Source organism: Miniopterus schreibersii, assembly GCF_964146895.1.
Source record: "Miniopterus schreibersii genome assembly, chromosome: 4".
NCBI lineage: Eukaryota > Metazoa > Chordata > Mammalia > Chiroptera > Miniopteridae > Miniopterus > Miniopterus schreibersii.
Window position 1 is genome coordinate 9,996,096 of NC_138105.1, and position 144,179 is coordinate 10,140,274.

Here is a 144,179-nt window from a genome sequence, read left to right on the forward strand (position 1 = left end):
GACTCCATCCTGACTTTGCATCCTGGGCCCTCCTCTGAGCCACACATGCTGTCCTAGGGCACAGCAGTCACTGTTCTCCACGGAACTCACAGGCCAGGGTCCCCAGTCCTAGCCCACCCACCCTATAAGGAGGGACACGTGGGCGGAGCTCTGCACGGAAGACTGGCTGTGAAGGCCAGCTCAGAAGGGGGGGGGGTGAAGAGGAGGGGTTGGCAGGGGCCCATCTCACAGGGCCTGGAGGCCCAAACTTAGGAGCTAGATTTTTTAAGGCCAGGGGGAAGTTTTGGGAAAGGGTGATGTGCTCGGACTTGTATTTATGCTCAGAGAAGCACGAATCTTGAAGGAACAGAGTGGGGCCTGATGAGCCCTGGGTGGGAGAGACTGGGCTGCACCAGGGTGGCTCTGAGGGCAGCAGGGACAGCGGTGGGAGACCTGGAAGAGGAGGAGGAGCTCTGTCGTCAGCTGGGTCCTTATCCAGGTTGGATATGCAGAAAAAATCATTTTCCTAAGCAGTCTACCAGAGCAGTACTCCAGCACAAACACAGGCCCCTCCATCCTCATGGTGGCACCCCCAGGCCGCTCCTCCTCAGCTGGTCCCAGGCCAACTCTTGAGGCCGAGTGCTCAGCCCATATAATAGGCCACCGAGAGCTTTCAAGGTACTGGCTGGCGCTCATGTCACAGGGCCTCTCCACCAGATGTCCACATGCAGGTTCAGAGAGGGGACAGCAGCATCACTGAGAGGGAGGTCTGCCCGGGGACAACTGAGCGAGGCCCTGGTGCCCTGAGCTGCCAGAAAGAGAGCATGGGTCAGGCTGGGCTCGGGCCGCTCAGGGCTGAGCGTGGAGGATGTGGCACCTGAGGCTGGGTGACCCTGGGCAAGGCACTGCCCCAGGGGCCTCATTTTCATGTCTGAATTGCCATCTTGCAGAGTTTTGGTGATGGCGTAACTATTGAAATGCCCCCAGGAGTGACCACACTGAGGAGTGACCCCACCATGTCCTTTGAAAGCAACATTAACTTGGAAAGACACTGTCCACAGTGGCATCCAACCCAGACCCCTCTCCTCCATTGACTCCCCCATCTACTTACCCCTAAGATACCCATCGCCTCACCCACCAGTCTATTCATCCATCCATCCATCCGCCCATCCACCCACTCACCCATCCATCCATCCTTTTCCCCATCCACAGACACCCACCCACACAAACGCCCCTGTCAGGGATCAGAGAGGCCTTTGGGGCTGCAGCCATTGAGGATATGGGCAGAGCATTCTCAGCTAGTGTGGGGCTTCAGTGAAGACAATAGGCAGAGGAGGTGGGAAGCCTGTTTTTAGAAGGATTCAGGTCAGTGATGTTAACACATCCCTTGTTTGAGACCCAACTGGGGAATTCTGGGAGCCAGTGAGCACCCTCTGTGCTCCTCACTAACTTAGGAGCTACTGGCTGCAGCATCGCTGCAGGCCGGTGCCCTCCCCGCCCGGGCCGCAGTGGTGAGCACCACTGTGCCGCAGAGCCAGCATTTGCAGGGAGACAGGAACCCCGTTCGCTTCCTGCTGGAGCCAGAGGCGGCCAAGCTTGCCATAAACCACATGTGGCTGTGGGATGTACTGGAGGGGCTACTACAAGGGTTGAGGGAAGAAGCCGGAGAACCCGGGAAGAGAGAGAATGGAGGGATTTGGAAGGCGACGGGGCGCATCTGTGAAGGTGCAATTAGCCAGGTGGGTAAGGAGCCCAGGGTGACGTCTCAGCACTTCTCTGGGCCCTGCCTGAGCCTGTCAGAGCTGATTTTTGTGCAGCTGGGTAGCAGAGTGTGGTCCCCTTAGGAGGCAGCTCTTCCTCCCAGGAATAGAGGGCCTGGCCCTCTTGGGCACAGCCAGTATCCTGGTCCCTTCCATGGCCTCTGAAAGACAGAAGTAACAGAGGGATTGCTATGAAACCCTTGGGTTACTTGTGTTGCATCAGCTTTGAGCAGGCCTCTCTTTGGGGTGGCAATGAGCACATCTCTATGTGGAGGGGGCCATGGCCTGGAGTCTGGGCTGGGACATCCCCTCACCTGCAGGTGGTTGCTCCCAGCCCCTGTGACTTCCAGTCCCACGGGGCACCAGGCCTGAGAAGAGACCAGAGGACCTTGGGCAGGTCACTGATGTTCTCTGAGCTATGTTTCTGCTGACCGGGAGGGGATACTACTCACGCCCCCTAGTCCCATTCTAGTTAGGGAACCCCCACTGGTGTACCTTCAGTATTTGGGTGGTGGGGCCCCACCCCCGCCCAGGCTGACACACATAAACTGTACCTAACTATACAGGGCATGGCTTGGCCATGGCTGCTGTGGTCAGCGCAGCCACTTAGAATAGGGGCACCCAGTGAAACCTCATGGGAGGCCCAGGAGGACAGCAACTTGTTTCCGAGCCCGAATCAGTGTCTTGAGGTTTGGCACTGCGGCTGCCAGCTTGTAACCCCAAGGAAGACAGCTCTCTGAAAAAACAGCATTTTTGTCTTTGCTGAATTTAAGCCACGTAAGCCAGCTGTTCCAGCACTTTTACCCGGAGCCCACACAGCTGACCCTGCCCCCCCTCCCGGAGGTAGGGCTCTGGACGGGGAAGGGGCAGAAGGAAGTGCTCAATGAAACCAGATCAATATTTATCCAAGTGAAGGTGCCCACAGAGGCAGGAAGAAGACATGCTGGTGACACTGGCCAGAGCCCCAGGGCCCTGATGACCGAGCTATGAGGAAGAGGAAGGAGCTGAGGTGGGCGGTGGCAGATTTGTGGTGTGACCCCTGGGCAGGACACGCAGCTCTGCACTTAGCAGGCGAGCCCAGCAACCCTCCTGTGCTGGCCCTGCCCAGGGCCTGCTCCTCTTAAAGCCACCGAGGTAGCCTCATCTCAGCTCCCAGAAGAGCCCTGGAAGTGCCCACAAGGACTTCCCTGGAGGGCGACGGTGTGGACGGGGGGGTCTCCAAGGCCAGGCTATTGGAGGGGCTCCCTTAAGTCTGCCCACCCATGCCCAGCACTCATGGCACCAGGGTGTGTTTCCAGGCCTGTATGCGCACCAGCCAAAGAGATTGAAATAGGAGCAGTTTGTACTTGAGCAACACCACAGGTGTTCCAAGCCTAAGATCACGCTGGCAGGGCTGGCCAAACCAGCCCCTAACCCCAGTGACAACAAGGAGACCGCACGACAGTGAGCTATCATAGAAAAAGCAAAAGGTGGGCGTCCAGGATCCCCCAAGAGAACTTCGTGGGTGCTCGGTAAGCAGGCTGATAGCCTGGACCAGGGGGCTCCTGCTGCTCACAGGGGCGGCCCAGAGTGGCCATCCTCACGAGAGGCAGAACTGGGGTCCACAGCCTGTTGCAGTCCGCTTAGTAACTCACTTAATGGGCTCTCAGACAGGACTCAGAAGCACTGGTGCTGGTCGGACAGAAAGAGTAAGAGACTAAGGGAGATCTCTGGGCCTCAGGGGTGGTGTGCCATGCATGGTGGCCCCAGCCAGACTGAAGGGTCTGCTGACCTTGCTGCCTGTGTCACCACACAGGGACAACTGCCAGGCGCCCTCTGCAGGCGATTGTTGACGTCAGAGCCCCGAGGGATGCCCAGGCAGAGGGGGCTGGCTGGGCCCTTGGGCTCCTGGTTGCAGCACCCTACCTGAGTGCCTGGCTCCCAGGGCCTGGTAGGCCCCATGATCCTTCTAAGCTCAAATTTGGTATTTAGCCCACACCCTGGGGCCACCAGAGTTCTTGGCTACTTCCAGTACGTCATTCTTGGAGGAGCGGGCCAGGTGCCAACGTTTGTTTTAGCACAAAAGATGTCCTGGAAACATTGCCAGGACAGGCTGATAGTGAGGTATGAAGTAAGGGTACCTCAATATCACCCCAGCCCTCTCCCAGCAGGAGGAGGTGTGCAGGGGCCGGCTTGGGGATGCCCAGGTGGATGCTGATGGCTGCTGTCCATCCCTGTACCTTCTCCTTGTGTCAGCTGGGTTCTGACACCCAACCTGCTGGCCTGGAAAGGGAGGAAGCTATGCAGAGCTTGGAGGTGTGGTAGGCTTGGAAGCACCCCACAGCTATCCAGGTTCTAATTCCTGAACCTTTGAATGTTACCTTATATGGAAGAAGAGTCTTGGCAGATGTAATGAAGTTAATGATTTTGAGATGAGATTACATTCTAGATTATCCAGTGAGCCCTGAATGCAATCACATGTAATCATAGAGAGAGGTTGAGAGAGATTTCAGAGAGACAGCAAGTGAGAGAGAGAAGGCCACGTGACCAGAGGCAGAAATTGGAGTGATGTAGCCACAAGCCAAGGAATGCTGGCAGTCACCAGAAGCTGAGCGAGGCCATGGAGCCTTTAGAGGGAGCGCAATCCTGACAATACCTTGATTTCAGCCCAGCAATACTGGATTTCTGGCCTCCAGAACAGTGAGCAAATAAATGTGTGATGTTTTCAGTCACCAAGTATGTGGTGAGTTGTCAGTCGCCCAGGTAACTAATACAAAAGTGTTGCCTGGCCCACCAAGGCGGACACCAGGGCCCAGGCTGGACCCTCAGCTGCCCCCACCGCCCCTCCGCAGATGGTCCAGAAGGGCCAGCTCGGAGATCCAGTGTGGGTAAAGGAGTCCTGGACTTGACCATTATGACTGGAGTCCTGGACTTGACCATTATGACTCAGGAACCAGAGGCAAGTCCCTTGGTCTCAGTGGGAAAATGGAGGCACTATGAGACACACTTTGCTGGGTAACTGTGGGGATTAGAAATCTTGGGGTGCATGTGAGGCCTGCCATCTCTGTGTAGGCTCATGGGAAGACAGGGACACTGTAGGCCAGAATGGGGATGGGGGTATTTTAAAGATAAAGGGGGCCAGAAAGGGGGTGCAGGGGGGCCACTGGGATGCTGTGCCCGGGTAGCCAGTGCTGCTGGGAGCACGCAGACAGCAGCCTCCACCTGCTCTCGGCCTCTGGCTCATTCTGTTCGTCCCTAAGGTCAGCTTTCTCTCATCCTGTCTGCATGCTGGAAGGTATCCCAACATCTACCTACGCCAATCACTGGGGCCAAGGACCCAGTGAGCCCAGTTTGGAAGGTTCACTCCCAGGCGGTGCTTGATCAGGAGAGCAGTCCCACCCGCAATCCCCACACCAAATGTTCATCGGAAAAAGTGTGGCTCCGGCCCCCACACCGAATGGCAGCCTGACCTCAGCCCTCTGAGGTCCCCATGACCACCACAGGCCCCAGTGGGTCCGGGGTCCTTCTGCAGCAGCTGGACCAGAGTGGTAGGGCAGCCCTGAGAACTCCCAGTGCTTCTCCCAACCTCACATGGGCATGAGTCATGCCAGCTCTTGCAAGACCCCTGTCCCCAAGTTTCAAAGGGACAAGAGGGCAAATGAGAACATGCTGGGGCTGGCACCAGCACCCCCCGCCCCGAGCCATCCACACACACTTAGGAAGCGTTACTGACAATTCTCAACTGCCCCTGAAGTTTCTCCTCACGTATCCCCACCCCAGCAGCGCATGGGACACCATAGCCATGTGTTGGGCCCGAGGACACATTAGCCTTGTGTTGACACAGGAAGTGGAAGGGGGCAGACACAGAGCCTCCCGGGTTTTAATCTGGAAGAAACTGCTGGGCCGTGTCCATGTTCTCCTAACCCACCTTGTGCTGCTGTTCCCCTCGTCCCCAAACCAGCCTCCGCTTTAAGGAGCCCTCAGACCTCCGCGGGGCCGTGAGAACCCGCCCCCCCGGCCTTCCCCAGGCTCCCGAACCCCCGCCTGTGGGGAGATGTGGGGAGGGGCAGCGCGGCCCCGACGCGGGAGGGGTGAGGCGTCTGCTGGCCCAGGCTTTTCAGGAGGGGGCTGCCCAGAGCCGTGTCCCTTGGCAAGCGCCCCGTGAGAGGATGAGGCTCGGACACTATGGGGCCGCCGCCGGGCAGCTACCTCTCCCACCTGCTGCCCCCACAGTAACACAAATGTCCTGTTCTTGGTTTGTGAGCAGTCTTCCTTCTCAAAAGCCCCTTGGTGAATTTTCTCAAGTTGAAAATACACGTCCTATTAAAATTACTTTCACAATAGCCAACAAAACGTACATTTATAATGCAAACTTCCCAAACCAAACAGTCAAGGGAAGATGTATAAAAGGAGCGGAGACCACATGCATGTGCACATGTGTAGTCACGGCTGCTAATGACACACAAGCCACATGCAGGTGGGAGAGCAGGGAACCCTAGGGGTGAGCGTGGCCTCAGGCTCGGGGCCTGGAGACCCGGGAACCCGGGGGCGGGGGCATTCTAGGACCCCTGGTGAACCTGTGCCACGGGCTAAGTGTGTTTTGTCTTTTGCTTGCTCTCCACTGTCACGCTCTACGGGTGAGAGAGATGTGTGAACTCGCGTCAAGACCGACTTCAAAGATGGAAAGATGTCCCATGTCTTTCTGTTGGCGTTGATAGCTGCCCATGGCCTCTCCAGGACCAGGAGCCAGGAGGACCCCGCTGCCTGACATTTCCAGGCTCTGGGAACAGGGAAGCCTGGGGTCACAGCCCTGCCCCTTCCTCACCCACTGGCCCTCAGCACTGTGGCCAGATGGGGTCAGGCCAGAGAGCTCCCTGAAGGGCAGAGAGCTGGGGGGGGCCCGGGGCACACAAAGCCCAGCCTCATTCCTGCACTCAGAGGCCCAGCCAAGAGGAAGTCCCGAAACCCGGGCAGGGTTGGGGGCATGGGATTCCCAGGGCCCACCAGCCTGAGCAGGAAGTTGGCCAGGGCTCTATTAGCTGAGCAAACAGCACCTTTCTCAGGGGGACAGGGTGGGTGAGGCCCAGCCCTGGGGAGGGGCGAGGATGGGGTATATGAAGCCCACAGGGTCAGACTCTGGGAAGCGTGTCTCTGGTCCCAGGAGCATCTGCTGCACCCAACCCGCCATGAAGCTCACCGCCGCCTTCCTGGTGCTCGGCGTGGCCCTGCTCAGCCACCGCAGTGAGTGCTCTCAGGCCTTGGCCTCCCACCCTCACCAGGGGCCCTGGCTCTGCCTCTGCCTGTCCCCCAGCCCCCACCCAGCAGGTCCTAACCCTGCTGCCTCCGTACCTGGGGCTCCAGGCTCCTAAGGCCAGTCCTGTGGGGCCCCCGCCTGAGCCCTCAGGCCTCCCGCCCCTGCCCGCCCCGTTTCTCTTCTTCACCCACCAGCTGCACGCTCTCCCAGCCTTGGCCTGGTGTGAGTGCCGGCCTGGTCTGGAAGCATTGTCTGCTCTCTGTGTCATCTTCCAATGCACAAGCCCAGGTGTCCCCTCCTCTGGGACGCCTGCCCAGGCCCCCACAGGGCTCACCTCTCCTCCTTCCACCCTCAGGCCATCTCCTGACCCTCTGTCCACCCGGCCCCTTGCCTGCGGTTGGGTGAGGGAGTGGGTGGCAGGAGTGCTGGCAGGTTTCAAAGGCCCAGTGACCTCCTGGAGGAGATGGGCCCTCAGCAGTTCTCCTGGGGTATGGGGCACAGGCAGGCAACCCTTCTGTACTGTGTTTGCAGCTGCAGCTTTCTTCATGGCCAAGCCTGTGGTCCCGACGGTCCCGATGGCCCCGACGGCCCCTGCCCTGGTGGATAAGGCCAATGCTGTGGCTGAGACTGGGGCCTCCACATTTTTCAAGGGCTTCAACCCCTTGAAGTTCATTCTGGCCAGCTTGGGCATCCCCGTGGATCACCTGGTGGAGGGCTCCAGGAAGTGCGTGGCTGAGCTGGGCCCGGAGTCCGTGTGGGCCGTGAAGTCGCTGCTGGTAAGTGGGGCACCTGCCACCTCCCGGTCACGCTGCCTTCCCGTGCGGAAGCCCATCCACTCCTCTAAACCCCATGACCGCCACCTCGTTTCCCGCCCCCGGGGGCAGCTCAGTGGCGAGTGGGAATTGGGTGGATGGACCATATCTGAAGGGGGGGGGGCTGTGGAGGGCCTGCGGGGACGAGGTAGGAACGCTCCTGTCAAGGGTTGCCAAGCATGCCTGTCCCAGTAGAGCAGGTGTCAGGGCCTGCCCAGAGACCCGGCCCGGGCAGAAGCTGGGCCGCCCCCAAGGCCCCTCACTGCACAGGGCGTCGCCCACGCTCATGAATACACTCCAGCTTTGCTTCTGCTTTCCAGGGAGCCCTGACGTTCTTTGGCTGAGCACCAGCTGGAGTATCCCTGCCTGGGGACAAGATGCTGCCACCTTCACCTTCAGGCTGGGGACCTGCGCCAGCCCCAAATGTGCACCCTTCCCCCCCTCAATAAAAAGTTAAAGAGCAGCTTTGGGTTCATGTCTTTTTGCCTCAACGCCAGTCCCATTCCTCCCCTGCTGTGAGCCACTGAAGGAAGAGGGGCTTGGGCCTGGGGAGGGGCTGAGACGGTCCCTACACCTCAGGAGGGCATGTGCCCCAGCTGTGAAAGACAGAGACCGAGAGACTACTGACATTTGCAGGGGGCACAAGCCAGCAATGAAAGGGGACAAGGCCTGGGCAAGTACCATGTTAGACTGGCTTTGAAAACTAGACTGGGAGCTTCCCCCCATTACGGTCTGTAATTGTTTATGAAGCAGGGGAATTGTCTAACCCTTGAAGATTGGCAGGAACTCTCCAAACAAAGCCATTTGTTGCCAATATTTGAGAGTGTTTGCTTTCCTCCCCGAATCTCGATTTCTTCCCTGGAAGGAGCAGGATTGAGGGCCATGGGAAGTCTACTGATGGTTTGCTTTCCCTGTGGTTTCAGCGAAATAACCTCGTGGCTGTGATTCCTTCTACCTACCAGTGGTGGTGGAAGTGCCCCAAACGCAAACACTGGTGTCCACCTCGGGGACTTCGCAGCGGAAGCCCCTGGTTTGATCAGTTACAGCCCTATAGGCACCTCCGTGTCATGTTCCCTGGGAAGGGCTCTCCCTGCCTTGCCCATCAACACACTGTGGACAAACTAAATTCACTTTCACGTCTTTTATATTAAAAACATGGGTCTGACTTTTTTCCTTTTCCATCTTGACAAGGGTATTCAGGGATTTAATTTTTGGTCACTTGGGCACATTTATAGTCAAACTACAACAGGGAGTAAGGAGGCCACTTGGACCCAGATTGAATTTAAATCTCGCTGTCACACATGGCCCTGAGATCCTCAGGGGTTTCTGAGCGGAGGTGCGATGCTCTGGTCTGGGCAGGAATGAAACGGTGAGATGATCACTATGCGTCTCTGGTGAAGAGGGCAGCGGGGCCACCACCTGACTGGCCAGTTGCTCCCAACATTACACACCCAGGTGCTTGGCAGGCTGTCTGGTAGCAGTTCCTCAGTTAATGCTGTGGATTAAAACACTCAGTGGAATCTCTGGAGGAACACTGAATGCTACAGGGGCTGCTGGAACTGCTGGGGGGCTTGGGGGTTGTCAGAGTTTCCATCCTGAGATGGCCCAGCTACCTCCCACTTAGAGAACCTTCCCAGGAAACCCTAGAGGGGACAGCACAGTGCCTACAAGAGGAGGAAGACCCCGGAGTATCATGTGAAGCCCCCAGGCTACCTGCCACGTCTAGCTTCCCGCCTTCCACAGATTCCTGGGAAAAGAGACCAACCATAATCCTGGGGAAGAAAAAGCTATTTAAATATCTTATTTTACCAGTTTCACTTTGTAACCATGTAAAGATTTTACATGATATAAAAGACCAAATAAAAAATGTTATAGCAACTTAAAAAAATTGAAATTATAAAAAGAAACCAATAAACCTAACTTTGTTCCCGGTGGTGGTATAATCACCCAAGAGGATCCATTCTAAGCAACATGAAACTACAGTGACCTGGCTCTACCTCCTGGGGTTGGGCTGGGTACCCCGGGCAGGACAAGAACTGTAAAAACAAACTTCTCTTGTTGGTGGCACTGCTACCCTGAGGCCATTCTTCACATATTCGGTGAGAAGTCAAATGAGTCATTAAGTTAATGTCACTGAAACCTGAGATTTCTGGCAAAGTTGAAAGGAGATGCTGATATAAGATCAATGCTAAAGTAAAACCTTACAGCTTGATCTGAACTGGAAGTATAATTGTCTGATGTAGTTTATCTTTATGGGGGAAAAAAATCTGTCTCCTGAAAGGACCCAGAAACAGACCAATTCAGCAGCAGTGAGAATCCCTGCATCCAGATACCATTTCCCACCAGAGGAACGAGGAATCTTGGGAGCACTGTCCAGTTTCAGGTCTGGAGAAGCCAATGTAAAAGAATCTGGTACATCTTTCCATACCAGAACAGCAGGAGGCTGCCAAAGACTATCAGGATCGAAAAGACACAGGTCCCATTTGAATAAAGCTCCCACTGGCCAATGATGGGGTAATTCAAACATCATTGGTGGTAATAAGTGCAAGGGATGAAACTCATCAAATATGACCAAATCCATGTTTTTAATACAGGGAAAAATAGTCTGTATGCAATCTTTGGAGGACACAAGGAAATCAACCCATTACTTTGAAAACTGGGAAATATATATTTTTAAAAGATGCTTATCACCTTGAAATAGACACTGAAATATCTACAGATGAAATGATATGTCTGGGCTTTGCTTCAAAATGACCCAGGGTGTGCGTAATGGTGGACTAGTTGAATCAAGAGTGGCCACTTAATGGTAACTGAAGCTTGGTGGTGGGTGAATCAAGTCCATTCAAGTGTTCTTCACACTTGGATATATGTCAGAGACGCTTCAAAATACAAAGTTTAAAAAGGGAAAGATTAAAAGAAAACTCAGAGAACACATGCAGCACAAATGATAAAGGACAACTGTTCCGAGAATGTAAAGAATTATGAGCCAACTGTAATAAAAGGGCAAAAATCCTCAAGAGGCATAAAATCATAAGGAGAACCTGAAATAGCAAAAGAAAAAAAAAAAGCGCCATTTATTAATAAGGGGAATATAAATTGAAACCATAATGAAATACTATTATACCTACCAGATTATCAAAAATGAAAAGTCATACAAAAACAAGCATTGGCAAAGTGATGGAACAATGACCAAAAAAATCTCATCACCCGCAGGTGGGTGAGTAGGAACACACTCTGGATGGGGCAAGTGATCCGCAACAGCGACACGTCCCTGCGCGCCCTGCGGCCCAGCAGGTCCAGCCCCAGGCTTACTCCAGAGAAGCCTCGCACTCTGGCAGCGACCAGGGCCGAATGGTTTATAAGGGGGCGGGAGGTGGAAGAAAACTAGAAACAACTCAGAGATACTGAGAAATATATTCTGGAATATTCATACAATGCAGTATCACACAAGAGTAAAAATAAATTAACTACAGCTATCATAACTGCATGCATTTACACGAGTGAATCTCTACAACATACTGACCAAATAATTCAAGCCCCACAAAGGCGATACAAAAGATTTCATTTATGTCTATTTTTTGATGCTTCATATACCATTAAAATTCACCCCTGCAAATGGAATTTGAGGTTTTTAGACTGTTCGATGTTGTACAACCATTATCACTAATTTCAGAACATTTTTATCGCACCAAAAAAGAAACTCCATACCCATTAGAAGTCACTCTTTGGAGAATTGAAAGCCTTTTATCCATTTTTAAACTGGGTTATGTCTTTTCATTGTTTTATTCTAAGAGTTCTTTATTCTGAGGCTGGACTTATCAGATATAATTTGCAAATTTTTTCTCTCATTCCATGGGTTGTCATTTTACTTTTTTCCTTTGAAGCAAAGGTTCTTAATTTTGATAAAGCCTAATTAACCTACTTTTTTCTTTGGTTGCTTATGCTTTACGATGTCTTACCTAATAAACTATTGCCCAAACCAAAGTCATGAAAACTTACACCTATGTATTTTCCTAAGGATTTAAAAAAGTTTTAGCTCTTATATTTAGATTTTTGATTCTAGTTAATTTTTGTTTATGGTGTGAGGTAGGGGTCCAACTTCATTCTTTTGCTTCTTGCATACTCAGTTGTCCAGCACTATTTGTTGAAGACTTTGTCACAAATCAAATGACCTTAAACATAAGGGTTCATTTCTGGGCTCTCAATTCAATTCCATTGATCCATATGCCAATATTACTTAATATGCCAATATTTAATTTGTTTTGAAACCAAGAAGTTTAAGTCCTCCAACTTCATTTTTTTCCAAGATCATTTGGCTATTTGGGGGTCCTTAATATACTCTACATGAATTTTAAGATCAGTTTGTCAATGTCTGCAACAAATAAAGAGGCCAGATGGGCTTCTGGTAAGTACTGCATTGAATCTGTAGATCAATTTGGAGAGTATCACCATCTTAACAGTATAAAGTGTTTCAATCCATGAACATGAAATATCTTTCCATTTATTTACATCTTTCAATGTTTTATACTTTTCAGGGTACAAGTTTTGTTTCCTTTTATTAAATTGATCCCTAATTATTTATTCTGTTGTTATAAAATGGTTAATTTTGTTTTTAGTTTGTTTATTGCTAGTGGATGATTGCTTTTTATACACTGATCTTGTATTTTCCAACCTTGCTGAACTCACTTATTAGTTCTAACAGATTTTTTGGTGTATGGGTTACTTAGGATTTTCTATGTACAGGGTTATGTTATCTGCAAATACAGTATAGTTTTATTTCCTTTCCAATCTGGATACCTTTTCATTTTCTTGCCTAATTTCCCTGGCCAGCACAGTGCTGAACAGAAGTGGCACGAGTGGACATCTTGTCTGTTTTCTGATCTTAGGGTAAAGCCTTCATCTTTCACCACTAAGTAGGATGCTAGCAATGGGTTCTTTGTAAACACCCTTTATCAGGTTGAGGAAGTTCTGTTTGGTGTTTGTTATTTTTAAATGAAGGGTTGCAGAATTTTGTCAAATACCTTTTCTGTTTGAGTTGATCCTGTCATTTTGTCCTTTATCCTATTGCCACAGTATATGACATTAAGTGGGGAAACTAGGCCAACCTCACATCCTGAGATAAATCCCACTTGATCATTGTGTATAACCCTTTTATCCATATTGCTAAATTCAGTTTTGCTAGTATTTTGTTGAGGATTTTTGCATCTATATTCATAGATGATTATTAGCGTGTAGTTTTCTTTCCTTGTGATATCTTTGGTTAAGACATCAGGGTATTACTGGCCTCATGGAAGAGTCACATTCAGAACAGTTTGTGAAGAATTAATATTTATTCTTAAGTATTTGGTAGAACTCACCAGTGAAACCATCTGGGCCTAAGATTTTCTTTCCATATAGTTTTTTTCATTCATAATTCAATCTCTTATAAATTTATTCATATTTTCCATTTTTTTTCTTGAGTCAGTTTTGGTAGTAGTTTCTTTCTAGGAATTTGTCTATCTCATCAATGTAATCTAATTTATTAGCATGCAATTGTCCATAGTATTCCAAAATAATCCCTTTTATTTTGGAGTTGGTCATGTCCCACTTCCATTCCTAATTTTAGTAATCTCTTCTTGTTGTTCTATATAAAAGCTCATCAATTTTCCTGATCTTTCTAAAGATTGGTTTTATTTAATTTTCTATTATTTTTCTATTCTTTCATTATTTTATGCTCTAATTCTGTTTTCCTTCTGCTTAAGTTTACCTTGTGCTTTGTTTTCCAGTGCCTTAAAGTTAGGTTATTGATTTGAGATTTTTTTAAAAATTGATTTTAGAGAGATTTGTTGTTCCACTTAGCTGTGCATTCATTGAATTAAACCCCGAAACCTTGGCATATGGGGACAACACTCTAACCAACTGAGCTACCCAGCCAGGGCGGTTTAAGGTATTTTTTATCGTTGTTAATCCTCACATGAGGATGTCTTTTCCCACTGATTTTTAGAGAGTGGAAGGGAGGGAGGGAGAAGAGGAGAGAGAGGGAGGGAGGGGTGGTGGGAAAGAGAGAAACATCAATGTGAAAGAGACACATTGATTGGTTGACCCCGCAGGCACCCAGGCTGGGGATCAAACCTGCCACCCAGGTATGTGTCATTGCCCTTGACTGGAATAGAACCAGCCATCCTTTGGTTCAAGGGCCACCACTCCAACCACTGAGCCACACTGGCCAGGGCTAGATATTTATTTAATTTAGGTATAGCTATAAACTTCCTTTTAAGCATTGCTTTCACTGCATCTCCTAAGTTTTGGTATGTTGTATCTCCACTTATTTCAAAGTATTTTCTAATTTCTTTTGTTTTTTTTCTTTGACTCACTACTGGCTATTTAGGAGTGTGTAGTATAATTTCCACATATTTCCAAATTCCCAATTTCCCTTCTATTTTTACTTCCTTATAAGTGGAGAATATACTTTGTACAATTTCAGTTCTTTTAAACCTGAGGCTTCTTTTATGGCATAGCCCATGATCTATTGGAGCATGTTCCATTTGCAGTTGAGAATATGCATCCTGCTGTCAAGGTAGTGTTTTCTACACGTCTGTTAAGTCTAGTCGGTTTAAAGTGTTGTTCAAACCTATTCCCTTGATCTTTTGCCTTGTGCTATCTACAACAGTGGGGTAGTGAAGTGTGAATTATTATTGATGAATTGTCTGTATCATTCTTCCATTCTGCCAGTTTCTACTTCATGATGTTTGGAGTTGCTTAGCACTGTTTAGTGTTGGTTGTAATTTAAAAATGTCCCTTTATCCCTAGTAACATTTTTTGTTTTCAAGTCTATTTTGTCTATCAGTAGAGCTGCTCAAACTTTGTTTGCTTGAAATACTCTTCCATTCTTTTACTTTCAGCCTATTTGTATCTTTGAATTTAAAGTCCCTCTCCCGTAGATAGCATATGGTTGGACTGCTTTTTACCCAGTCTAGTCTGTCTTTTGAATGGATTGTTAATCTACTCACCATCGGACTTATGTCTGCCATTTTACTTTTTTCAATGTGTCATGTCATTTTCCTTTATTCAACCTTTACTACTATTTTTTGCATTAACATTTTCTAGTGTAACATTTCAATTTCTTTAATGGTTTTCATACTCAATTTTGTAAAATATAATTGAAAAAGTAGACTCATATACCCAAATTGTTCCAAATATACTTATGTTTTCCCATAATGGAGTTAAATCTTCAAAAATCATTAAAACTGTTTTTGGATCCACATCAAATAAACTTTTTTCTTTTTTAGATGAATCTATTTAACTTTAGAGCAAAAACTTATCAATTTCTCTCCAAGTTAAGAATTTTTCTATCCAAATACTAATTCTGTCAACTCTAGGTTAACACCACATTCGGGGGGGGGGGGGGGCAGCTGGTGTGGCTCAGTGGATTGAGTGTTGGCCCACGCACCAAAAGGTCACTGGCTGGATTCCCAGTCAGGGCACGTGTCCGGGTTGCAAGCACGATCCCCACTAGGGGGCATGCAGAAGGCAGCCAATCGATGTTTCTCTCTCATTGATGTTTCTATCTCTAAAAATCAATAAAAAAATATTTAAAAAAATATTCAAAAGGGATAGTTGCATAATTTGAAGAGCAACTCTAAATTTATCAAGTGTTCAAATTTTTCTTGTAGACTTTGCAGCCAATTTACAAAATGCTGATAAGTTAAAATTTGTAAATGTCCGAAAATGTGCAAAAGTCATTATTCATGATTTGTATTATGAAGTTTCAACAAATTCTTGTATCTGCCTGTGAAGGTGACAAATAAGGTTTTCCTGTCTTTGGAGCTTCACTTTTAGTTCATTCCTATGCAGTGTGACAATAGTGAGAAAATGTGTTATCACACTGACAAATTTTGTTTCTGATTACTGAATATTTGGGAAGCATTCCTCTTGTTGCAAGATAATCTTAATTGGAATTGTGGACGAAAAAGGGGCCATCCACTAAACCTGTGAAGCTCAGGGAGGCCTGCGTGGTGGGCCTTACAAACTCAGCAACCGAAAGTTACCACATAGGATAGTATGAACATAAAAATTCCTAACTAAAGAAAAGTGGAAGTCATGTGCTTGGCCTGTAACTTCCTTGACAAAGGTAAATCTTTACCTTAAGTGAGCCTGTCTATTGTACCTTTAAAATGTCAAGAGTAATCTCCTTTACAGACCCCTCAGGGCACCAGAGCAGAGACCACAGAACCCTCATTATTGTCTGTTCCCCTCATACCATCTCTCTGTGCTATAAAAGTTATTAAACTATCCTGTCCCCACCAAAAAAGTATTTCTCCATTTTACTTTTTATCCAATCCCAGAGATTTCCCCACTTGCTTTTACCAAACAATTTTAACTGTGACACTTCAATTTTTCAAATTCTGAATCAATGGACCTTTAGTAGTATTAGGTCTTGTATTCTATAGATAACTGTTGGCTTAACTGAAGAAATTTCACTTTTCTTAAACATTTTTAATCTTTTCCTCATAATTTTCCAACAAAATTTCCATAATACTTAAAAAAAGCATCTCTATTAAATTGTTTTCTGTGCATAAATAGAAGCCAAATATACAAGCTCATATCCTGTTATAAATTGCTTAAAAACTTTGTTGGACATTTCAGGTGATTAATTTTGTCTATTCTTTTTTGAGTAAACATCCACTTTTTTCTTTTGCTCTGGTGCAGCAAATTACAATTGCCGCCCATCATGGAATTTGTAATATGTCTTCCAGTCTTTTTCAGTTGTGGTACTAGCTCAGTTCTGTATCAGAAATGACTTTCAATTTAGTAATCTGTCGACAGTTATCTTACATAGGTACAGTTAACTCATGCTGTTCGATAAAATATTCAACACATTATAATGTTATTGATAAGTAAAACATTGTTAGAATGGAATCAATTATTTGACATCAACTGGTAATGTTTGTGTGTAATACAAACAAGCAATATACTGGTTCCATATCTTACACAATGCAACAGATAAAGGGAAATATGGTCCTGTCAAAACAATGTTTCATTTAACAGAAAAACATTTTACAGTTCCAGTCACACTAGCCATATTTCAAGTACTCAAAATCCACTTGTGGCTAAAAGCTACTATACTGAACACCACAGTGTAATCCGTTACATGAGGGGAAACTCAACTGGTTTTAGAATTCTTGGGTCTTTTCCATTTGTTGTGTGTTGCTTCATTACAGTACTTTCTAATGCAATCTCTTTACACTTAAATCATTATCAAGAATGTAAGAGTCTAAAGGAAAAATAGGCTAAAAGAATTATATTAGCATCAAATGCTATCTTTTAGTATTTTCTGGATTAATCAACTGTTTAGTAGGGGCATACTGGATCTCTTTTGCAGAATAAAAAATGACCAAATGTTTCTGTCAGCTCAGCAAAGGAAAAATTAAAGCCTTGCTGATAAACACCTGAGAGGGGTTGTCAGGGGACGAGTGACTGAACAAAACTCACTCACCTGTCTTTTCTCACACAAGTGAATGAGGCAGGAATCAAGGTTCTTAATGATTCCATTTCCTAAATATTTCAAAGTCCCTTCCTTTCTACTCTTACTGCCTTGCGAGCTGTCCTCAGCTTATCTTCTGTCAACTAAAACACATCAGAATCCAGTTACCTAGTCTTATTCTTTTAGTCCACCCCCCACAGTGCTGCTAGAGCAACCTTTTTAGAACGCAAACCTGGTAATGCTACTACTCGCATTTAAAACCCTGTATGACTCTCTACCACCACCTACAGGATGAACTTCTAGCTTCAGCATATGGCTCAAGGTTCAAAAGGCACCACCCACTGTGCTCCAGCCACTCAAGTGTACTCCCACCAGAAATCCACTCCATTCACAGCTGCACACACTTCCTAGACCCCTCACCTGCACCACTGTGAATATTAAACAGAAAGTAAGTCCTGTATTTTGCAGATTTCTTCTATCTGGCTTTGGTCACACCATCGTTCCCATTTTCAATATATTTCATGGACCAGGTTTTGAAGAATCAAATCAACTTTGGAAACAAACAGCACTAGTAGGATTGTCACGAAGGGGAGAGACTGAAATTAGCAGGGTTGCAGGGTTGGCAGTGAGAAGCCACTAACTAATGAAGCAGTGGTGCCAAGTCAGCTCCTCAGGGCCCGCAGCTCAGACTCACTATGCTAGGAAGGCTCAAAAGTTTCCGCATTAAGAGCCTGAAGCCACCTCCAGTCACACTTGTGTAGTGAGCAAAGTTTCCCTTGACAGGCCCAAAATAATTTAATATGCTTTCAAGTAGATCAGAGTGACTCAAAGTTTGCAGTTCAAAGAAAACGAGGACACCAATGTTCTACTCATTTGATTAAACATGCTAATATTTCTAAGGAAACTGCTTTTCAAGTCACCTTGCAATTCAGTAGTTTTCCCAATTCCTAGCTTTAGAAGAGGTTCATTAGACTCATTTGGGGAATGATCTACTTAGAACATTTTGTATTTTATTATTTGGAGGAAATTAACTTCTAGAAATATTACTCAAATTCTTATAACATTCTAGGAAAAACTATTTTCTCTAAGATTCTTCTAATATATAACCTGTATACTAAAATTGTCTTTACGGTATTTGCAAAAGCTTATTTTTAAAATTAATTTAGATTTGAATACCTAAATAATACCCCAAAAAGGGAATTCTCAGTATATATAACATCATTACCTAAAACCTGAAAACTTTATTCTAAATATATCCCAGTTCATGTTTCCTATGGTACTTGCTTCTCTAAAGAACATTAACTAGAATTTATAAAGTAATATGGACATTCTTCATTAAGTTAAGTGCCTACTTTAAAAACTGGACATCTCAGTAAACATTAATTTTATCTAAATTGTCTTTGGATTTTAAATGATTTTTCCAACATCTACATAAAAATTTATACTTATTGCCCTGGCCAGTTTTGCCCAATGGTTAGAGCATCAGCCCACGAACCCAAGGGTCGTGGGTTCGATTCCTGATCAAGGGCAGGGAACCTTGGTTGCAGGTTCCCCACACTGGTTCTGGCACATGCGGGAGGCAACCAATTGATGTGAGAGTGTGTCTCTCTCACATCAATGTTTCTCTCTCTCCTCCTCCCCCGCTTCCTCCCTCTCACTCTCTAAAAATCGATGGAGAATTAAAAAAAAAAATTACATTTATTTGTTATAGAAGTAGTTTCTAAAAAGCAAATGTAGTTAATGTCCTGAAGAGCTGGGAAGTCATACATTTTAGAAGTTTATATACAACAAACATACATGTAACAAGTAAAACATTTAATGAATTAGCACAACCCCACCAACACAATGTTTGCTACTATATTTAAAAACATTTATTTAAAATATGTCAATCTCCTTCCAAAAGACAGAAGACATACGAAGTCATTATGAGGTATATGGTAACAACAACAATCCTAAATGCAAAGGACCATCAGTTGCCTAAATATAAAACTGAACTTTGGCAAAGATATGAGTGTTAACACAGAATAATACAGCCATTAAGGAAATCCTTAAGTTTATACCATTTCTACAGTATTATGGCCTTGTCCCCCAATCACTCTTCCCTTTCAAAGGGTGAGTTATAACCCTGTCCCAGATGACTCAGAATTTTAAATATGCGGTCTGCTGATTAACATTTCTTTTCTCAAACCTCAATACTACAGCTATACAAATTACACTTTTAAAATATTTGAAACAGATATTGAATTTATTGGTCGGCTATGAGTAGGAAAATACATCGGTAAAGAAAAGAGACCCTGTATATAAATATAATACTAGCTAGTTACAATTTGACCAAGTAGGTTCCACTGAAAAGAACAGTAAAAGCCCTTGTTATCTCCGGTCCATAGGTACATATTCAGTTTCCCATTACCCTTATCAAAGAGCTGCCTAGGCAAATGCGACATTCTTTGAGCTTAGTGCAGATAATGTGCTGGGTCTTGTTACATGAATGGTAAACAAAAGTTAGCCCAGTGCATCACACAATATAATGTACTGTGAATAAAAAGTAGATACTCTATTTTAGATACGACTTCAACATACCGGTTATTAAAATTTATGTAACCAAAGAGAAGAGCAAAATGAACATCTTGAAATACTGTTTACGAATGGGGGAGAAATACTTGCTAAAAGTGTTCTTTGAATTATCTGCATCATTTGTTCTGGGCATTCTGACTGGTTCATTAAAAGAACAAACTGCTTTAATTCTTTTGCCTAGGTTGGCTTTATTTTTATATGACATGACCCCCAAACCTTAAAAATCACTATGAAAACAAATCTTATGACTTTAAACAGTAAAAAATGGAATACTAAAACTGGAATTTATCATCGAAAACCTGCATATTAGAAGAGCTCTGAAATTTTAATTTCAACATTTAGAAGTGCATTCCACCCTATTAATAATGTCCCTAGGTTTCAAAGTGCTAACTCAAAATAAGTTTTCCTGGCTGTCACTAAATCAGGTAAAAATAAAAGCACATTTCTTGGAGATGTTCCTTGACTATCTTCTTCTAGGATGATTAAAGTTGCAACCAACATTTTATATCTACAACTTTAGTTTAAATTATGTCATAAATTAATTTTAATGAACATAATTTAAATTCTCAAAGCATAAATAATTACCACTAATACGGCAAACTGTACTTCAAGAGATTTACAACAAGGAATTGAGTGCCTCCAAGTTTCTGACCATTAAAACAGAAAACACAGCCCAAGTTTTCTGTAAAACATTCATACGATGGATTTATCCAGCAAGAACAATGAAATTACATTATGGCAACACCACATTAAATGTATTTGTTGCAGAATTTCTGGGGAAAAAAAATCTAGACTGTGAAAACATACTCGTTTTTTATTGCATTTTAGGGAGTATGGATTATTGAAAATTACTCAGGACACAAATATTTAAAACACAAAACCTTGCTTAATAAAAGTATCACAGTCTATTTTGGTGTGACCGTTGATTCCCTACAGATCCAAAATATTTTTCTTTTAAAGGTTATAGTTGTAAACCTACACTCTTGGATCAATTCATCACTATCTGAATAAGGTGGAGAAGCTGTTCAAACTGACCCCACAGAATGCAGTCTGCCTAAAAGAGGCAAGAACAAATATTTTCAAGACATAACAGGCCATTGTATCTTACTATCCTGTCCCCCCAATTTAAATATATCATAGACAATAACATACAGATGAAAACATTTTCTGTAAAGCTCAAACCCTTAGCATCTAACAAGTGCACTCTAGTTCCAGCATCTATGGAAAGAACACATCCTCCATTAACAAATACAAACTGAGTAAGTGCTGCTCTCCTCCCCGTTCCATAAAGCTCTCTGGACCTGTTATTACACAATGCAGATCAGAGGAAAAGCAGTATCCTTTGTTTCATCAGTCCAACCAGATCCAGCTTGCCTTTGCTGGGAATTGTCATGATGCACATTACCAACACAGTGTTTAGGAAAAATGAGTAAACACACCTTTATTCACACTTTACAAAAAAATAAAACAAAAAACCCCATAAAAAGTTATGCATTGGTTCTACATCAATAACACCAATTTCTCAATGTATTCATTATAAACTGGACGTGTTTGGTGTCAGCACAACTTAAACAAAAAGAAAAAAGAAAAAAAAAATCCATCACAACAAAATCTTTAAAAAACCTCAAAGGAGAAACCAGGTCCCAGACAAAGATTCAAGATCAACAGCTTTTGGAGAATTTTTTTTAAAAAGAAAAAAAATATTTATTTAAACAGTATGTAAATTTTATTTTCTCTTAAAAACAGAATGAGCACATTTAAGTGCTGAACATTTTTCATAAAATTTTAAGTCATTATCCAAAATGACTTATTCTCTGTGTAAAAATTGTTAATTATCATTCAACATTTTTTCCCCCTAATGCTCACATGGGTGTCCTTTTCCTCCCTTGCCTGCAGCTGAAACAAAAGCAGTTAGACCAAGTTTCCTCTGAAATCATTTAATTTTTGAGGTGATAATAAATGAATGAGACCAGAATATATATGAGTTAATTTTGCAAAGTTAAAGCTGGCTCTAATCTCTAATCAGTACTAACGGCACTATGGGCAAAATACACAGAGTACAATATAACTTTTATCTTGGTTGCCATATTAAAATAACTTAGTCACTTCAAAAATGATCTGAAGAATTGTCTTAAGGACCTGCTTTGAAAATACATCTTATTTATACTGCTTCATAAACTGAAAATTACTTAAAAAAAAAAAAAAAAAGGAATGATTTTTTTAAAGAAAAACATGGAGACTAAGGAATACATGGAAAACAAAAAGACTTCACATGATAGTAGTATTCTGGGTGACAGCACTGTGCTATGACACCAAGAAGCAGTGCTTGGGTCTGGTGAGCAAAGACCCAGAGATTCACCCTATGTTCTAAAATGTGATAATTCAATGCTTCACAATGGAAAAAAAGTCACAGCTCATACAAAAGCATTTCCATAAAATCCTCACAAATGTTCAACAGTATTTAAAAACTATAAAAGAAGATGCACAGATTTTCTCTGCATGCACAGGCAGTGGTTGGTGAGAACAATTTAGGCAGGCACAGTGGAGATAGGAGGTGTCTCAAAAAGGAGTTAAAAAGCTGTACCGAAGCAGCTGTAATTTTTTAACTTAAAAAAAGTTAAAGATTTAAAAATACCAGAATGTACACATATCGACCATTACATTCAGTCCATAAATGCCTACAGATCATCACTGCTCAGCTTATCTGTCCTGGTAGGTAGAAAGTTTTTGTAAAAACCCAGAATTCACAAATAAGGTTACTTCTGGTCCGAAAAAATGTCCTAAGCTTTAAACAGGTTTAAAGAGCAATGTTCTCCATTTAATAACAAAGTAGTACAAAACGGCCAAGAAAACCCTACCAGTGCAAGTCATCAGCAGAGAAAGTCTGTTCCAACTTCTTTTACAAGCTGGCCTTCGTCACACATGAAACAGGTAAAAAACCAAACAAACTTAGCCTTAATTTACAATACAATCATTTCCAAATCTGATTTTTAGTACAAAATTTCATAAATCAGGTCTTTTGTGGATCATATACAATCATAAAGGCTAAATTTAAATTCTGTATTTTACAAATATGTCTGAAAAAGGAGGGAGTAAAGTATGGGAGAATGGTCTCTGGATGTTATTACTGGCCTCAAAAAAGTAGTACTACAGGTTTCTGTGCAAAGAGAATATGCTGTTCAAACATTTTCCTATTTCAAGGCATGAAAATATTATATAGGACAGAAGAAACAGGAAAATTACTTGTAACAAATTAAAGATAGGTGCAAACACACCAATCCCTGTCCAACAGTACATAAAGCATATTGGGCTCAGAATGTGTCTGTTGCTAGCACCTGGCTTTCACACTGCATCCTTACCAAATAATCAGACTGAAAACTCCAATCATCACTAAGAAAAGAAAATTCCTAGTGGCCATACCTCACTCCCCTATATTCAGATTTTTTATAAGTTTACAAGTGAAATTGAGGTCGTCTTCTGAAGGTACTTGACTACCTCCTGCCAGGAAGGTGAATGCCGTTAACTTGAGGCAGGAAAGGCAGTAAGAGCTCCAGTTGTGCAAAAAGTGAGAAGTGGTCGGAGGGGATAAGCGGGTGTGGGCAGCCGCTGATATTATTCTCAACTAGCCAATGGTGGTCCAGAGGTCCCAGGATGCCTAATGTGTTGAGCTGAGGCTTAGAATAGAAGATGTAGTCAATTATACCCTGAAAATCAGAAGGAAATAAAAAAGACAAGATCCCACATAAGATAACACTGAAATACTGAAAGCTCTCAAGACATACCCTTACAGTCACGTTTGGTAAATAATTTTATTAGCGTGTGGGAAGAGGCAGTGCTACCTAAGCCAAATGGTCCCCAAATGTCAAATCTCTCAGAATGAAGACGCTGAGGCATAGCAATCATTCATTCTTCCTCCTATCTAGATCCTTTCAAAAGTTTTAACAAGACCTAAAGGATCTTTCATGATATGGCCTCTGTTTTTTCCCTCACTTAATCGCTGCCACTTTCCCTTGCTGACTATCCTTTTGCTATATTAGCCCTTTTGGGGAAGGGGGGTGAACATTCTTTGCATGTGCTGCTCTCTTTCCTGCCCCAGGGCTTTCACACATGCTGTACCCCCTGCCAGGATCACTTTCTTCTACTTGTCATCTGGTTAATTCCTTCTCAACCTTCATGTGTCAAGCTCAATCACTTTCCAAAGACCTTTGTCATCCACTTAATACCTCCCACCACTCCTGATTCTCTTCCCTTGTTAATGTGCATCCCACTACATACTTATTTATGTGGTTTAGACAGGGCTGTCCCTGCCCTGCATGTCCTCAGCAGCACCAGGCACACAGCTAAGCACCTCTTGGTTGGCCCTGTCCTCCCCGTAACTTCACATGCTCCTCTACATGTTCTTGGCCAAAAGTGTTTAAGCACATTTGAAGGTCTCCTTCCTATCTCTACAACATTACCAGGAACAAAAATAAAAAAACCCCACACCTTAATCTCTCCCACTTTTCCGCTGTCATCCTCACCTCTTCTTCAATCAATCTGTTTGAAATAAGAATCTGCAAATTGGTTTTTACTACCTCACAGTTACTCTCCACCTCCTGCACTCTAGTGTTTCTGCCCAGCTCTCCAGGGAAACAACTCTCATCAACATTTTTCTGAAGCTTACCCCTCACTCCTCTATCCTAGAAAGGCCGTATTTCCTTGGCAGTTAAGCTCCTACAGTCCTGGTCCCCCCCCTCTCGTTTTTGACATTTACATATCAGTTTTCCCCAGAGTCTACTCCAGCCTCTCTTCAACTCAACACACTCATCTGTTACCAGGATTAAATCATTATCTATAGTACTAAGGATCCTCCAAAGTCAAATAAAAAACCATCATGGTGTTCAACAGTTCCTTTAAAGAGCCTTCCCCATCAAAATTAAGAACCAGTTAACACTAGTATTTGAACTCTAGTAGACAATCTAACCTGAACGATTCTTGTTCCATCAGGTTAGAAGTGTTAAACTAGGAATGAAGAAAGTAGAAATGCAAAAGGTGGCTAAAAAGGACAGCTGAACACAAGCCCTAAACAGCTGCTGATACTAATGAGGAGAATCACTAAGGAAAGGCTCCATACTGTAAGCTGTTAACTGTAAGGTATATAAATATATTCTAGCAAATTAAAAATGGCCAACAATAAACCAAATTTTAGCACTCAAGGAGTAGGTTTCAGTTTAATTAACACGAGAGATGGAACACCTCACCCCAACTGACACCAAATTATATACAGTAAGTCCTTAATTAACGGCTCAATCAGTTCTGCAACTTTAAGAGAAACAACATATAATGAAACCAATTTTACCATAGGCTAGTTGACATAAACAAAGTTAAACTCCCATGGCATCTCATCAACATTATAATGAAACGATGTTGGAAAAAAATGACATTATTTAAGGACCTGCTGTACTCTGGTACTGCAAATCCAGCTGTCAGTAGTGAGTCTATAAGAAACATAATTGCCCCCAAAAGGTGAGACAGTTAACTCAGGATTTACTATTATTATTTTATCTGATTTCTTACACTGGAAATGATTCTAAGTTATCTAGAATATTCCTGTCAACTAAAGATGGCCTACTCTGAACACATACTCACATTTTAAAGACTTGACAAATAATCAGATTCTCCTTTAGAAAATGGAGGTTTTATATGTTTATCAATTTCAAAACTCACCTTGAAATCAAACGTGTAATTTGTGTAAGGCATCAGGCCACTCTCATAGGCACTCTTTAACTTGAAACCGTGCGTGATCCTTCCATTGGTTGTCCCATTTTTCCCATTACAGCTGAAGTTTGTAAGACTTTCATTATATCTTAGTTCCTTAAAGTCTTTATGATTTGTTTCTACTCCACCAGTGCTCAAATATTCTACAACACCTAGAATGAAAATAAATGGACTTTTTTCAAGGTCAAGCCTAACATATGCTGTATAAAACATAACTAAAAAGATAATTGAATTGTAAGTACTTTTATACTATACTTTCTAAAATCTTCCCACTTTACAAAATGGTTTTTTACATTTGCCAGAACTTGTCTAAATCCATGTGTACATGGTTTTAATCATAGTATACTGAATATTTTATACTTTGTGTTACTGTTTCACATGAACGTATGTGTAGTCTCAACTACCTTTTTTAAATAGTGCACAATACAAAAGGCAAGGCTGGCACATAACATTTGTTAAACTAGTTTCCTGTTTTTTAAACCTCAGCCTGTTCCTATTTTTTAAAAAGAATCAACACCATAATCAACATCTTTGTATGTAGGTCTCTACTTATGCCAAATTATTTACTTGGTATAAAATACCAAGATTAGTATTCATTGTCCTACTATATATAGTGGCAACTATGGAAGAGAATACCTTCAGTTAGTTACAGAGCAAGTTCACTGTCTCTGGACACTATTTTCCCAATTTCCTAAGTACAAGATGGGCTATGCAAACATTTATTTTATTTTAATTTTTATTTATTTATTTTTTAAATATACCTTTATTGATTTCAGAGAGAGGGAAGGAGAGGGAGAGAGAGAGATAGAAACATCAATGATGAGAGAGTCATTGATCAGGCCCGCAACCAGGCATGTGCCCTGACTGGGAGTCGAACCCCGATCGCCTGGATCCTAGGTTGACGCTCAACCGCTGAGCCACGTGCGGCCGAGCTATTTTAGTTTTCATTTAATTAGTTAGCAAGGTTGGACATTTTCCCTTGTGTTTGCTATTAAAATACTGTGTTGGTTTTTTTATTGTTGACACTATTACAGACGTCTCCCATTTCCCCCCTTTTGTCTCCTTCCCCCTTATGCCCTCCTCCCCGCAGCCTTCATCACATTGGTGTCTGTGTGTATGGGCTATGCAAATATGTTCTTTGGCTAATCTCTTCCCGCCCTCCCCCCCCCTTCCCTCTGAGATCTACCAGTCAGTTTCCATGTACCCAAGCCTCTGGTCCTATTTTGTCTGTCAGTTTATTCATTAGATTCCACATATAAGTGAGGTCATGTGATACTTGTCTTTCTCTGACTGGCTAATCTCCCCTAGCATAATATTCTCCAGGTCCCTCCATGCTGCTGCAAAGGGTGTGAGATCCTTCTTTTTTTACAGCCACGTGGTATTCCATGGTGTAAATGTCCCACAGCTTTTTTATCCACTCATCTGATGGGAACTTGGGCTGTTTTTAGATCTTAGCTATTGTAAATTGCACTGCTATGGATATAGGGGTGCATATATTCTTTCTGACTGGTGTTTTGAGATTTTTAGAATATATTCCCAGAAGTGGGATTGCTGGGTCAAAAGGCAATTCCAATTTTAATTTTTTGAGGAAACCCCATACTGTTTTCCATAGTGGCTGCACCTGTCTGCATTCCCACCAGCAGTGTACCAGGGTTCCCCTTTCTCCACACCCTCGCCAGCACTTGCTGTTGATTTATTGATGGCAGCCATTCTGACAGGTGTGAGGTGATACCTCATTGTGGTTTTAATTTGCATCTCTCTGATGACTAGTGACCTTGAGCATTTTTTCATATGTCTCTCAGCCATATGTATGTCCTCTTTGGAGAAGTGTCTATTCAGGTCCTTTGCCCATTTTTTAATTAGAAAAATATGGGTTTTTAAATCTGTATGATTTGACAAGTCTCTCTTTGACCCTAGGATACTCTGTAGCTAAACAGAGGGTGGGAAGCACGTAGAGAAATTGCCAGGAAATAATCCTCAACTGCTTCGGTCCCATCCCCAGATAGCTTGATGAGACAGACTAAATAATTATGAATCTTAGATACCTTTATTTTCCCTGAAAACAAATTTTAATGTAGTTTCTATCTTATTAATGGCTCTCATCTATCTGATGGCAGTGATGTGCTACTGAATTTTACCATTCCAAACATGTGCACACTGTGTTCATGTGCATGCATGATATTAAAGAGTATGAACAAGGAGGTGAAATATAAAAAAGAGGAAATACAGTGGAATTTTGGTTCTTGAACTTAATTCATTCTGGAAGGCTGTTGGAGAAGTGATTTGTTTGAAAACCCAAACATTTTTTCTCATTAAAAATAATGTAAATTGAATTAATCTGTTCTAGACCTCCAAACGATTCCGTTTCAACCTTTCTTACATATGGTACATGTCTAATGTACTGTTTAACCTATAAATAAACATTTCTTTTCTTAAATTTATCAAACCATGCCCTACTAGCCTTAAAGGAATCACTTTCAGAACACATTCCAGGGGGGTCTTTCAGGTCAGCATGCAGCATCCTCGCTTGTTCATATAGCACTGTCTCTGAAAACCTGTCACCAACTAACTGCTTTTTGGTTTACCCAAATCAACAGTTTTTCTACCTCTACAACTGCCTGTGATCACTGTTTTTTTCACACCCTTAGCAGCATTAGCACTCTTGATGGCCTCTTTATGTTTCAAAATTGTGCTAACCATTGATTCTGTCAGCAACAAAAGCATTGTCTCCTTTGTTGCCTGAGAGACCCTTTCTGTCCTGCTGAGGTATCAGAATGAATGGGTTGTCTGGTCGAAAACTAGAAGTTTTTGGTTTGACAAACGGAGACATTTTTCTGTGAACTACTTGGTTGAGAACCGAACTGCTGGAGAAGGAAGACGTTCCTGTGTAAATGAAGGATTTCAATATCCACCTGGGTGGATTTTTCTGATCAAGCCCATCAAAGCTTGAGATCCTGTAATATATGGTCAGTTTTAACTGGATCATATTACATGATGGAATCCCAAAGAGGCAGTCTGGATTATATACAGGGGTGGACAACAGTTGGTTTACAGTTGTGAGTACACAACACAGTTTATTCTTGTATTACTTATTAATTATTGTATTATTCTCCATACAAACAACTGTAAATCGACTTTTGCCAAACCCTGTATAATAACCTGGGGAGAATGAAACATAATTTGTATGTTCTTTAATGAGTTATTTCAAGTTATTACGTATATGTTTATCAAAGACGATTAATGTCCTTCCTCCTGAGGTTTTCATAATACTATTTCATTTTCAAAATCGTTCCCCTACTCCACACAAAAAAATGTGAAACCTGATTCACAGCTGCCACTACAAACTGAATTTGTTTTCACTAAATTTGGAATTATCAGAAACAATGCATTACAAAAACATTTTAGGTCAAAAAGCATTCACAGACTAACATTCTTTTCTTACCAGAGTCTGGCAAAGAATTAAGATCTGCACACAACACCAGTGGAATATTTCCAAATTCTCCCAATACACTGGAGTGGAGGCTTCGTGAGGCTTTATCAATAATGTTCTTCACTTCTGAGAGAAACATCATCGTTTGGACTAACTTCACATCAGAGTATTCAGGGTCCCAATGCATATGAGCATTAGCCACAAGAATAAGTTGTTTTTCTGTTCCAAGATGTGGCTTTCCAGCTGTATTAGATAAAAAGAAAATAGACAAAACCTATCTATCAGCCCACATATTCTTACAGAGTCTGAAAAGCCAAGTAGTATCTCAGAGTCTTAGGAATAAAAAAGACTCGAAAATTTACCTAGCAATATCCCACCTAATGACTTAATCTACCCTACAACAAACTTGAGAAATAGACATTTAAACCTCAGGTTGTGTACTTCTAGCACAGGGTATTCATTACTTGATCAAAGACAGCCCATTCTATTTGGAAAAGCTTGGGTTTTAAATAGCTGTGTGTCCTCGAAACTTCTGGTCTTAATTCAGATGTACTAAATTGAGCCTCGCAAAATTAAATCTACCCTCCTTTCCTTAGCTGTATTTAAGATGCTCACTAAGTTCCATCCTTCATCTTCTCTATCCTTCAGGTTAAACATCCCCAATTCCAACTGTTCCTATGACAGAAATTTCAGTTATCAGCATGACGGCCACTCTAAATAACACTTTTTAATTTGAAATAAGTGGCTGATTTTTCAAAAACTCGAAACCTTTAAAATAATGATTACAAGTGGGTCAGGAAGAGAAGTTAGCTTACAGAAATCCTTGCTGCCAAGAAATTATAGAAGTTCATGGAGTTCTGAGCAGTTATTTTAACTAATTATTACTTCAACCTTTCTTTTCTGTGAAAAATTCTTGGGAGCTTTATGCCTTTCAAGGTTTGGAACACTTTTCTTGGCAATACTTTCTCAAATTAAGCTTTTCAGTAGAGAAAACGAGATATGGTATTTTAGAAATGATTTAAGTTCTCACTGAGTTTCTTCAGGTGTTAGACAATCTATTATTACATAGCAAATTCTTTTTTCCTATTAAATTTTGGAGGTCAATTTTACAGGAAGTGAAAAGGTCACTCACATGACATTTCAATCAATTCCTTTCGAAGTTCTAGTAGTACTGCAACTCCAATGTTATCTTTTGTCATGACTCTGTTCAGCATAGCTTCAGACCCTTCTGAATTTGCCATTGCTAGCTGATTAAATTCAACAGTGTGTTTCTGAACCAAAGTAAATCTAAAACAAAAACAAACACACACACACACACACACATAAAATTGGGAATACCGGGATATTAGCTTTGTAGGAAATGCTGTTTTCCCAAACTTCCTTAACAGATATGATGGCATGTAAATCACATTATGGAAAATCTTCCACATTTAACACCAAACTTCCCACACCCATTTAAAGTTGTTCTCAGTCTGTTACTGATACAAATAACACCCTTATTTCAACTTTTATAACTTAAGATAATGTAGTCATCTTCTGTTTAGGTTTTGTGTTGGAATATTCCATCTTGTAATTTTAAAATAGTCTTTTCCAAAGTATGGGTTTAAGAATCCCACTACCATCCTGGAGGGAATGTTAATTACAAGGTGTTTCAATTAACAATTGGAGTTAAACCCTACTAAACACCTGAAGAAACAGCAGCACTTTCAACACGTCTCCAAAACAAGATTATTTCTGATGATTCAAAATAAAACAAAACCCTCTAGGTCAAAACTATTGTTTTCTTAAGTAATAACAGAATTCCCCATTCTCTCTTTTGCAAACTAATTTTCATACTCTTGGTCCCCACCCTGCAAACAAAGAAAATTTTCTTTTTAAAAATTAAGATGACTTACTTTTCTGTCTTGAAGAATATTGCACAGCCATCAACATGCTTTCTTTCTTGTTCTGACATTGTCCTAGCTCTAGATTTAGGACTAAAAAATCCATTATAACCACGTTCTTTCAGTTCTACCAGAAAAAAACTGTAATACTGTTCTGTTTCAACCTCCTGAAAAATTGTAAATAGCAAAGTTATTTCATAAGATAAAATTAGTCATGTGCACTTACTTTATAAATACACAGTTTTTAAAATCATTTCAAAAGACTGATCCTGCAGAATAAAAATGCAGTATCTTTTCAATATTGTTTATCTGGAACCGACCAGAACACCTACTTGTCCTTTGACAGATACCAGTGGACAAGGTCAACTTTTTGTTGTTCAGGAGTAAAGACTAGAAAAACATACATCTCTATGCATGTATATTTCCTTGTATTTTAGAACTGATGTGAAACAAGAATCAAAGGAGAAACTTCATAGATATTAATTTCAGGCCACAGGGAGAAAGTGATGCCCAAGGTCATTTAAGTTATGGAAAGATGAACTGAGGACCCAAAGTTATTGTGCAACCAGGTTTAATGCTCTTTCCACTATGTCCTAATCATTCTATTATCACTTGATGGTAAAACAAAATCATGTCTTGACAATGTCACAATTTCAGTAACACTGCCACCCTATTAAAAACTAATGTGCGGGGGGGGGGGGGGGGGGGTTTACAAAGGGAAAGTGGGTATTTAAGCTGTTAGAGCTAATCCTTAAAACCCAGCTTAACCCATTTGCTTAATTTGGCAGCACAGTGCTGCAGAATAAAGCAGGCAGTGAACTCTCCCAGGATTCACTAAAAACAGAAAAAGGCACTATATAAAGAATTACTAAAGGTGGGACTTCAAATGTGTCAGTATAACGCATTCCCAGGTTGCTCCTTGCTTTATTAAAACACACTGTATGCGGGAAACGTATTTATACGTTTTACGTTGACTGGTAGTAGAGCGAGCGATAAAAACTACCCGCAAACAATGTGTTAATATTGGGGCATTTGTGCAATTTAAACAAATACTCTTCTGATGACTTACCTGAAGACTTATGATGTCAGCATTGCAGCTCAAGATTTCTTGAATAATGGCCTTTTTCCTGTAATCCCAATTTAGTGCCCATGATGGGCAGTAGCCATATAACTGCCGGGTCGCATATTTATCACAAAGAACGTTATAGCACATGACAGAAAACAAGGCTGTAGGAAAGATAATTTTACTTATTCAACATGTGGCAGAAAAAAAGAACACAACTGTTTTCAATAGCCTTCACTTAAATGCTAAGTTTGCTTTTATTCATTCAATATATTCACTGACAAGGCACTATATGCCAGACACAGTGGATATAAATAAATTCGAATAATGAGGAAGGACAGATACATGAACAAATTATGAAACGATGTGTTACCTGCCACAGAGGTATGCACAAAAGGTTTGGGAGCTAATACTAAGATTTTGAGCCTTTGGTATCTAAGATCAGAGCTCCTCATTTCTGTGCTCGTTCCACCACTTCATCAACTGTTAATGTACAATGTGGAAATTTGACAGGTATTTTCCTTAACAGACACATCTAGTTTTCTTCTATAGAGCAATGATTATTTATCCACACAAAGGAAAGGGTTATTGTAGACCAAATCTTGTTACACCTACTACACAAGTTTCCAAACTATTTTCATACAATTTAAGTTAAAAGGAGATTAGAAGTCATTAGTTCAATTTCTCTTTCAAGTAAGTATTTTGGCTGCCTTACAATTTTGTAGAATCAAATACATTTGGAACATACTAGGGTTTAGAAACTTCCAATATAAAAATATTTTTGTATATTTATTATAACTGAATTTGATCAATACTTTATAGTAGGATTTCTTAACACCTTGCTGACTGGCTATTTTGAGCCAGAACTCGCCCCTGTGGCCAGCTACTTTGGTGAGCAACGTGTTTAAAATTACTTAGCCTAGCCAGCGTGGCTCAGTGGTTGAGCACTGGCCTATGATCCATGAGATCATGGTTTGATTCCCGGTGAGGCACATGCCCAGGTTGTGGGCTCCATCCCCAGTAGGGGGAGTGCAGGAGGCAGCCAATCAATGACTCTCATTATTGATGTTTCTCTCTCCCTCTCCCTTTCTCTCTGAAACCAATAAAGATTTTAAAAAATTACTTAAATTAATGTAAGTGCAGACACGAGTTATCTCGTGACTGGTCAGCAACGTTCGGATATGAAAATGTGTACACCCGAGACTGGTCAGCAGGGTGTTTAACAGTAGCACTACTGACGTCGTGGGTAAATTCTGCATTGTGGGGACTGCGCTGTGCATTGTAGGATGCTTAGTAGCATCTCTGAGATGCCAGTAGCACTTCCCCAGTTGTGACAATAAAAAAATGCTTCCAGATATTGCCAAATGTCCCCTGGGGGATAAAATCACCTCTGGTTGAGCAGCACTGTTTTATAGCACACTTTCTACAGCACAGTAGAGAGGCCAGGTGAGCAAGAATTAAGTCTTTATTATTAACTCCCAAACCAGATCAACTATAAGCATTCTACTGTAACACTACCCATAATCTAAAGCATGCCAACAATACTGTTAGGTTTATAAATACCAAATAAAAATAAGAGTTAAAAAATAAGGCTACCAACCAGTTGGCCTTGTTCGGTCTGGTTCTTGTAACATAATCCAAGATCTTGGAGGTGGTTGTTCTGTTGAAACTAGTTGAATATTAAACACAAAATTAAGCAATATTCTTACACATCTTCCTAAAAAAAATGGTTTAAACAAATGACCACTTACTTCTTTTTGCAGTACCTGCCAAATTATCAAGCAAATAGTTAAGTAGCCTTTTTGTTCCATCTGGTTCCAGATAGAGGTTCAGTATATCCTGGGTAAGTGGATTTCCTGGAAATATTTTTAAAATAGGTAAAATAAAATCAAGACAAGTACTAAAATATTTCAAAGTTGAAAAGTATACCTAAATTATCAGATGATCTATAACAATGTATATAGTTACAGTTACTAGTAACATACGAAACTAGAGAAAATATTTTTCAGTTTTGACGTGAAGAGTAAAAATGATTTATACGATGTTCTACAGAGGTATCCAAAATTGATTATTAATGGATGATGCCAATATAGAAGATATCTCATAGTGCCAGGCCTCATCAACACTTTCATAATGAGCTGAAGCAAGTGAAAATGGATTGGGGATGAGTGGGGAGAAGGACTGGGCAAGAGAAAATAATAGTTAATAAATCAGAGAATCTAAATTTAAGAATACAACAAAGCTAACAAGAAAACTTCCTAAATAACAAATTAGTCTAGCCTCTAGATTTTTAAAAATTCTACTGAATAAAATAACAAGATGGGGCAGACTTGTTTTAAGATTGTCATCAAAGAAGGGGAAAAACCACCAGGCTGTGGGCTATCTATAAATTCAGTAACTGTTTCTTAAGTGCCAAAAATGAAAACAAAAGCAACGATTTACATCTATAAGAGTCTCAATCCTCTCAGAAGTACTTCTTAGGCACATATGAAATTGTACTGTTTTATTTTTTAATTATTTTTAAGTATGTCTTTATTGATTTCAGAGAGAGCAAGGGGGAGAGAGAGAGAGAGAAACATCAATGAGTCATTGATCAGCTGCCTCCTGCACGCTCCCTACTGGGGATCAAGCTTGTAACCCGGGCATGTGCCCTGACCAGGAATCGAACTGCAATCGCATGGATCCTAGGTTGATGCTCAACCGTTGAGCCATGTTGGCCGGGCGAGATTATACTGTTTTCAACAGCTCCTATCCACACCACACAAATGGTGTGTATTGTTCTGGATGCCACAGTTCCACTTAAAGACTAAGAAGTTCTATGGATTGAAGAAGGCAGCTAAAATGAGAAAAGATCTTAACCATGCTGAATGAAAAAAAAAAAAAGATATGGAATACAAGAATGATCACAGCCCAGAGAAAAAAAGGGTTTTTTCCCCCCTATTCTCTTATGAAAGACTAGATTCAAATGGCAACTTGAGGACCAAGGGATAGGATCTAATAGGAAAGCCAGCTCAGAATAGAGGAGGTTGGTAAACATTAGAACTATTTAAGATGAAATGCCTTACTCTGTGAGGTAGTAGAGTATCCTTTGTAACAGCTGACTTACATGGGTAAGAAGAACAGCTACGTTAGTTTACACAAAGATCTCTTAGTAATTTTAAGATTCTAGGATTCTAAGAATTACAAAGGTAAAAATGAGCTCCTATGAGAGCAGAGTATGTCTTGCAATGAAGACACGTTACAACAGTATCATTAGCTCATATGTGTACAGTTCTTGATAGTTAGCAAACCCCTGAAATTTTTATTTAGTCACAATCCTGAGACAGGTACAATCTTTACCTGAGAGTTACCAGAACCACTTATTAAAGATAGCTTGAGAAAATGGAGTCAACTAAAAACTTCTCAGTATCAGGTAAGCATCTCATTCTAACTACACCAAGAATAATGTTATCTTTTTACTACTTTCTAGTGCAAAAATATTTAAAGACCACTGACTACTTAAAACTTCTAAGATCTTTCTTTATAAATTAAAAACCATCCCCAAACACCATAAGTTATCTATATATGACTAATGCAGATGAAACCAAATGGCATATTTCCCCCAATGTCTGCTTGCTTTTTGGAATTCCTTTAAATGTAAAATTAATATGCTCTTCATTGCCTGGAAAAATAATACAGGGTGTCCCAAAAAAACGTAAACACAATGTACATTCTATTACATTTTGAAAATGAAATGTATTTTTATAAACACTGCCTTTATAATTATTCAAAGTGTGTATACATTTTTTGGACACCCCGTATAAAGGGATGTGCAAAAGTAGGTTACAGTTGTAATACAAATAAATAATACAATAATTAATAAATAATAATACAAGAATAAACTATTTCACATACTCACAACTGTAAACCTACTTTTTGCCCACCCATGTACACAGGGTAAAGAAGAAGAACAACAGAATTCTGAAATTAAAACATGATCTTGACGCAAGTAAGAGAAGTCACTTCTGGAAAGGAGTCATACTTTTCCCTATTCCTCCTATTAAGCACAACTAAAATTCCTCTACCTTATGCACGAACAAACATAAGACTCTGAAATGTGGTGAGAAGGCAGAATGGTAGAGACCCCGGACCTAAGGAACACTGTAGTGGTGAGTTCCCTGGGTTTCATGTTTGCCTCATATACCCCAGACATGGAGCTGAGGAAGCCAACAACATGGAAACACCAAGGGGCACAGAAAAAAATAACCCAACAAAAGCCAAAGGACTAGGAAAGAAAAGCCTAACAAGCCCAGCCGGCATGGTTCAGCGGTTGAGCATCAACCTATGATCAGGAGATGGAGGTTCGATCCCCAGCAGGTGGTGCGCAGGAGGCAGCCGATCAATGACTCTCATCACTGATGTTTCTCTCTCTCTCCTCCCTTCCTCTCTGAAATCAATCAATAAGCATACACACACACACACACATAAAAGAAACAGTCTAACAAGACAAAACTTTCAAATAACAGCAGCTCTGCTTCTGCTAAACACCAAAGAAACATACATGACACTATCTCTACCCAGGTCAAAGGCTAATAATAAGGGAGCCTAGGCTTCTACCCTTCTGAGAAAGTAAAGAGGTGCTCCAACATTCCTAGTGGGGTAGTGTCAGAGAAGGCCAAGTAGGCAGCCAGGACTTTTATCCTCTCTGGGCAGTAAGACTTCCTCCTCCATTCTGTGGTGTCAGTAGACACTAGGACGGGAGCCTCGAATTTCACCTCAACCCACAGTAATGAGGCGGCTCTCTACATCCCTTCTGGGAATGATGTCAGAGAAAGCAGAGGATAGTCAAGACTTTTACCATCACCCAGCAATAATGAGTAACATCAATGCAGTAACTATGGAAACCACATAGAAAGCCAAAATTGGTACCTCCACCCAGCTGAACTTCAAGAGAGGCTAAGGGGAATCTGAACTCCTACCTCCTTTAGCAGTAAGGAGATAGTGCCCCCAAGTTTCCCTGCTGGTGCAGTGTTACAGAAAGCCAGCAAAACTATAAGATTTAAATTAACACAACACAGTATGAATACGCCCAGTTTAAAGTGAAAAATCATTCATTATACTGAAAACCAGGAAGATTTCAAACTGAATGAAAAAAGACAGATAAAAGATTCCAACATTGAGATGACAAAAACTTTAGAACAATCTGATCAAAACATAGCAAGCATGATAAATATGTTTAAGTGAGCAATTACAAATATGCCTGAGATAAATGAAAAAGTAGAAAGACTCCACAAAGAAAATTTTGACAACAAAACATAAAAAACAAATGAAAATATTAAAATAAAAAATAGAAAAAAACCTCTCAGAGTCATGGAAGCAGAGGACAAAGTGCACACAGTTAAAAAAGTACTCAAAGAAATGATGGCTGAAAACTCCCCAAATACACTGCAACAGGGCAAACCCAAAGGAATCCATACCAAGCCACATCATAAACTTTTGAAAACTAAAGAACAAATAAGAAGTTTTGAAGACAGACTGAGAAAAAAGACACCTTACATGTAGGGGAAAAAACAATTTGAATAATAGCTGATTTATCATTACAAACTATGGTGGCCAGAAGAAAGTGGCACAATAATTTTCAAGTGCCGGGGAAAAAAAGAACTGTCGACCCAGAATCCTAGACCCAGTGAAAATATCCTTTAGGAATGAAGGAAAAATAAAGGCATTCTCAGATGACAAAAAACTAAGAGAATCTGTTGCCAGTAGACCTACCCTAAAGAAACCACTAATGGAAATTCTCTAAATAGAAAGGAAATGATAAAAGAAGGAACCTTGAAATATTAGAAAGAAAGGAAAAAGAATATAGTTAAAAAAGGGTATGGGGCTTTCTAAATTTTCTAAGTCATCTTTGGTAGTTAAAACTTTTTTTGTAACATTTGATTTGTTTCTAAATGTATGTAGAGAAAATAAGACAACTGTGTCATAAATAGTGGTAAAACAGGTCATAAAGAGAAGGTTTCTACACTTCACTCAAACTAGTAAAATATTAACACCAGCAGACTGTAATAAGTTGTATATATATAAAACAATACCTACAGCAACCACTAAAAAGATACACAAATAGATAATGCAAACACACTACTACAGACAAAACAAAATGGAAATGTAAAAGGATGTAAGTAATCCATGAGAAGGTAAAAAAGAGAAAACATGACCCAACTATATGCTGTCCACAAGAAACTTTTCAAATATAATAATGTAAGTGAATTGAAAGGAAAAAAAATGGAAAAAGATATAAATCATACAAATATTAATAAAAAAATGCAGAAGTGGCTACATTAACACCAAATAAAGTGGATTTCAGAGGAAGTAAAACTAGCAGAGACAGCATGCCATTAAGTAATGTTAAAAGGTCAAACCCCAAGAAGACATAGCAATTCTAGAAGTGTATTCACCAAACAATAGAACTGCAAAATATTTTAGGCAAAAACTAATAGAACTGAAAGGACAATAGAGAAATCTACGATTATAACTGGAGTTCTCATTAACCCTCTCTCAATAATTGATAGAACTAGACAAAAATAGTCCACAACACCATCAATCTAACAGACACTAGGTTAATATATAGGATCAAATCAAATTTAAAGAACATTCTGTCCAATAAGAGACAAATATTCTTATCTAGTGCCCAAGGGACAAACACTAGGATAGACCATATACCAAACTTCAACAAATTTAAAACACCTGGGCTATAAACCAAACCTCAACAAATTTAAAAGACGTGAAGTCATACAGAATGTATTCTTTAACCACAATAGAATCACATTAAAAATCAATAACCAAAAGACAATAAAAGAATCCGCAAACACTTTAAAATTTCTAAATAATCCATGAATCAAAGAGAAAGTCCCATGGGAAATTTTAAAATGCATTAAGCTAGTGAAAATAAAAATACAATATATCAAAATTTATGTCTGGACACAGCTAAAGCAGTGCCAAGAGGAAAATTTATAGCACTAAAAATGCATATATTAGAAGAGAAAAAGTCCTAATTCATCAATCCAAACTCCTACCCTAATAACCTAGAGAAAAAGAGCAAAATAAACCCAAAGCAAAAAGGATGGAAACACTAAAGAACAGAAATCAATGATACTGAAAACAGAAAAAGATATAAAAAAAATTTAAAGCCATTTCTTTGAAAAGATGAAAATTGACAAACCTCTACAAAGATTGACAAGGAAAGGGAGAAGACAAATTCACCAATATAAAAAATGAAAGAGGACATCCAGAAATCAAATGGATAAAAGAACACTATGAACAGCTCTCCATAAATAAATTTATCAGCACAGAAAAAACAGGCACTTCCCTGAAAAACACAAATTGTCATAATTCACCCAACATATAATTTGAATAGCCCTATATCTATTAAAAAAAAAAGTTCATAATTTTAAAACTACCAGAAAAGAAATCTGCAGGCCCAGAATGTTTCACTGGAAAACCCCACAAACATTTAAAGAATTAACTCCAATTCTACAGAATCTTTTCCAGGAACGAGAAGATGAGGAAACATTGCTTCAACATTTGAATATCAATTACTAGGCTAAAGAAGAAAAATTACATGATCCTATCACCTAATGCACATTAAGTATCTGACAAAAGGAAACCATTCATGATTAAAAACTCTCAGAAATAGAGGGTAACTTCCTTAAAATGAGAAAGAGGATCTACAAAATACCTATTGCTAACTTTATACTTAGTAGTGAAGACAGTTTCTTTCCAAGTTTGGGAAAAAGAAGGGATGTCTGCTCTCACAACGCTCATTCAACAGAGTGCTAGAAGTTCAAGTCAGTGCAATACGGCAAGAAAAGGGAAGAAAAAGTATACATATCGCCCTGGCTGAGTGACTCATTTGGTTGGAGTATGTCCCATACAACAAAAGGTTGTGGCATTGATTCCAGTTGGCATCACCTACAGGAGGCAACCAATCAATGTTTCTCTCTTTCATCAATAAAAAACATATCCTCGGGTACAGATTATAAAAAAAAAGTATCCATAGTGTAAAGGAAGACATATTATTAAAATGTGACTTTTAATCTTGCTGGCTTAAAAAACCATATTTTCAATAGTTCTTAATGGATCAAATTCTAATATATAAAGGAAGTTCTCATAAATCAAGTTTTTAAAAAAATGCTCTTTAAATACTTTATTAACAGGTACAAATTTTCTACTTATTGTTTTCTATACTTTGTGAGAGTCCCCATTTTTTGAGATTTGTACATAAAAAAGTTGTTCACAGCATAATGAATAAGTAAAGTATAACCTCAGGAATGCATCACCATAACAGAGGCGATTGAAACAAAAGCTAGAGAAGCAATGCTAGACTACGAGTAAAGAGAATACAAAGACTAGTAGACAGTTTACAGGTGGACAAGAGAGAAAACCATTCAATGTACCTAAGAAATTGATGAAATTTGGGCAAGAGTTAGCCTACAAATCCCCAGGCAAAAGGATTCCCACTTACGGCTTTTTTAGACTCAAAGACATACATACAAACCAAAAGAAGCACAAATATGGGAAGTCATACCTTTTAGGCCTAAAGTCTGCAACTGAAACAGTTTCCCCAGCTCAAAAGGTAGAACTCGTAACAGGTTGTTATTTAAATGGAGTTCCCTGTTGATGTAAAAATTTCAGGAAGTCAGAAGATATATTAACCTTTAACTAACAGCTAAAATCAACAATATATCTAGGAATATAAGCTCCTAAAATTGACAAAATTTCTTATATTCCAACATCTAGTACAGTGCTTCTCAAATCATATGTAGTAAAACACAAATAAAAATCTAAACTTCCACAAAGCAATACATTTGTAAAATACAGGGAAACAATGAGTTGCTAAAAAAATTGAAATGGGGGGGGAAGAACCAACAAAATACAAGCCCCAATTTTTTAAGAGTATTATATTCAACAGATATAAAATCTCTCTCACATGTTGTGTATTAGTTTGCAAACTGGCAGTCTAACAGACTACCCTGAGAGCAACACTGGTATAGCACACGAAGGGTCTACTACTATACATGTTTAAGAAAGTAAAATAAACAGCCTAATATGTGAATTGTTAAAAGAGAATGAAAATGATCATGTAATAGGTGTTAATAGCTTCACAATTAACTTATGATTAACACCTCTCCAAATTTACTAATAGCAGCCATATTAACTACTAATGGTGATTTTAATAATTTGTTTTGTACAGATAACCATAATAAAATATCAAAAAACTCTTCAGTAGGTTAAAAACAAAAAACACACCAAAGACCCACACTGAGATACTAGCAATTTCCTTCAAGAAGTTTTATTTATCAATTTTTATATATGAATGAGAATTTCCTATAGTCCTTGGTTCTTGAAATTTAAATAAACCTTTGTTGCTAGTGAGTAAACCAGAGATTGGTGAGGTCATAAAATGAACAAGTAAAATGTTCTAATTGGTTCCTGTTTATTTCCAAATATATCACATGAGAAAGGTCCTTCAAGTAAATTTGGTTCAGGAGAAGTGGTCATAGCACATATTCAATAAAATGTCAAAAGGCTGGACAGAGGACAGCAACAGAGGTAAAGAAACTTAGTATACAGCAAATGGTAGAAGGCAGCAAAAAAGCCAGTGGAACTACAGGTAATTGAAACAGGGCAAGATTTTCCATTGGAATTAACAAAGCCAGAAATTGGCTTTATAATCAACTTGGGTAGATCTCATCTACCTTATAAAACAGAGGCAATAAAAAAAAAATGATTCCATTTATTAAACACATTATGTGCCAGGCAGTTGTTTTTTAGTAATTATCTCAAATATCTCTAATCTCAGCCTTGGCAGGGTAGGTATTACAGCAACTTTACAGATGAGGAACCACACTCAGTGAGGTTAAGAAACCTGCCCCAAATCACACAAGTTGTAAAAGGCAAAGTCATGATTCCAATCTGAACTCTGTGCGACTCCACATCTCATCTACCTCCTACACTCCACACTACAGTCCCCCAATTCAATAACTAATTCTAGCTTTCCTCAAGTCCAGGCTTTATGCCTATCATGTGTACAAGTCCTAGAATGGTCAAAAAGGTACCACTAATTGGCAATGGTTTCCTGGACCCTGTTAAGAATGGTATGATGCCCAGAATTTAGTGGGGAAAAAGCACAACTGTCACAATGTGAGATTAACACAAGTGCCTTCTATTTGTTTACCGCCAATTTGTCCAAAAATTTAGATTAAAGAATAAAGTATATTATACAAAACATAGCAATAGAACAAATTTTAGGCAATGGATCTACTTGATTACTTATTAGTTGACACTCAATTTTCTAAGAAAACTTTATATAAAGGATATAGTTATGTTTACTTTGATCAAATACCATCAAATTGATAGTGGTGTTTCCTAACAAAGTAAACACTCTATTTTGTTTTAGGGGATATACAATTAGGTACTAAGTTGAATCCGCATACCTGAGTGATACCATGTTTCCGAGTTCTGCCGGTAAACTCCTGATTTTATTCGAGGACAGGTCCAGATACACCAGATTGTGAAGCTTGGCAATGTCTGACGGAATGCGGGACAGAAAATTGTCACTCAGATGCAAAGCTGTCAGGTGAGTTAGTGACCACAAAGATGAGCTTAAGCTTCTTACTCTTCCTGAAAAACAACAACAACAAAAACAACAGGGCAAAGATTACAGTATTCTCTATAGGTTCGATCCCTGGATTAAAAAACATTTAGGTTTTCCAATGAGTAGTAATTTACTATACAAAAAATTGTGAGAAAAGGGTTAACAGTAGAAACCTTACCTATCCTAGGACAAGTCACCACTATGATTAAGTTATAAACTCTACACTTAGCAAACTAAAAAACACATTTAAGGCAACATATCAATATTTAGATTGTATCATTATTTTTAAGACCACAACAGTTAAGACTTTATCCTTTAATGTGGCTTCAACTATGGAAGAATCATATGATTAAAAGCTGTACTGTATAATTACAGGTAAAAATACTTGCCCAGAAACATTTCAGATACTAAGTCATAACTACATAATCAAACAGTAGTAGATATATAAGATTCAATGACTAAGAACAGAATAATTTCTTTCAATGCAATATTAAACCTGTACTTTGGCACTTCATAAGATGCCAATCATTTCTACAGTCTAGGAACTTTCCCCATAATCTCTTTAATGGCCCAGGATCGAGTCTGAGAGAAAATGAAACAAACATGTGGCCAGGAATGAGACTTTCACTGTTTTATATATTTTTTTGACTATGAAACATGTGAATGTTCAGCCCCAAAATTATTTTTAAAAATACATTATAAATAAATTATAAAATAATTAGGGTGACTGGAAATCTCAATCTAAATAATGTTAAATAAATTTAAATCAGCTTTAAAATATTTACATATATAGTATGAACCCAATTTTTATAAACATATATACAGATAAAAAAATTGTAGAAAATATTTTTTCTCTTTTATGAACCTTTCTGTATTTTTCAAACATTCTACTGATAGCATATTTTTCTTTTATAATCTGATAAGCCCTATGTAACTTATTTTCGACAACATATCCATATCTATTTCTAAGTTCAATTAAAACTGGTTGTTGACTTTGTGGAAATTTTGTAGTTAGAGCACTTTATGAGGATTCAGATACTTTTTTCTCCCCATGATATGGTACTGTGGTGTCTATTTATCCTTGAAACCCAGGGTCTGGATTACCAGGGAAGTGTGAGGTTGCTGGGCCCTGTGTATGAGGCTGTCCATTTACTTTTGTCATCTCTGATCAAGGGGCAGTTGAAAATTCACTTTGCACCATGGCTCCAGTGGACAAGTTCTCCAGAGTTTTGGACTTTGCAAATTTCAAGAGGAAGAGGAGGAGGAAGAAAGAGGAAGGAAGAGGAAGAAGAAGAGGAAGAGGAAGAAGAGGAGGAGGAGGAGGAAGAAGAAAGGGTCAGTCATAAAAAAAGTGAAATATTCATTTCAGTAATGAAAGAAACGCAAATTTAAACAATAACCAAACAGCAAAATAAGAAGATTAAAACCCTGTATTGACAAGGCAAAGCAGGAAGTACACACTTACTCATTATGAGAAACATACAAGTATATTTTGAAACCAATCCTATAATAGCCACTAAAATTTTAAATTTGACTATCCTTTGCCCCATCACAATTTCACAATTAGTGATTTATCCTATGAAAATAATGTTCAAGTATGCCAAGATATATACTGTTGGTAGTAGGGGAAAATTAGAACACAAATGATCATTAATAGGATATACTTTAATTACGGTTCATTTAGACAATGATCTTCTGCAGCCATTAAAAAGAAAGTAGTAGTTTTATATGCACTGATAAGGAAAGATGTTCACAATAAAAGTAGGAAAAAAGTATATTTCAAAACATATACTCATTTTTGCAAAGAAATTAAAAGATCAACAGTTACAGAAGTGAAAGAATGGAACATACTGCAGAAAATAATAAATCTCTATTTGTAGAAACTAAGGTTCCCAATTTTCTAGGAGAGATCGATCAACAAAGTTGCCTTTTGAGATTCTAATGATATCTATGCACCTCTCCATAAAACTGTATATATTTATAAGGACCCTAAAATTTGTATTTAATTTTAAACAGCTCAGTGACTTGAAAAAGGCTGGGATTATCCTGCCCTAGGTTAAGAACCGTGTCTTGATAAGTAACTTCATTTTAAAGCGCCTAGAACCCATTATTGCTAAATATCAGGAGACAGGAGGAGTCTAAACAGCGTTCCCTAAAATCAGAGTTACACTGAAGGGACTAGGTGTAGTGCTCCTACAAAAAAGTAAAAATCACTACCTCTGTATTTGAAGATTTATTAAAGAAAAGGAAGAAATTTGATCGAATCTCTTAAATTCTTACATTTCAGAAAACAGGAATTACAGTTGATCTTCTGAAATTCACCTATTCCCTCAAATTCATTTGTAACACCAAAACCAAGTCTTTTTTTTGTATGTTAATCCTTACCCGAGGATATTTTTACCATTTTTAGAAAGAGCAGAAGGGAGGGGCAGGGGGGAGGGGGAAAGGGAGGGCGAGGAGAGGGAAAGATCGACGTGAGACACACATTGATTGGTTGCCTCCTGTACATGCCCTGACTGGGTGGGGGTTTGAACCTGCTACCCAGCTCTGTGCCCTTGACAGGGAATCCAAGCCTCGAACCTTCGGTGTGCAGGCTGATGTTCTAACCACTGAACCACACCAGCCAGGACCCCAAAACCAATTCTTGAAGTGCCTTCAGTCATTCACACATCAGAGGAGCAAAAAATTGTACCTGCCCAAAGCAATTCTTAGCTGAGCAGTCCAAAACAGGGACACTCTGTCTTCTTGTTGCAGCTCTCATAAGGTAAACAAAGTGTCTCTTTCACTATTTAGTTCCAGTTTTCCCTTTTTGTGGGCGACTTCAATATTTAAAACAGCTTAGCTTAGTGCTAAGAGAAAGGCTGTGATTTGCCTTCTAGAGAAAATACACGCTTAAAGTAAACTTCCTTCAGACCAGTTATAATGCTGTTGGCCATGAGTTCAAGTTTAATTAGTCATACATTAAACAAGGTGACTTTAAACAGAAACACATACAAAAAAAGCTTATGTATTTATCAGCTGACAAAAAGGTTGTGACCAGAGGTTCACAGGAACCTAACCCTGTTTCCTCTGGGACCAATGATTCAGTAGTAACTATGTAGAACACAACCACTGTAAATAACAAGAACCAACTGTAAATGGAAAAGGCAGTAATTTGAATTTTTACTCACAAACCTTACTTAATGAAATTAAAGGCTAGGATTTCAGGCTCCTACTAGCAAGGGAAACTGTAACCTCACAAAAGGAGGAAGACTGTTAGGAGGCTTGCAAACTGGAATAAGAGGAAGAAAAAAGACTAGATTAAATTACATGAAGGACACTAAAGAGAGCATTTGGCAGATTCAATACAACCATTCTTAACTTAAAAATAGTCAAGTTGGCTCTAGCTGGTTTTGCTCAGTGGTAGAGCATCAGCCTGTGGACTGAAGAGTCTAAAGTTTAATTCCAGTCAAGGGCACGTACCTCAGTTGCAGGCTTGATCCTTGGCCTCAGGGTGTGTGCGGGAGAGCAACCAATCAATGTGCTTCTCTTGAATCGATGTTTCTCTCTCTCCCTTCCACTCTCTCTGAAAAGCAATGGAAAAAAACATCCTCGGGTGAGGATTAAAAAAAAGTGTCAAGTTGATGGGGAAGGAAACATACTTAACACACCAAAGAGTGTGAGTTAAATGGAAGTTTCGACCCATAAAAGAAAACATATTGCAAAAGCACACATCACTGAACTTTTGTAGGAATTCATGTCCTAACAGTAATGGAAGGATGTGGCTAGTTCAAATTTAAACAGATCTAATTGAAGTAAAAGAGCTTAGTCCTGAAGGTAAAATTTACCCTAAAACCTGGAGAATGGAAAGACTAAGGCAAGTATTAGGAAAAAGATAAAAAGGAAAGAGAAAGGTGAGAATATTGTGTTCAAAATAAAATGACTACTGCACTGTGATGTAGAAGAATGATTCACTAGAGTCAGGGAACTGAGAGTTTAGTGTGTGCTCTACCATTTAATAACTGTTTGGCCTTAGGAAGAGGAAATATTTACTGCAAGGCTGAGTAATATCTAAACAAGTTACACCTCCTTACAGTTTTCTAAAAAACCGAAACTTACTTTTTAAATAAATTTGCTTATTAAATCATTCAGCACTGTTTAAAAATACCAAAATTCGATAACTCAGTATAACTACCATTATATCGCATACATATGTTAATACAAAAAAATAAATAATCAAAATGAAGAGATTCCAAGATGGTGGCAGATTGAGTGGAATCTCTACTGATACTCTTGTACAACCAAACTGGAATTACAACTAAAATACAGAAAAACCACCCTGAATAATCAACTGCAACTGAAGACTGGCTGGAGAGAACCCCCATAACCAAGGAGGAAAACTGGAGACAAAATAGAGACTGGTAGGAAGTGAAGAGGCGCAAGAGGGCCGGCTGGGCTCCCACAGGCAGCAGCTGAAGTTCCAGAAGGATGTCTCAGATGTGAGGGGTTCCCACCGAGGACTCTGGGGTCTAAACCCCAAAGTGAGCTATGGGACAATATGAAGCATAACAATATTCACATCATAGGAGTGCCAGAATGGGTAAAACTAACCAAGGGTTCAAGAACTTGTTTAGAGAAAAAATGGCAGAAAACTTCCCTAGCCTGGTCAAGGAAAAAAGTTATACAAGTTCAGGAGGCACAGAGTCCCAAGCAAGAAGAATCCAGAGGCCCACGCCCAGACACATCATAATTAAAATGCCAAGAATTCAAAACAAAGAGAAAATATTAAAGGCAACAATAGAAAAGCAATCTGTTACCTACAAAGGGAGTTCCCATAAGGCTGTCAGCTGATTTCTCATCAGAAACTCTACAAGCCAGAAGGGAATGGCATGAAGTATTCAAGGTAATGCAAAACAAGGATTTGAAACCAAGACTACTCTATCCAGCAAGGCTATCATTCAAAATAGATGGTGAAATAAAGAGATTTCCAGACAAAAAAAGGCTAAAGGAGTTTATCACCACCAAATCATCATTATAAGAAAATTTAAAGGGACTGCTGTAATATGAAGTTGAAATAGAGAAAATGAGAAACATAGGCATAAAGAAATAAAATAGCAATAGATAAGTACCTATCAATAATAACCTTAGGGTATATCGTCTTGAAGGGTGTTTGCCGGTTCCTGTTCTGAAAGAGCTGCATTTCATACCAGTCTTTGCAGGTGACACACATCACGATCTCTGCTACTAAAATTGATAATCCGTGGGCCTGGCTTCGAAGAATGATGCAGAGAGGATATTCAAGCAGAATCTGCAGGCGTTTCGTGATTATCTCTGGTATTGCGTTTCTCATTATTTGCAAGCTGACGGCCATTTATGAGAGATACTGGGAGTCAAAGGAAATCGCCACGATCCAACTACAGTTATCAGAGCATTTTATTAACAAGGATCAAATTGATGACTCAGTAATGAAGAAACCGACAGACACCCCCTCAGAATGATCTTCAACTAAACCTGGACGCCTTTGGGCCTTTTTTAAGTCTCTTGAGCACTTTTAAATAGAAATAAATTGTGGCTTTACAAACTTAAAAAAAAATAAATAACCTTAAATATAAATGGACTAAATGCTCCAATCAAAGGATATAGGGTAGCTGAATGGATAAGAAAACAAGACCCAAATATATGCTGTCTACAAGTGACATATCACAGAAAAAAAGACTCTCAGAGGCTGGCGGAGGGAGGCAGACTTCTGGAGGACTTTAAAGGAGACATCAACAGCAATGCAGTCATAGTAGGGGACTTTAACACCCCACTGACTTTACTGGATAGATCTTCCAGACAAAAAATCAACAAGGAAACAGTGATTCTAAATGACACACTACATCAGATGGATTTAAACTGACACTTCCAGAACATTTCACCCCAAAGCTGCAGAATATGCATTCTCCTCAAGTGCACATGGGCCATTCTCAAAGACAGACCACATGTCAGTTCACAAAACAAGTCTCTGTAAGTTCAAGATGAATGCAATCATATTAAGCATCTTCTAGGACATTTACACCATGGAATACTGTGCAACTTAAGAAAAAAAAAAAGAAGGAAAAAAAAAAGAAGGATCCCTTACACCCTTTGGGACAGCATGGTGGGACCTGGAGAGTATTATGCTAAGTGAAATAAGCCAGTCAGAGAAAGACAAATATCACATTATCTTACTCATATGTGGAATCTAAAGAAAATAAACTAATGAACAAAATAGATCCAGAGGCATAGTAGCATGGAATAGACTGATGAATCTCAGAGGGAAGGCAGGGTGGGTGGAGAGAGATTAACCTAAGAACTTATATGCATATATGCATAACCTATGGACACAGACAATAGTGTGGAGGGCATCAATGGGGGGGGGGAGGAAGAGGACCTTTGCAATACTTTCAACAATAAAGATAAATTAAAATAAATAAGTAAAGAAATAAGAATAAAAATGAATTGAATTATACATTTTTCTTCAACGGGGGGAAAAAAAAACAAACGAAGAAATGATGGAACTATAGACCTTCGAACTCTTTTTCCTTTTTTACCATAACAGATTTCTAAAACCCTTCTAAGGGTAAGAGAGATTCTACAAAATATGAAAGGTTAAGAGTCTTTATAGTTTTAACTGCATGTTTCACTCTTAAACTTAACTCTCACAATGGAAGAGAAAGATATCATTTTACACTTCCACCTACTCACTACATTCAAAGGTTTACATCATATCTAAGAAAGATAAATGGCCAATAAAGATATACAAAGACACTTAAATATCATGAACCATCAGGGAAATGCAAATCAAAACCACAATGAAATAATTCTTCATACCCAGTAAGATGGCTAAATCAAAGAGATATTAAGTGTTGCCAGGGAGTGACTGCTCAGGAATATAGGGCTTCTTTTGGAGTTATAAAAATGTTTTAAAAGCAATGTTTAATAGTTCCACAACTATGTGATATAATAAAACCCACCAAACTGTACACTTTAATGAGTGAACTGTATGGTATGTAAATTATTTCTCAATAAAGTTGTTAAATAAAAGATAAGTTTATAGTATATCAGAAAAAAGAACAAAATTAACATACAGAAAGCAATACTTTACTTATATAATAATCAGATAAAAGAACAGAAGATAAGATTCTATTTATAGTAAGAACTTGAAGGTAAAAAACACAGGAATGAATCTAAGTATATCAGAGTAAGGACACAAAAAACAACAAATATAAAGACATAATAAACCATCCTAATTTATAAAATAACATGACTATTTAAAAAATGTCAGGACCATACAACTTAATTCTGAATTTCATTAGTAAAAAAAGATAGACAAGTATCATCTGTCAAAATTCTAAATGTAGCCCGGCCAGTGTGGCTCAGTGGTTGGGCATCAACCTATGGACCAGGATGTCATTGTTTAATTCCCAGTCAGGGCACATGTCCAGGTTTCGGGCCTGATCCCCAGTAGGAGGTGTGCAGAAGGCAGCTTCTCTCATCTATGTTTCTATCTCTCCCCCCTTTCCCTCTCCCTTTTCTCGCTCTCTGAAAGTCAATAAAAATCATTTCTTTTTTAAAAAAGAACAAATATTCCAAAAATTCATACAGAACCAAAAAAATAGCCCGAATAGCCTCTGCAACACTGAGAAAGAACAAAGTAGAAGGGATTACAATACTGGATATCAAACTATACTACAAAGCCACTGTAATCAAAATAGCCTGGTACTGGCATAAGAATAGGCATATAGATAAAATGGAACAGAACAGACATCCCCAAAAGTGACCCAGGTCATTATGGTCAATTAATATTTGACAAAGGAGGCAAGAACATACAATGGGATAAAGACAGTCTCTTTAATAAATGGTGCTGGGAAAATTGGACAGGTACATGCATAATAAACCACCCTCAAAAGGAAAAGGGAACTCACTGTATGGGAGAACATATTCGCCAATGATACATCTCATAAGGGGTTAATTTCCAAAATATATAAAGAACTCATACAACTTAACAAAAGGAAGGCAAACAATTCAATTGAAAAATGGGCAAAAAATCTGAATAGACACTTCTCCAAATATGACATATAAATGTCCAATAGATATATGAAAAGTTGCTCAACGTCACTAATCATCAGAGAGACACAAATTAAAACTACAATGAGATAGCACCTCACACTTGCCAGAATGGCTACCATCAATAAATCAACAAACAAGAAGTGCTGGTGAGGAAGTAGGGAAAAGGGAACCCTAGTGCACTGCTGGTGGGAATGCAGATTATGCAGCCACTGTGGAAAACAGTATGGGGATTCCTCAAAAAATTAAAAATGAATCTCCCATTTGATCCCATTTCTGGCAATATATTCTAAAAATCCGGAAAAACCAATTTGAAAGAAAATATGTGACCCTATGTTCATAACAGTGCTACTTACAACAGCTAAGATCTACAAACAGCCCAAGTGCCCTTCAGTAGGTGAGTGGATAAAAAAGCGGTGCTACATTTACACAACAGAATACTATGCAGCAGTAAAAAAGGATCTCTTACCTTTTGCGACAGTATGTATGAACCTGGAGTTTACGCTAAGTGAAATAAGCCAGTCAGAGAAAGACAAATATAATATGATCTCACTTACATGTGGAATCTAACGAACAAAATAAACTGACAAACAAAATAGATCCACGAACATGGATGCATGGAACAGACTAAAAGATATGAGGGAAGGGGTGTGGGAATGGGGAAAAGTTTAACCAAAGAACTTATATGCATATATGCATAGCCCAGGGACACAGACAATAGTGCACTGAAAGCCTGGGGTGGGGTGGGAGCTAGGTAGGTGGGGGCAAAGGAGGGAAAATAGGGGACATCTGTAATACTGTCAACAATAAAAAGAAATTTAAAAATGAGAAAAGAATCTATATTTGTAGTCGTATATGCATAAAAGGACTCCAGAGGGATGCCAAAGAAATGGATAACCCTGTGTGTGAGTGTTCAGTGTGTGTGTAGCCTGGGAGTTATAACTGGGGGGGATGAGAAACACTTCCAGTGCATACTTGTTTATACTCTTACATGTCCCCTTTTCCTGAGATGGCCTAACTTCAGGTCCCCCTGGCTAATTCCATTAACTTGGTAGTTAGCTATTTATTCTAGGATGTGTTTCCTGACCCCACCCAGCTAGTCAACAGAGTCTTAAAGAAAAGACAGTAGTTCAGGTTTTCTGCCTAGTATTTATAATGGTTTTTAACTTCTTGTGAGATTCTCCTCCTACAGTTTGTATGGATCCCGAAATCCTATGTCCTACTACCCACCACATCAGAAGTTTCAAAATAAATAAATGTGTGACATGTAAATGCTTTCCAATGAGTAGGTAAGTGATGGACTCAAAACAATCACTTAAGTCTCCTCCTCTCCTTTACCTGTCTCCAACTCTAAACTTCCATAAAGCAGACACACCAGGTTATCCAGGGGGTGGGCAGCTCTACAAGCTGATTACATAATTTAAGTTGCTTGACTCAAGTTACACTTATCATGATTATAAAAAAAAAAATTAATCATAGTCTTAAAAAAAAGGAGAGAATTTTATCCAGAATTTGAAACACATGGTCTATCACTCTCCATTGAAAAACAGTGAGTCTGAACAGAGTTTCCTTTCACACTAAACTTAAGCCTTCAAAATAAAAAATGTCACAAAGTAGAAAAGGCTATAGCCAAGGTACCTGATTCAAAGATCATTTCATGACTATCAAGGAGTCCAAACCCAAGCTCCTATTTCATGGCAAGTTCCTGAGTGTGGCTCTGGTTAGCACATTTCTCCCTACCCTACGCTGCCACCGCAAGGGCCTAGAACAAGTAGTTATCTGCACTATAGATGTACATCGAAAGCAGGCAACAACAGTGCTGGCCCCACACAATAGAAAACAAGAACATTAGAGTTGTTATATGCAGATTCTTGGGAAGAATTTTAAACTTTGTACACACATGGACTTTAGTTTCCTGTAAAAACAGACTGATCTGTTGTTGACCAATGATCCCACTAAAGGAACAAAACTAGATAAAAATAGGGGGAAAAATCCACAAGTGTGAAAGCCCTGGAGAACTATAAAAGCAACAAAGATACAAGCAACAAAAAACTTGGGAGAAGGGAAGTGAAGAGAGCATAATAAGCAGGACACGTCCCACATCACCTCTGGAAGAATACATGCAATCACAAGCAGAGAGACAAGGAGATGAAATGAAAACTGGAGATGAGAGGCTGAGGTATTATGCATAACTTTAAGCCCTCTTATACAGTTGAGAAGACTGAACAGGAATTCAGGAATCACCAAAGACTGTTAAACCATAGACATTCCTTGGTATCTACAAAAGGAAAATAAATGACCGTGAAGTAAGACAACCCTTACAACCACTGAATGGCAGGCTCAAGTTAGATGAATCCCTGATGAGACAAAGGGTCACCCAATCCCACAACTGCCTGGCAAACACAAAAGCAAATTCACTCCTAAGGAAGAGAATACCATCTAGACCATCACTTATTCTACCATTTCACATATAATTTCTAGCATTCAATAAAATTCCAATGGAATAAAAACCAGAGAAAAAGAGAAATAACAGAACCTCCAGGAGATTCACATTTGGAGTTACCAGACAAAATCTTTTTAAAAACTATGACAGCCCGCTGGGCATGGCTCAGCAGTTGAGCATCGATCTAGGATCCAGGAGATCAAGGTTCGATTCCCAGTCAGGGCACATGTCCTGGCTGAGGGCTCGATCTCCAATGACTCTCTCGTCATTGATGTTTCTGTCTGTCTGTCTCTCCCTCTCCTTTCCTCTCTCTGAAATCAGTAAAGATATATTTAAATAAATAAATAAATAAATAAATACTATGACAGACTCACACTTTTACCAGTTCGATGTCCAGTCAGGGTACATACTCAGGTTGCGGGTTTGGTCCCCGGTTGGGGCTCACATGGGAGGCAGCCATTCGATGCTTCTCTCTCTCTCTCTCAAATCAATCAAAACATTTTTTTAAATAAAACTTTTCCTAATATTTATTGTAAAGGCAAAATAACAACATTTTGTGAGATTTATAACATATGTAAAAGTAAAATATGTGACAGCAATAGAACAAAGTCCAGAAGAGCCCGGCCAGGCGTGGTTCAGCGGTTGAGAATCGACTTAGGAGCCAGGAGATCGACGTTCGATTCCTGGTTGCACATGCCCGGGTTGCAGGCCCAATCCCCAGTGGAGGGCGTGCAGGAGGCAGCCGATCAATGATGACTCTCTCATCATTGATGTCCCTCCCTCCCTCCCCCTTCCTTTCTCTGAAATCAATAAAGATATATTTTAAAAAAAATGACCAGGAGAAGAGAAACAGAAGTGTGTTGTTGTTAAGGCTCATACTATGTGTGAAGTGGTATAATATTACTGATATACTATAGATTATAAACCCTAAAGCAACCATTATTCAAGAGTTGCATAAAACTAATTAATCGACAAAGAAGATAAAATGCAACTTTACAAAAAATACCTAGTTAATCCAAAACAAAAAAAGAAATGGAAAATACAGTTGACCCTTAAACAACATGGGGATTAGGGGTGCCAACCCCCTCAACACAGATGAAAATTGCATATAACCTTTTCCTCAAATATGTCTTTATTGATTTCAGAGAGGAAGGGAGAAGGAGAAAGACAGAAACATCAATGATGAGAGAGTCATTGATTGGCTGCCTCCTGCACGTCTCCCACTGGAGGCAGAGCCCACAACCCGGGCATGTGCCTTGACTGAGAATCAAATCTCTATCTCCTAGATCATAGGTCGATGCTCAACTGCTGAGCCACGCCGGCCAGGAGCATATAATTATTAACTCCCCCAAAACTAAAGTTGCTCCTTGGTATCTGGAGGAAGGAGGTGCTGGTTCCAGGCACCAAAATCTGAGGATGCTAAAGTCCCCTATACAAAATGGTGTAGATCAATGCATACAGTCAGCTATCTGCATCCTTGTACTCCCAACTATGGATTAAAAACAGTACAGGAATTTTTTAATTTAAAAAATATGTATACAGACACTGATATGCTTGGAGGATGGCATGCCCAGGGAGTATACCCAGGTTCTGCACCCCCTCTCCTTGCCCTATGCATCTCTTCTATTTGGCTGCTCCTGAGATGTATCTGTTGTAATAAACCACTGATAGTAGAGCAAAAAAAAGTGAATAAATTTTAAAAATCTCATCCTGGCCAGCGTGACTCAGTGGTTAGAGCGTTGGCCCACACACTGAAGGGTCCCAGGTTTGATTTGGAGTCAAGGGGGCACGTATCTGGATTGCAGGTTCGATCCCGGATCAGGTTGGGGCACATGCGAGAGGCAACCAATTGATGTGTCTCTCTCAAATTGATGTTTCTCTCTCCTTTGCCCCACCCCCTTCCACTCTCTAAAAATCAATGAAAAAAAATCTGAGCGTGAGGATTAACAAAAAAAGAAAAAAAAAGTCTGTGTATGAATAAGTGGACCCTCACAGTTCAACCCAGTATTGTTCAAGGGTTAACTGTAAATCATGTGACAGCAGACATAAACCCAATCATATCAGTAACAGTAAGCGTATATAAAGGAACTGAAAATAGAGAACCAATTAGTATCCATTAGAAAGCACCAATCAGAGAACATCATTACAATTGGGAGGGGTTTAGTACAATTCAGTAACAAGTGCCAAGTGTCCACAGTAAGTCTGAAAGTAGTCTAGGCCCTAAAAACTCTACAAACTGACCAGCCAAGTCTCCACAATGAGGACAAAACTCCAAAAATGTAATTAAAATTCAGTAGAACAGGAATAAGAGAGATGGGGGAAAAAGGCCCAGATAAAAATGAGAAAAGAGAACAAAACCAGAAAGTCTCATACACTGCAGAATGAATGAATGAATGAATGAATGAATGAATGAATGAATGAATGAATGAATAAATAAATAAATAAATAAATAAATAGAACAGAAATATTATAAGGTCAAATTTCATAAAAGGTATTATATATTTTTAAGAAAAAAGAATATAAAAACCAGAATAACTCCCTACAGACAACAAAAGCATTCCTACCACAAGCAAGTCCAGAAAGCTATTACATACAATTTCAAAATAAGCAAAAACATATTAAAAAAACGATAGAAGCACTAAAAGAACATAAATAAGACTTAGAAAAACTCAGGAAAAAAAATTAAACTACAAAGGACTTCATAATGAATAACTGCAAAAGGAGAACTTTTAGAAAAGTTGGTGAAAAAATTTTTAAATCACAAATAAAAAGATTCAAAATCAACCGCTTTATTATATACCAGCAATGAACAATTAGAATCTGACATTAAAAGCACAATACCATTAACACCCTGGTAAAAAAAACAGTGAGGTATAAATTAACAAAATATACACATGATCTACATGAGAAAAACTGTGAAACTGATGATAAAATTAAAAACTAAATAAATGGAGACATATACCATGTTCATGGACAGGAAGGCTCAATGCTGTCAGAATGTCAGTTCTTCTCAACTTGATCTATAACTTCAATGCAATATCAACTAACAGCCCAGCAAGTCATTTGGGGGATATCAACAAACTAATTCTAAAGTTTATATGAGGAGGCAACAGACACAAAAAAACAATCCAAAATTGAAGAACAAAGTTGGAGGACAGACAGTATCCAACTCAAGACTTACATAAAGCTACAGCAATCAAGTCAGTGTGGTACTGATGAATGAACAAACAACAGATCACTGGAACAGAATAGAGCCCTGAAATAAACCCACACAAATATAGTCAAGTGATCTTTGACAAAGGAGCAAAGGCAATATAATGGAGAAAACAGTCTTTTAACATATGGTTTCAGAACAAACAACTGGACATCCACAGACCAAAAAAAAAAGAATCTTATATTCTTCACAGCAAAACAAACAAACCAACAAAACTCAGACACAGGCAACAGTATGGTGATTACCAGAGGGAGGATGTCGAAGAGGGTAATGGTGGAATAAATGGTGATGAAAGAAGACTTGACTCAAGGTGGTAAACACACAACATGAAATACAAATGATGTATTATAGAATTGAACACCTGAAACATATATAACTTATTAACCAATGTTACCCCAATAAATTCAATAAAAATAAAATAAAAAGAGACTATAGCCCTGGCTGGTGTGGCTCAGTGGTTAGTGTCAGCCCATGAACTGAAAGGTCCATAAACTTAGTCAACCAACAGTTTACCCTCTATTGTACCTATTAAAGATAAGACTATTTGTTAAGAGTGCTACTTTAGATAAATCTCTCCTCTTCCTCCTTCCCATCCTGTATGAAGATTACTTTCCAAAGTTCAGAGTAAAGAGAGAACACTGAACCCAAATTTCATATTATCTTGCTTATGCTGATGTTATAAGGGGAAACTTCTCTCTATATAAAGAACTTTTAATTAAAAAACTGCTAACATAGGCTAAAAAAGAAAAGAAAAATACAGTTAAATACTGGTCCTGAAGAAATTAAGAAATTAAGAGGGCCAAGTGGGAGTGGTGCCTGCCTGTGCTTTGAAGGTAACTGGTAAATGAGAGAACATATTTCTCTTTGGGCTCCCCTAACCCAAGAAAGTCAAATATGACAGGAGAAGAGAAAGAAGAGAGAAATGTCACTCTCTACCACACCTACTTTATGAAACTGACCTCAGTTTAATTAAGACCAACACCGAAAAAAACCAGGAGAGACCCACATGGCTACCAACCTCTCTGGCTGCACAGAAGGGAGTTCTGAGTTTACTCACTCATTAGGTTAACTAGAAATTTTGAGCTCGCAAGGGAAGAATACTGTTATCATTATTTCCTTTTTGCTTCATGTATAGCACTTTTCTACCTAGGCTTGGCAGTTATATTTTATTAGTTATTTATACTGGTACACTCCCTTCTTTTCACTCCCTAATATGCCATAAGCTCCAGAGTGACTGGGACTGTATTTTTTCATTTATATATCTTCCATATGCACCTGGTAATATATTTTACACATAGCATATGTATGTTTACTGTATACATTAAAAACAGAATCAAAGACAAAAAGAAGAGAAAACTTGCTCTGTATTATTTCAGGAAAGTATGGGGAGTCATATTAGGCCAACTTAACACAAAACTTCAACAATGGTTGCTTCAGAAGTAATATCCCTTCATCACCTTTCAAGTATTAAAAAAACAAAAACTGTATGTCCACAGGCAGGGATGCTGGGGATATCCTGTGGATCTGGGGACTCATATATTTCTTGGAAAATGTCTAGAAATCACTAAAGGTAGAAGGCAACTTTGAGATATACTTCAAACTTTTAAGATTTTGTGTTTCTGAATAGGGCTGTCCTCAGAGACGCAGACTAAAAAAGGCAAATGAAGAAAGTGAGGAAAAACAAATCTATCCCAGAATTTATACTAAAGCAAACAGATCTAACACCACTAGAAATCTGTAATTTGATAATGCAAAAGCTCAATCCTATCCTAACAAACCTTTGCACATGAGGCATTTCACGTTTTATTTTCATTTCATCCTTGATATTATCCTGATTTTATAAAAGGACACTGTACTGAGAGCATAAGCAATGAATGGATTTTGAACTTTTACTGAAACCATGTTCTTCCCACTGGACCTTCCTGCTTCCAAGATAAATTAGTGCTGGTAGAATACAACATTGCTTCTTTTATGTATTGGCATTAAAAACTTAATTTTCTACCATGTCTTAATTTCCACATCATAAATTTATGCTTGCATGTCTGTCTTACCACTTATTTCAAGCTCTGCCCAATGTGATTTCTTTCCATTTGCTGCTTCCTCAGAGGACATAATTGTGTACATCCTCCGAGGGTCAGGGGGTTCGTATTTTTCTTTGGGCATGCCTGTTAAATTAAGAAAAGAAACCAATCAGTATTATGAAGACTCAAATAACTGAAAATAACACCACCACCTTTCTAAAAAGTAGACACCCATATTATGATCTCTAAATACCATCTCCCATTAGGAGCTCCTTGGAGAAATGGAAGATTGAACAAATCTGAAAAACTAAACATAAGTTGATATTAAAGGACTATTGTTCATTTTGCCTTTTTTTTTTTTTTTTTTAATCCTTACCTTTTATAGACACATTGTGAAATATTTAAGTGGAATGAAATTTCACTCTTATGCATATTCCCCCAAACTTCTTGCCTGATCTCACTTCACCTATTAGTCTGGATGAACCATAACCCACTTTAACCAACTCTCTGCATATACAGCTAAACATAGCTAGAGAAAAACTTACCACCATGTGAAGTTAAAGAGAGCCAGTCAGCAATCATTTCCTTCAAATGGACTCATTATACTGTAAATTCTCCTAGCCCCTTCTCCTATATGACTTCTTCAAATCTCCAACACTCATTCCTTCATCTTCCTGCTCTTCTACTTTCTCATCAAAACAGAAAACCAGAAGAGGCCTTTGTATGAACTCTGACCTACGCCCATCTATACTCTTTTACTTGAGACAAAGTGTCTGCCCTCTTGGCACTTAATCCTACCCCATCACCTTGCTGCTCAGCAATTCACTGGACACTGCTCAGCAATTAGCTCCAATGTCAAATTTTCCCTCCATACTAAAGCTTTACCTTCTATACATATACATGGTATTTCCTCTATGTAAAGTCTTAACCCCATTTCTCCCTCCAGTTTCCACACTTTTTTTCTCTCTCCTCTTTACAAACAAAAATCCTCAAGAGTTGTGTATGATCTCAGTCTCCTAGTACTGTTCTCCCAGTTAAACCCATCCAAGTCAGTACATGCTTTTAACTTCCACAAAAAAACCATCAAGAAGAAAATCAGTGAACTCACATTGTTATATTCAAAGGTCATTTCTCAGACCTTTTACTTGTTCTATGATCAATGCTTGATGTAGATAATCCCTCCCTCCTAGGAACATTTCTTTCACTAGGCTTCCAGGATATCTTTTCTCTTGGTTTTCCTCTTAACCTCTCCAGATTTAGTCTTTTGCTAGTTCTTTGTTCAGAGTTGGAATTAACTCCATTTTACCAACAGAAACCTGAAGCTCAAAACGGTTTAAGCAATTTAACCAGTGTTACAAGACTGGGAAGAGAATCAGGCTTTGAAAATAAAGCTACTTTTTAAGTGAAAAAAGCCAATCACAAAAATTCAAACACTGTATGATTTCACTTATATGAGGTACTCAGAATAGTCAAAATCATACACAGAAAGTAGAATGGAAGTTGCCAGGAACTGGGGGAAGAAGAATGGGAAGTTACTGTTGATTGAGCATATATTTTCAGTTTTACAAGAACAGTTATGGAGATGGTAATGGTTACATAATATTATGAATGTAACAACACTGAACACTACACTTAAAAATGTAGTTAAGCCCGGCTGGGCGTGGCTCAGTGGTTGAGCGTCGACCTAGGATCCAGGCAATCGGGGTTCGATTCCCAGTCAGGGCACATGCCCGGGTTGTGGGCTCGATCAATGACTCTCTCATCATTGATTGATGTTTCTATCTCTCTCTCCCTCTCCTTTCCTCTCTCTGAAATCAATAAAGATATATTTAAAAAAAAAAAAAAAGCAGTTAAAATGGTAAATTTCTGAAAATATGTTTTTGTTGATTTTAGAGAAGGAAGGAGGGATCGATTGCCTCCCATACGCACAGAACCACCAGGGACCGAACTTGCAACCTGAGCATGTGCCCTGACTAGGAATCGAACTGGTGACCTTTTGGTGCACAGCATCACACTCAACTAAATGAGCCACATTGTCCAGGGCTAAATGATAAATTTTTATATTACGTATATTTCCCACAATAAAAAATAAGAAAAAAGTTAAAGTTAGTTACTTTGTGCTATGCTGCCTCCCTACAGATGGGAAGCAGTGCTATTTTTTCAAACACAGAAAAGAGCTGACTGTGTAGTCAAAATGCAGAAAATGGCAAGTCATCCTAAAAAGCTGCTTGAACAAAGAATATAAATGGTGAGAATAATTATCTGTGCAAGAAACAGCACATATATTTTTTTGTTTTGTTAAATATTATTTTAAAAACTGTCCTCTTATATGTTAATTTCTTCAGAATAGAAAAACAACTGACTTTATAGACTGATACAAAATACCTAACATGGAACTACACCATCAAGAACCATTTCCATTCTGTCTAGACGACATTCTGGCGAAGCAAGTGCCCTTTCTGAATGATAAAGATATACCACTAATAACTCAGAAAATATAAAATGCTGTGTAAGGCTATCAAAATTTGATAACATCCCTTAAGATCACCCAAATGCCATTATTCTGATCAGATTCTACTTAAAAAACAATCATTTGATCTTTACTGGTTTTTCCAAATAGAATTTAACAATGAAGAAACTGCGCTGTCCAGCTGAGGTTAGTATTTCAGTCCTATTAATTATTAATCAGTTTGACTTCTTAGTGAAAGTTCAGAAGTCTGATTTACCAACCTCATAAAAGCTTAGTGCGAATCAATATCCAGATTTTGATGACACCTCCGAGAATTAGTAAAAGTGTTACTGAACTAAGAAATCTGAAAACCATGCCCTGGGCCTGGGGTCATTCCATCAGTCATGATTTCTACTGTGGAAGCCAACCACTTCCTTTCTTTGTTTTCATAACATGAAATGAGTTGTCTTAAAATTTAAGAGACAGGCCATTACTCTAAACCTGAAAGCAGTGAGGTCTTCTCCATTTCCCATATCCCAGAATGAGGATTAGGAAGTGGAGAAAAAAAGAATACTTTAGAATAAAAGAAATGGAAACAAACTGGACAGTCAAGCTCTTTCAAGAAGCAGCAAGAGAAGCACAATCTCACCCATTTTTCTGGGAGTCTAACAAAACACAGCACTGGAGACTAGCTAGAGAAAAGGATATAAGAATACATATAATTTGGGATTTTCCCAAGGCTTTGAAATAAAAAAAGCAGATCTTACTCTCTAAAAAATACAGGACATCATTGTAGATTATTATCTATTAAAAAAACAACTAAAAGGTTTCCAAAATAGACTTGAAAACTGTCAAGGTGAATCACAAAATTTTTAAAAAAATAGCTAGGACAGAGCCAGCAGGTATATAGCACCTGACTTGTCAATCTCCCACTCCTTGAATCCAGTGCCAGACATTACTACTGATCCTGGAAGCATAAAATCTGCCCCCTTCTAGATCTCAGAGAAACAGTTTTTCATTACCTTAGAATAATTATTTACCTTGAAGAAACACAGTATATTGCCTAGCATCATACAAAGTTATGCTTTCACTATTAAACATTTTATGAAATGGCTTAAAAAAGCAGAACCATGACCACCCTGGGAAAGTTAAGTGTTGCAAAGCAGAACTGCAAACCATAACACAACAAATAAATCCTGGAGCATTTAAACTAAGAGTGGCCTAACTGCATACCATAAACTTAGAAAAACTGCCAACTACAACAGGGAAAAACATCAGGAATCCAGTCTCTATCCCACAATTTCAGAATGCAGTGTGTATGTGTGTGTACAGGGGTATAGTGCAGTTGAGGGGGTTGGGCGAGGATTCATAGGGAGGGGTTAAAAGGAATTTATCAGAATCTAAAGTAGAGAGAAAAGAAATAAGACAAGAATAATTAATGAAACAGAATGGAATGAGGACCTCCATAAAGGCCCAGGGTAAAAAGTTATCCCCCTCCCCACCTAAAGTCCCAAATAGATGAATAGTTCCCTAGTTACAACCCTTAAGTCTATATTAACCATCCTCTGGCTAGGAGTAAACACAAAGAAATAGCTGCTGGAGACAGGAGCATATGAGGAGATACCAACTTCTGGTCTATTTTTCTGTCAGGAATCAAATTTATACTCAATCAAAATTGGGGACAAATATTTGGATGTTCCCCATGGGAAAAGAACATGTATTTACAAAAACCAGAGCTAAAATCACCAATCATAACTGCCCATAGCCAGCAGGTATGCCAGAGCCTGCCTCTCCCCCAGCCCATCTGTACTTAATCTTTAAAATGAGTGTCTGAGGGGAAACCAAGAGAAGTACTAAGAACCCATTCACACCGTAATTAAATAAAAAGCAAGTCAACACAGAGCAGCCAATGTCAAACACAAGTTTAACACACAGCATGACTATATAAAAATCACTACCAAAAAACCAAAATACCACAAAAATAGAAAAAATTTTCACAGAAAAGGCTTCTCATGCTTAAAGAACATAAAACTCACCCTGGCCAGGTGGCCCAGTTGGTTGGAATGTTGTCCCATACACCAAAAAGGTTGCAGGTTTGATTCCCGGTCAGAGTGCATATGGGAGGCAACCAATCGATGTTTCTCTCTCACTAAAATCAATAAATACATATCCTCAGGTGAGGATTAAACAAACAAAAACATAAAACTCATAAACAAAAACGACAAATAAAGCAGTATGGGACAAGACAAATTGAGGTAACAAGGTAGAGTGTAGAGGAGCAGCTCTGTGGTGACAGGCAGAGTGGCGAGGCCCAACTCCCTGAAAGAACAGTAACCTACTCCTGTAGTTCATCACCATGCCCTGTAACCTGGCCAAGAAGGCAGCAGAAAAAAAAAGGAAGCTGCCAAAGCACGACAGTGGCCCAGAAAGGGATATGAAGAAAACTTAGATGCTGTCACAGAACCACAGGTGGCAGAGGAGAAAAATGAGGTCAATGGCCAAGAGATCACAAAAGTGGATTTGCTGACCAAGGAGCTAGAAGACTTTGAGATTAAGAAAGCTGCTGCTCAAGCTGTCCCTGGTGTCCTTGCCTCTCACCCAGCAGTACTGATGTCATTATCAACCTCTCCCTCACCTTTTTCATGGTAAAGAGCTGCTCAGTGACACCAAACTGGAATTAAACTCAGGCTGTAGTTATGGCCTCACTGGCTTAAATGGAATTGGAAAGTCCACACTGCTTTCTGCCATTGGGAAACATGAAATGCCCATCGCTGAGCACATCGACACCCACCATCTGACTCAGGAGATGTCTCTTAGTGACAAGACACCCTAGTGTGTGATGGAAGTCAACAAAGAGCAGGCCATGCTGGAGGAGGCTGAGAGGCTGGCTCATGATGATGCCGAGTATGAGAAGCTCATGGAGCTCTACAAGTGTCTGGAGGGGCTGGATGCTAACAAGGTGGAGATGAGGGCCTCACGGATCTTGCACGGACTGGATTTCATACCTGCCATGCAGCACAAGAAACTAAAAGACTTCAGTGAGGGCTGGAGGATGAGGGCTGCCCTCGCCAGAGAGCTCTTCATTCGGTCCTTCATGCTGCTCCTGGACGACCCCCAACCACTTGGACCTCAACGCTTGTGTGTGGTTGGAAGAGGAACTAAAGACTTTTAGGTGCATCCTGGTTCTCATTTCCCATTCCCAGGACTTTCTGAACGGCGTTTGTACCAACATCATTCACATGCACAACAAGAAACTGAAGTATTATACTGGTAATTATGACCAGTACGTGAAAACATGTCTGGAGCTGGAGAACCAGATCAAAAGGTTTCACTGGGAGCAAGATCAGATCACGCACATGAAGAACTACATTGCTAGGCTTGGGCATGGCAGTGCTAAGCTGACCCGGCAGGCTCAGAGCAAGGAGAAGACGCTACAGAAAATGACAGCATCAGGACTGACAGAGGACCACGAGTGACAAGACACTGTCATTTTATTCCCCACCATGTGGCAAGATCCTCCACCCATCATTAATGGTGCAGAATATTAGCTTCAAGTACACAAAAAATGGCTCTTCCATCTACAACAATCTAGAATTTGGTATCGACCCTGACAAGTGGCTCTGGTAGGGCCCAATGGAGCAGGGAAGTCAACTCTTCTGAAGCTGCTAACTGGAGAGCTACTATCCACAGACGGGATGATCCAAAAACACTCTCATGTGAAGACAGGGCATTACCATCAGCACTTACAAGAGCAGCTGGACTTAGACCTCTCGCCTTTGGAGTCCATGAATGAAGTGCTATCCAGAGATCAAGGAGAAGGAAGAAATGACGAAGATCATTGGGAAATATGGTCTCACTGGGAAACGGGAGGTGAGACCAATCCAAAACCTGTCTGATGAGCAAAAGTGCCGAGTGTGTCTGGTCTGGCTGGCCTGGCAGAACCCTCACATGTTGTTCTTGGATAAGCCCACCAATCACCTGGATATTGAGACCATCGATGCCCTGGCTGATGCCATCAATGAATTTGAGGGTGGTATGATGCTGGCCAACCATGATTTCAGACTCATTTAGCAGGTAGTGCAACAAATCTGGGTCTGTGAGCAGCAGACAATCACTAAGTGGCCTGGAGACATCCTGGCCTACAAGGAGCACCTTAAGTCCAAGCTGGTGGGCGAGGAGCCCCAGCTTACCAGGAGGACCCACAATGTGTGAGTCCCGGCCCTCACCAGGCAGGGTCAGGCCCCTGGGGCCACACACCTGCACTGCTGCAATATCACTCCCCAGCTCCTCCCCTACAGTCACGTGCCTTAGCTGCACTCTGTGATCCTAGCTACAGCTGGACAATGCCTGTCCATATCCTGTCCTTCCAATTATTTTGTCCAGGTCTGTACTCATCTGGCTGTTACTGACAGCCTCTTGCTGGTTCCTGATCCTGAGAGATGCAGCCAGAGGCACCTGAGGGTTAGCCCGAGGGCTCACACTCTGGTTGGTTCTGAAGGAATTTACAATCCTGGTTTTCTGGGTTTTAGTGATGTTGGAGGAATACCCCCCAGCTCACCGCCCCTCCCCCCTTCCTTTCTGCTTCTAGTTTGGAGCTCTGGATCAGGGCCTTAGTCCTGATCAGTTTTTATTTAAATAATTATTTAACACTGTAACTTTTAGACCTGTGTGACATCTATAAAGCATCCAATAAAGGGGTGAAAAAAGGTAGCATATAAATCTAATGGGAAAAATATAAGTTTCTGAATGTTAGAATCTCTAAAATAAGACTGAGGCAAAGAAAGGCAAGCCACAGAAGAATACATAAACATATTTCCTACTAACACAAATGGCAAAAAAGACAAAAAGCATAAACATGATTAACATAACATCTAAGATGGTAATTACCTACCCTGTAACTCAGCAAATCTATCCTTTGGTATTTACCCCTCCAAAAATAAAAATGTATGTCCACAAAAAGACATTTATATAAATGTCATCTATAATAGCTTTATTCATAACTGCCAAAAACTGCAAACAACCCAATGTCCATCAACAGTGAAAGGACAATCAAATTGTGATATAGCCACATACAATGGAACCTCAGTTCTCGAACTTAATTTGTTCCAGAAGGCTGTTCGAGAAGCACTTTATTTGAAAACCAAACCACTCTTTCCCATTAGAAATAATGTAAATTGAATTAATCCGTTCCAGATCCCTCAAATGATTCCATCCTAACCTTTCTTATATACAGTACATATCTAATGTACTGTTTAGTCTATAAACACTTTAAAAACAAAACGGACATAAAATATAAATGAAAATTTAACAAAAAGAAAATGAAATGTACATAAAAGGTGAAAATTCACTTACACACTAGAACTTACCTTTAATGTTGAGAGCTACTGACGACTGAATACAGAGAGGAGGGACGGAGGGATTTATTGTTTGGGAGGGGAGTCCCCTTCCATGAAAACATCAGGTAGCTGTTCTCCTGGGTTCTTTCTCTCTTTGCTTCACTAGAACTTGCTTCAGGCTCAGTGGACCTCTCTCTCTCACTAAAAACCTAACCAATGATGTTTCTTTTGCTTGTTTTAAAACCTGCCTGAAGTGAAACAGTGCAATGTCACTGAAGTTTATCACAGGGTTTGCTACTTCTTTGCCAGGGAGATATTTCTCAATAAAAGTTTGCATTTCTCCCCATTTCCCAAGCATTTCCTTGATGTGTGAAGTAGGAATAGTCTCCCTGCCCCCCTCCTCCTCTGAAGAGAGCTCCCCTGCTGCTGTATTTTGCTGCTCCCTCTGAAGGTCTTGAAGAACCCTGGTGGTCACCTCAGTGTTGTGGTCCCCCACCAACTCTTCCATATCACCACCATCCACTTCCAAAGCCATGGACTTGCCTAGAGACACAATATCTTCCACAACAGATGGAGGCTCATACTCAAAGCCCTCAAAATCTCTTTTGGCCAGTTTCTTCCAGGCTGATTGTATGGTCCTGGAAGACACCTCCCCCCATCCTTTGTCTACGAGCCTCAAGCAAGTGAGGATATTAAAATGTTCCTTCCAGACCTCCCTCAAGGGTTAAATTAGTTTCAGAGGTTACCTCAAAACACTTCTGAAACAGTACACTGACTTTGTGTAGAGTTTCTTAAAGTTAGAAATGACCTGCTAGTCCATGGGCTGGATGAGAGTTGTTAGGTGGCAAGAGCCTAACAGTGATGAAGCTGTACTGCACCAGCTTGGCCTCCAAGCTTGAAGGGTGGGCAGGAGCCTTGTCCATTACAAGAAGTGCCCTGAGTGGTAATTTTCTTCCGGAGGTATTTCTTCACACTTGGGGCAAACACTTCATGAACCCACTCAATAAAAAACTGCCTGGTTACCCAAGCTTTGCTATTAACCCTCCACATCACATTCAAGTTGTTTTTCATGACATTAATTTTCTTGAAACCTCATAGGTGTTCAGAATGGTAGACAAGTAGAGGCTTCGATTTAAAGTCCCCTCTTGCATTCCCACACAGTAACATCGCCTATCCTTCATTGGCTTGTGTCCTGGCAATTACTTCCCTTCCTGTGTGATACAGGTCCTCTGACATTTTCTTCCAGAAGAGGCCTGTCTCATCACAATTGAAAACTTGTTCCCGCGGCCTCTACATATTGAAATTCTGTTACAAAATTATCAGCAGCTACTTTGTAAGAACTAGCAGCCTCTCTGTGCCTCACTATACTATAAATACCACTTCTTAAATGTATTGAACCACTCCCTACTAGCCTTAAACAAATCACTTTCAGCACTTGTTCCAGAGGTGTCTTTCAGGAGGCCAGCACGCAGCATCTTCGCTTTTTCATATATCATTGCCTCTGAAATGCTGTATCACCAGCTAACTGCTTTTTGTTTATCCAAATCAACAATTTTTCTATCTCTTCAATTGCCTATGATCACTGTTTCATGAGCATTTTCACACCCTTAGCAATATCAGCACTTTAAAATATATATATATATCTATATATATACATATATAGATATATATATATATCTTTATTGATTTCAGAAAGGAAAGGAGAGGGAGAGAGAGAGAAACATCAGTGATGAGACAGTCATTGATCGGCTGCCTCCCGCACACCCCCGACTGGGGATCGACCCCGCAACCCGGGCATGTGCCCCAACTGGGAATCAAACCCCGACAGCCTGGATCCTAGGTCGATGCTCAATTGCTAAGCCATGCCTGGCCAGCCATCAGCACTCTTGATGGCGTCTTTATGTTTTAAAATTGTGCTAATCATCAATTTCACTGTGCCATATTCAGTAGCCAGACCATCTCTATCATACTTTGCAATTATTTCTTTTTTAAGCTCTATTGTTGTTGTCACAAGTTTCCTTTTCACTTTGCTGCTATCACTAACCTTCCTAGGACCGATGGGTGACTTACTGTACATATTTAATAATAATCAACAACAAAAGCAAAAACAAAACAAAAAATCCCCACAAAAATATTCACAGCACAATTTCCTGAGATGTTAACTACTAGAGGTTTAGCAGTAAACTGACTCACACTCTCCTTTCTTTTGCCATATGACTGATCACATAGGTATCAGCACAAAAGGGCTGTTGGGTCAAGAACCAAAGTTTTGTTTGACAACTGAGACTTTTTTTTTTTCATGAACTGGGTCAAGAAGCAAACTGTTCAAGGTAGGAGACAGTAACTGAATACTGCTCAGCAATATAAAAAATAACTATTGATACATACATACACACGTTTATGAATCTTAAATATTATACTGAATGAAAAAGACCCAAAAGAGATTCTATTTACATGAATTTGTAGTGATAATAGTGGTTGCCCTTATGGAAAGTGATGAAAATATTTGATATCTTAACTGAGATGAGGTTTATATCAGTCTATAGTTATCAAAACTCAAATTGTACATTTGAAGTTTATACATTTCATGTAAATTTTATCTCAACTAAAAAACATTCTATATACCTAGCTGGTTTGGCTCAGTGGTTAGAGCACTGGCCCATGGACTGAAGGGTTCTAGGTTTGATACCAGCCAAGGGCACGTACCTCAATTGCAGGCTGGATCCCCCGTCTCGGTCAGGGTGCGTGCAGGAGGCAACCAATCAATGTGTCTCTCTCACATCAATGTTCCTCTTTCTCCCCTCCCACTCTCTGAAAAAGCAATGGAAAAAATATCCTTGGGTGAGAATTAAAAAAATAATAATTCTATACTCAAATACTTGGTCAAGCATGAAGACAAAAGGGCATTTTCAGACAAGCAATTACTTAAAAAACCCAACTCATACTTTTTCTAAATAAGCACTGTTTATGACAAAAAAGGCAAACATCCTAAATCACCATCAATGAGAATATATGGTTAAATCAATTACTGTACAGCCATACTATAGGAAATCATGCAGCTGTGCAAGAATGATGTTAAGTAAACAATTGGTATTTATATTACTTCGTATTACAGGAATAAGCAAATAAGTACTTATGTTAATGATGTTAGAAACCACGATTTTCAGGGTAAGAAAACATTTCTAAATCAATAAAATTAAATGAAAACAACAATACTGACTTGAGAATATCAGCATAAACTCATGATTTTTTGTTTCCAAGTAGCAACTGAAGTGTTCTAGAAGCAATGTAACCTCTGTAATAATAGTACTCCTAATCCTTGATTTTAATGTCAATACCAAGAAAGCAAAGTTCTTTGCAAAATGGCCAATTACAAGCTTGGGGCAGGAATTTTATTAAAATGAGCGTGGGACATCCTTGTGTACCAAAAAACTAAGTCTAATGGGGTCATCATGTCATGTAAACACAATATAGGAGCCAGCTAGACAGGGCCATCACTGGCCAAAGTTGTGACAATCTGAGCAAAAAGAATCACAATTATAATGTAATGAAATACACTGAATCAGTAAAAATTTATGGATACCATGATCACTACCTGTCCTACAGAAAACAGAGCTGGCAGTGATGTAAAAGATGGATTAGTAGCAGAGGAACTGTGCAGTAATCAAGGCAAGAAAGCAAGAGGGGGAAAAAAGGGGTGAAGGGAAGGCCATAGGCACAAATCAGCATCAAAATTGTGGCAGGTATTAAACTAAGACAATTGGTAACTTGAGAAAGAATAAGTGTTTATCCTTTCAGCAGGTACTGCATCTCAGAGCAATCAAACAGCCCCAGTTGGAGGAAAAGTCCTACTTTACAAAAGAATGACAGCAAATAAATGAAGAATTAAAGAAATGAAAAAAGCAAAAGCAACATCATTTTGTAATTCCTAAGGACCCTAAAGGACCCTTTTTAAAGCAAGGATTATAAACTGGGTTAAAACCATTATACAAACCACTGGCATAATGCTAAGGTAACACCACCACTTAGGTTTTCTGATTATAAATTAGAAAATGTTCAAGGGAGAGATAAATTGTTGCCTTTTTCATCAATCTTTGCAACTGCTACTGGGGGAGATCCAAACACTGGGTCTCTTGACATGAGGGATTATGAAGTACGCATCAACAATATTTACCCTGACTGAGAGCTAGAAGAATTGGTCTGATGACACCAAAGAAGCGATCTGATAAAATGAAAATTTGGGACTTTCTACAGTATAATTGGTCTGGCACCTTCAACAAGCTAGTGTCAGGACTATTCTAGATTTGAAGAAAACTAAGAGATCTCAGATACAATGAATGGTCCCTATATAGAATCTACTAATCAGCAATAAAGGACATTGTGTGGACAGAGAAACATTTCATACTTAATTCTTATTTACAATATTAATGATTATGCAATCATGTTATTTTGGCCATGTATCCTCCCCCCGAAAAAAGGTGTTTCTTGTTAAAAGGCACTCTGAAGTTAAAGAATTTATTTTAATTATACTGAACAGGTTTTTTCCAAGGGAAATGAGGCTGTTACAATCCATCTCAACTGACAAAATAAAATGCTAAATTTAACATCACTCTTTTCCTTTACATGCTTTTTAATATTTTCTCCTCCATTCTTTGTTATTCTTTCCCAAACATTAAGGAGGCAAAAAGACGGGCAGAGGAAAGGAAGGGAGGTTAGCAAAACTCATGTGCAGAAAGACTCTTTAATTTATCAGATTCCTCTCAGAGAGAGCTACAAGCTAGGGTATATATGAAAAGGTAGTGACATTAACTTTGGTACCAATTTACTTCTCCCGATCCAATTTTTCACTAAATCCGACTGACTTTTTACATCTTCAGAATTTTTAACCCATTTTCATTTTCAAAGCTACTTAAGCTAATTTAGACTCGCCCCACTTCTCAGCTTTAACTATAAAATGAATTCCTCTACATCTATCTTCCTGATCGATGCCTGCTCATGTCTTTTCCTGCTTAAAACCTACAATGACCCTTCCTGTCTCTCTACCCAACGTCCAAATTTCAAAGTCCTTTACATTCTGGAATTAGCCAACAATTTTTTCACTCAACTTCAGCGATATACACATACACCATACAAAGTTCTAAACTAATCAGAGCAAACCTACTTCTAAGACACAGTCTTTCAATACATGCTAATTCCTCCACCAAAGACAACCTTCACTCTAAACTCCTACTCACTCTTCAAGGCAACTCAGGTCACATGTGAGAGCCCTGTAAGCCCTTCTGGACAAGGGCAAAATGCAAGTTCACTACTCCCTCCTCTGCACATCATACATTTACTACAGTATCTATCTCCCCAAGTAGTTTGTATCTCCCAGTGTCCTGTGTAAGGCCTAGCACATTGCACTAATGAACTGTGTAAACATTCTTTAATACACCTGAACCATGCTATCTTAAGGTAGTTTTCTGTACAGAATCATTCAACAAATACTTACTAAGCAACTTCTATGTGCCAAACAATGCCAGGTGCTAGGAATAAAAAATAAATAAATATGATCCTGGATCTTAACCTACCAGGGGAGCAAACAAAAAAAATCTCACAACCATACAATCACACTACAACCCTTTCTTACTTTTGCACACATCATTCTAATTTAGAACTTTAGTTTCCTTTTTTTAAACTATTATAATGGCCTCTTATAATTGTATCTATGCTTTAAGATTACATATAACTAACCTACATACCACTCTCAAATTATTCTCCCTAAAGCAAAGTCCTAATTACTTGGCAAAATTTAGGAAAAAGAACCTCTTTTGTAGAGCAGACTTCAAAAAAAAGAATTGGAAAGCATATCTGAATAACTTCTGGACCCCTCCCCCCCCAGACTACTTAGAAAACAAATTCAAACTTCTAGTTTAGAATTCAAAATATTCTACCTTTCAAGGTCTAATACTTTTCTCTCTGTATCTTCTGATGCAACTGGCCATCCTTCAAATACGCTCCATGCTTCCCTGTCTCCATGCCATTCTCACACCAAAATTCTATCCGTACTTCAAAGCTAAGCCCAAATACTATCCCCTACTAGCACCCCACCAAAGCCTCCACAGAGGATTATAAACTGCTCACAAGTTGTTTTCCCATAGCACTAGAACCAGGAATGCCTTCCACAAAGTAAGATTAGGCAAAATAATAAGAGTGGAACTTTGGTTCTCGAATGTGACTCATGCTGGAAAGTTGTTTGAGAAGCAATTTGTTTGAAAACCGAATCATTTTTTTCCCCATTAGAAATAATGTAAATTGAATTAATCTATTCAAGATCCCTAAATGATTCCATTTTAACCTTTCTTATATACAATACATGTCTAATGTACTGTTTAATCTATAAACAAACACTTCTTAAATTTACCTAACTGCCCCCTTCTAGCCTTAAGCAAATCACTTTAAGCACACATTTCCAGGGGTGTCTTTCAGGTCAGCATGTGGCATCTTTGCTTTTTTACATATCACTGCCTCCAAAATGCTGTCACTGGTTAACTGCTTTTTGTTTATCCAAATCAACATCAGTTTTTCTACCTCTTCAATTGCCTGTGATCACTGTTTCTTTCATACCCTTAGCAGCATTAGCACTCTTGATGGCCTCTTTATGTTTTAAAATTGTGCTAATCATCCATTTCACCAGCAACAAAAGCAAAAAACAACAACAACACATGACAATATTCACAGCACAATTTCCTGAAATGTTAACCATGTGAGATCTAGTGGTAAACTGACTCTCATTCTTTCCTTTCTGGCTGGCCTAAAAGATGCTTTTTGTCAAACTGATCATACTGATATATCAGCATGAAACAGTTCTCAGGTCCAGAACTGAAGTCTTGTTGGAAAAACGAAGACATTTTTTCTGTGAACAACTTGGTTGAGAACCCAACTGTTTGAGATGGGAGACGTTTTGAGAACTGAGGTTTGACTGTAGCTCATTCCATGTCCTATGTCAAAGACCAATCTAAAATGCACATCTTTCAGTAGACTAACATACAACATAACTCATGTTTCCAATAACCCATCACCAACTTTATTACAGATTATTTTCATACCATACACTGAAGATACAATGATAGCTCAATGAAAAAGTCTACAAATTTCATCCTGGCTGGTGTGGCTCAGTTGGTTGAGCACAGACCCATGCACCAAAAGTTCGCTGGTTCAATTCCCAGTCAGGGCACATACCCAGGTTGAGGGTTCAATCCTTGCTCGGGGTGTGTGCGGGAGGCAACCGATTTTTTTACATCAGCGTTTCTCTCTCTCCCTCCTTTCCTCTCCTCTCGCTAAAAAAAAATCAATAGAAACATATATTTTTTAAAGTCTACAAAATTTCAAAATAGATTAGCAGAAGTTAGTTCAGTGTCATGCTTTGGATGAAAAGGTTAGTAGGAAAATGGTGATTATTTTAAAATAGAAAAGGAAATATCCAAAGAAAGAAAAATTGTAAACACAAATCAAAAATAACTTATTTCCCATTATTACAAAAACACCAAGCCATTACTCTAATACCACAAAAGAAAAATTACTCCCTCTTCAAATACAATTCAAATGACAATTTGATCACAGTAACACTGAAAAGTTTTGTGTAACAAACGTGCTTCTACCAAGACATGCAAGACATGGAAAATGTCATATAAACACAATTATTTGGTACTTTTTTAAAATGGAAATATTCTGGGATTTTAAATTTGTATTATGGCTGAGATGATAGGCATAACACTCTCTTAAATATTCACCTTCTGTTTTTGCCAAATGTATTAGTTGAAGTCTACAAATAAAAAATATGATGATGTTACTCTACTATAAATAAAACCAGTTGGATCCATTGGATTGCAGTTCCTAGGTCTTTTTTATAGCCTCAACACAGTTAAGGTACTTCTACATCTCACTTTAAACCCAAATCATCCTCTCAATGTCATTACACTTGTTTTCTTCTCTTTCTACCCAGCTTTCCATCACAATTAAATATTTACCCCAGGGGTGGGGAACCTTTTTTCTGCCAAGGGCCACTTGGCTATTTATAACATCATTTGAGGGCCATACAAAATTATCAACTTAAAAATTAGCTGTGAAAAAAGCTCCTAGATTTATTGTATTTCAAGTCCCACCCGGGGTTGCATTGGCAGGGCCAGACTAAATGATTTTGGCCCGTGGCTCGGATGTTCCCCACCTCTGGTTTACACAGATGATAACCCTCATTCAGGAGCTGTCTTTAGTGGGAAAATGTCTATCATTAGTACCCTTATGGCAAAACAAACAAGTATTAAAAACCTCTCCAGCCCCGCCAGCATGGCTCAGTGGTTGAGCAGCGACCTATGATCCAGGAGATCAAGGTTCCATTCCCAGTCAGGGCACATGCCCGGGTTGAGGGCTTGATCCCCAGCAGGGGGCATGCAGGAGGCAGCTGATCAATGACTCTCATTGATGTTTTTCTCTCTCCCTCTCCCTTCCTGAAATTAAAAAAAAAAAAAATTTCTTTAAAAAACAAAACAAAAAACCTCTCCAAAATATGATTACTCTTATCTAAAATGCAAAACTTAAATCCTAACTCTGGATTTGTGGCTTTCAAGGCTACTATTATAAACAGCCAATGGTGCTATAGTGGGTATCTTACAACTCATGACAATCTCTCAAAACAAGGTATTTGAATTGCATAAGAAGGATAGAATAAAATGATAGTGAAAGAAACAAGGTTATCGAAAAAAATCTTACTAGCCCTGGCTGGGTTGGCTAAGTAAATTGGAGAGTTGTTCAGTACACCAAAAGGTCGCAGGTTCAATTCCCAGTCAGAACGCATACCTAGGCTGTGGGTTTGGTCCCTGGTTGGGGTGCATACAAGACAACCAATCAATCGTTTCTCTCTCTCAAAGCAATAAACATATCCTCGGATAAGGATTAAAAAAAAATCTTACTAAAAAGTGAAACTGTCATCTTGGTTTTCAAACCTGCCACTCCCTCCTATAATCCCCACCCAGTTTTCCAAGCCAGAAATGAGAGCATTATCTTTGACTCTTTCCCAGCTAATCACAGCCTTCACAACTAGTCTCTAGTTCTAGCCCATTTTACCTCCTAAATCTTTCATCCACTTTGCCTTCTTTCCCCGGGCTCTTACCTCAGTTATTCCACCAGTCTCAGACCCATGTTCTTTCTTCTACTCTCCTCCACTTTAATGCATCCTAGATCCACATCTCCTTCATCTTTGTATCCTTGGGCTCTAACAAAGAACCCAACACAAAAGAGGCTCAAATATATGTTGTACTAACTAAATAAGAGGGAACACAGGCTCATTTATAAAACAAATATGGTATAGTGTATCTGTAACCGGGTCCTTGTGTGCCTCTCCAGTCTCACCATCTGGGTTTCCTCAGTTCCCACTTACCTCTCACAAACCTCCATGCCTTAGCATATGCTATTGCTTCTGCCATAACTCTCCCTCCCTGCAAAAACCTTAGGGACTCTAGGCATCCTTCAAATGCCAACTCAAGTAACTTAACTGTAAAAAGGCCTTTCTTCCCTATGCCTCCCTAACACAGGGGTTTATTACCTGCTTTGAGTTATTCTGAATCTTGAAGATAATTTCCACTATTCTGTTCTTTAATCCCACCTTAACTTTTTAAAAATATGTATGTTTTTATTGATTTTAGAGAATGAGGAAGGGAGAGGGGGAGACAGAAACACTGATGAGAGAGACGATGACAATAGAAACATCGATCAGCTGCCTCCTGCATATCTCCTACTGGGGATCAAGCCCACAACCCGGGCATGTGCCCTGACCAGGAATCAAAATGGTAACCTCTTAGTTCATGGGTCGACATTCAACCACTGAGCAACACCGGCCAGGCCACCTTTACTTTTTTTTTTTTACGTCTCACTTACCTACTCTAACATAGGTGCCTTGCACTTACTTATATTTTAAATATTTTTGTATCTTCAGAGCCTGGCATACATTAAGTACTCAGTGAATACTTACAACAATTTAAGGGGAGAAGCTGTGATAGTAAAAAAGAAAACATTTTGTAAGAGACTAGTGTGCTAACAGAGGCAGTACCCATCTTACCAGGAATAAAAACTAATATCTAGGATTCGAATCTTGAAAGTGAAATCTACAGAAACCAGATAGAAAGGATCCTAGTAATCAAAGACTGAGAATATTAGTTTTACAATAGCCTGGGCTAAGCAACAAAGGGACAAACTCAAAGGTTAGACAGTATTCTCCTAACATAAAGCAAGCAAGGTCCAGAGAATGAGTAACCTGCCTGAGGTCAGAAATACTAGTGCCACAATTAGGATTTTTAACCAAAGTCTGATCCAAAGTCTGTGCTTTCAACCACTGTGCAGTAACTTACTTGATTATCTCAATTTAATTCTCATAGCAATCCACGAGGGTAGATGCTATCCTCATTTTATTTCAGCTGAGGAAACTGAGACCTGGGATTTAAATAACTTGCTCAAGGTCACACACACTTGATAAGTAGCAGAGCTGGGATTTGAACCTGGGACACCTAGCTGCAAAACTGTGGTTGATTACATCACTGCCTCAAACAACTCTAGTATTTTGTCCCTGATAAAACCAAGATTTCATGTTCATTCTCCAATTATGTTGCTGAGCCCTCGAGCCCTAGTTTCCTTTTAAGATATATCATCCAAGGTGCTCTCCACCTGTAGTCCCCCAAATCTCCAACTCTATCATCTCCCAAATCTTCAACTCTATCATCTTAGGACCCTTATACACGCTTAAAAATTAATGAGTACCTCATAGAGCTTTCATTTATGTGGGGTTATGTCTATCAATATTTACAATATAAGTTAGAACTAAGAAATTTTAAATTATTTATTAACTCATTAAATATAACAAACCTATCACATTAATAAATATTTTAAAAAGTAACTATTTGCAAAAGCAAAGTAAAATTTCGTGAACAGAATGACACTGTCTTACATTTTTGCAAATCTCTTTAATGTCTGACAGACTAGAAGACAGCTGGATTCACATATCTGCTCTGAATTCAATCTGATCAGATAACACATTCTGTCAGCTTCTGGAAAACACTACCTATACACTTGTAAGAGAATGAGAATGAAAAAGGCAAATAACATCTTAGTAATATTTCTAAGAACTTAGAGTTTCTTAAAAGAGGTGTATTTATAACACCCCAAAATTCCCTGCCCCCCCAAAATCTCATACCAATTTCCTTAAACCCTTTTCTCAAGTAGTACAAAAATAAATTTTCAGTCCAAATTGGTTTAACTAAAATTTCCAATCAGTAAGACCTCTGAGAAAACAAAGATTTTTAGATTATGATAAAATACTCCTCTAAACAGCAGATGTAGTAGTCAATACTAAGCTCTAAAAGGAAAAGTTGGCACACCCACCTGCATCCGCAATGCCCAGCCCCTAACAGTTTACTAGACTGCTGTTAAAATGCAATTCTAACCATATGCATGTACCCAAAAACATGAGTGAATATAAAATACAGTCAAAGGAAGCACAGGGTGTATACTGCAACAACCACAATTCTGAGGGTCAAAAATGGTCAAAACTAGCAATTTCATTCAACCCAATAAATTAATTCAAATACAACAATGAAGGTACACCAAGTATAGGTCATGCACAAATTCCAACTCAAAATAAACATAAATATGCTAGCTTAGATATGTTAATTTCTGTATTTTAAGTCAAATATAAAGTATAGAGCAAAAAACCATTAAGACAAACAGGATTTGTGCACTAATCAGCAAACGCTGACTGTCCACTAACATGGAGGGTAGTAAAACTGTGATTTGTGTGGTAAAACCTCACCAAGATAAAAAAGGTAAGGAAAGGGAGGCCATCAATCCTAAATCTGCTCCTTAGCATGAGATAAGAAACAACCATCTAGTTTACAGCTTCAGCACTGAATGATGGCTGCCAACAGAAATCTTTTCATTTCTCTTTCTTATCTTTTGCCAGATTTTCTGTCATCTATTTGCTCCTCCCTCTCTTACAATGAATCATATTCTAGCTACCACTAGCTAGTGCAAATTTTGGCCTTTTGAGGGAGTATCATTTATTCTAGCAGCTAATTCATGTATACAATCATTTTACCCACCAGTCCTATTTTCCCCCTAAAACTAAGAAAGAAAATTATTCATGAGATATTGACCTTACCTGCCCCCCGCGAAAAAAATCAAGAAGCCTTTAATAACAACAGAATATTGCTCTAAAGCCACTGAGGGATGCTTCAAAAGACTTAAGAAAGAAAGAAATCTAAAGCAAATGTGTTCAAATGGAGTGCTGTCCCACATGGCTTTTTGACAACAGATGTGTAGTGACTGCCTTTCCCTAAAATAGTGAAATGCTTTAAAACTGGATTTTTAACCAGCAAATAGTATTCTTACACAGACTCTCATGAAGTTTTTGATCCATACAAGAAAATAATCACAAGTATTAAGATTTCACCTGTTAGCTCTACTTAGTCAACATGATCAGCTAGTAATGTAAGTGCTTATCAATGTGTGGCAACAACTGGGTCTCCCTGTATTATCAAATCTATATCAAAGGTTCATTCCAAGCCACAGCACCATGGTAATGTGTCAGGAGGGAAGTACAGTACAATGTCATTAAGAGCACAAACTAGAGTCAAACAGACCTACATAAAGTTCCAGCTCTGCAAGCATGTGTTCACATTCATCTTCAAGGCTAGAGTTTCCTCATTTATAAAATATTTATCTCACAATTTTGGTGTGAGGATTAAAGGAGGTAATACATGTAACAGTGCACAGTGCCTATTACATCATTAGCATTTGACAAAGTTATTTTTTCTGTGACTACAAATCCTTAAATCTGAGTTTCTATAAGTTTCCCTAAAATTAGGCACCAAATGATAATTCTTTAATGTCCCAAATAAACTATAGTTGCATTTTCAACAACTTTAGATGAAAATATATGCAGGAAGGACTGGTCTAAAACATGGCAGTTAGCTTCATTAGATATTGCTTTATGATGTTGTGATGTTTACATATAACTTATACATAATCTTACAGAAGAAAAAAATTTGCCTCCCTAAAAATGCTAAGTGCAAATATATTTTTTACTTAATAAATATTCATTGTTGTTTAGTCTTTACTTAGCAGGGACTTGTAATATCCCCAACTCAAAATTTGCCTAGTTAAAAAAAATCTATATGCAACTTCTTGAGGTATCTAAAGCAGCACCAAAAATCCTCTTTCTGGATACAAAGACCAAGCAGAAGTTAGTTGCTCTTTCCTTAGCATGCCCCAAATGCTTTGTATATTCCCCATTACTATATAACCTGAAGGCTTTATTGGTTCACTTGTTTTTTTCTCTACACCACTCTAAGCCCACTTGGGCCAAAGACCAGAAGCCCCATAAAGGTAGCAAATCTATACACAGTACCTGATACATGGGTGTTCAAAATTATTTTTGGAACAGAATTTTACAGTACTATTTTAAAATGCTGTATTCAAGGATAATCAGGTCTGCTCTACTGCTTGTTCTGAAAAATGTGAATTTGTTCCAACCCGATCAATAAATTAGGGAATCTGAGCAAAATGCAGAATTACCAATTGCTTGTCTGTGAAAAACACTAGATGAAGGTAGAAAACTACACCCAAATGAACTGAGCTACACAGAAATACACAAAACACACAGACCTCAAACTCCTATAACTTCATCAGTTCACCATGTGTTCGTGTGTGTTATGAGACACACCCACCCATATCCTATGGTGTGTCACATTCTGTCTGAGTTCAGGTAACCTTCCACCACTTCACAATAACTCATAAGCAGCAACCATTCTTATGACTATTTCCACAAGTAAATCAGGTCTTTTTCAAGGGAAATTGCCACATTTACTGTAGTCTTTATATACTGCTTAACCATTTAACATGTAAAATTGTGCTACCATTTTTATCATGTTCCCTTTCTAAAAATAAGTTACTAACAAAGTTTTTGAGGGCTGTACCTCAATCCCATTTTCCCCGATAAGGCCTGTAGTTGTTACTGTGCAACTCTGCATACCATAATGATTTTTAAGAACCTACAGCAGAACTAACGATTTAGAGTTTAGGCTTTAAGAAAGTTTCAGGATTCCAATTCCAGTAATTCACTGGAGAGAAAAGTCTACCCTCCCCCCAAACTTCACAAATGTTTACAGTCCATATCCCAATAGACTGTCAGGGTAGTTATAACCTTTAAGCTTGGTGGCTCTCACTTCTGGTGAGCAGAGGGTTGATTTTTCTACGTTAAGGTCTACAGTCTGCCTAAGCCTAACTACTCAGAAGACAAGTTCTTAACGTGTGAACTTTCACGTGTACCATTTTATGAGTTTCGTTGTTTTAATTGCTTTTAACTTTTCCCAAAACATACTGCCATCTTTATTTTAAATTACCCTGCATTACACAGCAATTGGGCAGAGTCCTCAAGCCCACTATAAAAAGGACCACAGACACAAGACACTATATCCAACTTAAAAACAGATTCAGAGTCAATAACTCCATACCATCTCAAATGTGGCTTTTTCATATGTAGGGCCTCCACGCAATCCTCCACACTGCCAAAGTGATCTCTAAATCACCTTATTCCCCTACTAAAAATATTTTGGGCCCTGGCCAGTGTTGCTCAGTAGTTAGACCATCGGTCCCTGCCCTGAAGTATCAAGGGTTCGATTCCCGGTCAAAGCACGTGCCTGGGTTGCAGGTTCCAGGGCACATCCAGGAGGCAACCAATCATCAATGTTTCTTTCTCACATCGATGTTTCTCCCTCCCCTCTAAAAATCAACAGAAAAAATATCCTCAGGTGAGGATTAACAGAAAAATATGTATTTTTTGGTTTCCTTCTGTGCTGTAGGATAAAGATATAAACCTTGCATTTAGCTTAGCAAGCAAGGTCCTTCAAAATCTAGGTTGGACGCACCTTTGCACATTCATCTTATCACTCTCCCTATCCCAGTAATGCCTTACCACTGGCCTTACCCCCAACACTTGGCACCTCAGTGCTCCCACCATTCCTTCTGTTTGAAATGACTCCTTTCCCCAGTTTGACAAACACTTTTTCTGTGTTATTTTCTGTAAACTGCTTGCACACCTTCCAGAAATTTAATCATTCTTTCTCCTATTCTTCTACAGAACTCTGTACACCTTAAACTAAGCCTATAACTATAAAGCAGAAACTTTAGTATCAGCCCATCATAAACTATTCCTTGATATGTAACGTAAGTTATCAAGAAAATACAAAGGGATGAGGGAGAGGTAAAGCCCAGGGAAGGCAAAGTTAAGGCAGCCTAAATGAGTCCTCATCTTGGATGCAAATAACCGTCTCCTCTTTAATTACTAGTTAAAATACCAAAATATAGTGCATTCCATTGTACTCTAATGCACACAGGCTATGTATACAGTAAGTTTTACAGTTTAATTGATTCAGTATTTAATTTCACATACACAGTGTTTTATTAATCACGCACTGTCGTAAAATGGTTCCCTTTCTAAAGTGAGTGACAGATTAAAGAAAAAAGTTCATCAGTAAAAGATTTCATGGAAGCTAAGGATTTGAAAATTAAAATTGGAATTTTCCAACATTACATCCAATCACAGAAGTGTAAATAACAGCATGACATATCCACAAATCCAAGTCTTTTCTCCATTAAAATATGTTCTTAGCTGAACCGATTTGGACTTTCCCAAAGTCATAAACACTTTAAAAGCAAAGCTTCCCAACAAGTGTCCCCAGCATATGGGAAAGTTACACATGTGCTGAAGATATTGATCCCCTAACCTCTCATGGTCCAAAGGCCACAGCTATGAGCAGCCTCGATCCTTAATTCAGTATGCCTTACATGTATTATCCTTTTCTGTTGTACTATATGAAAAAGGTTTATTCTTAAAGAATATAAAAAGGCTAATAAGCATTATTAATACCTAAGCATTAACCAAAATGCATACTTATGAGCTAGAAGTAGAATGGGCAGATTCCTACCAAGCCTTTATTTGCAGTCAGGACCAAGTTCTATAAACACCTTCATGTCTGTTCAGAAAATAGTCTTTAATTTCCCAATAATTGTACTTTGCCACCAAGATTCAAGAATCCTGAAAATACCTACAAATCAAATAGGTCTTCAAGAAAGCTTCTTCACCTACATTACCACTGATCAAGACACTTTTGAAACTGTGCAAGGACTGACTTTCAGAGCGAATCTTCTGGGTCTCATTAGGAAATTTGTCTTTTGTCACATCCTTGTTTCTGACCATTTCACTGTTTTGTTCATCTACTGAGATTGGACCAGACTCAATGACCTCAAATAACTTCTATCTATTAAAACACACTCTGCCCTCCCTAAAGAACTATAATCTCCAGCAATACCACCACATTCTAGTGTGCTCTCATGTTCACACACAACCTGGTCCTTTCCCTCTTAACTGTAGTGTTTCTGTGAGTCACTTAAATCTTTCAAGGTTTGTTTCCTCATCAACAGCTATTCAAATATTTTGTTTAAAGCAAGTCGACTGGCTAGATAACTGGTAAAAAGAAAAAAAATTAAGCAATTTCTATTCTAAATCATACAGTCTATAGACTGTGATTAACCGCTGGTAACAATTACCAAAAAACAGTCTTCAAAACCTTTTGACCAATGGCCTCATCAGCTCCTACAGCCTACAAAACTGTTGCGGGAAGGTAAGTCCCAGTTAGTGTATTGTGAAAAACACAAAGTGCTATTACATGCCACTTTATTTTTCACTTTTTCATATTTGCTCTCTTCCTCTCCAAAATTAAATTCCCAGATACAGGAAGAAGATTCGCACTAGAACTAATGGTTCAATCCACCTGGAAAACAGGCAAGTACTGGAATTCAAATTCAAGTAGTTTATTGAAACAAAGTCAGCTCAACACAGTAACAAATCCAGGAAGGTCAAGCAAGATGACCATTCACAATACTGTCATTTGGAGTAAAATCAGGCTCTTTGGGGGAAGGTGAAGGCGGAAACGAGTCAAAGAAAAGTCTCCAGAAAAAAAAGATTGGCGTTTAGGGAAAAAACGGATGTGATTCCCGTTACTGGAGAAAACTGCTTCAAATAATTAGGACTACCGACGAGTCCTTATCAATACCATAAATCACTTTATTCGGTGCTAAGTGCTTCTTTAACCATGCCATTCTACACCCCCCCCCCTCCCAAATCTGCGGCAAACTGAATTTTAAATACTTTGGGGGAGAGGACAGTTGGTTTCCCGCTTTGCCGTAACAACTTAGTTGCACACTCCGCAGCGCGCAAACCCACAGCCACTCCTCCAAAGTTGCCACCATCCTGGCCACGAGACCCGAACGCCGACTGGTCTCCTCCGGGTGACCGGAGCCAGGGACCGAGGGCTAGGGCGCTCCCACCCCGCCCCTTGCGCGCCCCCACGGTTAATCAACGCCCCGGGGAGCGCGACCGGGGCGCGTCGTGGGCCCCTCAACAGCTGCCAGCTGCGGGCCCGCCGCCCGCCAAGCTCAAATTGCCCTCGCACGGCGAGCTCCGCGCGCCCCGGCCCCGGGGGCAAGACCGACGGGGCCCGTGCGCGGCCAGTGCGGGAGCAGCCCGGCGGGCCTCGGGCCGTCTCGCTCACCTCTCGGGGTGCGCCGCCCTCCTCCGCCGCTGCCGCCTCCTCCCTGTGAGTGCAGCGGGGTGTGACCTGTGGAACCACCATACCAGTCCCGCCCGCTGCTGCAGCGCCGCCGCCGCCGCTCCGCCGTCGCCTCAGCCGCCGCTCTTTGTTTCTCCGCTGAGCGCCACCGCCTCAGCCGCCCGCCTCAGCCGCCCCGACGGGCCGCCACTATGCCCTCCCGCTCTCTCGGCCCCCGGCCTCGCCCGCCTCGCTGCGCCCGCCGCCGCCTTCGCCTCCGCGCCGCCGACGCCGCCGCCACCGACGCCGCCGCCTCCTCCTCCGCGTCCCCGTCGCTTTCATTGAAAGCAAACAAGCATCATGGCGGCGAACGCCGTCCCCCAGCCAGCTAGCGCCCGGACCGCCGCCGCCCTTCCAACATCCCGGCCGCCCATTGGCCGCCGCCGCCGGGCGCGACCATTCGGCGTCCAGGGGTCGCCCCCTGCACGCCGCGGCCCCAAGCCCCGCCCCCTCCCCCCCGCGCTGGGGCAGTGAGCCGGCCCGCGCTCGCCGCCCGCTCGCCGCTCCTCTTCCCGCTCTCGCGGCTGCGGTCCTGCGTGGCTTTTCTCTTTTCTCCCCTTCTCAGCGCTCCTGGTCTCCATCCCGCTCTCTTTCACTTGTCTCAGGCTGTTCCCGTTTGTCTCCTCTCTCCCCTCTTTTTCTGTGATCTTCCTCCCCTTCGTTTTGCCTTTCAATCGTGTGGAGTCGCGGACCAGCCCTGACTTTTGACCTTAGCCAGAACCGTAATTTGCCTTAAAGACGAGACATTCCATTGTCAACAGTCGCCTGATTCTTCCCGCCTTAGATGTGCAGAAAAACTACTTAATGGCCCGTTTCGGTCCATTAACGGTCATTCAGTCCAGTAAACTAAGGGGCAGTCCTGGGGGAGGGATCCTAGCCCGAGTGACGGACGGAGGCGGCGGTCAACCATCAAGGTGTCGGATTCGGGTGGGGACTGAAGGTAAGCGGAGGGAGGGCTGGCGGGCGACGGGTGAGCGCCCGAGCTGACGGCTGGAGGTGAGGCCCTGGGGCCGGGCTGAGGGGCGAATCAAGCCCCACCCTGCCCTGAGCAAGCTCACGGTCCAGGGGCAAGAGAAACAGCAACAGACTTAAAATCCGTTAGAGGTACTTGAGGACAGGCGTGGCCTGAAGGAAAAGGAGTGGCCAGCTGCTCACCTACAGGGCAGGCTAGGATGGGCTCCTTTCTGAAACAGCGCTGAAGAAATGAGAGTGAAACGCGTCCAGTAATTAACAATAGCCATAAAGTGAGACACCCGCTCGCTGGAAGGCTGGAGTATATGGGAAACGGGTGGCTGCTGCTGCAGCAAAGGAGAGCTGGAAGGGCAAGGGGAAGATTGAGGGACAAAAGCTGTTTGTGTTCTGTGCTTGTCTCCCCCCCCCCCCCCCCCAGCATGGCCTTAGGATGGTCATCGCCTGCCATTTGCAAAGAAATCCACAAGACAGCCCAGTCCCCTGGTGCCCAAGGACACTGGACAAGGGCAGGGCAACATGAAAGCCCAGCAGGGCTAAGGGGTTGATGAAAGAAAGTGCAGACTGACTGCTGTCTGCGGGCATCCCTCCACATCCTCCAACCCCACACGGGTTGTGCAGTCCCTGTGCTGTACATCCAGCTGGGCCTGGGCCTGGGTGCTGTGCCCTGGCAACCTGTGCTCCAGCCTGGAGAGAGGGATATCTTTTTGTATTTCATATGCCCAGAAGGAGCTACTTTTTGTGATTAGCACAGTGTGTATTAGAGGAGGGGAAGTCCAGCTGCATAACAAAAATACTTAGTGGCATAAAACAAGTTTATTATATCTCATGATCCTGGTGCCCAGCTAGACCATTCTGCTGGTCTCACTTGGGGTCTCCCATGCCTCTACTGAAACAGTGGTTGGGAGTTGGACGTCTGGCACCTTGGTGTCCCCCATGGAGCCTCTCTCTGTGTCACATCTCATCCTCCTCTTTTATTTGTGACTTCTCCCTCCAGCAGGTCATCCTGGACATCTTGCATGACAACCCATGGCTCCATAAGGGAGGAAGTAGAAGCCTCCAGACCTTCTGAAGAGTGTCACTTCTGGAATATATCAGTCATAGCATCAAAGCCAAGTCCAGATTCAAGAGGAGAGTACATAAGCAATGCAGGAGCTGCATGTACATACAGTGAGGGGCGGGTTTATTTGGGGCCATCTGGGTGGATCTGGGATGCCCACAGGGAGGGTACCAGTGGTGGCCCTGCCTGTGCATATCCTGTTCTTTCTGAATATCTGAAGAAAATCCCAGCAAATGCATCTCAGCTTTCCAGATCCAGATCAACATACCCTCATGTTATGCAAGACCTTTTGCAAGTTATGAAACCCCAACTCAAGTAGACTTGATGCAGAAAAGGTTATTTATGTATTCATGTACTCATAACTGAAAAGGTTGGGCATCATAAAATGCCATCAAGAACCGACCTCACAAAACAAATACAAGATGATTTCATTTGTATGTGGAATTAAAGAACAAAATGAAGAAAATAGAAACAGGCTTGTGGATACAGAGAACAGACTGATGGTTAACAGAGGGGGGTTGGGGAACCGGGTGAAAAAAAGTGAAGGGATCAAGAAGTACAAATTGGTAGTTATAGAATAGTCACAGAGATGTAAATTACAGCACAGGGAATACAGTCAATAATAACTGGTGCCGAGTGGGTACTTGAAATATCAGAGGGGACCACTCTGTTTAGTACATGATTGTCTAACCACTATGCTGTACATTTGAAACTAATACAGAATAGTATTGAACGTAACTGACAAAAAGAACCAATCTCACTCCCCCACCCTTCACTCTGCTGTCCTGCCTGCTGGCTTCTTCACACAGGCTATGTGGCCAGGCAGGAATGATGGCCACTACCACATGCTGGCTTAGATTCTACCAGCTTCTCCACTTGGGTAGAGAGTACTTTCCTAATCATTCTAGCAAAAACCCAGGGCAGCTCTCATTGGCCTGGTCAGAGCCCTGTCCCTACCCCTGCAGCAGTGCTGGTGGTCAGCCCCACATGAACCACCTGTATTGAGAATGGGGAAAGTACCATCCCTCAGAGAATTGGGGGTGGACAGAAGAAGAGGAGGCTTCCTTGGCAGAGATGCTCACTGTCTCCTCAGCCTCCCAGCCCATTTCCTGCCATCACAGCACTTAGCAAATCCTGCAGTCATCATTTCCCCTGCCAGGCTGTGAGCTGCTCAAATCTGAATCGTGTTGCTTCCACGTTGCCAACTGGGATTGCTTTTGAGTCTTTTCTACCCACAGGCTTTCCCTGCTCTTTCCTCTATTATGAGCACCTTGCCCTATAGGCCCAGGGGTGGGCATGTAACCAACCTGAGATTGCTATGTAGATGTAGGAAGAGAGTTCTTGCTCCATGTGGGTGCTAAGCTAGGACGGTATGAATTGGTGGCAGCCAGTGCATCTTCCCCACCGCTTGAAGAGATGAGAGAGTGATGAAGAGAGACCATCTCAGTGATAGAGCCTTGGTGCCAGGTGCCAAGTCCTGATTTCTGCAGTTTTTCCTTTTAGCCTGTGAACTATCCCGGTTACATGAGCCAATGAATTCATTTTTTGCTTATGTGAGAGTTGGGCTTCTGACACTTGCAATCAAAATACTTCTAATTTGACTCTCAGTAAATGTATTGGATAGTGGATGGGTGGGTGAATAACGAAGACTAATGACCGAGTGCTGGCCATATACTATTGATGTTGCTGTGGTGTCTTTCTCAGTCGTGTCTGGAGCACTAGAATTCAAACTCAGGGTCAATGTACAATGTGAACCATAACTGTACAGTTCCAGTAACTGGAGTTGCCAGGGTCCCAGAGGTGGGTGGGGGTGATCAGACTGACTACAATTACTAAAATGCACAGGAGACTGCTGAATGAAGCAGGTTCCAAGGTTTATATGCAAGACGAACCCAACCGCTGTGTGACCAGGATGCTTGCAGTGGAAGATTCACACATTGTCTCCCAGTAGGAAAGCACATGGCAAAGGAAGTAATGCTAGAGGTTGCTTGGTGACTGTGAACTGTGGACCCTGTATCGCCACTCAGCTCTGATAGCCTGAAGTCTCCTCTCCGGGTGAAGACTTGCTGGCCAGGGGCCAGCACTGGTGACCAAGATCCCTCGCTCCATGCCCTGGACATGGACACACCCTGTCCATCTGTCTTCCCTTCTCTGGGCTCAAGACCTCCAGTTTTCTTCACAGAGGGCCCACTATTACAAGTAGAGTTGCAGATTCCAGTCAAATGCCCCCAGAGTGTCCTTTGTCTCTGGGTTTGCTGTATTATCCTGCAATTGATTGAAAAACCACCTCAAACAGCTTCAACAAAACAAAGGAATTAGTGGGCTCAAATCACTGTAAAAAGCCAGAAAGAGTTCATGGCTTCAGGTGTGGCTTGATCTGGGGGCTAATGCCACTCTCAGCTCTGCTAACCCCCATGTTGACTTTGTTATCAGGAGCCATAATGAAGCAGAAGGGATGGCTGCTCCTACAGGATGCAAGACGGGAAGGAAAGAGAGAGCTTCCCTCAACAGCTAACCAAATGTCTCGGTACTGATTCTCATTTCAATCCTTGAACCAAACACCATGTTTAAGGCAATGTTCTACCTGGCCAGAAAGAAGTCACATGCCCTCTCCTGAAACTAGATTGTCTTCAACCTCACTCAAGGCACATCTGCAAAGACTTAGGTCCAGAGAAAAACACCTTCCAGAGATGTTGCTTCTGGAAGAAAGAATAGATGCTGTGTGAAGCAAAGGCCCAAGACCCACTCTCTAGTAAGCCTCCGATAGTACACACAGGGTCCCTGCTTCTCCAGGCACCTGCTGGGCCTGGTTTCACTGCCAGTGTGTGGAGTCAAGAGAAGGTGCCTCAATAACCTAGCATGTGGGAGACAGGAGCTCCCATTTCAGAGCTCAGACTCACCTTAGAGAAGTAACGAGAAGGGGAAAGACAGCAAGTCCATTTCTGTTTTTAATACAGTATATGTTATTTAAACCATGTTTTTCATTGTTAAGCCAGGATTTTCATTGTTAAAAAAATAAGCTATCATTTAGAACTGAAGGTCAGATAAAGAGCTTCCCAGATAAAAAAATGCTAAAGAAGTTCATCACCACCAGACCAGTACTACATGAAATGTTGAAGGGTCTTCTTTAAGAAGAAGCTAATGAACAAAAGAACCTGACAGACAAAATAGACCCAGAGACACTGAAGCATGCAACAGACGGTCGTATCTCAGAGGGAAGGGGGAAGGGGGATGGAGGGTGGGAAGAGATCAACCAAAGAAGTTATATGCATATGTGCATAATCCATGGACACGAACAATGATGGGGTGAAGGCCTGGGGAGGGGGTGGGAGGGAAGTGGAGGGGGTCAATGGGGGGAAAATGAGACACCTGTGATACTTTCAACAATAAAGATAAATAATAATTTTTGGTCATGGTTTTAAAAAAATTAAGACTAAACAGCAGCAAGATATGAATAAGAAAGTGGAGGTGTCATCCCTGGCCCCACCTCAGCCACACTTCCCAAAGATTTGAATTGATTACGATGCTTTGGTTTTAAATAAACAGACAGACAAACACACCTTCAAACATGCCTGGTGGATAAGGATCCTGACTGCCTCCCCTTGCCGAAAGTACAAATGTAGGGTAACCAGTAAGGGTGTTGGATTTAAGGCCTAGGGCAGATTAATCACCTACCCTAGGGAAAACATGTTTTATTACCTTGCTACTTTTTATGGGCTATGGGGTGTTGGAATGAGAGCAGGGCGCTGAACTAAGAGGGGAGTCTGAAGGATGTTTCTTATGGAAATTGGCCTAAAAAAAGTTTAGGCAAAGTTGACTCTTGTTTGAGACAGGTAACATGAGGCCTGTACAGTTCCCAAAACCTGACATTAGTGGACCTTCCAGGCCCCTGGGAAACCACAGTGGAATGGTGTTCATCTGGGAGACACCCAATGGGCACTGCCCTTGGACTGATGGCCCCCTGGGCAACTCCTCTGCCTCTGTGGGCATTTGTATTAGCCTAAAAGAAAATGTTGGGGACATCTTGAAATATCATGTTCACTCATTTACTATTTTGCAAGTTGGTAGATATTAGACCACCAGTAGATCTTGTTATTTGATATGCTATTTAAGCACGTAAATATCATTACCTTAATACTTAAAATAATTTGGTAACTATTTCAGTATAACTAGTTTCCTTTGTAATCCTATGTATCTTATTTTATGCTTTTTAGCACCATTATTCTGAGCAGGGGTCTGTAGGCTTTAGCAGGCTTCAGCAGGCTTTTTTGCCAAGAGGGCTCATGGCATAAAAAGTGTCAAGAACCCCTGCACTGGGCTTTGGAGCCCTTTTTCCAACCAGCAAAGAGGGTAGAGATGGAGAGAAAGGACACGTGCTGCTTAATCGGCTCAGCCTGAAGTCATTCTTGCCACTTCTCACCCACCATTGGCAAGAGCTAGTCACCTGTCCCTTCCACTGGCAAAGAAGACTTGGGAAAGAGTTCCACAGGCTTGGAAATAACACTCAATTCTGCCTGAGCAGCTGCTTCTCAGCAATAAATCTATACAATGGAAGGAACAGCAGGAATTTTGTTCAACAGATAACCATCTCTGCCCCAGTCCACCCCTTGGCTACCCAATAGCCTCATGGACGCCTCTCCCAATAAATGCACCTACTCTTTCTATCCCCAAGGGAGTCTCTATCCCTCTGCCTCTTTCCCCTGGCCCTTCCTCTACCCTCCTGCCTTAAATGTGGACCTGCCATCTTGGAACGTGAGAATGAGGCTCGAGATAACAGAATAAGAAAGAGAACTGGATGAAGTCTGTTTTCTGAACATTTCGGGGAGCAGAGACACACACCAGCTCTCGGCTGAATTCCTCCAGAATCAAGGTATGTATTTGACAGGACATGAGACGGCGATCTGCATGCAGAAACCAAAAGCTTGCTGGCAGAAAGTAGATTGAAGGCGTTGCCTTCTAAACTAAAGTGATTATTTTGAAAACAGCCTCAAATTCATTAAGTTGTGAAACTGAGTGGTGAGCAGACCACAAAGGCAAATGACCCAAGTGTTAAAATTAAAAATGACGTCCAGGCAAGATCTTTGGCTATGGGCACTTTCACTTGGAACTAGCACAATGAGAACAGACTGAAAGCCTGAGCAGCTGCCTGCTAGGTTTTAGAAGGAAATGTCAAAGAAACAACCTATATGACCCACAATTCCATAATTATTTATCCCCAAAGCAACACCCAGTCTCCCAAACCCGTATCAGCGGGAAGCAGGTACTCTAACGTCCAAGTTTTATGTGATCATAAAAGGGAATATGCTTTCCAGAAGTCAGGGACAAAGCCATAGAGGCCACTGGGCAAAGGACATCAGGTGGGCTGACCAATAACTTACTCTGCCTCCAGAGAAGGGAGACCCCAGGGTTCCTGGAAAACCAAACAGGCAAGAACCTGTGACAGTTATAGATCTACCTACCTCCTCCCACCTTCTGAATTAGATTGTTTTGGTGGATTGCTGCAATTGTCCTATCCCTACTGCTAATTTATATATTCTGTGTGTGGAAGGCAGATGTCTTTTAGTTCCTAGGTTACAGGATCATAAGAAGACTTGGGAGCCGCTGGCTACTCTGAGCTGTGAGACCCCTGCCCCCACGGGGAGAGGGTGGGGGTGCTGGTCTCTATGTGTGGGCAGAAGGCTGGGTGTGGCTGCATAGGAAGCCAAGCAGGTAAATTGTACCAAGACTGCAGAATAGCTCTTCTTCCAGAATAAACACAAATTTCCCAATTTTCTTGTATTTGCCAGCATCCTTCGAGCTGAGTAGGAAGAAATATCTGGAAACCCTGTGCTGTACCCTCAACAGAGAACAAACCCCTGGGGCGAGAGCGGGGCAGGCACCTGGTTGAGCAGAGTGGGGGAGGGGGCCTGGAGTCTAATTTCTTCTCAGAGGGCTTTCTCCTGCCCTTGATTTCACCCTCCCCGACACTTGCCAAAAAAAAAAAGAAGTGCAACTTTAAGTTGCAGATGTAGCTGATACCAATTTCTGAGACTTCTGAGGATTTTGTTTTGTTTCGTTTGTTTTCCCCTTTCTGTTTTTTTAAAAAAATAACTTTCCATTTTGAAATAATGATAGGTTCATGAAGTTGCAAAGGAATGTACAGCGAGGTCCCAGGCACCCTCCACCCACTGCCCCCATATTACATCCTGCATAACCACAGTGTAACATCAAACCCAGAGAGCTGACATTGGGTACAAACCGTCCAGTTTATTCAGGTTTCACCAATTATACATGCACTTTGTGTGCGTGTGTGTGCGTGTGTGTGTGTGTGTGCGTGTGTGTGTAGCTCTGCAATTTTGTCATGTATGTAGCTTCATAGAACCACCACTACAATCAAGACAGTTAACTGTACCACCGCTTCAAGACCCCCTTGTCTGCCCTTCACAGGCATGCTACATTCTCCCCTCCCCCCGGTTCACCACTAATCTCATCTCTACGATTATGTTCTTTCCCAAATGTTGCATAAATGGAATTATGCAGCGTGTAACCTTTTCAGATTGGCTCAACATAATTTCCTTGGGCTCATCTGAGCTGTTGCCTGTATCAGTATAGCTCCATCCTTTTATCTCTGTGTAGTATTCCATGGTATGAATATAACACAATTTATTTAACCATTCATCAGTTGAAAGACAATAGGGTCATTATTAGTTTGGGGCTATTATGAATAAAGCTGCTAGAGCATTCATCTACAAGTTTGTGCATGAAAATAAGTTTGCATTTCTCTGTGATAAAGGCCCAAGAGTGTAATTGCTGGTTCATATGGTACCTTGATTTTTAGTTTTAAAAGGAACTGCCAAGCCCAGCTGGTGTGGCTCGGTGGTTGAGTGTTGACCCATGCACCAAGAGGTCACCGGTTCAATTCCTGTTCACCAACAGCAACAGGACCGGGGTTCGGGCTCGATCCCCAGCAGGGGGGCCTGTAGGAGGCAGCCAATTGATGTTGATGCTTCGATGTTTCTATCTCTCGCTCCCTCTCCCTTCCTCTATCTCTTAAATAGGTAAAAACATATTATTTTAAAAAGGACTGCCAAACTATTTTCTAGAGTGGCTATATGTTTTAACCATACATACCACGGGTGAGAGGTATGGTGAGGCCAGACCCAGGTCAAGAGAGAAAAACTGGAAGGAGTTTTATAGTTTTGTCACTCAAAGTTCAATGGGAAAACACAGCACTCCGTGCAGGACCACACAGGGAAGCACCAGGTCAGTGAGGAGGCAGAGGGAGGTGGGACTGTGGGCAAGCATCTTTATTGTAGTTTCCACGGGGAGGAACATGCAAGGCAGGGTAAGCAGTTTAGGATAAATTCAGTGGGCTCTGGGGTACAGGGGCTGCCTTTGGTTGCCTGGCACTTGGCTTTCAGGTGATTAGGGCAGGTGAATAGTGGGCAGGAGTGAGAGAGCCCATTAAGAAAAATGGTTGGGGTATGGGCTTAATTGGTTGCTGAAGAACTGACCAGTCTCTAACCAGGGCTTCAGAACTGAGTCAAGACAGCACTTAAAAATATCATATTATACTGTATTATTTTACATTTCCACCAGCAGTGTATGAGTGGTCGAGTTTTTCCCCATCCTTGCTAGCATTTCTGTTTTCACTAATTTTTATCTTGGTCATTCTGATAGGTATGCAGTGATGCCTCATTGTGGTTTTAATTGGCATTTTTCTGATGGCCAGTGATGCTGAACATCTTTTCATGTGCTTATTTGTCATCTGTATGTCGTCTTTGATGAAGCGACTATGCATGTCTTTTGCCCATTTTCTAATTGAATTGTTTTTCTTCTTAATGTTGAGTTTTCAGTTCTTTATATAGTCCAGGTACAAGTCCTTTGTTAGAAATGCGATGTACAAGTATTTTCTGTCCATCTGTCATTTGTGTTTTTATCCTCTATTGTTGAGTAAAAGTTTTTAAATTTGATGAAGACCAATTAATTGATTTTTTTCTTTTTATGCATTATGCTTTTGGTTCTTTTTAGAACTCTCCATCTAATCTTAGATCCTGAAGAGTCTCTTCTATTTTTTTTCTAGAAGCTTTATAGCTTTATATTTTACATTTAAGTTCATGATCCATTTTGGGTTAAAATGCGAGGATTAGTTCACAGTTTTGGGGTCTCGGTTTTGTTATGGGTATCTAATTGCTCCAGCACCTCCAACACCATTTAATAAAAAAGCTACCCTCCCTCATTGAATTGCTTTGTTCCGTCATCAAAAATTAATTGACCATATTTGTGTAACTCTATTTCTTCATTATTTGTTCCATTGATCTGTGTGACTATCTCTCTGCCAGTGTCACACTCTTCTGATTCCTGTAGCTAATAGTAAAGCCTTAACCTCTGGAATAGTGATTACTCCTACTTTATTTTCTTTTTAAACATTGTTTTGGCTATTGAAGGGCCTTTCCTTTTCCATCTAAATTCTTTTTTTATTATTGATTTTAGAGAGAAGAAGGGAGAGGGAGAGAGAGAAACATCAATGATGAGAATCATCCATCGGCTGCCCCCTGCACACTCCTTACCGGGAATCAAGCCCACAACCCAGTCCTGTGCCCTGACTGAGGAATCGAACCGTGACCTCCTGGTTCATGGGCAGATGCTCAACCACTGAGCCACACCTGCAGGCTCCATCTAAATTTTTGAATAAGCTTTTCTGTATCTATGACATAAACCTTGCTGAGGTTTTTATAGGAATTGTGGTAAACCTGTAGATCAATTTGGGGAGAATGTACATCTTTACTGTATTGAGTCTTTCAAATCTTGACTATGGTATGTCTCTCCAAACATTTAGGTCTTCACTGATTTCTCTCATCAGCATTTTATAAAGTTCATCATATAAATCTTGTGCATACTTTTTAGCTTTATATCTAAGTGTTTCATTTCTTTGGAGCAATTTTAAATGGCGTTTTTAATTTAATTTCCGCTGGTTCAACAGTGTATAGAAATACAAATGACTTTTGCATGGTAATTTTATATCCTGCCACCTTTCTGAACTCACTTATTCGTTCTAGATGATTTTTTGTACATTTCTTGGAATTTTCTATGAAGACAATCATGTAGAGGCATTTTTGTTCCTTCTTTTCCAATTTATATGCCTCTTTTTTTCTTTTACTTGCCTTTTCACAGTGGTTAGAACTTTCAGTCATATGTCAAATAAGGGTGAGAGCAGACATTCTTGCCTTGTGCTCAGTCTTAAGGGGAAGGCATTCAATCTTCACCATTAAGCATGATGTTAGCTATAGGCTTTGTATATGTTCTTTATGAGGTTAAGGAAGTCCCTCTTTATTCCAGGGGTACTGAGAATTTTTATCATGAATGGTTTGGTTGCTGAATTCAGTCAAATGCTTTTCCTGCATATATTGAGATAATCATATGACTTTCCATCTTGATTTTCAAATATTGAACCAACTTTACATACATGGAATAATGGTTTTCATTATTCCTATTTTTTCATGGTTTATTATTCTTTCTATACATTCTTGGATTTGATATGTCAACATTTTCTTGAGAATTTTTGCATCGACGTTCCTGAGGGATATTTGTCTGTAGTTTTCTTTGTTGTGCTATCTTTGTCTGGTTTTGGTATCAGAGTAGCACTGGCTTATAAAATGAGTTGGGAAGTGTCCCTCCTCTCTTATTTTATAAAATAGATTATGTAAAATTGGTATTAATTCTTTAAATGTTTGGTAAAATACTCCAGTGAAACTATCTGGCTTGGAGATACTATTTTTTTCATACTTTCACTTTGAACCTACTTACGTAATTATGTTTGAAGTTAATTCCTTGTAGATAATATACAGTTAGTTGGGTTATTATTTTTTAATTCACTCTTCCAAGTCTCTGTCTTTTATTTGATGCGCTTAGACTATTTACATTTAAAGCACTTATTGACAGATCGGGCTAAGTCTGTCGCTTTATTGTTTTCTGCTTGTTTCCTCTCTCATTCCTCTGTTTCTTTTTTCTTGCCTGTCAGTTACCTGAACATTTTTTAGAATTTCATTTTCATTGACTGATACAGTTTTTGACTGTATTACTTCGTAAAGTTTTATTAGTGTTCAGCTCTAGGTATTATCACACATGTAAGTAGGTTAATCGTAGCCTAGTGGTGTGGATATTTCACTATTTTGAGTAATGTGCAGAACACTTATCTACATTTATGTCCTTTTACCTTCCCCCATTTAAAAATACAATTTTCTTAAGTATTTGCTTTGCATACACTGAGCACTGCATTAGGTGGTGCTGTAACTTTTGCTTCAGCTTTAAAAAATGATTCAGGAAACTCTCGAGGTGAAGGATAATCCAATCCATTGTTCTTCCTTTATTTCCAAGGGCCCTGGGCTTCTTCTGTATCATTTTCTTTATTTTTGGAGAGCTTCCTCTAGTTATTCTTTAAGGATAGGTCTGCTAGCAATAAATTCTCTTAGTTGTCTCTCATTTGAAGATATCTTATTTCCCCTTCATTTTCAAAGGACAATTTCATCAGATTTAGGCTTCAGAGTTGACAGTTTTTCTTTTAGCACTTGAAAAATGTTGTGCCACTTCCTTCTGGCCTTCATGATTTCAAAAGAAAAATCTGTCATTTGAATTGCTGTTCCTTTGTAGTTGTTTTTAGGATTTTTTCCCCTTCGCTTTTAGTTTTCAGAAGTTTAATTATGTTGTGTCTTGGGGTGGATTTATTTGAGTTTCTCTCCAATTCTCGAATATAAGGTGTCCTCAAAAATGTATACACACTTTGAATGATTATAAAGTCAGTGTTTATTGACATACAGTTCAAATTCAAAATTTAAAAATGAATAGTTTTTTTGTCAATGCCTGTTTTCAAACTGATGGCCATTCTGGCCCAGGCACTCCTGAAAACTCGAAGCAATGGAATTGCAAACATCAGGAATCATTTTATTCGGTATTTGTGCGCCCTCGATTCGTCAACCGTTGCCGGTTTTGTGCCGTAAATTTTATCTTTTATGTATCCCCATTAAAAAGTCTAGTGGACAAATTTTCTTGTTAAAATCTTAGTCTGGCTTCACCCATTTTTAAAAATTAGTTAAATCTTAAAAGGAGTGAAAATTAAGTGAGTTATCAGCTGAACAAATGTATGCACACTTTGAATAATTATAAAGGTAGTGTTTGTACTTCAGCTGCATTTTCAAACTTCCAGGAGCATTTTAGGATGAATTTCCTTTGTTCAAGCTTAGTCTGGCTGAAAAGAAACATCAGTTGAGCTATCAGCTGTTGAAGTATGTATACATGTTTTGGGACACCCTGTAGGCTTATGTCTGTCACTAAGTTTGGGAAATTTTCAGCCATTATTTCTTTGAATACCTTTTCTGTCTCACACTCTTTCTCCTCTCCTTATGGGACTCTAGTGATATGACTCCTTTATTATAGATCCACAGGTCCCCGAGTGTCTGTTCACTCTTTTTTTCAGTCTATTTTTTTTCTCTCTAATGTTCAGCTTGAGTAAAGTCCAGCAATCTGTCTTCAAGTTCACTCATACCATCATCTGTCATTTCCACTCTACTACTGAATCTATCTAGTGAATTGTTAAATTTGGGATATTGTATTTTCAGTTCTATAATTTCCATTTGATTCTTTTTTTACATAACTTTTTGCTGAGATTTTTCCGTGTTTTTTTTTGTTTGTTTTAAGAGAATTTGTAATTGATTGTTCAAGCATTTTTATGCACTGTTTTAAAATCCTTGTCAGATAATTACACCAATTCCAACACCTGATTCATCTCAGTTGGTTGTCTTCTCTCTTTCAGATGGTGGTTTGCCTGGTTCTTGGTATTACAAGTGATTTGCTATAGCACCCTTCCATTCTGGTGATTATGTGAAAGGACTCTTAATCCCACTTAAATCATCTATGTCAGCAGGCTGTCACCCAGCTCAGCATATAGGTTCCGTCTGCCTTTGTGGACTTTAGTTTGACCACCGTTTAGTTTTCTGGGCCCTTGCTGTGCTATTCTGGTCAGCTTTGCTCTTCTGGTGCTGTAGGGCTCCTGCTCAGCGCTGCATGGTGCCACCTGTGGGGGCAGGAGGCACTTTTCAGGGTTTTCTGCTCTTTCTGTGTAACCTGTTTATAGGGGATGAGCAGGAGCAGGAGTCGCTGGGCCTGGGTCTCCTCGTGCCATGGGGCTGAGGGCAGAGGGACATTGCTGCTTTGCCGGCGGGGCCATTGTCTGGTTGTAGAGCAGGGTCCAGGGTCCAGGACACCCGAGACTTTACTGCTGTTGCTGCTACAGGCAGATAGTGTCATCACCAGTGTCCTGGTTTCAGAATGGGAGTTGGAGTGGCTGGGACTTCATTACTCTGCGGCTGCGGGGTCATGTGGCCCATGTTGGGCTTTCGATTTTGAGGCTTTAATACTGTTTCTCAGCCACTCCCCACTTCTGACTTGGTTTCTGTTATCTGGAGTCCAAGTCAGTTATGACTCAAATATCTGCTTTCCAGCTTCCAAGCTTCGGTGCTGTTTGCCCCCCTCTCTTCTCCCGCCTTTGTTTCCTCAGCCTGCTTGCCTCGCCTCTTTCCTGTGTTGTAGTTTCTGTGGCATTTCACGGGAGTGAAAGCAGAATGTTTACAATTTAACCTCCTATTCTGATCGTATCTTGTTCCTCATTCCTAATATTGCTTAACTACAGTCGCTGCGCTATACATTACATTACACTGCACCACATCACATTATGTCACATCCCCAGGACTTATTTATTTCTCTCATAACTAGAAGTTCATACCTTTTACCACCTTCACCCCTTTTGACCACCCCACCCCCCTCCTCTGGCAACCACCCATCTGTGCTCTGAATCTGTGAGTTCAGGGTTTGTTTGTTTGTTGGTTTTGTTTATAAGATTCCACATATAAATGAGATCCTACCGTATTTGTCTTTCTCTGCCTGACTTATTTCACTTGGCATAATGCCTTCAAGGTCCAGCCATGTTGTCTTAAATGGCAAGATTTTCTTTTTTTTATGGCCGAATATTATTCCATGGTATATATACTGCATTTTTAATCCACTCATCTATTGATGGACACACCTTTTTTTCTTTGTGTTAGGGACTCATAGGGCTTTTATTCCGTTATTCTAATGTTAACAGGGTCTTGGGAGAAAAACCCAGCCGATGCACACTGCTAGGTCAGTAGCCACTCAGGTATCTGCTTTCCACCTTCAAAAATCATATTGCTGTTATTCCCTTTTCTGTTCTCCCCATGTTTGTAGGTTTGTCTTTAAATATATGTATAATATATACACACACACGCACATATATATATCTCAATTTAAATATTTATGTCAGTGTATACATATATGCACACTAGTTGTTAAAACGCTGAAACATTTCCTCTCTGATTGATATATAGATGCTGCGCTGAGCCCTCAGGTAACCCCTCACAGCTCCTTCTCTGAGAACTCCAGGTCCCTCCAACTCAGCAACTCATGGGGTAAGACCTGGTTTAGCAGGGAGGGGCTCCTAGAGGCCACCAGCTCCAGGCCAGCCTCTGCCTTGGGTGGCCACAGTCTTCCTGCCTTTGACTATGCTGAGTATCACTCTTGCTTGGGAGGGCAAGGAGCCACATGCATGAGGCCGATCCTGAAGCCTTATCTTGAACTTGAAGAGGCTCCCTGGGTGACTGACTACCAACCAGCTTTACAAGCCATTAGCATGGATGGCAAGGCTGGGGTTCAGATAGACCTGGAGCCTAACTCTGACTCCTCCACTTTCCAGATGTGTGATTTTGGAGATGCACCCCCACTTTCTGAGGCTCAGTTTTCCCATAAGTGAAGTGGGGATGAGGCTCTGGCATGCAGGGGGTTGCTGGGAAAATTAGAAAAGATAGTGTGTGTAGAAAGCTTATCTCATGTCCAGGAAGGGGACACATTAGTAACATCCCTTTAAGAATGCATATAGCCCTGGCCGGTGTGGCTCACTGGTTGGAGCATCAGCCTGTGCATCAAAGGGTCATGAGTTCAATTCCCACTCAAGGGCATGTACCTGGGTTGCAGGTTCTATCCCCAGCCCTGGCCAGGGTGTGTGTGGGAGGCAACCAATCGATGCATCTCTCTCACAACGGTCTCTCTCTCTCTCTTTCTCTCCCCCTTCCATTCCCTTTAAAATTCAATGGAAAAAATATCCTCGGGTGAAGATTAAAAAAAAAAAGAAAGCATATAACTCACCCAAAGGCCGCCAGGTGGGGCCATTGGCATGGTGATGAAGAGCAGCCTCACTCAGAGTAGGGTAGGCCTCTGCGTCTCTGGAGTAGGTTTTTGTTTGTTGTTTTTTCTTTTAAAACAATGGCCCCCAGGGAGACAGAATAAGAGTCTCCCAGGTTGGGACTAGGGCGTCTGTATTTTGACAAGTGATTTTAGCCCACACTGTGACAATCTGAGACCCACCGATTTAGAGCTCTGGTGCGGGATCCAGGCCTCCGTCCCCTGGGGCGTGGGGCCTCACCTTTGGCTCTCCATTGCTTTGGTCCAGGACCTTCAAGCCCACTTGAAGGAGACCCCAGGGTTGACGTGATGACCCCATTAGAGCTCACCTCCTGGCTTTGATCTTTGCAGTCCCTCTAAGGTGCTGGTCTATGGTGCCAACTGCTACGGTCCTGGCTGTTGTGACCTCACTCCTCAGAGAGGACGCAAGATGAGGAGCAGAGGTGGCAGGGAGTGGGGGAGAAGATGTGAGTTCCATCTGAAGGACAGGATTTGTGGGTGCCTGAGGGCACCCAGGTGCCAGTGTCTGGGAGGAGCTGGGCATGTGCTGGGGGGCAGGGGGAATTTGGCAGGAGGTGCAGGTGTGGCAGCTGGGAGCACACCTGTGGTGGCTGAAGTTCTGAGTGCAGATGAAATCCCTTTGCATGGGTGGGTGGCAGTGAAGGTGGCCCAGTGCCCAGCTGGTATGTGGTGGAATAGACCTTAACTTAGTGCTTCTGGTTCTGTGGTGAGAGCCAGGATGTGCCTGTGGTTCAGAAAAATGTCCTCTCAAGTTTGTGTCATCTGCCTGAGACCCCTCCTCAGAGCTGCAGACCCTTGTGACAATTGTGCACCTGCCGTCTCCACCCATTCCTTGACTGGCATCTCATACCTGTGGTCCCTGACAGAGCTGACAGCCTGCTCCCCACTGCCCCTGAGCCTGCTGCTGCCTGAGCTTCCCCTCAGCGGATGCAGGTCTGGATTCTGCTCCCCAGGTCTGTCCACTTCTCATTCCACCACTGCCACCTGGTCCAAGAACACCACCCTAAACCGGGCGACTGTCCTAGCCTCCAAGCGGCGTCCTGGAATTCAGCCCTGGCCTCTCCACCCACTGTGCCCACAGCAGCCAGAGAGAGCTCCCCAAACACAAATTGTTCACTACACAATCCCACGGAGGCGTCAATGGGTGGATTCTCGCTGCTCTTAGAACAAAGCCCAAACCTGCCACCAGGTCCTCAGCACATGAGCATCCCCACGCCAGTCTCCCCCTTCCTTCTGCCTCCCAGGCCTGCTCTGGGATGCCCGCAGATCTCTATAGCGGCTCCTTCCCCACCTCCCCACCTCAGAAAGGCCTCGCCCTGCTCTCCATCCTCAGCACACTGAGCACTCCCTTCATCACGGGCACCCGGGTTGCCACGGTGTGTTTGCTCCAGCCCCCGGTGGTACTCTGTCTCCCCCAGGACTGTGGGTGCCCAGCACTTACTTGTATCTCTCTTGGTGTTGAGTGACTGGCTGACATGTTCCAGGATCTAGAGGAATCCAGGTCCCCGTGGCTGGAGTGGCCAGGAAACGCTTCCTGGAAGGCCTTCTGGAGATGGACAAGCGCTCAGGGCTTCGGGAGGCTGTGGTGTGTAAGTGTAGACGCTTCCAGGCAGCGTCAACTCTGAGATGAGCCTGAAATGTGCTGTGGAGACAGAAGAGATGGCCTAAGGGGGGACAATAGGAAGGGGGTCTGGAATGTGAACATATAGGGCCTCAAACAGCAGGGTGCCCAGGTCAGGCACGGGAAGCCGCGAGGCCTCTGAGCGGGGCTCAGGCGGTACCCTTTGGCCGCCCTGCTTCTGCTCTGATGCCCAGCCTCCTGACTCCACCCTGCCCTCTGGGCCAGTCCACAGCCGGGCTCTGCGCTGGTGGCCTGTGTCCCACCTGCGCCTGACCGCGCCTTGGCGTCTCTGCCCCGACTCCTGTAGGCCTCCCTGACTCTCAGGTCTCCCAGTCTCCAGTCAGTATTGCCACCTGCCGCCAGCTTAGCCCTTTCCCACCACAGGCCCATGGGTCCCTCCTCCACCCAGTCAGCAGTCAGCAACCCCGGGCCACTCCCACCTGCCCAGCTTGTGGGTGCTCTGTCTTCTCTCTGAGCCCCACTTTTCTTAACTGTAAACTGGCGTGAGGACATCTCCTCTCTGTCAACGAGTGTGAAATGCTTCCTCCACCTTCCCCACTTCAGACCTTCCAGGCGCTATTAGGGCTGCCCCAGGACCAGAAAACAGTCCCCGCTGGCCCTGAAATTTGACAGGAGATGACTTTCATCTCATACAACAGCTGGAGGAGGGAGGGCGGGGGCCACGTCATCTCTTCTGGTAGCTTTCCCTGTTCTTATCTTGAGTTCTGGGTGGAGCCCAGGCCCAGGCCCCAGGGTACCTCTCAGCCCACCTCCAATCTCTGCCAAAGGCACGGTGCGCTAGCTGCCGGTAGGCACCACCCACTGTGCTTCCCACTGTGGTCAGTGTAGGAGGAACAAGACAGATGGGACAACCTACTCCACCCGGCTCTCTGGCTTCTGGAAAGCCCTGAGCTGCCACACCCTGCCTCCCCAACACCACCACAGCCTCCCCGACAAGCACCGCTGCTGCTCCCTGTCCTCCCAGCCCCAGGCCCAGCTTCCTCTGGGTGGGTGAGAGCTTCCCCGCTGACCCCAAGCCCCAGGGCTCTCTCCTCCTCTCTCTGAGGACTGGGCTTCAGTTATCTGTGCCTCTCGAGACAGCACTTGGAATTAACAACATCGTGCTTTAAGAATTTCATTCACTGATATGGTACTTTGTGGGGTGTAAGGTCTCCCTTTGGTACATGGCCAAGTGCTCAGAGCTTGGAGCTACTGAAAGCTCCTCTCCCTCCCCTACACACAGATGAGGCCTTGTGCTCTGAGCAGCCTCCAGGCCTCCTGCTGACAGGACAGGATCAGAGACGTGCAGGAGCAACCACCTTGACCTGTGCATGGCTGGGGGAATGGTTTGGGAACTCTCTACCCTCCAGTCCTGTTCTCCTGGGAGGAGATTAGGCCTGAAATTTAGAATGTTGAAGTTTGAGTGGGGTATTGATCAGCTGCAGGACCCAAAGCAAACATTCCTCTTCCCAGTTCTGTCAGAGGCAAGAAGCAAAGCTCCAGGAAGCCTTCAGATGGTGACCTTTAGTGGACCAATGTGTATCTTGCTGAAAAGCAGGTGGACATCTGATTCATATGGACCACTGAAGCCTGGAGCTGCTGATCTGGGGACCACACCCTGGTCCAAGGCATATTCTCCAAGCTCAGTGCCAGTTTAGGGGACCTTCCTGGGCGACCCGTTGGCCAGCTCAGCTTTGACATTTGCAGTGCCTTCAGCCTGCAGAGCATCCTCCTACAGCTATGTTAGCCATGCTCAAGCAGGTAAGCAGGAATTACTATCCCCTATTTTGATATCCAAGAGTTTGCAACTGAATTCTTCTCCAGGGTGTTGCGTGGCCTACATGTCTCCCTGTCCTGCTGGCCCTCACTGCCTCCGTCAGCTGGGGAAGGTGAGGAGGGTCCCATGGCAGGGCTTGGCTGGCTCAGTCTGGTTTTTACAAAGGGCTGAGGCTGTTAAACTGAGGCTAGGACAGGTGCTGGCAAGTACAGGAAGGCCCTGCAGCCCAAACGGCAGGCTCAATGGCCAGGCACAGCCACATCTCCAGGTCTGGGCAGCCTGATGGCACTGGAGACAGGGGGAGTACTAGGGATGCCACAGGAGCACCCAGTAGATATGGCATCTTTTGGTGAAGTATCTGCCCTTTCTGCCCACCCAGCATCCACCCCATCTTAGTGAATTTCCCTTGGGGTTGCCCCTGCCCCACTCTCAGTAGAGGAGGCTCCAGCAGGATCCCCTCTCGTAGCATCCCCTCTCCAGGCACGGGGTTGAGACACACAGGCTAACTCAGGGAATTCCATCCCTTGCCAAAGTTAGTGGGGTTCAACCCAGCATGAGAGGACGCCATTCGGGGACTTGTTTTTCAATCCTCACCCGAAGATTTGTTCTTTTTGATTTTAGAGAGAGGGAGAGAGAGAAACATCAATGTGAGAGAGAAACATTGATGGGTTACCTCCCATATGTGACCTGACCGAGGATTGAACCCACAACCTGGGTATGTGCCCAGACCGAGAATTGAACCTATGCTCCAACCAACTGAGCCACACCAGCCAGGACCATTCGGGGACTTTCGTAGGACCTGTTTCCTGTGGGTTGGTAAAGCTGGGCGCATGAGGTCTGGAGCGCTGGGGCTGCCTGAGAGTGAAGCTGGTACAGAGCTGGCAGAGGGCAGGATGGCAGGGAGAGGCACAGGCCTGGGCATGGGGCCAGCCCTTGACCATTGATGCCTGTGATCTACCCACGGGGTTTCAGCTAACTCAAGCCACACGTGTCCTTGGATCCAGTTTGCACTGGGTTTCTGCCCCTGCCTAGATGAGCTCCCTGGGCTGCCCAGGGCCTGGATGTCCTGATGGGAGCATGGAACATAGCTGTGGTTTCAGGTAAGGCTGGGTGGCAGAAGGGTGTGGTGGTGGGACAGGGGATGCACAGGGGGCGTCAGGGCCTGAGCCAAGAAACAAGGGGAGCTGCTGATGGGACAAGAAATCCCAAAGAGGGTGCTGGGGAAGTCCAGGGAGTCCTCCCAGAGTCAAGGCACCAACGTCTCTACCTCCTGCTGGTGCCCAGATCTTCAGCTGGAAGTGGCAGGAGAAGGGACTGCAGGAGGGGGGCAGACTGGGGAAAGGGAACGGGAATGTGGCCCTGATGCCTTCGTCAGTAAACCAGCTTTCTTAGGGTCTGCAGGACTGCTTGTGGCCCTCCCTCCTGTCTCGAGGACCATGAGAATCATCAACGTGTTTTTCTGAGTCTCTCCTAAGTCTCCTCCGTAGCTGCACCTGACAGACCAGCACACACACGAACATAGAACAGCTTTCTCTCGCTTCCTACCAGAAGCCCTTCTTTGCATGTAAAACTCTTAGAAGATCCAGCCCAAATGTCAGCAACCAAGTCCAAGCAGGCTTCCTCTCTCCGCTGGGGTCCTGCAACCCACAGTTAAATAGTCAAACTTCTGGCCTTTGGGGCAAAGAAGCTCAACACTTGGTGTCACCTCTGTCCCGTGCGACGTGCAGGAAGCACTGTGCAAGCCCAAGTCGGAGCCGACGGCACACAAACTGGAGCTGGCGCAGCCCGTCAGAGAGGACGTGGCAAGACCTGTAAGAAAAGGACGCTGTTGTCCAACGCCTCCACTTCAAGGAATCGGCCCGTGAAAGTAATCTCTAAACATTAAAATAAAAAACCCTTTCTGCCTAGAAGTGCTCATCACAGACTTATCTGTTTTAAATTTACTACTGGTCATCAAAGTTATACCTGCACACAGTGTAAAGACATCAGAAATGTGTAAGAATTATACCAACAGCAGTCCCTCCTCTTCCTGCTCAGTTCTTCTAGGTGATTCTTTAAAGTGTTAACTTTTATTATCTCTAAATGGTATGCTTATATTGCTACTTCTTGATTGTTTCACTTTAAGCTTTATTTATTGTATTTCTACAAAGCAAGATGAAAATTTAGCTCTTCCCTTCCCTCTCTGAACCCACCCCAGCCCCACTTTTAATTCCTCATCTTCGCACTCTGTACAGTTTATTGTCGTTTTGGTTAGTTTGCTCTTCAGGACGTATCGTTATGTCTATGTAAATGCCATTCACAGCTAAACCATGTAGTACCCTAATTACTTTTGCTTTTCTAGAATGTCTTTTTTTTAAAATAGTTTTTGTTTTCGATCCTCACCTGAAGATATGCTTTTTTTTTACTTTATTTTAGAGAAAGGAAAGGAGAGAGAAACACCAATGTGAGAGAGAAACATCAATCAGTTGCCTCCTGTACATTCCCTGACTGGGGATTGAACCCAAAACCTGGGTATGTGCCCTGGCTGGGATTGAACCTGCCACCTTTTGGTGTATGGAACGACACTACAACCAACTGAGCCACGTGGCCAGGGCTAGAACAGCTTTTTGTTTGCACTAGAGGTAATGACTGTCATCTATTTCTCTATGTACCTATCATTAATGTCATCCCAAACTTTCCTCCAGTTAGGTAAATCTCCTTTTGATTGTCTAACAATATATCAGGTGTCTTTGCAGCTTAAACTTCTTGAGGGACTCCCTCCCAGAGCCTCCTCGCCCACCCCCGCCTGGGCAGGTGGCCCTGTGCCTGGGCATGGCTTGCATCCAGGGACCTCTCTTCACCATCACCCTGGGGCTCTCCTTCGCCTCACTCCTCTCTTTTTTGGATCCTGTGTTTTCCTCTTTCCTGATTTTCTCCCTTGTAGTATAAGCACATTCTATAACAGCTTCTAGAAATCAGAAGCATGGGAGGTAATTACTTTGAGACCTTGCATGTCTGAAAATGTCTTTGATCTGCTCTTACGCACGACTGGCTGCTTTGTTGATATAGGTAACTAATTTGGAGGTGTATTCCCCCCCCCCTTTTCTGAAGGTATCTGCCTCCTTCCAGAGCTGCTCTCGAAACATCTGAAACATTCTAATTTATCATCTTAATTTTTTAATGGAAACTAGTGTGTGTCTTTCCCTATCTGGGAGCTTACAAAATGTGTGCTTTTTGTTCTGTGAGCTAAAATTTCTTAGTGGTGTGCTTTGGTGTCGATGCGCTTTCATCAGTTGTGAGGAGCACTTGTCGAGGGGGTGTTCTTTCTCTGGAGACTTGTGTTTCGGGGAAATTTCTTGGATTATTTCCTTGATCTCTCTATCTCTTCTGCTTCCTCTTTCTGAAATTCCTGTTAATCAGACGTTAGACTTCTTGGGCTGGAGTGTAAATTAAAATTTTTTTCTTATATTTTCTATCTCTTTGTGGAATATTTTTATTTCCTAAAAGCAGTTTTGTTCTCTGAATGGTTTCCCACCCTTATAAAATATAAAATTCTGTTCTTGGATCATGGGTGCAGGATCTTCCTGGGATGTTAATAATAGGTTTCTGCCCCGGCTGGGTGGCTCAGTTGGTTGGAACATCATCCCATAATGTTGAGGGTTCGATCCCCTGTTGGGGCACTTGCAGGAGGCAACCGATCGATGTTTCTCTCTCATGTCGATGTTTCTCTCTCTTCTTTCCTCTCTCTCTCTCTCTCTCTCTCTCTCTAAGATCAATGAACATATTCTCAGGTGAGGAATAAAAATAATAATTATTATTATAATTATTATTATTATTATAGGTTTCTTTTTCAAATTTCCTCCCTTCCATGCATGGTTTCCGCCTCTTTCAAGTTGTTTGTTTGCTGGCCTGTTAGTTTGGGTCTCTTGACCTGATCTGAGAAGCTTTCCTCATATGCATGGTGCTCCGTGGCTGTCCATTCATAGTTTAAAATGGGGAAAGCGGACTGGAGAATTTTCAGCTCCAGCCATCACAGACAAACAGGTGTTAGATTTACCTTCCTCCCTTAGGCAACCATGAAACTGCGAACATATATGAAGCACACTACGGGGGTCTTTGGAAACGTGTGGTAAGGGTCACATTTACCCCAGCTTTCTGCCCGGGACACTTTCCAAACTACAAAGTATCACTGAAGTTGGGGTCAGTGGTTTCAGAAAATGGAGATTGGATCCTAGAGCTGTTGCAGCAGCTGGGGTTTGTGGGGCTGAATCAGACAGGACAAAGCTGTGCAGAGAAGAAAACTTAGAAAGCTGTGCAGTGGTCCCCTTGCACATATGTCCAGCGTCAGGCCAAATACAGGGGTGGGCAAAAGTAGGTTTACAGTTGTGAGTACGTGAAACAAGAGTTTATTCTTGCATTATTACTTTTATTAATTATTGTATTATTTATTTATTATTATTATTAACCTACTTTTGCCCACGCCTATGCTAAGTGGGAACGCTCAGTGTGAGACTCTGTGAGGCCAATCAAAGAACAACTGGGAAACTAAGCTGAATGGAGATTCCTAAGTAAATGGAAAGATGTACCTAGTTCATGGGCAGGAAGACTCTATATTGTTAGGATGTCATTTTTCCCCAAGTCCATCTATTCAACTAATCATTACATGAAAGAAAATATATGGGTGTCAAATAAGCACGTGATCAGACATTCACCATCATGAGTTAATTAGGGTAATGCAAATTACAAGCATTTGTAATGAGTGATGAGATGCCACTCCTCACCTGTTAAAATGATGAGGCCTGCAATTCCATGTGCTGCCTTGACATCTTTGAGTCTCACAAGACCGCAAAGGCCTATCCATGAGTTCCCCTGCTCTTGCCAGATACGCTCCCCACCCAGCAAGCTTCCCTATCACCCCACCCAATCCTTAATCTAGTGGGTTTCATCTCCTTGCTAGCCCACAGAATTATTCAGAGAAGCCAATCACATCCTCCCAAGGGTCATTCCGCCCTCTTGTCACTACAAAGCCTGCCTCCCACAGCCCCTGCTGATTCACTCTGCTCTTTAGCACCCCCATGAGGCCCTGGCATACGGTGTCCTCTCCCCCTAGACTGTGAGTAAATGTGACTAACACACTGCTATTTAGCTCATCTGTCCAGTGTCAGGTGTCGTGTGTTGGGCCACCTCATGTTATTTAGGGTGGGGAGTCCTCCCTCGCCAACAGGGTGACCAGGAGGTGATCAGAACAAGTAGCTGAAATGAAAAAGACTGACCATAGCAAACCCTGGCGCTGCTGGTAGGAATGTAAAATGATGCATTGACTTTGGAAAACAGTTTGGTGGTTTCTTTAAAAAGTAAATTATGGGTGATATCACTGACAATGATGGAATAGGGAACTCTGGAGCCGATCCCTCCCCCGAAACACTGAAAAAATGTGGCGGAGATTAGTGGTGGACAGGGCTTAGGGCAGGGAGGAGTGGGCAGTGACCTCTCAGAGGGGTGAGGTTTTAGATAGTGGTGATGGGTGAATAACACTATAAATGTACCTACTCTTGCTGAATTGTATGCTTTAAAACTGTTTAAATAGTAAATCTTATGTATTTTACCATACAAAAAAGTAAAACACATATTCACCATGTGATGGAGGCATTCCACCCTCAAAAGTGGCCTCAAGCCCCGGTTCTTCCACTTTCTGGCAGGAGACCGCTTCCCTTCTCTGAGTCTCCTCTCTGGGACCCTCAGAGGGGTGGGCGGGAGGGGAGGTGGCAAGCTCGGTCAGCCTTAGGCCACACTCCAGTGAGACAGGAGGGCGCAGCAGCCCGCAGGCGGGGTTTGAAATCAGATGCTGAGACCCTGTGTGGCCGCCTTCATCTTCTGTCTGAGAAGTCACTGGGGACACCACAGAAAGGGGAACAGACAACCTGGTGAGGGCTGAGTCTTCATATCTGTTCATCTTCAGCTCCTGCTCTAGAGAGCCTGACCCCAGAGACACAGATCGAAGCCAGCTTCTCAGTTTTATACCTGAAGCCAGTAACCTTAGTGAAATTGCCAGTCCCGTGGAGCCTCCAATTCTTCATCTGTGAAATGGGGGTAAAAGTATCTACCACGGACCAAGCAACAGTGAGCGGAGACTTACACTGCGCTTCGCTCTAGGTCTTGAGGCAGCAACATAATATGTGCCAAGGACCTGGCACCGGTCAGCTTCCTTTGCTCTCTTTCCTCTGCCTTCCACAGGCCCCCCTCCTCCCCAGGCGCTCTGCCTTCAGGCTGTCATCCCTTCTCCACCCGAGTTTGGGAAAGGGCCTGTTAATCCCACCCGCGGGGAGAAGCTTGTCTGTGTGTGAACAGAGTCCCAAGGCTGGCAGAGAGGGCTCCTGGGTGTTGATGAAGAATGTCCAGATCTATAGAGAATTTTCATACGTGTTTTTTCGAGACAAATCTGAGGACATGCAAGCAAGATCTGAAAGCAAGATCTCAACAGCTTGAGAAAATGCTCCGGAGAATGGCAGTTTTGCAGTTCTTTTTAAGCATTTAGAATCAAAGGATAGAATGGAAGCAGGGTTATGTGAAATCCACTGGTGGTAGATTAAGGGGCAGAGGAAAGCAAAGTGGGGAAACCTCGAGAACTGGATAAAAAGTAAAATGGAGAGACACATACTTATTTTACATTGGTGGGCTCAGGATAGTTAATAATTAACATTCACAGCACATAGAGATGATATACGGGGAACAACAAGGGGACCTGTGGTCTTGGCCTCTGGTGCCTGCGGTTGTGCCTCCAAGGGGTCTGGAAAAGCAAATTACTCTGATGTTTCAAAGGTATATTCACCTAGATGCATAAGGACAATGGACAGGGCTCATTCAAGGTAAAGATAGGCCTTTACTAAGGAAGTTAAAGGCCTGGGACATGACTAAGCTCTATGACCTGCCCAGCTAAGAATTTATGATCAGACCATCCTGTGTGGCTGCTTTTGGTCACTGAGCTTGTCAAGGCTGCCATGTAGCCCCCTCAGCTTGTCAGGACTGCCATGTAACCCCTGAGCATGTCAAGACTCCCATGCAGCCCCCTGAGCTTGTCAAGACTCCCATGCAGCCCCCTGAGCTTGCCAGGACTGCCATGCAGCCCCCTGAGCTTGCCAGGACTGCCATCCAGCCCCCTGAGCTTGCCAGGACTGCCATGTAGCCCCTTTTTCATTCACATGAGAGGAATGAGGGGAGGTCAGGGTCTTCTCAGGACCCCTGAAAGCCCAGCTTTGCCATGGAAAGCCATCGTGCTGGGTTCTCACCAGGTGAATGACCACAGGCCACTGCAGGCTCACAGTTCATTTCCACGGAAGTTGTACTCGCAGTCAAGGCAGTGTGGTACCAGCCTGGAAACATCCCAGCCCCCTGCTCCTGGAGCTGCGCCTCCTCAGCAGCTGCAGCCTGTCGGGGCCTCTGCTGGCCCAGGCCCAGGCGCACAGGCCTTCCCATGCTGTAAGCACAGTGCTCTTCGCAGCGCTGCTCAGGCCTCCAAATGGCAACACAGCTCTCAGCGCTTCGCTTCCCGCCCCCCTTTCATATTATTTCATCAAAGTAAATTCCCACGGTGAGTTTCTTGGGCTAGAGAATAGGAACATTTAATGGTTCTTGCTGCTTCTTGCCAAATTATCTTCCCATGTGCTCGTACTATCAGTGAATGTTCTGGTTTTGCTAAAGTATCATTAGCACCAATTCTTATCACGGACTTTTCAAAAATTTTGCAAATAGCTTTATTGTTATATTTTTAGAAGTAAAGATTGCTTGTCATAATATTCTTATACAGTAGACAAATAGGCCACTGGTGACTGGACACCTTACATGAAGTAGCTAAAGTTTTGGTCTGCCAACTGCTCTGTAGGCTGCCCCTGGCCAGGCTCCGTGAGGGCAGGGGAAGGCGGTCCTGGCCCTCTGCTCTCTGGGGTCTGCAGGAGCTTCTTATGTGCTCGAGTTGGACCATGCCTGCGGTTAGGAAGTTGCCCGGGTAACATGGTTAGGAAGTAGGCAAGGTATTGCTCAAACCCATTTCACGCTGATTGTCTCCAAAGCCATTTTGGCAGAATAACTGGGAATTTTTTCTGTTCCTCCTGCTCCCAGTCTAGCTCTTGTTCAGGCAGTGTTGCAGCAAGGAGGATGGCTTTTAGAAAAGTGCCCAGAGGAAGGCACAAGGATCAGCCAGGTGTTTGCTGGGAAACTTTTAAAATCCAAGACTTGACTCATCCATGGCTCTTAGAACAAGGCCTTCGGGTACAAAAGATGTTGAATTCCAAAGTAGAGAGTATGAGCCCTTGGTTGCCATGATGCTGAGAGAGCCAGAGTATAGAACTTACCTGGGGCTACAGGCAAATATAGCTGAGACCAACTGGTATAATCCTCTGAGAAGGGACCCTGCTTTCAACTCCCCCCACCTCCCAGGAGGCTACCCAGAGGGCAAGCAGAACCAGAACCCAGATAGGTTCAAAGGCCCAGAACAAAGGGCACCTGGCCTTGCTTCCCGGGTGAGCCTGGCACCTAGGAGCACTCCAAGAATGCCAGGCGTAGCACTGAAGACCTGAGTGAGGCTTCTAGGGTGATGTGTGGGTAGCCACCCAGAGTGCTTAGGCACCAGCAGAGATGAAATCATCTTGATTTAGGGTGACCCCTAAATCCAATGACTGCTGTCCTTAGAAGAGGAAAGGACAGGTCACAGAGACACACATGGAAAAGAAGGCTATGTAAAGATGGAGGCAGGCAGAGATGGACTGACCCAGCCACTACCCAAGGAACTCCTGGGGCCACCAGAAGTGGTCAGGAAGGATTCTTCCCTAGAGCCTGCCCTGCTGAGGGAACATGGCCCTGCTCACATCCCGATTTCAGACTTCTGGGCTCCATAGCAGTGAGAGAATACATTCCTATGTTTTTAAGCCAGCAAGTTTGTGGTAATTTGTTACAGAAACCCTGGAAAACTAGCACACTATATTAAGACACAAAAAAAATACCCATATGATTATCTAAATAAATGGAGAAAAAACATCTGACAAAATGTAACATCCATGCCCAATAAGAACTGTCTCATCAAACTAGGGGAATTTCCTCAACCCCACAAAGAGTGTAGATGAAAGTCCTCTAGCTGACATCTAGTATGACATCTAGTGAGAGATTGAACGTGTTTCCCCTCTGACCAGGAACATGAAAAGAATGTTCACTGTCACTTCATTCAAGATTGTACTAGAGAGGTTCTAGTAAAAAGAAAAGTCATCCAAATTGGGAAAGAAGAAAAACTGACTTTATTCACAGATGGCACTATCCCCTGTGGAGAAAACCTGGTGAAATCTGTAAAATAGCTATTAGAGCTTTTGAGTTCAGCAAGGTTGCAGAATTCCTTTTTTGCAGTGTATTTATATCTGCCCTGTGTATGCATCTCCCAGTGACTTATCTGGGACCTGAATGGTGGTCTACCTTGTAGTTCAGATCTCAAAGCCATAGATTTGCTGCTTAGTGTCAGATCCACACATGCACATGCACAGCTGGGAGGTGAGTCCAGGAGGTCATACACGATTTTATGGAATCAGATGGGTTTTTTGAGCTCCTGTCTCTAACTAATCTAACTAATCTCCCCCAACACTTTCCTGTTTCCAGTCCCCCGTTCTCCTACATGCTACCTGAGTTTCTAACTAGAACACTGGGACGTTAGTTTTCCTGCTCTGTCACATACAGGATGCAACTGTGCCTGCCTCTGGGACCAAGCAGTGAGAGGACAGAGAGAACAAAGGCCAGCGCTATGCCTCCTACATTCTTCAGACCACAGTTGCTTTGGTCAGACAGGGTTTTCTTACCTCTGAGTTTTAGGTATTTTCCCAGCTTCCACCGCTGCTCTACCTCTGTGGGGATTGCCTTGGGGATTGGATAGGAGAGACAGAAAATAATAGATTTCCTCCACTTTCTATTCCATGTAGGAACCGTCTCCCCACTCTTTTGCTTTGTTTTGTTTTGTTAATCTTCACCCTAGGATATTTTTTCCATTGATTTTTAGAGAGAGTTGGGGGGGAGAGAGAGAGAGAGAGAAACATCAATGTGAGAGAGACATATTGATTGGTTGCCTCCTGTAGGCGCCCTGACCAGGGCTGGGAATTGAATCTGCAATCCAGGTACGTGCTCTTGACGGGGAATCGAACCTACGACCCCTGGGTGCTGGGGGTGGGTGGGGAGGGGGCAGTGCTCTAACCACTGAGACACACTGGTCAGGGCACTTCCCACTCTTTGAATGAAGGGTTTCTTTTAGAGCTCTTCCTAGTCACACCCAGTGAGTGCATTTGAGTTTCAGGCTGAGTTTAAGTGTAAGCCAGGTAATAGCAAAGAGAAAAAAAAAAAGGGAAACTCATGGTGGTTCAGTGGTATTTAGAGATCGGTTTTCCTTCCCAATCCACATGTTATCATTTAAAAAAAAAAAATAGACTTTATAGTTTTTAGAGCAGTTTTGAGGATCACAGCAAAATTGAGGGGAAAGTACAGAGAGTTTCCACATCCCTGCCCCCCTTGCGCCCTGCAAATGTACAGCCTCCTCTTTACTAACAGCTTGCACCAGAGTGGCACATTGTTGCAATCAACGAACCTACACTGGCATGTCATTATCACCCAAAGTCCCTAGTTTACATCAGGCTTTGCCCTTGGTGTTGGATATTCTACAGGTTTAGGCAAATGTTTAATGACGTGTATTTGCCATTATAGTACCGTTCAGAATAGTTTCACTGCCCTAAAAATCTGCTGTGACCTGCCTGGTTACCCCACCCACCAAACTCTGACGACCCAGATCCTTTTACTGTCTCCCTAGTTTTGCTTTTTCCAGAATGTCACATAGTTGGAATCACATAGTATTTAGTCTTTTCAGATTGGCATTTTTCACTTAGTAATATGCATTTAAGGCTTTTCTGTCTTCTCATGGCTTGATAGCTCATTTCTTTTTAACCTGAATAATATCCCATTGTCTGGGTTACCACAGTTTATTATCCATTCACTTGCTGAAAGGCATCTTGGTTGCTCTCAAATTTGTAGATTATGAATAAACTGCTATAGACGTCCATGGGCAGGCTTTTGTGTGAACTTAAGTTTTCAAGTCCCTTGATTAAATATCAAGGAGCATGATTGCTGCATTGTATGGTAAGACTATGTTTAGTTTTATAAGAAATTGCCAAAGTGTCCTACAAAGTGGCTCTACCATTCTGCATCCCCACCAGCAGTGAGTGAGCTCCTGTTGCTCCGCATCCTGGCCCGCGTTTGGTATGGTCGGTGTTTTCGATTTTGCCCATTCATTGTTGTTTTAATTTGCATTTCCCGGATGACATATCATGTGGAGCATCTTTTCATATGCTTATTTGCCATCTGTGTATCAGTTTTGGAGAAGTGTCTGTTAAGATCTCTTCACCAGCCCGGCCAGTGTGGCTCACTCAGTTGGTTGAGCATCAGGCCCTGGTTCAATTCCAGGTCAAGGCACATGCCCAGCTTGCAGGATGGATCCTCAGGGGCCTGCAGGAGGCAGCTCATCCATGTTTCCTGTTTCTATCTCTCTCCTCCTGTCCCTTCCTCTCTCTGAAATCAATAATAGAAAAAAATAAACACATAAATAGATCTTTTAACCACTTTTTAAATTGGGTTGTTCATTTTCTTACTGTTGAATGTTTAAAGGTTTATTGTTTTCTTTTGGTATGTTTTGGATAACAGTCCTTTATCAGATACGTGTTTTGCAAATATTTTCTCCTGTGTCTTGTCTTCCCATTCTCTTGACAGTGTCTTTCACATGTTAAAAGTTTTTCATTTTAATGAAGTCCAGTTTATCAGTTATTTCTTTTCTTTCTTTCTTTTTTGGTAATCCTCTCCCGAGGATATTTTTTCCCAGTGATTTTTAGAGAGATTAGAAGGGAGGAAGGGAGGGAGGGAGGGGGAAAGAGAGAGAGAGAAACATCAATGTGAGAGGCACATGGATTGGTTGCCTCCTGCACGCCCCCCCCAAACCCTCCTGGGGATCAAACCTGCAACCAGGTATGTGTCCTTGACCCTGAATAGAACCTGCGACCCTTCACCCGGGGACACTCTACCCACTGAGCCACACCAGCCAGGGCTATCAATTATTTCGTTCATGTGTCACGTCTCTGGTGTTATGTATGAAAAGTCATCCCGACAATTGAAAAAAATAGCTGCAGTCTAAGGAAGTTCCGTCCACTTGCGCCCAACACTGGACAGGACTTGCGGCTCATCTGTAAAACATTCCACGTGGAAAACCAGCTGGAAAAAGCTGCGGGAAAATACCGCGGAGGGGACAGGAGCGCCTTGGGCTGGGGCGCGAGCTCGCCCCGCGCGGCCGCCGCGGGAACACGCGCAGCGCAGCCCCTGCCCCGAGGGCGGGCTCTCGGCGCCACGCGGGGCGCCCCGAGCCAGGGCGTCAAAGAGGGGAGCCCACGCAGCTCAGCGGACCCCCGGCGGCGAATCCGAGGGTCGGTTATTCTCTGCAAGAACTTCCAGCAGAGAGCAGGACCGGGGCCAGTCTGAGCGCGGGGGGCGATCCTCCCCCCTCCAGCGAAGAGGAGGCGCCCCTTCCCCCACCCGTGGACCGGCCCCGGCCTGGAAATCTGGGGGGGCTCAGACGTCTGGCCGAGTGGAGCCTGGGCCGAAGCCCCGCCCAGTGAGAGCTGACCCCGCGGGAAGATTGGGGAGCCCAGTGAGGTGGGGGTTTGTGTGTTTTTTTGATTCCCAACTGTCGGAAGTGGCGACAAGGGGGCGCCAGCGACGCGGGCAGAGCCGAGGCCTTGGAAGGAGAAGCGCCTGCCTGCCCCTCCTACAAGCGATGCCCCCCCCCCCCCGCCCCCCAACACAAATCTGCTGAAACCTTCCCGACCCGGACCAGACGCCCGGCAGAGCCCAGGCCTGGGGGGGAAGGGACAGCAGCCCAGAGCAAGTGCTTCCGAGGGGCGAGCTGAGCTGCAGCAGACCCCCTCTGGGCCAGCCCCCCCCAGGGGGTGCGTGGGGATGCCCTGCAGGGCGTCGGCCGGGAGCCCAGGGCCAGGGGGACAGCAGCTCGCAGTGGCCTGCGCCCGAGAACTGCCCCGAGGCCGGGACCCACACACCCAGGGGCCAGGCACTACAGCGTGGCAGCAAATCCGTGAGCGCAGCAAACAGCAGGCCCGAAGGTTTTCTGGTTTGGGTGTTTTTGTTTGTTTGTTTTCCTTTATCGTTTGTTTGATTTTTAAAAAATATATATCTTTATTGATTTCAGAGAAAGGAGAGGGAGAGAGAGAGAGGCATCAATGATGAGAGAGTCATTGATCGGCTGCCTCTTGCACGCCCGGACTCGGGATCGAACCCGCAACGCCAGCATGTGCCCAACCGGGAATGGAACCCCATCGCCTGGATCCTAGGTCAGTGCTCAACCACTGAGCCACGCTTGGCCTGGCCCTTTGATTTTGTTTGGGTTGGGTTTTCTTTCTCTCTGGAGACAAAGGAACCCTAGTGCACTGCTGGTGGGAATGCAGACTGGTGCAGCCACTACAGAAAAGGGTATGGAGTTTCCTCAAAAAATTAAAAATGGAACTGCCATTTGACCCAGGGATCCCACTTCTGGGAATCTATCCTGAGAATCTTGAAACACTCATCAGAAAGACTATATGCGCCCCTGTGTTCATAACACAATTTACAATAGCTAAGGCCTGGAAACAGCCCAAGTGCGAATCTGTAGATGAGTGGATAAAGCAGCTGTGGGACATTCACACCATGGAATACTACGCAGCTGTAAAAAAAAAAAAAAAGGATCCCTTACCCTTTGGGACAGTATGGATGGAACTGGAGAGTGAAATAAGCCAGGCAGAGAAAGACAAACATCACGTGGTCTCATTTATATGTGGAATCTAAGAACTTTATAAACTGATGAACAACATAGATCCAGAGACATAGAAGCATGGATCAGATTGAGGGATCTCAGAGGCAAGGGAGCTTGGAGAGATTAACCAAAGAACTTACATGCATATATGCATAACCCATGGACACAGACATAGTGGGGTAAAGGCCTGGGGAGGGTTTGAGAGTGTGGAGGAGGGGCTCAATGGGGGGAAAATGGGGACATCTGTAATACTTTCACCAACAAAGATAATTTTTTTTAAAAGTCATCGCCATACCCAAAGTCATCTAGATTTTCTCCTATGTTATCTTCCGAGAGTTTTAAATACTTTGTATTTTACACTTAGGTGTGTGATTTATTTTGAGTTAATTGTTGTGAAGGGTATAAGATTCATTTTTGTTTTTCATGTGGATGTCCAGTTATTCTGAAACCATTTGTTGAAAGGCTATGTTTTCTCTATGGGTATTGCCTTTGTTCCTTTGTCAGATATCAGTTGGCTATATTTGTGTGAGTTTATTTCAGGGCTCTCTGTTCTGTTCCAGCGACCTATTTGTCTGTTCATTCACCGTTACCACTATCTTAACGTGGATGGACCTGGAGATTATTATTCTAGGTGAAATAAGCCAGTCAGAGAATGACAAATACTATATTATTTCACTTATATGTGGAATCTAATGAACAAAATAAACTGATAAAATAGAAACAGAGGCACGGATACATGGAACAGATTGATAGCTGTCAGAGGGGAGGGGGGAGGCCTGGATGAAAGAAGGTGAAGGGATTAGCCAAAGAACATATATGCATAACCCATAGACACACACAACGGTGTGGTGATGGCCAGAGGGAAGATAGTGGGCGGGGGCTGGGTGGAGGTGGGCAAAGGGGGGAAATGGGGACATCGGTAATAGTGTCAACAATAAAAATAAAGTTAAAAAAATACCACTGTCTTGATTGCTGTAGCTTTTTGTAAGTCTTGAAATTGCATACTGTCAGTCCTCCAACTTTGTTCTCTAAAATACTGTGTTGGCTATACTATGTCTTTTCGCTTCTACATATAAACCATAGAATCAATTTGATGATATCCACTAAATAACTTCTTGAGATTTTGATTGGGATTGCATTAAATCTATAGTTTAAGTTGGGAAGAATCACCATTATAAAAAATATTATTTTCACATCCACGAACATAGACTATCTCTCCATTTATTTAGTTACTTTATTTCTTTCACCAGAGTTTTGTAGTTTTCCTCATATAAATCTTGTATATATTTTGTTAAATTATACCAAATATTTTATTTTGGTGAGGTGTTAGTGTAAATGGTATTAAAACCATTTGTGGTTGTTTTAAATTAAAACAATTTCAAATTTTAAAATAAAAAACCAGAAATGTTCATTGGTGTTATATAGAAAAGTGACTGAATTTTGTGTATTAATATTGTATACTGCAATCTTGCTATAATTGCTTATCAGTCCCAGGAGTGTTTTTTTGGTCAATTCTTTTGGATTTCCTACGTAGTCAAGTCACCTATGAACACAGATAGTTTTATTTCTTCTTTCACAATCTTTGTACATTTTATTTCCTTTCCTTATCTTATTGCATTAGCTAGGACTTTCCGTATGACGTGGAAAAGTAGTGGTGAGAGCACATTCTTGCCTTGTTTCTAATCTTAATGAGAGAGCTTTGAGTTTCTCATTATTAATATGTTAGCTGTAGGGTTTTTGTATATGCTCTTAAGTAAGTTGGGAAAGTTCCCCTCTAGTCCTAATTTTCTGAGAAGTTTTATCATGAATGGGTGTTGGGGTTTGCCATAACCTTTTCCTGCATTGATATAATTATGTGATTTTTCTTCTTCAGCCTATTGATATGGTTGGCATTGCACTAATTGGTTTTCAAATGTTTAAATACCACTTGATCGTGGTGTATAATTCTTTTTATGCATTGTTGCATCCTACTTGCTGTTTCGAGGACTTTTGCATGTATCTTCATGAGAGATATTAGTGTACAGTTTTTATTTCTTGCAATGTTTTTGTTTGGTTTTGGTATTAGGATAATGCTTACCTCAGAGAATGAGTTTGGAAGTATTCCCTTTACTTCTATCTTCTGGAAAGTGTTGAAGAGAATTGGTATAATTTCTCCCTCAAAAATTTGGTAGAATTCATTAGTGAACTCATCTGGGCCTTGTCATTTCTGTTTTGGAAGGTTATTAATTATTAATTCAATTTCTTCAATAGATATAGGCCTATTCAGGGGACATTTATGATGTCCCCTCTTTCATTTCTGATATTAGTAATTTGTGTCTTCTGTCTTTTTTCTTTGTTAGCCTGTCTGGAGGCTTATCAATCTTGTTAATCCTTTTTAAAATTTTATTGATTTTTTTAGAGAGAGAGGGAGAGAGAGAAACATCAATTTTACTTTTCTACTCACCCCCATTCCTGCATGTGCCCTGACTGGGGACTGAACCTTGGCACATTGGGAAGACGTTCCAACCAACTGAGCCACCTGGTCAGGTCTTATTAATCTTTACAAAGAATCAGCTTTTGGTTTTGTTGATTTTCTTTATGTGTATATTGTTTTCAATTTCATTATTTTTTGCTCTAATTTTTATTACTTTTCTTCTACTTACTTTGGATATATTTACCTTTTCTTTTCTAGTTTTCTAAGGTTGAAACTTACATTATTGATTTTAAATCTTTCTTCTTTCCTAATGTATGCATTCAATGCTATGAATTTTTCTCTAAGCACCACTTTTGCTACATCCCACAAAGTTTGATAAGTTGTGTTTTTATTTTCATTTAGTTCAATATAGATTTTAATTTTTCTTGAGATTTCTTTTTTGACCCATGTGGTATCACCAATATTTTGGATTTTCTCCAAATATTTTGGGATTTTCTACCTACATTTCTGGTCTTGATTTCTACTCTAGTGCCATTGTTTTTCCCCTCACATATTTTGATGCACTGTTGTTAGGCACATACACATTAAGGAGTGTTATATCTTCTTGGAGAATAGATTTTTTTTTTTTTTTTTTACCATCATGTAATGCCTCTTTAACCCTGATAATTTTCCTTGCTCTGAAATCTTCTCTGTCTGAAATTAATATAGCTACCCTGGCTTCCTTTTGATTAAAATTAGCATGGTATGTTTTTCTCCACCCCTTTATTATCTACTTGTGCCTTTATGTTTAAAATCGGTTTCTTTCTTTTTTTTAATTTATTATTATTATTTTTTAAATTTTATTATTGTTTAAAATATTACAGATGTCCCTTTTTCTCCCCAATGACCCGTTCCACCCCGTCCCTTCCCCCTCCCCAGTCCCTCTCCCCACCATTGTCCGTGTCCTTGGATTGTGCATATCTGCATATAAATTCTATGGTTACTCTCTCCCCCTCCACCCACCCGCCCTCCTCCATCCCTGTGACATTCATCAGTCTCATCCATGCTTCCATGTCATTGAACCTATTCTGTTCATCAGTTTATTAAGTTCTTTAGATTCCATGTATAAGCGAGATCATGTGATGTTTGTCTTTCGCTGCCTGGCTTATTTCACTTAGCATAATATTCTCCACGACCATCCATGCTGTCCCAAAGGGTACGAGATTCTTCTTCTTTACAGCTGCGTAGTATTCCATGGTGTGAATGTCCCACAGCTTTTTATCCACTCACCTACTGATGGGCACTTGGGCTGTTTCCAGATCTCAGCTATATATCCTTTCTGATGAATGTTTCAGGATTCTTAGGATACATTCCTAGGAGTGGAATCACTGGGTCGAACGGCAACTCCATTTTTAATTTTTTGAGGAACCTCCATACTGTTTTCCATAGTGGCTGCCCCAGTCTGCATTCCCACCAGCAGTGTACTAGGGCTCCCCTTTCTCCACACCCTCGCCAGCACGTGTTGTTTATTGATTTGTTGATGGAGCCATTCTGGCAGGTATGAAGTGATACCTCATTGTGGTTTTAATTTGCATCTCTCTGATGATTAGCGACGTCGAGCATTTTCTCATGCGTCTCTTGGCCATCCCTATGTCCTCTTTGGAGAAGTGTCTGTTTAAGTCCTTTGCCCATTTCTTAATTGGGTTGTTTGTCTTTCTCTTGCTGAGTGCTATGAGTTCTTTGTACACTTTGGAAATTAGCCCCTTATCAGATATCCTTGGCAAATATGTTTTCCCAGACTGTGGGGTTCCTTTGTATTTTGAGGCTGTTTTCTTTTGCTGTGCAGAAGCTTTTTAGTTTGATGTAGTCCCATATGTTTATTTTTTCCTTTGTTTCTCTTGCCCTAGGAGATGGATCAGTGAAAAGTCCACTACGTGGGATGTCTGTGACTTTACTGCCTATGTTTTCTTCCAGGATTTTTATGGTTTCGTGACTTACATTTAAGTCTTTTATCCATTTTGAGTTTATTTTTGTGTATGGTGAAAGTTGGTGGTCTAGTTTCATTCTTTTGCATGTATCTGTCCAGTTTTCCCAGCACCACTTATTGAAGAGACTGTCCTTACTCCATTGGATACTCTTGCCTCCTTTGTCAAATATTAACTGACCATAGTGGCGTGGGTCTATTTCTGGGGTCTCTGTTCTGTTCCATTGATCTATAAGCCTGTTGTTGTACCAATACCAGGCCGTTTGGATTACAGTGGCTTTGTAATATCGTTTGAAGTCTGGTAATGTGATCCCTCCCACTCTGTTCTTTTTTCTCAAGATGGCTGCAGCTATTCGGGGTCTTTTTTGGTTCCATATAAATTTTCGAAATGTTTGTTCTACGTCTGTGAAATATGCTCTTGGTATTTTCATAGGAATTGCATTAAATTTATAAATTGCTTTGGGTAGTATAGACATTTTAATGATATTAATTCTTCCAATCCATGAGCATGGTATCTTCCTCCACCTGTGTAAATCTTCCTCTATTTCTTTTTTCAGTGTCACGTAGTTCTCTGAGTACAGGTCTTTTACATCCTTGGTTAAGTTTATTCCTAGGTATCTTATTTTTTTAGTTGCAATGGTAAATGGTATTGTTTTTTTAGTTTCGCTCTCTGAAAGTTCACTGTTGGTGTATAAGAATGCCATTGATTTCCGGATGTTGATTTTGTATCCAGCTACCTTGCCAAATTCGTTTATCAAATCTAGTAGTACTTTGATGGAGTCTTTAGGGTTTTCTATGTATAAAATCGGTTTCTTATAGACAACATATTTTCCATATAATCTGACATCTTTATCCTTTATCCTTTATACCACTGACACTTCAAGTGATTATGTAGTTGGATTAACATCTACCCTATTTGTTATTCCTTTCTATTCATTGCCCCCTTTTCTGTTTTTGTGCTCCATTCTTTTTCCGCTATTTGTTGTTTTAATTGAGTATTTTATATGATTACATTTTTCTCTCCATTCTTAGCATTATCAATTATACTTCTTTTTACAACTTTTTTTAGTGGTTGTCCTAGAGCTTGCATTATACACTTACAACTAATCCACTTTCTTTTCAAATAACACTGTAACTCTTCATGAGTAGTACAAGTACCTTATAAAAATAAAATATTCTAATTGCCCCCATCCCTTGTATCATTGCTGTCATTCATTTCACTTACACATAAGCTATAACCTTGGAATAAATTGTTGCTGTTGTTATTTTTAATAACGTTAGATCAATTAAGAGTAAGGAAAATAAGTTTTCGTTTTACTTTCACTTATTTCTTCATTAATGTTCTTCCTTTCTTTATGTAGGTCATGATTTCTGACCTATATCATTTTCTTCTCTTGATGAACTTCTTTTAAGGTTTCTTACAAGGCAAGTCCACTGAAAACAGATTCTCTCAATTTCTCTTTGTTTGATAAAATATTTCTCCTACACTTTTTAAAGGATAATTTTGCAGAATATAGAATTCTAGGTTGGTGAGGTTTTTTCCTCTCTCAACATTTAAAATATTTTACTCCACTCTTCTTGCCTGCATGCATTTTGAGACGTCAAATGTAATTCTTATCTTTGCTCTTCTATAGATGAGGTGTTTTTCTCCTCTGGTTTCTTTCAAGACTTTTTAAAAATTCCTCACCTGAGAATATGTTTTGTAAAAATTGAATTTAGAGAGGGAGGAAGAGAAGGAGGGAGAGAGAGAGAGAAACATTGATGTGAGAGATACGTCGTCATTGCCTCCTGAATGTGCCCTAACTGGGGTTTGAACCTGCAACCTAGGTATGTGCCCTGACCGGGAATCGAACCAGCAGCCCTTCAGTGCATGGGATGATGCTCCAACCAACTGAGCCACACTGGCCAGGGCAGGATTTTTTATTTCTTTAATTTTCTGCTGTGTGAATATCATATGCCTAAATGTAGTTTCGGTTTGGCATTTATCCTGCTTGGAGTTTCTGAACTTCTTGGATCTGTGGTTAGTTCTGACATTAATTTGGGGGAAATTCTCAGTCATTAATGCCTCAAATATTTCTTTTGTTCTTTACTGTCTTCTCATCTGGTATTCTCAGTACAGATATGTTATACCTTCTTTAGTTGTCTCACAGTTCTTGGGGTTTATGTTATTTTGTTTCAGTCTTTTTTCTCATGGCTTTTACATTTTGGACATTTCTATTCACATATCTTCAAGCTAGAGATTCTTTTCTCAGACAGGTCCAGTCTACTAAAGAGCCCATCAAATGCATTCTTCACCTATGTTACAGAGATTTTCATCTCTAGCATTTCTTTTTATTTTTTCTTAGAATTTCGATCTGTTCTTCTTTTTTAAAATCCTCACCAGAGGATAATATACTTTTCATTGATTCTAGAGAGAGGGTCCAGTGGCTCAGCCTCCCCAGTCCCCTGAGCTGGGCCTTCTAGGTGCTCCCCTGTGTGGGCTGTGCGCACTGTCCTGTTGTAGTTGAGCCTTGGTTGCTGTTGGCGTCACTGGGAGGAACTGACCCCCAGGCCAATCAGCTGTGAGGACCAGCTGCAACTACAGCCAAAGCGCTGCTGTTCTGGAGTCACCCCTATGGAGCAGGATTTACTTTAGTGGGGCTTTGGTTCACCAAGTGCGCCCCTTGAGTGTCACTCGTGGATGTGGTAGGGTTGTAATCCAGCGTGGTCGAGTCTGACCACCAGGTGCACTGTCTCTGGGCCTCCCAGGAGGTGCAAAGTCAGCCTCTGCCAGTGCCTTGCCCAGGGCCACCCAGCATGAGCTACACAGCAAACTGTAGTTGGCTGCTCCTTGTGCTGGGCTTGGAGGTGCCCAGGAGAGGCCAAGCTATGAGCCAGTGCAGCTGCCGCTAGTGCCAGGCCTGGGGCCGCTTATCAAGCCGTATGGGGCAGCTGCTGCTTGTTTGAGAGATTTTAGGGAAGTCCTAAGCATGAGGCTCGAGAGGCCACTTGCACAGAAAAGCCCCTGGAAATGGCCTGGGTGAGCTGCAGGTGGGGAGGGCGGGGCCTCCGGGAATCACGGGGCGGGGCCAAGGGTGCGAGTCAGCTGCTGGCGATTCAAACATGGCGCCTGCCTGCCGGCTGTGCGGGGAGGACTCGCCAAAGGAGCCACGGCCTCCGCCAGCCCTTCTGCCCGGGAGGAAGCCGCCCTCCACCTCTCGCCCGGATCTCAGGCAGGTTAGTTCCTCCCCGAGTGTCCCGGGTCCTTTCAGCTGCTGCCCGGCGCTGGGCTCAGAGGGAGCGTCCGGGTGAGTCCGTGCCGGGCCCTTAAGAGGAGCTGCTGGGGCTCCCGCAGCCTCCGCGACCCTCAGCCACAGTCCCCGCTGGTTTCACAGCCCAGAGTTGGGGGACTTGTCTTCTCGGCCCTGGAGCCCTGGGCTGGGGCCTGCTGTGGGGCTGGGACCCCTCCCTCCTCCGGGAAACGCCCACCGCCGAGATTCCCTCCTGGGTTTGAACCATGGAACTGGGTGTGGGCCCGCGGTGGCATCTCCGCGATTCAGCCCCGATCCGCCCGCGTCTCCGCCCTTCCTACCGCTCTCGATGCTCCTTCAGTTCCCTGGTTGTGGGGCTTCTGTTCAGCCAGATTTCAGGAGGCTCTGAGTGATGGTGGTTCTGTATTTTAGTTGTAATTTTGATTTGGTTTCGGGAGGCGGCTGGTGCAGCTGCTACGTACGCCTCCATCTTGTTTCTCCTTCGGGAGGGCTTTTTTCTATCTAATTATCTTGCTAGCTTTTGACATACTTGGGTCCTGGCCATTTGTCCTTCTAGATTTTGGCCACTCAGTATAAGAACCTCCCCTGGCACCATCTTGACCAGACTCCCTGGTGCTCCAACTGACTATCTAGAGTAACAATTCTCCCCTTCAAAACTCTATACCCTTGTAATTGTAATTTTCTAAGGATAAGTGGATGGAGATCTCATCTTCTGTAATTTCTTCCTGGCATGCTGGGGCTCTGTCCATTCATCTTGCTAGCTTTTGGCTGCTCAGTACACCATCTTGGCCAATGGGGGAGACTCCCTGACACTTTACAGGAACAAACTCACATTCAGTGATGAGAATCATTTCTTAGGCATAAGTTGTGGACTATTTGGACAGATGGAAAGTTCATATGAAGCATCCAGATGATGTGAACATTCTCATTCCAGCCCAGAATACCACATCTGCTTGGGATAGAAGAAGACACCCAACGCAGAAGGTGGCCCAAGCAACAGGGTGCTGGCATTTTGTTTCTTTTACTTTTCATTGTCTGTTATTTTTCCTAAACATTCTATTAAGATAAAAATGTAAAAAGCAAATATTGTCATGGGCTCTGACAGGGGATCGCACCCTCTCACCCAGCTCCTTGGGGACTTTGGGATGTACCTAGTGCTTGATTGGTGCACCCCCAAAAATATGCCTATGGCCTAATTTTCAGAACCTATGAATGTGATCTTATTTGGAAAAAGTGTTTTTGTGGATTAATTACATTAAGAATCATGAAATGAAGAGATCTTTATGGATGATCTGGGTGAGCCCTAAATCGAGAGTCAAATGACACACAGAAGAGGGCATAGACACAAAATAGAAGGTGACAGGAACACGGAGGCAGATATTGGAGTGACAGGCCACAGGCTAAGGAAGATGGCAACCACCACAAGTTAGAAAAGGCAAAAAATGATTCTCCTCTAGAACTCAAGGGTGAGTGTGGTCCTGATGTTACCTTGATTTTGGTCTTGTGGCTTCCAGAACTGTGAGAGAATAAATTTCTGCTGTTTTAAACTACCTAGTTTGTGGCAATTTGTCACATCAGCCCTAGGAAACTAATAGGGCTTCAGACAGGCCAGATTACTGGCAAGTCATCCTGCGTAAGCCAGCTAAGTCCAGCCATCAGACCCCAGGCAGATTGATGAAAAGTCAGTTGCAATCTGATGTGGGAAGAGCAGGAGTGGGCAGGGACTTCTCTGGAGACAAGACTTACAATGAGGGAGGAACCTAGTGTCTTCTAAAAAGGATTTCTCGGGAGACCTGTGGAGCTACTCTGTGGAAGTATCTTGGTGGTGAATGTCACCAACTTAATGTTATATCCTTTGGCGAGAGTGTGCATCAATCAGGATAAGGGAGGCCAGGCTGCAATAACAAAGAACCTTGAACTTGTAGATTATAACAACGAAAGTTTGTTTCTTCCTCATATACATATGTGTAGTGGGTTATGTATGGGTTCACTCCATATTTTCTGTCTCCGTGACACAGGCTGAAGCAGTAGTCACCATGTGAAACATTAACAGTCACCTTGGCAGAGAAAAAGAGAACATTGGCAGATCCCACATAAACAAGTAAATGTTCCAACTCATCTGTCTGACTCATTAGTCATTCAAACCCACCCAAAGAAGGAGGCCAGAAAGTTGACCCTATCCTGTGCTCAGAAGGTAGAGAGCTAAGAATACTGAGTAAATAACATTAACAACTAGTATACTTTCTGTGAATCCAGAGACCCTATATCCCATTGATTTTTCAGTGATCACTGCCCAACACAGGGCCTGGCTCAGATTGTGTTCAGCTACTGTTGAATGGAAGGAAGGAAGGGAGGGAGGGAGGGAGGGAGGGAGGGAGGGAGCAGGGAGGGTCACCAGAAAGGGACCAGGACTTAGGCAGGTCTGCCCTGTCATGGCTTGGAATGTGCGGGTTCTTGACTTCATGCAGGAAAGATTTCATGACACAAGTCCAGGTGATTTTGAGAGTACATATATTAAAGCTGGGGACAGTGAAACAAAGGAAGGGCTTAAGATAGAAGAGGCAAGATTACAGCAACAGGAGTGAGCCTAGGTGCAAGAAAGGAAGTCTCAGTAACAGAAGTGAGCCACTGTGGGCTGTGTGAACTCAGGAAACAAGTTACAGGAGCAAAAGGAGGGACCTTGGAAATAGGTTCATAGGGTTAGCTGGGATGAGCTTCAGTTGCTTGCTGCACCCCTGGCTGCGGGTCTCGGGAACCCTTAGATCTTAGGAGAAAGAAAGCAAAAGTACACGCTTGAGGAAAGGGGGACGCAGGTGTGCTCAAGGGAGAGCAGTGGGAGTTCTAGGGGAGTTCTCAGGGGAGGGTCTCAACAGGATATTCAGCAGCTTTCCAGGTGTGTCCTTTAATATGCTGATGCATCAAAACGAATGTGTAGGGGAGACTGGTTTCATTTTCTGCTCTGCCTCACTGCTTTACTTTTATCTTAGATTTGTCTGGCTCTAATTGTTTCCTTTGTTGTTGTTTTTTTGTTATTAATTTCCCTGACTTCATCCATCCTTGGGTTTGGCAGGCACAAATGGCACTACCTGGGTCTGTTATCTATCTCCTTGACTAGGGTGATTTAAACTATTCTCTCTCTGGTTGGGGCGGAGAGGTGTAAACCATCTGCTCCTAAGTATCCTTGGTTAGGGAAGATAAGATCTTGTGATTTATTAACAGGCTGTTAATTGCTTGGCCTTATTTAACTATCTTGTCTTAGTTTCCCTCATTCCACTTGCCAAGGAATTTCCTAGCTTCTTTCTATTCTGCCTCAGAAAGGATGGGTCAAGTTCCTGGCATGTAGAAAGCATTCAAGACAGGTTTTCCAAACCAGCACTGAAAATGGGATGTGGTAGGGTGCCATTACCAGAAACATGTGCTGATTTCAACGGAATTGACTTTCTTTTTCTCCCTTCTAGTTTTGGCTTGTAGCCTTTTGCCAAATCCAAACCGATAGCCAGGCATAACCCAGAACATAGCCTGCAAGCCTGAGATCAGCGGTGAGGTGGGTGCCGGAGGAGCTGGCCTGAGTTGTCAGAATGCAGGCTGGGTGTCAGAGCAAACCTCAGTGCTAGGTTCAGTGTCCAGAGCTGCTCTTCCGTCACCTGTCTTCGGGGCTGTGTTTCAGTGACCCAGGGCATGCCTAGTTCTGCATATCGTATCATTTGTGCCCGTTTGCTCCTCTCTGGCAAGCTCGATCTGGGCCACTATCTGTACCCTGCCTCTAATAAGCTCATCTAGATGACAACACAGACCTATGACCTTACTTTCATTTCAGTCTGACCTTTGAATTAGTTATGACTTGTTGTGTGCAAGTGTCAGAAATCCCACTCAAAATGGTTTACAAAAAAGAATGTGATGCTTTCAGGTATGATTGGATCCAGCAGTTTAAACCAATGCTCTGTTTCTCAGCTTGACTTTTTTCTATGTTCGACTCACCTTCAGACTTCCTCACTGTGCAGCCCTGGCTGGTGAGCCTAGGCCAGTGCCAGGAGTATAGCGGAGGTTCAACAAATAATTGTGGAGTAAATGAATAAATGATGGGCTTAGCACTCCGGGTTTACATCCTATCAACTTAGCAATTCCAGGAAAAAGAGAGTATTGCTTTGCAAACCAAAGTCCTTAGGGCTGAGTCTAATTAGTCTGGGCTGGGTTTGGGTCATATATTTGTCAGAGTAGGCTAGACTTTGCCATGGTAACCCGTAAATCTTAAAATCTTACTCATGTGTTTGGGGGACGAGGGCCTTGCTCCAAGTAGTCATTAAGGTGTTTGGGCTCCTCCCATTGGAGCCCCTACCATCTTCAAGGCAAGACCTCAAGGTTACCATGGGAAGACAAGAGAGAATACCCTGTGCGGGGGATGTGCTGAGGTGCAGGCCTGAAAGGGGCGTCCATCACTTCTGCCTATATTCCATTGGCCAGAACTAGAACAAAAGGAGAGTAAAGTGGTTTGTAAACCCATCGCTTGCTGAGGTCATCTGACTCCCGGAGTCAATCATGGAGGCCAGGAGGTCCAACTGCTCTGACTGGCCAGGCCTGGGTTACACCCTCACCCCTGAAGTCTGGGGACTGGCTCAGCCCATCAAACCCCCCAGACTGGCTGAGGACAAGGGCTGCTCTCTGTGAGAAACCCGGGTGCCATTACCAGAATCAGGGACGGGTACTGGGCCGAAAGAAGTAACACAGACCCCTAATCCCCAAGTGTTACTTCTTGTCTTCCCATGGTAACCTTGAGGTCTTGCATTGAAGATGGTAGGGGCTCCAATGGGAGGAGCCCGAACACCTTAATGACTACTTGGAGCAAAGCCCTTTCCTCCAAACACATGTGAGTAAGCAGTAAGAGATTTTAAGATTTACGGGTCACCATGGCAAAGTCTAGCCTACTCTGACAAATATATGAACCCCACCCTGCCCTACCCAGGGCCAGCAGACTCTACCTGAGCATCTTCAGCAGGGTCAGGCTGGCAAAGGGCCCAGAACAACTGACTATATTTAAATTATACTCAAATAACTTTCAGACCCCTGTGGCCCATCAAAATCTAATTCAGTGAGAATATTCAGGGCTTGTTTTTATAATACAGACTCTGGACAGATGAAAAGATTCAGGGCAACAGGTTAAATATCTAAAGAGCAATATTATTTTAATAACCTTTAAACACTAATTATATAACTCTTCCATATTACTTGTAGAAAACTTGGAAAATAAAGGAAAGTATTAGCTTTCACTGAGATATGTTACAGTGACAAATGATCTCCCACATTTCTGTGGCTTACAACAACAAAGCCTTATTTCTCACTGCTGTTATATATTGGCAGTGGTCAACCAGGCCCTGCTCCATGTGTCTCCACTCCAGGACAAGGCTGAAGGATCGGTCCCATTAGGATAGGTTGTTCTCATAGCAAGGAAAACAACCCGTGGAACCACACAACGACTTTTACAGCTTCTGAGCCAACATCGTACATGTCACTTCTGCCCATGTTCCATTGGCTGAGCAAATCAGTGGTCAGATCTGAAGTCAGTGGGGTGGGGTAGCATACTCCTCCTAGAGGGGGCCACTACAGGGTCACAGCAGTGGGTGGGGATCTCTCACAAGATAGAGGAGAGCAAAACAGTAGGAACAAAATAGTGTGTATCTAAGACAAGTATAAAAAATAAAATATAATTATCACAATGCCTGAAATAACCATCATTATGTGAGCAAAGCCTTTATTCCGTTAATTCCCCTTCTATGAGTCTCGTGCTTGAGAGTAGGCTATGCCCATGTTTAAGTTTCTTGATATATTTTGCCATCTGGAAATGTTGGGTTAAAGTTTACTTCCTCCAACAGTGCATGAGTGTGCCCCCATCCCACTACAGTCGTTGTGTTATGATTGTCACTTGCTTCTGTCTTGCCAGAAGAGATCTTGACTTGAACCCCAGTGACAGCCCTAGTAGACATTGTCTCTAGGTAGCAGATCAACCCCTGGGAGGCAGGGTGCTTTGGGACCATGTCAGCTTCTACCCCACTATGCCGCTATGGGAACCAGCTCTGGCCCAGCCCCTCTTCTCTGGACATGAAGTTCGGCTGTGATTCTTGTCTCTGCCTGGTGAATTTGGGTGTGAGCCGAGTCCTGCAACTCACCTCCTGGGAGGGCTGGGCATAGTGATTTGCTCCCAAAAAACAAAACACAGCCAAAGTAATGGATGTAAAAGACAGTGGTTGCATCTTGCTCGCATACTCTCCCTTGCCACACATTCTCTACTGCTCACTTGGGTGAAGACAGCTGCTGTGTAGTGAGCTGCCCTGTGGAGAGTCTGATGTAGTACAGATTTGAGGTTGGGCTCAGGCCAACAGTCAGTGAGGAAATGAGGCCCTTAGTCTAACAGTCCACAAGTCCTGGTAACAATCATGTTAATGTTTGGAATTGGATTCTTCCCTAGTCAAGCCTTCAGATACCTTGATTGCAGCTTTGCAGACAAGCCACACCTAATCCCTGACCCGCAATAATAGTGAGATAATAAATGCACATGATTTTAAGCCTCTAAGCTTTGGGCTCATTCGTTACACAGCAGCAGATAACTAAGAAGAGCTGCTGTTACTCAGGAAGTATAAAATGTTTGACTTTTTAAAAAATGAAAATTCTTTCTAATAGTAAGTATTGTGAAGCTTAAGTCTAGATGAGAGGTTACAAAATGATAAACCCAAGCCAAAATCTTCCTGCAGATGAATTGCCTTTTCTTTTTCCTTTGGAGAGGAGTATCTGCACAAATTTAAAAAAGGTTTGAATCAGCATTTAAAACTCGGGAGATTTCACAGGCACACAGATCACTAACCTCTGGACTAATTGGAAGCCGGGCAGCCATAGGCCTCATTCCCACCTGGCAACTGACAGCTGAGTCCAAGCAGCCCAGTGCTTAGCTGGGGCATGCGTTCTCCTGTTTGTCCTAGAGCACACTACTCCATATTGTCCTCATTTCTGAGGTCCAGTGTTGGCTGCAGTTTATCACTGTGTTTCCACCATTTCTCATGGTAGAAATAAGAGAAAGTTAAGAGAATGGGAAGATACAGCAGAATATTGTTGCCACATTTTCATCAAAGGAAAGTAAAGTCCAAGAGGGTCAGAAGTTCGGACAGAGCACAGCAGATGACTCATGTCTGCTCCACGTGACGTCTGCTGAGGCTAGATGTCCAACATGGCTTCTTCATTCATCTGATGGTGCTTTCACTAGGATGGCTCCAACCGCCAGGGACAGGCTGGCCTGGCTCAGCGGCAGTTGGACTTCTGGGGCCTCCACTGACAGTTCAGCTCCTTTCATCTCGGGGCCTTTCCCTCTCCATATCATCTTTCCAAGTATTCTTTCCAGCAGGAAAGTCGGACTTCTCACACGGACAGCTCTCAAGAGTATAAATGTGGAAACTACCAGGCCTTCCTAAGGCTCAGGATTGTAGCTGGCCGAGCGTCACTGGTGATTCATTCTGTTGCCTAAAACAAGCCACAGGCTCAGCTCCCATTAGAAGGGAAGGGACTGCACAGGGCATGCGTACTTGAAGGTCTGAGTCACTGGGGACCACCAATGTTCCAACTTGTGTCTGTACTTCCCAAGAATTCTCAGAAATACGGCAGCAGGGACCATCCTGGGTTATTTCACTTAGAAATTAAAGGATGCAGGGAAAGGTGGCCCCAGAGAACTGAAAAACATGAGCCACTTGGATTACACATTGAGAACATGAACAACGGCGGGATAGCTGGAAGCTGCCGCAGAGGCTATGACGTGCCCAGCGGAGTATAAGTAACCTCTGTGAGGCCCAATACATGTGCCACCCATGGCCAAACCCTTTACGCAACTTCCTTCTAAGTTTCTGTTCTCAGGGGTCTCAAGACCACCCTTGGTTTTGATCATTCAATAGAACTCACAGGACTTAATATCAGGTTATATTCATAGCTAAGTAAAAGCAACAAGAAAAAGATATTCATTAGGTGAGGTCCCGGAAGGTTGGCCACAGGCCTCCAAGACTCTCCTCCATTGAGGCTACACAGGCAAGGCCACCCCGTGAGCATGGTGGAACCAGGCAGAGATAAGCCCATAACCACACAAATACCAAATAGCCTCTCTCCTGAGTGACTACTGTCTCTTCACAAATGACAATCCTTACTCTCTCTGTTTCTCCTGTCTCCTAGGTAAACGTTATTAAGAATCACCAAACTGCCCCTGTTTATCAACAGCACCCAATCCAGAACTGACTTGTGCTCCCCAAAATGCTTCTTGGAATCACCCACTACAAGCCCCTTTCAACTCCCACAGTCCTGGAATGTGTGCCCACTCTTGCTACTGACCAACTTTGACAGTATGTTCCTAGTGGCCTTTGGCTGGTGGGCTTTGACACCTTCCTTCCTCCCTTCCTCCCTCCCTTCCTTCCTTCCTTCCTTCCTTCCTTCCTTCCTTCCTTCCTTCCTTCCTTCCTTCCTTCCTTCCTTCCTTCCTTCCTTCCTTCCTTCCCTCTCTTGCTCTTTCTCTCTCCCCCCCTCCTCCCTCCCTCCCTTCTTTCTTTTTTTCTTTCTTTCAACAATATTTACTGTCTGTCCTCATACGTCTTCCTTTCTTCCCAAGGTTTCAGATCTGCCCCACCCTTTGAGAAAACTGACTTCCTTTCCAGCACTCTGGCCCCAGAACACTAGCCAGTTACATTGGCCCCTGCTGGGATGGGCAGCACCATCTTACTGCTGGCAAGAGAAGACCATGTGAAGACATGGCCTTAGCTGTCCAAACGGAGGAAGTTCATTCAAACCTGGCAGCCTTCTGGGCCCTTTCCTTCCCTTGCAGTTCTGCTCTCCTGCCTGAGAAACACACCTAATCACCTCTCATAGGTAGGCTGGACTGTGGAATTGACTGACCTTACCCATCAGGTCATGGGTCAGCCTCTTTGTTTTGTGTCCCCAGCCAGGGACAGGGCCCAGCCATAATCTGGGATGCTCTGGTGGGAGCGCAGCTCTGAAGAAGCCATGGGGGAATGAATGCTAAATATAGTTAGGGAAGCAAAGAGCAGAACCAAGGGTCAATGTCAAATCCCACCACTGGTTAGAGGAGAGGATGAGGCCGACAGGGAAAGCCAGGACCAGGCTGAAGCCCTAAAGGTGGTAATTCTGGCCATCCTTGCTGAGGCCCACTCCATGCCACCCATGGGCAAACCCTTTACACAACTTCCTTCTAAGCTTCTGTTTCCAGGGGTCTCAAGACCACCCTTGACTTTGATGATCCGATAGAACTCACAGGACTTAATACCAGGTCATATTCATAGTTAAGGTTTATAACAGGAAAAAATACAGAGTAAAAGCAATAAGAAAAATATATTCATTGGGTGAGGTCCAGGAAGGTTGGGCACAGGCTTCCAAGTCCCTCCCTCATTGAAGTTGCACACGACATGTTTCTCTGTAGCAGACAACAACTGGGACATCAGAAATGTCTCTGCTCGGGAAAGCCTACTCAAGTTGCAGGATCCTGGCCTCTTCTAAAGGGCTGGTCACACAAGGACATCCTGCTGTGACAACCGAAACTCAGAACCCCAAAGGGGAAACCAGATTAATTAGCACAAAACAATCCTGGGTGGTACTTCTCAGCAATTCCCTGTTGATCTGGGCATGCACAACATCGCCAGTCGCAGAAAGAAGATTCCGAGAGCCGCATTCCCAGGGATTAGCCAAGGGTCAGTCTTGGTTCCAGGCTCCCCTAGAGACATACAAGGATTGAGCCACCAGACCTACTGTGTTAATTCTTTCCTTACAACCTTATAACAAACTTGCACATGGGGATTGCTAGCCTGTTGGCAGAAAGGGAAACCGAGGCTCAGGGATACAGAGTGACAGGTCAGATGGGGACTTGAGCGCATAACTGTGTGGAAGGGACGGCACATAATAGTGAAAAGCCAGGACTCTGAGGTTGGGTAGGTCTGGGTCCCAGTGTTGATTTTGTCAGTATTTTCACAAGCAATTTCAGTCCATCTGTGTAACAAAAATTAAAATAATAGCTCTCCTAGAGGACGTTTGCTAGGAATGTGTGAAATAGTACAGCGGAGGTGCTTAGTGCGGTTCATGACACCATGAGTGATGCATCAATATAAACTCCATGGCCCTGGCCCATGTGGCTCAACTGGCTGAGCGTCGTCCAATGCACCAAAAGGTTGCTGGTTTGACTCTCCCTCAGGGCATATGTGCAGGTATCGGGCTCGATCCCCAGTAGGGGGCCTGCAGGGGGCAGCCTATCGATGTTTCTCACGGTGATGTTTCTCTCTCACCCTCTCCCTTCCACTCTCTCGAAAATCAATAAAAACATATTATTTATATATATATATATATAAACTCTGGGGATTTTGGTGATGAAGATGTGGAGTGGCTCAACTGATTCTGATCAATAACGGAAGAGTTGCCCCAGGTGAAGAGACGAGAGATGTACCTTCACTCTAAGAAGCCTGCCACAGCCTAACTTAGGACACGTAGGCCTTCAAGCCTCCAGGACTTCTGTGCTGGGAACAGCTGACGGGAAAGACCTTGAAAGGAAATTGTGGCATCCTCCTTGAGACAGGTCCAGGTTGTGTGTCCGTCACTGGCATGCCAGACTGTGATGGAATCCATGGGGCTTAGCCTGTGCATGTGTGATATCTGGGTTCAGGCAGATGTGGCGCCCAGGCAGTGTGTTCTCTGCTCAGGAGTCAGTCCCTCCCCAGGTGTCTCTGACGATGTCTTCTGCATCACGCACCCAGCAGGGGCAGCAGAAGCTCTGACCACCATGGTCATGGCCACCATCCAGCCTTCAGTGAGGTAGCCAACTTGGCTCTCCCTGTGAATCCCTGCCTGGTTTTGCCCCTGTGGGTGATCACTGCAGGTCTCTGGGCCTCAGTATCCTCCTCTGTAAATTGGGTGCAAGGTTCTAGTGAAAGGCCACATGGTTCAGAGGGTATAATGCCCATGGAAGCCATGGCAGCCCACAGATTTATGTTATCTAGTCTTCACAGAAAACCTTAACATTTCAAACTGGTTGCCAGCTGTTTGGTATCAGAAGATATTTGCCTAAAATCTAAATTTCTAGCTTCTTCTCTTTAAAGATGGAAGGGGGCTTTGGTCTGGCCGCATAGGAGCTATCTCCCCACAAAGACACAGGTGGTTGGAGCCAGGCAGCAGCCACACCTACAGACAAGGGCCTCTCTCCCTCCCTCCCTACCTGAAGCCACATCAGAGCCTGAGCCCAGGTGACTGAGAGATGTTGGGTGCCTGCCACCTGGCCAGGGAGGAATAGCCATAATGGGAGCACTTGGAAATGAGAGACGTGGAGGATAGCTGGCCTGCCAGCTGCAGCTGTCATCCCCTTGCATTCTCCTTGCTTTCCGGATAGGGCAAGGGGGTGGCAGGAAATCAGGAGTGCTCAGCTGCACTGAACCTGTGTGGCTCTTGGGGTCCCTCTGGGAGACAGAATGCAGGAAACCAGAGGTAGAGGTGTCAGCAGTCCTCTGGCCCTTGCACTTGGCCTGCTCCCTCTGGGAAGTGGCCCCAGACCTCCCTTCCTGAAACCGTTTCCATGGCTTTCCTTGGCGAGCTCCTTCAAGACAAAGTTGAAAGTTTCTTCTTCCCAGAAGCTTTCTCTGATCCCCTGGCAGGAGAAATCTCTCATTCTGCTGGGTGTCCCAGGGCCTTGGACGTTGCCGATTATCCTGCCCGGCAGCCACTCTGTACTGTGATGGGATAGTCACATGGCCGTGTTCCCCACCAGACCCTGAGACCTGAGAGCAAGGGCCACCCCCTGTGTTCCTAGCCAAGGCCTGGCACAGAGAAGTGCCTGGTACTTCCACAGTTCATGGGGCAGGACCAGAGTGTCCTCTGCAGTAGCCAAGTGCCTGTTGTCCTTCCACAAGTCACAGGCCCACCCCCAGAAGCACATGGCCTTGTGGCGTCAGTGCCTTTGTGCAGCAGGCCCAGGGGACGGGAGGGGTCTGCATGACCTCATAGGGGTGTGTGCAGGACAAGTGTGAAGTCATGCTTGTTTATGAGGCTCTGACACAGTGCCCATCATTTCCTCCCTGCCGGCCACACGGCGTCTTCCCCGCTCAGCCAGCCTCTGACTTATTCTCTGGCATCACAAGCTGTCACTCTTGCCGCCCATTTCAGCAGTGATGATGGGGTCAGAGCTGTTTGTCTGCATTTTAGATAATGAGCTCAGGGAAGCGCTTTGGCCTCAGAAAGGGAGACTCTCCCAGCAGCTGTCCACTTGGTCCTGGCGTGGCACAGGCTGAGAGATGCCCCCGCTTCAGCTCAGCCTCTCTGTGAGGAGCACAGGCAGAGCCAGACCCCTGTCGGGAGTCCCTGACCATAGGGACAGAGAGGGGTATGGTCAACCTTATCCTGCCTTCCTGCCCATGGGCCTCTCAGAAAAGGCTCCCAAGTAAGGGGCACCAGGGAGCAACTGGGAGGAAGGGAAGGAGAGAGGACCTGAGCCCATGTGGCTCATATGGAGGTGAGGGGATGGCAGGGGTCAGAACCAGGGGACAAGCAGGCCCTGGAGTTTCCCTATTGAGAATAGGAGGGAGCTCCAATTCCACTCCATTTCCCACTGCCTCTTCCCACAGTGCTGACCTCTGTGGCAAACCCCCCTCCGGGGACCAGACAATGAGAGAGACACAGACTACAGAGACTAGAGCGTCCTTCCCTACCTAAGGGCACTGACATTCATAAACGTTCATAAACGTTAAAACACTGCTAGCTAACATGGAAACATGCATAAATACACATACGCGCTCGCACACACACACTGACAGTTATTCTGTGGTCTCTGGTAAGAAGCCTGGCAGATCCTCACAGCCTGAGAGCAAGTTCTTTTCAAGTGCCATGGTCAGAGACTAGCTCAGCCCATGTTAAATACCAGGGATTTATTGGAAAGAGCACAGGGGTCTAGCTAGTGTGTGACTCTTGCTTTCTTATCATTGTCTTATTGACATATAGTTGTCAGATATACGTACTATGGATATTTTCTCCCAGTCTGTGGCTTGCCTTTTCACTTTCTTAATTGTATTTGTAGGTGAACAAAAGTTTTCTATTTTATTGAAGTCAAATTTGTCATTTTCCATCTTATGATTAGGGCTTTTTGTATCCAGTTTAAGAAACCTTTGTCTACTCTGAGATCATGAAGACATTTTCTTCTAGAAGTTTTATTGTTTTACCTTTCACATATAGGTCTACAATTCATTTGATAATAATTTTTCTGTATGGTATAAGATAAGAGATCAAGGTCCATTGTTTTCTATGGATTTCCAATTGACCTAGCTCCATTTATTGAAAAGATCTTTCTTTCCCCATTGAATTGCACTGGAAATGATGTGACTCTATACAGTTGTTCCTTGGTATCCACAGAGGGTTGGTTTCAGGATCCCCTGATGATAGCAAAATACACAGAGGCTCAAGTCCCTTATATAAAATGGTGTGGTGTTTGCATATAACCTAGGCACACCCTCTCATATACTTTAAATCATCTCTATATTACTTATAATACTTAATACAATGTAAATGCTATGTAAATAGTTGTTATACGGTATTGTTTAGGGAATAATAACAAGCAAAAAAGTTATATTCATGTTCAGTACAGATGCAACCATGTAGACCTAACTACACAGTACACATCAACAACAGTAAATATCTATATATATATTTGCTAATCCTCACTCGATATTTTTTCCATTGATTTCTTTTAGAGAGAGTGGAAGAGAGGGAGGAAGGAGAGAGAGAAACATCAATGTGAGAGAGACACATGGATTGGTTGCCTCCCACACACACTCTGACAGAGGTTGGGGATGGAACCTGCAACTGAGATATGTGCCCTTGACCAGGAATCAAACCTGAGACCCTTTGGTGCTTGGGCTGTTGCTCTAACCACTGAGAAACACCAGCTAGGATGACAATAAAATATTCTTTAAAAAATATTTTTGATCTGCAGTTGGTTGAATTTGTTGGTGTGGATACAGAATAGCAACTGTGAGTCTGTTTCTGGGCTCTATATACTTTCCATTGGCCTGTTTTCTGCCTTTACACCAACACCAGTGTCTTGATTACTGTAGTTTTACAGTAATCTTTTTTTTTAATCCTCACCTGAGGATATTTTTTCCATTTACTTTTAGAGAGAGTGGAAGGGAGAAAGAGAGGGAGAGAGAGAGAGAAACTTCAATGTGAGAAAGATAAATCAATTGTTTGCCTCCTCTATGCACCCCAACTGGGGCCAGGGATCAAGCCTGCAACCCAGGTACATGCCTTGGACCAGGAATCAAACCAGAGACCCTTCAATGCACAGGCCAACACTCTAACCACTGAGTCACACCAATCAGGGCATTTTATAGTAATCTTGATATCACATAATCTAAATCCTCCAGTTTTGTCCAAGTATGTTTTGTCTATAAATATAAAATTTATATTTCTATATAAATTTTAGAATAGTTCATTGGCTTCTACAAAAAGAGCTTGCTGGAATTTTCATATGAATAGCATTGAATCCAGAAATCAATTTAAGGAGAATTGATATCTTAATGATTTGAGTCTTACAATCCATGAACATTGTATACCCCCCTTATTCATATCTTTATTAATTTCCTTCAGCAAAGTTTTGTAGTTTTTAGTGTAGATACCTTGTACTTCCCTCATTAAAATTTTTAATGCTATTATATGTAGTATTCTTTCTAATGGCAACTCTCATATGTTCTCTCTCTATATAAATGTACTATTGTGTACATACTCTCAACCTAAATTTTAAAAGAAGCCAGTGAATTGACCTATTCAACACCACATCTTCTTAAGTAGATGGCTCCACTTGAGTCTGGGGCCAACCCTATCCCATTACTCAGCTCAACACACTCTTTCCCTGAGCAGGAAGCTTCAGGTACAGTATCTATTCACAGGAAGGAGGACTTGTGTGTGGCAGCCAGTGTGACTGACATACCTGCTGCAGTTCTATAGGAGGCTGAATGGTCTCCGTCAAAAGATATGTCCACCTGAAACCTTAGAGTGTGACCTTAATAGAAATAAAAACTTTTGCATATGTAATTAAGAGACCATTCCAGATTAGGGTGGGCCCTAAATACAATAACAGGTGTCTTTACTAAGACAGAAAGGATAATACACAGAGACACAGGGGAGAGATGACCATGTGAAGACAGAGGCAGGAACTGGAGTGATCTACAAGCCAATGAACATGAAGAATTGCCACAATCACCAGAAGCTGGAAGAGGCACCTCGTGGATTCTCCCTCACACTCACCAGAAGGAACCAACCTTACTGACACCTTGACTTTAGACTCTGGCCTCCAAAACTGTGAGAGAATAAATTTCTGTTGTTTTAAGTCATTTAGATTGTGAGAATTTGTTATGGCAGCCCTAGGATACAACTACATACATAGACTCATAACTGATACATTATAACACCCTGAACTGATAGGAACTACAACCAGTGTACCTGATTAAGTGAAGTGCTGCACTCCAGAGGGTGCAGGCAGAAGCTCCTCCCTCTTTCACAGCACACCTTCCCCTCCACCCTGTGAAGACAGCTTCTGAACTTCAATGGGCTGGCTATCCTCATGCTGGGATGTCTGGCTAGTTCCTTCACTGTTTTGTGCACTGTGCTCTGCAAGCTCCTCCAGGACTATAGGAGTGGGAGGGGAAGGAGGAGAGGCACTGTTCTTACTTGGTATCGGTGCCCTCTGAATGTGGCAGATATCCAAATTCTAAGTCTTTCCCTGGCTGAATACTTCTTGGGTTCTCTCAGGATTCCTGACAGGCAGACACATGACAGAAAACCTCCAGCTGCGTTGGCAATGACTCCATGGCTGGCTGTGAAAGACCCACCCTCTGCCTGGATCTGCAAGTTGTCCCTTCAGCCTCTTGGGCCTTGGCAACTCAGGGCTAGCCACCTTCCAGAGATCCAGTAGCCATGGGAAGCTCACTCATTTAGCTGTGCCAGACTGTAAATACAGGCCATACTCAACATGCTGTTTTAATTACAGTGATTTTAAAATAAGATTTAACATCTGGTAGGTCAATTCCCCATAACCACTTTATATTAATAATTTCCTTGTACACTGAACTCTTTGCTATAAACCTTTATGTCATGTTGTCCCTTTCTTTAACTCCCTTCCCATCTCTTGTCCCTCACCCCAAAAAGCCAAAACACATTAAATTAATATTCTAACTTGGGGGAAAATGACATTTTTATGATATTACGTTTTCCCATCAACATTTTAATTTTTTTCCATTTGCTAAACTTTTATTTTGGGTCTTTCTATTCAATTTCAGTTTTCTCATATAGGTTCTGTATCTTTAAAAAATTATCCCTAAGATTTTATATTATTTTGAATGCATTTTTTTCTGTTTTCATTTCTAGCTATTTTATTTTATTTATTTCATTTTTAAATTTATCTTTATTGTTGGAAGTATTACAAATGTTCCTCTTTTCCCCTACATTGATCCTCTCCAAGCTGCACCCATCTCCCCAGACCTTCACCACACCACTGTCTGTGTCCATGGGTTATGCATATATGCATATAAACTTTTATGTTAATCTCTCCCCACCCATTCACCCCTGCCTTCCCTCTGAGATCCCTCAATCTGTTCCATGGTTTTATGTCTCTGTGTCTATTTTGTTCATTAGGTTCTACAGAGGACTAAGATCATGTGACATTTGTCTTTCTCTGACTGGCTTGTTTCACTTAGCACAATGCTCTCCAGGGCCCACCATGCTTTCTCTGAGGGTAAGGTATCCTTCTTTTTTACAGCTGCATAGTATTTCATTGTGAAAATATCCTAGAAGATGCTTGATATGATTTCAATCTTCTCAAACTTGTAGAGACTTATTTCATGTCCTGACATGTGGTCTATCTTTGACAATATTCCATCTGCAATTTGGGGTGGAATGTTCTGTAAATGTCAATTAAATCCATCTGATCTAGTATGTCATTTAGAGTCACTGCTTCCTTGTTGATTTTTTGTCTGGAAGATCTATCCAGTGAAGTCAGTGGGGTGTTAAAGTCCCCTAGTATGACTGTATTGCTGTCAATCTCTCCTTTAAAGTCCTCCAGAAGTGGGTTTTGTTTTGTTTTGTTTTGTTTTTGTATTTTCCAGCCTGTGAGCCTTTTGTTCTGAGGTAGGTCTCTTATAGACAGCATATATTTGGGTCTTGTTTTCTTATCCATTCAGCTACCCTGTCTTTTCATTGGAACACTTAATCCATTTATATATAAGGTTATTATTGATAGGTACTTATCTATTGCCATTTTATTCCTTTATGCCTATGTTTCTCATTCTCTCTATTTCAAGTTCTTATTACAACAGTCCCTTTAACATTTCTTGCAATGCTGGTTTGGTGGTGATAAATTCTCATTTCTAGTTATTTTAGTGGAAAAACATTGATTTTTAAAAAATGTATTATTTTCAGCCCTGGCCAGTGTTCTCAGTGGTTAGAGTGTCAGCCCTCACACCTAAGGGTTGTAGGTTCGATTCCCAGTTAAGGGCATATAGCTGGGTTGCAGGTTCAATTCCCCAGCCCTGGTCTGGGGCACGTGCAGGAGGCAACCAATTGATGCCTCTCTCTTGCTTGCTCTCTCTCTCCTTCCCTTCTTTCCACTCTCTTTAAAAATCAATGGAAAAAATATATCCTCAGGTGAGGACTAATATATATATATAAAATATTTTCAGCTACCTTAATCCTCTTATCAATCCTAGAAGTCTGTTTCCAAAAATATCTTGGCCTTCCGGATGTACAATAATTTCTTTTGCAAATAGATAATTTTGACTTTTTATTCAAAATATTAAAAAATATAGAAAATTTCTAAAATAAATGGTCCTGATTTTAATGGGGATAGCAGACATTTGCTTTTTGCTGATAATTTTAATGAAAATGATTTCAACCTCTCAGTAATTAGTATGATGTTTGCTATTGGGTTTGATATGTATGTTTCTTTGAGTTTCCATTATTTTCTGCTATTCTTATTTAATTTGGAATTTTTATTAGGAGTGATTGCTGAGTTGAACTAAGTGCCTTGATATAGCCACTTGATTTCTTCCTCCTTGTGCAGATGATCTCTGATTTTGAATAACTTCATTTTTGGTCCTATATGGTTATGACCTCCCTCTCTCTTTCTCATATATATGTTATATATATAAGATATAATATATAAATATAATAAATAAAAAACATAACATATGTAAACCACTTGCAAGATGCAGTGGCGCAGTACTATTTCAGTGACTGGGTGCGATTTGCATTCTGTAACCAGTGTAGTAAACTGAAGTACTTAAAACACTGCTTACAGAGATGTCCCTGATGAGCTACTATGTGATGCATTCAGCACAGTGTTATTTCAGTAAATAATGTGGAAGCCAATGAACAAAATAAACTGATGAGCAAAACAGATCCAGAGACACTGAAGCATGAAACAGACACGTATTGCAGAGGGAAGGGGGGGGCAGGAAGAGATTAACCCATGAACTTACACACGTACATGCATAGCCCATGGACAGCCAATAGTTCGGGGAAGGCCTGAGCGGGGGGGGGGGGGGGGGGGGGGGGGGCGGAAGCAGGGTGGAGGAGGCCAATGGGGGGTGGACAGGGACATCTGTAATACTTTCAACAATAAAGATGCCCAGCTGGGCGTGGCTCAGTGGTTGAGCGTCAACCTAGGATCCAGGCGATCAGGGTTCGATTCCCTGTCAGGGCACATGCCTGGGTTGCTGGCTGCAGCCGATCAATGACTCTCATCATTGATGTTTCTGTCTGTGTCCCTCTCCTTTCCTCTCTCTGAAGTCAATAAAGATATATTTAAAAACAAAACAAAAAAACAATACAGATAATTTAAAAAAAAAAAGAAAGTGATACCCACTTTGTGATGCAAGTAGTGAACTATTTAAGAATAAAATTGATAAATACGTTTCTAACAAGCTACCTTCAAAATGCGTTAAGCACAGTGTTATTTCAGTAAATAGAAGTGATACATATTCTGTAACGTATGAATTGAAGTGTTTAAGAACATTTCTTTTTAAAAAAATTTTTTATTGACTTTGGAAAGGGAGGAAGAGAGAGACAGATAGAGAGGAACATCAGTGCGAGAGAGACACATCAATTGGTTGCCTCTCCCACGCACCCTGACTGGGGATGCAACCCGCAGCCCAGGTATGTGCCCTGACTG

General features: G+C 42.2%; 1 protein-coding gene and 1 pseudogene across 2 annotated transcripts; one reads left to right on the forward strand and one right to left on the reverse strand.

The window, feature by feature from the left end:
- Positions 1-19,103: 19,103 nt before the first annotated feature.
- CNOT6 (CCR4-NOT transcription complex subunit 6) lies at positions 19,104-84,141 on the reverse strand. The gene is made up of 12 exons (XM_081137114.1): positions 83,754-84,141; positions 58,363-58,476; positions 42,427-42,613; positions 40,518-40,603; positions 33,706-33,810; positions 33,555-33,623; positions 31,961-32,118; positions 30,904-31,058; positions 30,141-30,295; positions 29,021-29,251; positions 25,528-25,730; positions 19,104-23,525 (listed from the first exon to the last, which is right to left on the reverse strand). Exons 2-12 carry the CDS (start codon positions 58,472-58,474, stop codon positions 23,313-23,315), a joined length of 1,674 nt encoding a protein of 557 aa, XP_080993240.1. The 5' UTR covers positions 58,475-58,476; positions 83,754-84,141; the 3' UTR covers positions 19,104-23,312.
- LOC308556149 (ATP-binding cassette sub-family F member 2 pseudogene) lies at positions 63,138-64,993 on the forward strand (annotated as a pseudogene). The gene has a single exon. The product of its transcript is annotated as an ATP-binding cassette sub-family F member 2 pseudogene (transcript).
- Positions 84,142-144,179: the final 60,038 nt, after the last annotated feature.

What these genes read in the sequence shown, in the direction of transcription:
- CNOT6 (XM_081137114.1), bottom strand. Translation starts at nt 58,474, where the DNA reads ATGCCCAAAGAAAAATACGAACCCCCTGACCCTCGGAGGATGTACACA. An exon ending in GCAGACTTTAGGCCTAAAAG is followed by an intron (nt 33,811 to 40,517) that starts GTATGACTTCCC and finishes AAATATTTCCAG; the next exon opens with GAAATCCACTTACCCAGGAT. An exon ending in AGACCGAACAAGGCCAACTG is followed by an intron (nt 32,119 to 33,554) that starts GTTGGTAGCCTT and finishes TCTTTCCTACAG; the next exon opens with CCTTGTTTTCTGTCATGTGC.